General features: G+C 35.6%; 3 protein-coding genes across 4 annotated transcripts; 2 read left to right on the top strand and 1 right to left on the bottom strand.

The window, feature by feature from the left end:
- Positions 1-41965: 41965 nt before the first annotated feature.
- On the top strand, positions 41966-53548 carry LOC127853594 (palmitoyltransferase ZDHHC1-like). Of its 2 annotated transcripts, none has more exons than XM_052388257.1 (8): positions 41966-42069; positions 43312-43655; positions 47397-47498; positions 47872-47996; positions 48596-48754; positions 50465-50559; positions 52983-53108; positions 53362-53548. In XM_052388257.1, the coding sequence occupies exons 2-8, from the start codon at positions 43312-43314 to the stop codon at positions 53467-53469; spliced, it is 1059 nt and encodes a 352-aa protein (XP_052244217.1). In that variant the 5' UTR covers positions 41966-42069; the 3' UTR covers positions 53470-53548. The 2 variants fall into 2 exon arrangements, with proteins under 2 accessions (XP_052244217.1, XP_052244218.1); XM_052388258.1 differs by having other exon boundaries at positions 41967-42069; positions 43445-43655.
- Positions 53549-60488: 6940 nt separating this feature from the next.
- Positions 60489-102761, bottom strand: LOC127853593 (mRNA export factor-like). Its single transcript, XM_052388256.1, has 11 exons — positions 102681-102761; positions 100333-100458; positions 97965-98063; positions 90580-90672; positions 87926-88012; positions 81850-81936; positions 80408-80479; positions 79091-79198; positions 76509-76685; positions 65638-65832; positions 60489-61670 (listed from the first exon to the last, which is right to left on the bottom strand). The coding sequence occupies exons 2-11, from the start codon at positions 100438-100440 to the stop codon at positions 61578-61580; spliced, it is 1119 nt and encodes a 372-aa protein (XP_052244216.1). The 5' UTR covers positions 100441-100458; positions 102681-102761; the 3' UTR covers positions 60489-61577.
- Positions 102762-112827: 10066 nt separating this feature from the next.
- Positions 112828-116646, top strand: LOC127853590 (Krueppel-like factor 1). Its single transcript, XM_052388254.1, has 2 exons — positions 112828-112986; positions 113644-116646. The coding sequence occupies exons 1-2, from the start codon at positions 112945-112947 to the stop codon at positions 114787-114789; spliced, it is 1188 nt and encodes a 395-aa protein (XP_052244214.1). The 5' UTR covers positions 112828-112944; the 3' UTR covers positions 114790-116646.
- The last annotated feature ends 27533 nt before the right edge of the window (positions 116647-144179 follow it).

The following is a 144179-nucleotide window of genomic DNA, read 5'->3' as shown; positions in this document are numbered from 1 at the left end:
TCGTGACCTAGTTTTTGACCCGGCATGACCCAAATTAGAACTTGACCTACATATTGTCAAGATGCAACGTCTGACTAAGTTTGTTCAAGATCGCATGTCAACTACTTCAATTAGAGAGCGAACCCCATGCTAAATGCTTTAAATGTACTAAGTGACATCGTGAACTAGTTTTTAACTCGGCATGACCCATATTTGAACTTGACCTCGATATCATTTAGAAAAAACTTCTGACCAAATTTGGTGAAGATCGGATGAAAAATACTTCAATTATAGAGCGAACACCATGCTAAATCCTTGAAATGCACTAACTGACCCCGTGACCTAGTTTTTTATTCGGCATGACCTATATTCGACCTTGACCTAATTATTGTCTAGATACAACGTTTGACCAAGTTTGGTGAAGATCGGATGAAAAATACTTCAATTAGAGAGCGGACACCATGCTAAATCCTTGAAATGCACTAAGTGACCTCGTGACATAGTTTTTGACCCGTCATGACCCATATTTGAATTTGTCCTAGATATCATTTAGACACAACTTCTGACCGAATTTGATCGGATGAAAACTACTTCAATTATAGAGCAGACAACAACCTTAATCCTTGAAATGCACTAGTGACCCCGTGACCTTGCTTTGACCCGGTATGACCCATATTCGAACTTGACCTAGATACTGTCTAGATACAACTTTTGACCAAGTTTGGTGAAAATCGGAAGAAAACTACTTCAATGAGAGAGCGGACGCAATGCTTATTTCTTGAAATGCACTTAGTGACCCCGTGATCTTGTTTTTGATCCGGCATGACCCATTTTCGAACTTGACCTAGATATTGTCTAGATACAACTTCTGACCAAGTTTGGTGAAGATCGGATGAAAACTTTTTGAATTAGAGAGCGGGCACTGCTGTGGACGCCGCCGCCCGCCGCCCGCGCCCGCCCACCAAGGGTGAAACTATAATATGATCCGTTTAAAAAAAAACGGGCGTATAAAAAGTCAATTAAAAAATAGTATAATAGGAAAATAAGTTACAACAGTTATGTTTATATGACGTGTGACCTCTTAAAATATGTAAACAATATCATAGGGCGATGATCAAGGTACAGTTGGACACAAATCAAACATGAACACACGTTAAACAGGTTGACGTCTAATAAACAACATCATTCATATTGCACTGTTCCTATTTTCAGGCCAAACTTTAATTATTTTTCTATTACTTCACTTATTATTTACTATTAGCTTGATTATAAACGTATTTTCATGATATGTGATCTTATAATTCATACCGTATACAAAATATGTAAATGTTTATTTGTGTAACAATATTTTGTACATCATGCATTTTAAGGAAAACAATTATCAGCAAAAGCCTAATAATCATTGTTTTTCTTTGAACAATCTTCTTATAAATAAGGAATTGCATTGAAATAAAAAAAAACATTTACTAGTACAGAATATCATTGACCTGAATTTTGTGTACAATACCTTTATTAATACATTTCTTAATCATGTTTGTCAATGGGTATTTTTGTTCCAATCTTCATCTTACACTAAAACTATAGTTACAATTAATAATTATTCTCAAAAGGATCTCTCTTTTTCTGATCCCTTTAAGTATACTACTGATTTTAGTGACATTGTCAGTTATTTTTAATGCATTCACTTATTTATGACGATCAACGAAAAAAAGCAAAATATCAATGTTTTAGTGCATTTTCTAATCGGAAAGATTTCAATTAGAAACTTATTTTGAATAACATATTTTGATATTCAAGTTTTTTTCGAACAAATGCTTAATATTTATTAAAGAACAGTATTTCAGTATTACAGTTTGTCTAAAAAAAAGGCCCTGTAAGAATCTCATTGTCATTTTAAAAACGGAATCTACTCTCAGTAAACAACTATTTTAAATTAATTTTGATTCCTTGTGCTACGATCTTCACTGTATTTCTACAGATGTTTTGAATATATAAGTTACTTACTTGCTTTTACATTCAGTTTGATGTCATTTCATGAATTTAAGGATTCTGAAAAAAAGATATAATGTTGGCAACATATTACAATTCTTACCCCATGTTGCGACAAACCATATCTTGTAATTGCTCAACTTTTAATATTTAGAAAAGGTTAAACTTGTAAACTTTGCGGAAGAAAAAAAAGCTGATTGAATCCCACGGAAATGTTATTACATTCCTGTCGGTCATAGTGTAACTAATTAGTATATTATTATCTTATATAAACGCTGACCATAATCTGTATAGCTGTGGCATAATTTTAAGGTGACTTGTTGCGATCACATATTGGTATCATCATCAATTTCTGCCGTAGCCATGTGGTCTCGGTCTGGGCATGTTTCACACTTCATGAAGTCTGGTAACAAGTATACAGGCATTAATATATTTCAAATAAATAAAACATTAGTTTAGCTTACACATTTTTAGTATTGCATTTGATGAGAAAATAAGGCTATTTAATTGTATGTGCGCTTAAATAGAGCTTTAATAGATGAATTTGTTATTTACTTGTTTTTTGGTTAAATTGTTACTTAATCTAATATAGTATATTTGTATTGTAAAGCTTCTTTTTCTATAAAAAAATATCTGTACAATTTCTATCAAAAATTAAAAGCTACGTTCTTAGTAAACCTATGTTAATCAAGAAACCATTACACAAAAAACGTACATTTTAAACAAGAATCAAGAAGGCAAGTAAAACAACTGTTAACTACAGTCATTCATGCAGTTCCGGTTTTCATCCAGTTCCGGCATTTTTGTTAATTGTAAGACTGGTAAGGAAAGAGTACGTTCAGAAACATTATTTTTTAATCTATCTATCTATCTATCTATCTATCTATCTATCTATCTATCTATCTATCTATCTATCTATCTATCTATCTATCCATCTATCCATCCATCCATCTATCCATCCATCCATCCATCCGTCCATCCATCAATCCATCCATCCATTATCGACAGGTAAAAAGGTATGATTTTTTCGTCAAACAAATGCATGTTTACAAACATTGGTTGAATTCTTGGTCATCAAGCGCTTATAGTTCCAAAACGAGGTTTCAGAACGAGCGATCTCCATTCACGTTTTTTGGAAGGGTTTAAAGTTGGATGTAATTATTGTGTTGTTCTGTGGTTCAAAATACTAAAAGGTTGGTGTTATTGAGTGAAATTATTTATATTTTATGTCTTACAGTCATCAATATGACTTTTCACTTTCATTTAAAGAAGGGAAACGTCATTTTATAAACGTCACTAGGTGATCAATTCCGGTATCACGTGACGTATAACTCGGGGGCCGTATACACGTTACCGTAACTTCGACATGCGTGTTTCATGCATGTTTTACGTATTTATTCTGCTTTTCACTGCCTATTTTTGGTCATTAAACTTTGTTTACATGCACAGCATATATTTATATTAAATATATTCATTTTTTTTTACCCAGTTTTTAATGTAAATAAATGAACTGACCAAGGGAAGAATATATCTGTACTGTGAACTCCTTCCTTTGCATCCATACCTGATGTTATGTTTATTAAAATGAGTCATGGATCTCAATAATATACTTCTTTTGATTATACCTGTACTGTAATGTATGCTGTCTAAGAACATATTTGCAGAATATATCCGAACTAAAAATTATGACCAAGATACAGTTTGAAAATGATTTTAAATAAATTGTCGGATTGTTTAATTCATGAAACATTTGGTTAAATCCTTGGTATATCATTACATTTGCAGATAAAATAACCATTCATGGGAAAGCAGAGCGAAAGAATATCACCTCAATGTAGTCTGGCTGTCAAGTCGAAAATCTGTGAAGTGAGCAATTAATTCCTTACACCAATTAAATAATTATACAGTGAAATATGTTCACTTATATTGTGCATCTCATAAGGATACACTTACTAGTAATAATTATTCTTTAACTTCCATTACAATTGCGGTCTGTATTCTAGAGGTGGACTTTATAAAACCAGACTACAGTTACATACATATCTTAACTATGGATTTAAATGTATGTTATTCTCATGCAATACTGAATTAACATACATGATATCAATGGTAATAGTCTGCCTTTAACCAAAATTTAAAACTATGCAATATTATTAAAACATGAACTGTTATAATACTAAATATAGTAATGTGGTTTTAGGTCACATGATTACATTGTGCTACAAGCATAGCCCAGGGCTCTATTTGATTAGCAAAGGTCGCTTGGTCTTTCTGTCGGTCTTGTAGACACAAGTTGAATTTGATTGATCTCGGTGGCCTTTCAACAGAGTGGAGATTTTATACTAATATGCAATACCATACTCTGCATTTGCCCGTCAATTTTTATGAATTCACTTCAAAATGAACTGGTAGCCATTGGTGCTTTAGGTTGAAATTCAAAACGGCCAACATATCTGACGAGTTACAATTTTGCTGTGGCAAGGTACTGTATGGTGGTATTATTCACAGTGAGTGATAGCTCTCGTTTAGATTTTGACCAAAGCGTCATCTCTACATTTCTCTAAATTTCAGAAATATATGGCACAGGATATATTTCCACAGGGAAATGTCTTCCAGCGGGACAAGCTTTTTGAAAGACATAGAGGTAAAAGAAAACCTCCAACTGCCAAGCTTCTAAGAACAGTTCTGTTTCTGTTTTTTTTTCTTAGACGTCGTTTGTTTAGCGGAGAAGCTCTGGACAGCAGATATGGTCCACAATCTGTATTTAGCAAAAAAGAGTAGGAAATAATGACAACAAGGCTTCCAGAATTATCTCTTGCATGTTTCTTATTATCCAGTGTGCGAGTTAGCTAATTTATAATATGCGGTTAACTCTTTTATGATATTTGAAGTGATTAAAACGCACTGTATCGAGTAATTATTATCTCTTTTTTCACAAGGCTTATGGAAAGTCATCTACTACATGATGCAAGTTGGTGTTAAATTGTAAGGAGTCCGGTGTATTTGCACCATTTTTTCTATGCCGAGGTACTGATGTTTTGAGCAAACTATTTACTATTCACTTTATTTCATATTAAGATCTCTTTTTGCACCATGTTATTCTTATGCACAGGTACTGCTTTTTTGTGCATAATATGTACACCAAACTTTATTTTCCTACCAAATATGTGATGATATGATGAACATGCTGAATCTTTGTCTCTTTTAACTAAAGCTGTATGTGTTCAATATATATATTTATTTGTTTAAACCTTTCAATGCTGAATTCTGATATCTGGGTTATTGTGTCTATGGACAAGACCAAATAAAAATACCCAGCATTGAAAGTGTTATGTCAACAGGCAGTTTACTTGCTAGAAATAAAATTGTAACACTATTACTTTATCATGTTTTTATTTGCATCCCACATTGTGTAACTATGACTGTATACCTTTTTCTCTTCTCTGTACACAAACTGTCAAAAGTGACCGTTAAAAACCTCTTTGAGATGATCCCTGATTGCGCACAGCTATACACATCTATTTTAGATATGAGTGTCGGAATTGATTGACTAGGATCGGAATTGGATACGTTACATGCGTTTTTAAAATGCGTAATTAATATACTTATACTTTCTTGATTTCATTCAAACAGGACTTAAATTTTAGATAAAAGAATAATCTTTCATTCCACTTAAAAAAAGAGAAATATGTCTAATTCAATTGTTGAATTTGCCGCGAAAATGCGATGACCGGAACTGCATGAATAACTGTATCAAATAAAACCTTGCAATTGATTCGAGCATGATATGTAATACAAGGGTATCATGTATTGCATTTCATGTTTTACTCTCTGAATATTGTTCTTTTTTTTTCTTGTACGCTTTTGTGGGAATTTTAATTAGTACGATTTATTGTCTGGTATTTAAGAGCAAAGTTTCTCTTGGTGTCACGATCTTAAGTAAATGTAATGTTGTAAAACTGTTATCGCTTAATTAAAGCTATTGTGTATTTATTATAATAGATCAATCTGAAATTAAGAATTTGATTTAAACTGAGTACGCTGAAAAGCAAGACTCGTTTAACTCATTTAGAAGGTGTGAAAACAAATGTAGAATATAAGAAGCTAAATATGATTGGGACTATCACTTATATCCGAAAGCATTTCCACAAGGATACTATAGTTTCTTTGTTAATATACCACAATATATCTCAAAACCGTATGACATGAGCGCCGTAGTTCGATAAAATTCCGATATTTATTAGTATGAGTAGTGTTTCTTTTATTGTTGAAAATCCTACCAAAAATGCGTATATGCTCAAAAAGGCCTCGACAATCTCAGAAACCGATTGAACATGAACTTAAAGCGATAATAATGGATACGGACTAATTAACCGTACTAGGTTACCTTCGTGTGGAACATCTATTGCAACTTAAAAATATACAATAGACATAACACTTTTTTTTATCTAAACAAGCTTTTCTTTTCTTGGAAATGATTAATTTCCCAAGATGCCTCATCAGAACAGTACACAATAATAGGAGGGAATCAGACCCTAATAATTACTGAGCTATTTCCTAATAAATATTCTTTGTTAGACTTTCAATATCATTAAAAGAAGTCGCGGAGTCGGCAATATTATATGCTATAGACGAATTTAATGTTGCATTTAGAAGCGGTTATTAAACAGTGAATGAAATGCTTAAACCATAAGCAGTGATACAAAAGTTTCTTAACAAAGAAATTGCCGTATATATATTTTCTTCGTTGACTTTATGAAAACTGTTGATACGTTCACGCACTTATTAAAGTGATGAAGGTGTCTTAGATAATAACATAAATGTCACGTTCCACTGGACCTAATTTATTACTTATTACCATGCTTTTACATCCGTACCCAAAACAACAGTTTTATATTTAGCTTCGGCGACTAAACGGTGCTGTTAGGACCTATATAACATTTTCAAAAAGTGTTTTTTAATATGTTTGGTTTTAGGCGGATTATCCATGAAGTTAGGAACGCCAATGTCTCCATAAATAATTTGAAATACATTGAATTACAGACAGTGTTTGCCGCCTGTGAAGTCCTGAGCTAAACCATAGACTAAAAGGAGTTTTATGGCAACGAGAAAATACGTATTGTTTATAATAACTGATGATCGTATATACGTTACTCTAGTCAAGTGCATTTATTTTAAACGTTTTACAAATGAATTTTTTAATTTCGATTTAAGTGGAACGTGATTTCTGTTGAAAACGATATCAACTTTCCTTTTGCTTTCAAATTATATACCAGAATCAGACGACAATTGGCCAGCTTGAACTGTCAATAAACAGTTATTTAATAATAATCTAAGATTGTAATGTAATGTTAAAACTTAAGAAAATGCAATCTATGTGAGAGATCCCGCTTTCAATAAGATTGTACTCTGCATATTTTTTAATCCGACACTGGCGACATTTATTTTTGTCTTCATTAACGTACTCATTCGTATCATCTTAATCTGCTTATTTACCAGTAGTTGCTAATTTCTCTCTTCATGTATCCTGAAAACATTGTTAATAACAGGTTTATGTTTCCTACTTCAAACTGCATTATTAATGCAATCAATGATTAGTTGTAGCTTGATTCAGTGGCCCCACCTTACTTAAAATATGTTGTTGATCGTTTTAATCCTTAACATTGTTTAAATTCGAACCAACAAAAACGATAAAGAATAAAATTTAACTATACACTTAACATATTGTATATCATCCGAATGAAATGTTTGAAAACATGCAATGTGTATTTTCAAAAAAAGTAACACTACATTGTTAATTTGTTTAAGACATAGATATTTCCAATATTTGTTCTGAGATAAACATCACATTGAGACTAATTTCATCTATATATTGGGTTAAAGTGACACATGTTGTCTATATATCACTAGTTTAATTTATGATATAAACATGCTCACCTTTATAAGAATCTGTGTGTAGCATGCACAGATTATCCCCAGAGGGACCAGCCCATTGACGACCATAAAGCTGACGTTATACGAACGGATGGACATGTTAGTGTTAGTCCAATCTGGTCCACACGTCAAACCACTTGGCTCCCGTGTGATATTACCCCAACCGATAATTGGTAACAAACCCGACAGTAGACCGTGTCCAATACACACTACAATCACAATAATTGCTTTTTCATTTGTAAATGAGCGAGCTCGAGCCCTATGAAGCATAACGAAGTACCTGTGTACAGCTATTGCTGTGAGGATGCTGATATTGGCTGCGCCTACCGTAGCCATCAACACGCCATACACCTTGCACCACTCTTCCCCGAAGTACCAATGGCCGGAGAAGCAAGAAACTATGACAAACGGGAATCCAATAAAGACGCCGACGACGTCGAAGAAAACGCAGCCGATAATCAATACGTTAGTTGGCGTGTGAAGACGTGATCTGCAATAAAACGTCATCACAACGCTCAAATTCACCAATGCAGCAATCACCATGAGGATCAAGAAAACTGTCCCAACGGTTACCTGTGCAACGCTTGCCTCGACGTTGCTCGGCATATACAACGAATTGTTAATGGTCCGATTCTTTAACGACTGCGTTTTGAAAACTTGAGCCATTTATGAGTGGTCATCAAGTTGCTAGCTATCTGGTAGATTACTGATCATGCTTCAATAGTAAAATGGTAAAATATTTTCAAATATATGCGTTTATATATGTTTCTCCAGAGGCAGTAGTGCCGTATCAAGAATGATAAGTATCGGAATTCATACTTCTCCAGTACGTTTCATTGGCGCAAGGTTAGGTAACCATTTGTGGTTATTTGTAGAGCGTAGGTTTATATCAGGGCTTTTCCGTCTGTGAGAATGGCCGTTCTTCACAATTTTGGGAAATTCGCGACTCACAATTTCACAATTTCAAGAAGTTCTCGACTAAATTTTTTACAATTTCAAGCAGTTCGCGACTCAAATTTTCAAAATTTTAGAAAGTTCGCGACTCATTTTTTCACAATTTTGAACAGTTAGCGAATCAGTTTTTCACAAAAAGCCATGTGTATATATGAGGTAATTTTATGCATTGTTTTACATAATATATAACCAATGCAATCGTTAAATTAAATACATCATACAAAACGCAATTATACGTTCAATGTGTTTGTTGTGCCGATATACATTTATAATTACATTAACAAAAACATATCAAAAAGAACGTTTGGTGGGCGATGGGTGTCAGCGTCATGAGAGACTGTATGAACATTATCCTCCGTGTTTCCGTGTCAATATACGCTTTCTTATTCACTCGCCTTTAGACGTTCATGGGCACCGATCATAGAAGAAACAGAATAATAACAGGGAAATCTGTAAAAACCCGTTTAAGTACCAGGCCAACAATCTTAGTTTACCGCCTCTTTTTTATATATTTATATTTTTACATAGTTATATAATGTATACTAACATGTTAATATATATATATATATATATATATATATATATATATATATATATATATATATATATATATATATATATATAATGTTTTATTATACGAAAGGTAAAGATTAAATTTTTTAAAAAAAAGACAAAGAACATGATATTGAGTTTGAGAAAATCGCCAAAATGAATAAATGTGTTTAAGGGCTAGAATTGATTTGAAAAATAAGTTAAACCAACGTGTTTTTATGAGGCTCTGAAAGCACAATACAGATAAATGGAAAGATAACCAATTGGAACCAAACAAGATAATCAACTTATATGAAAAACGAGTATATATATTGGGGAAAATATATGCGCGAACAACCAGATACACAGACATACAAACAGACGTACATATTCCCATTGGAGACTTCGGCATGTGCGCCTAGCTACGATGCAGAATGAAGCAGACATCATACTTAATAATCCCCCCCCCCCCTAAAAAAAAATATGGTTCATTCACACCTATACACCCCACCCTAACACCGTAACACATCTCCAACATTGGAACAATTTACATGCACATACGGGACAGTTACATGAACATTTATTTACAAACATGAAACCATAGTTGTATTTTGGCACGATCCGATCAGGATTCATAAATACCCTAACGCTATGTTAGAGACACCGCGGAAATACGTTGGATCCAGAAAATACAGTGAAATTATGAGTATTTAAGTGTAAAATTATAGATAATTATATTTCACAACAACGTATTTTCCATTTTCCGGGATCTATTACTAATTACTCGTTCACATTTGATTATTTATATATAGGGAGAAACATATCTGTGAACAACCAGATACACAGACATACAAACAGACATACATATTCCCATTGGACACTGCGGCGTGTGCGCATAGCTACGATGCATATATATATATAACAAAGTCTCTATAAGCCTTGTATTATTTAAACAAAAACGCTGTATTTATTTTATGCCGAAGCTTTCGACCTCACGGTCTTCATCAGCGGCCATTTTTTATTTTATTTTTATTTATTGGAAATAAAAAATGGCCGCTGATGAAGACCGTGAGGTCGAAAGCTTCGGCATAAAATAAATACAAAAACGCTGTATTTATTTTATGCCGAAGCTTTCGACCTCACGGTCTTCATCAGCGGCCATTTTTTATTTTATTTTTATTTATTGGAAATAAAAAATGGCCGCTGATGAAGACCGTGAGGTCGAAAGCTTCGGCATAAAATAAATACAGCGTTTTTGTTTATATATATATATGTATAAAAAAAGTACTTATATTTCTAATATTCCATATCAGTTAGATATCTTGATTCTTCCCCATGCCTCTCTTTTTTCTGCACCTAATTATAATCACATATATATATATATTAATCACATCTTATAAAATACAAAAATTAAATGCTATATTTGGGATCTATGTTTTGCAGCATGTTGTCTGTAATAAAGCAGATATTTTTATAGGTATTTTTATATGTATCTCAATATGTGAAATTCTTTACAATAAAAAGGAGTTTTGTATATATGAACATGGGTTTTGTGTTTCATAACTCAAAGTATTTACAATCTTAAATTAGATGCGTTAAAAATCTTTACATTCAGTTGTTCTTTGCAAAGAGATGATCAGGCACATTTAAATGATGCCAAATATTTTTTCAAAGTATTTCCAAAAACATTTTAACAATTCCAAAATAAATATTAAATATCGATTTTACAATCATGTTCAATTATGGAAAAATCAAATTAGAATCTATTGTTATACAAATTATTTCGACATACACATTTTACAACAGCAACTGTTGGAACATTTTTCAGACGTGGACCATATATAAGGAATAGAAAACCTCACTGAGGGCCCTTTGGCAGAATAGTGACCAGCCAGTTCGGCTTCCGTCCATATACTATTTGGGGCTGCCTGGCTGGTTACTATTCTGCCATTGGGCCTGAAGTGAGGTTTTCTATTTCTTATATTATACCGAACATTTTGTGCAGATAAATGTAAATAGAAAGAAAAATAAATAACACAATATAAATTCCATCAATATTTTTCAGTTACTAATTATTATATGTACCGTATTATTGTTGGGCGCGAGTTTTCTCCCTTCATAAGTTGGACACGGAAAAAATTTGCTTCTTTATACAAAATTCATTTTTATTGTAAAGCATTTCATATATTGATATACATTTTATATAGAGATAACTACCTATATCACAGGCAACATGTTGCAATACATTGATATCAAATATAGCATTTATTTTTTGTATTTTATAAACTCTGCTCTTTATACTTTTACATGTTAACATGTTGACAGGAATATTTAAGTAAGTACTAAATATGAGAACATAGCCTTTAAGTATAAACGCTTTTGCGCAAGCAATCCTCTGAAAATAAAAGGTGCACGCACAAACTGTAATGATGTCGAGAATTGAGTGTAAAACTGTTCTATCTATTAAGCCTTTTCATTAGAGATAAAAATGTTTCATGCAATAAAACAGTGTTACAAAGACGCGGATATGTTTCCAATGTTCTGGTGGTATACTCAAATCAGCCAATGGAATAAATGAAGTGTACTCGTTCGTACCTAGCCGCGGGAAATTTTATTTGAATTTTATTGGATACTCACAAAGGTCAGGTCAGGTGAAAAGCTGGCTTAATACAGCTACGCCGAAAAAACACACACTCGTGACCTTCCAAACGAATCGCATGATTATAATAAAATAGAAAATAAACTATGAAATAAAATAAAACAAACGGATATATATTGCAAATTGTCGTCCTTAAACGGTAAAATACAGAAGACTAAATATCGAACTTAAGTTTCTTTTTCGTGGGATTAGTCAACGCAGTTGTCAAGATTCATAAGATATTCACAGCAACCGATATTTTGATGTAATCAAAGAAACTATGGCAGATTTTCGTTGACTATTATAAAACAATCGGTACATGTATATTCAGGTGTTATTTTTTCTTGGAGAATATATTAATTTTGACCATGATTAATCTTTTGAAACATGATAACGATACATTAAGACAATCCATGACCAGAGAAAAAAGATGCCGTTATCAAAAGGAAAGTTAGCTTGCTTGACGTTAATTTGATAATTCGACTGATACACATTTTGATCATAGATTTTTAAAAAACTATGTTCACGTAAATGAAACGTTTGATGCACACACGCAGTATGTACGTCACATGTTAATAGTTTTAATTGTTTACATACATGGATGATTAAATGCATCAGTAGCTTGCGTTTTACCAAGCACCGTTACAGGTCACGTGAGAAAACCCTTATTCTATATGGTTTGTAGGCGGCAAAAGGTAAACACAATTCTTGGTAAATTGTTTTTATTTGAGTAGAATTAAAACCAAAATAGATGTATAGATGTAATGCACTTTAAGGAAAGAGGAACAAGTTGTAAAGGTTCGCATTCTGCGAAAACTATGAAACAAGCGTAAAATCATGCAATTAAGTATGATTTCACATTTCAGTCACATTGTCGAATACTTCGTGATAGAAATAAACTTCGTGATAGAAATAAACATATGAAACCACACATTGCCTGAACCAACTTTTTTAAATGTCTCTGTACAATAACACCATTTGTAGCTACAACCACATGTTAATAAATAATAATCGACTATTGACACCATGATATCATTTTTTAAATACCGATATACTGACAATACTTATCTAACATCCGAAAGTTGATTTGCAAAACTGGGGGTAAAACTGTTCCGAAATTGCATTTTGTCACATTTGAGATGTGGGTTTGTATGAAAATGCACGACCTGAACACAAAATTAAATGTAATTAAAGTTATCATTTGACTGGATATTAATATTAATGTGCAGCTATGGCGAAAAAAATCCGCTGGATGTTAATTTACAAGATAAAACGCAACCCTATATGCGTTTTAGGGGCCGCGTGATGTCATTGGGTTCACTGGAAAAAAAAATACATATTTATTTATTGGAATCTTTGAAACACAACATTGTGCGACTAAAATATGGCCGAACAGTCTCTTAAGGTAGCGCACCTCTAATGATTTCCCGCGATTTCTTCGAAGGTTGAAGAGCCTACTATTAGGTGCCCTAGCCTAGTGGTTAAGGCGATAGACCAGAAATATTTTGGGATATTCCCGCGCAGGTTCGAATCCTGCCGACGACGTATACTTTTTTTACGACGCGTATTATTTATTTTCTAACGTAATTTGATTTAATATGGCATATAAGCTATATTAATTGTTAAATATGTTGCAATTTTTATGCACATTCTTCAATTATTAAAATTAAAACAACGTTATGGCGAAATTGGGTGATTTACTGTTGAAAATACGAACCATGCACGTTGCATTTTTATTTTATTTTTCAAAAAGTAAACGGTAAATCTGTCTATTTCTTGGTATTTTTGCTGTATATAGTGTTTCTATAAAAACTTAGTTTAAAATATGACTTAAATGATACTATTTTAAATTTTATGACACTTTGTTTTTAACCGACCCCATTTTTACTTGGCTGACATCACTTACATTTCATGGCGGTCTTCCATAGATAAAAATTTGTAAAAAAATAAATGTCTGTAAAAGAATACTTATTTCATCTTGTTTAAGCTTTAAACACCTTTACAGCATCTGTACACACCAACTGCATGCCCATATTTGGAAATTTGAATGAATTATGGATCTTTTATAAACCCCAGGGGTGAAAATAAACTGGACAAAAGCCGAGCGTGGGGGTGGTTTTGAAAAAATCGGAATATTTTTTTAAAAAGCATGGAAAGCCTACCTACAAATTTGCATGTAGTTCAGTGAAATGATGCTGATTAAGAAAATAATTAATTAGATTATATTTGGATATGTGCCCATTAGAGGTGCGCTACCTTAAATATGTAATAGGGTTAAGGGGCTATAAAATATGGGATTTAGTTCAATAAAATATCAAATCAAGGCCCCCTAATAAGTCATTGCATTCAATATTGTAATACGTTAAATTCCCTACAATTAACATATTAAGGCCACTGAAAATTGACATTTGGCTTGTTTAATATCATCATCATTTTCATCATCATCATCATCATCATCATCATCATCATCATCATCATCATCATCATCATCATCATCATTACCATCACTATCTTCCTGAACACACTTGTGTTAGCAATTCAAAAAGGCACATGATATACTCATCATACCATTATATAAAATCTATTATTTGAAAATCTTTCCTACATCTAACGCCACAACCCTGCGCGTTGAAGAAATTACTGGTTCCGCAGCAATCTATGCACGTTGCGAAGTCTGTTGGTGATATCTGGAAAACAATGCTTTTTTGTATAGAAACGATTGAGTTGTTTGTAGTAGTAGCGGTAGTAATAGTAGTGGTAGTAGTTGTAGTAGTAGTAGTAGTACACGTAATACAACTAGTTGTAGTAGTAGTAGTAGTAGTAGTAGTAGTAGTAGTAGTAGTAGTAGTAGTAGTAGTAGTAGTAGTAGTAGTAGTAGAAGTAAAAAGGGTGGTGCGGTGGTCGAGTGGTAACACTCTGGTCTACCATTCCAGATGTCCCCGGTTCAAATCCCGGCCGGGGCACTGGAAATTTCAGAAATGCTTCAAGTGTTTCCCACCCAACTCGAGATGTACTGGTATGATACCCAGGTAATTCTCGCGTGTATCGGTGCTATACAATGAGCACGTAAAAGAACCAAGGTATCTATTCGCAAAGAGCTAGGGTATCGCACCCGGATTCCTTGTATCCCAATACTGTCTCTTCTGCTTGCTGTCTCTTCAGCAAAACCAAAGGACCCCATTGGAAATAAGTGCTTGCACTTTCATGGGTTATCCTTGACCGCAAGGTCAAATAAATACATACAATAGTAGTAGTAGTAGTAGTAGTAGTAGTAGCAGTTGTAGTAGTAGTAGTAGTAGTAGTAGTAGTAGTAGTAGTAGTAGTAGTAGTAGTAGTAGTAGTAGTAGTAGTAGTAGTAGTAGAAGTAGTAGTAGTAGTAGTAGAATAGTAGTAGTAGTAGTAGTAGTAGTAGTAGTAGTAGTAGTAGTAGTAGTAGTAGTAGTAGTAGTAGTAGTAGTAGTAGTAATAGTAGTAGTAGTAGTAGTAATAGTAGTAGAAGTAGTAGAAGTAGTAGTAGTAGAAGAAGTAGTAGTAGTAGTAGTAGTAGTAGTAGTAGTAGTAGTAGTAGTAGTAGTAGTAGTAGTAGTAGTAGTAGTAGTAGTAGTAGAAGTAGTAGCAGTTGTTGCTGTTGTTGTTGTTGTTGTAAAAGTAGTGGCAGTAATAGTAGTAGTAGTAGTAAAAATTATAATAGTAGTCATAGTAGTAAAAGAAGTGAAAGTGAAAACAAACACTACCAGGTCCTAACGTTTAGCAACGAAAGCGGATCTTTTTTGCGCTAAGAATGAAGACGTCTCATTCAAACCTCTTTTTGTAAGGGAAGGACACGTCTGAAATTGTTCCAAAACGCTAAAGAAATGTAAAGAAATGACCGTAAGTATTTTAATAGTGGTTAATGTTGATGGTCCCTAGGGATTGTTGCAAATAAACTAATATACTGAGATGTCGCTTCATTATAGTGGAACACAAATACAGGTCCCACACAAATGAACTTGTCTGAAACTAAGGACACTATCATGTTTTCTGGATAAGGTAATATTATATGGAAAAGGTGGAATCCCATTGCACGTATAAAAAAACTAGGTCAGGTAACATTTACTGGAACAATAATACATGGATTGTCTTAAAAAGTTATTATCATACGCAAACTATAACACCTTGAAAATTTAATAGCATCTGGATAGGGAAATGCCATCTGGATAAGTTAGTTTTATCTGGATAAGCTTTTGGCCCGACATTACTTAAAAATAAACGTGTTTCCTGTACTTAACATTCAATTTGGCAAAACAACATGAACATGACCAAGAAATTATTAAATGAAATTGGGGTCAAATACAGAAACTGCAAGCATATCAAAAGCGAAGAGTCAGTTAAGAAAATGGCAAATAAACAAAAGAGTGCAAAGCATATCGAAATGAATTAATTAAACTTTGGCCATCGCGAACAAAATGCAAATACATCAAGTAATTAAAGCAAAGCTGAGATGGCAAAAATAAAACTGGGATCATAGTTATCCAATATTCAGCGTGTTACCAATTATAAAAGCGCAAAAACAAAACATAATCAAAGTACTGACAGTACTGGTGTGACGATGCTTTTGAAGAGGATGGATCATTTGGGCTTAGATGACTGGGTGAGTCATGTAAAATATCGAACATAATATATATTTTTATAAACAACTGGTAGCAAGATGAGTTGCAAATAATTGGTCAGTTACCACATTTTAACTAACTCTTTTGACCTGTTAATTCTTTTCAGCTGAATTCAACAGTAAAAAATGCCCAAAGTATCACTTAAATTTAAAAATCGGTGAATGCTATTCGAAACGAATATTAATATTTTTTACTATTCTGGCAAAATTCTAGAGAAAAATCCGATATCCTAACCTCAAGGACTTTACAAAGGTTGGTTCATGTGATGTTGATAATAAACAAGTCGCATATTTTTACAATATTATTATATTTTTGTACAGTAAATCCTATTTATAGTCGTTTTTTAAATAACTATGCTCGGCTTCAAGACATATCGTAACCTCTGCTGCAAAGAAGGCGTTGTATCCTTTAATTTTAAAATGTTGTGGTTAGGAGTACATGTTGTGTTCGCGAGCACATGTTGTGGTCGCAATATATTGTCGTATTGCTGATGTGAAGTAACTTAAAATGAGAACAAACGTTAGGGTAGTAATGTAACATAAGATCAAAGGTTGGTAATATTTTATTTACATGTCTAAGAAAACATAAACAAAACAACAACATATTTATGGTTTGAGATTTATAACAGTTTAGTTTGTTTGTATATATTGCAAATTGAATAAAATAAAAATATAGCTAGACTTTTTTTACACAGGTTTACATGAAGACTGACAATTGTGTTTAAAATTTAGGATATGCTAAATATGTTGGATAACTTTTACTCGATTGGAATTTACTTTCTGAAATTGCCCATAATCTAATCGTGTAAGAACTGTATGACTATTTTTAAAGGGGCCTTTTCTCATATTTTGACATGTATTGAAGTTAGTTATTTATATTGATACATTTAGACATTGGACCTAAACATCTCAAGTAAAAACAAAACAAGAATGCAATTAAGAAAAGAAAACAAAGTAACCCTCAACTGGGCTCGAACCACTGACCCCCGGAGTTCTGGAGTAAAAGTCTGCCGCTTAGACCACTCGGTCATCTGCGCTTATGCTATGAGGCATGTTTTTTTTACTTAAGCAATCCTCGTAGTTTAACAAAATCACCGACAACAACAGAACTTTCCAAATTATTAAATCGTTTCGCGTTGCAACGCTTTATAATTTTCAGGTTTTCAAATCGTCAAAAGATGCATATAATGGATATTTTAGAGCATGGCAAATGTTCAGTATCACTATTTCTTCACAAATATCATAACTTAAACGAAAATTTGCGAATCTGAAACAACTTGTTTTAATTTTGTCCATTTACCAAAATGCGAAAAGGCCCCTTTAAATACCATTACACACTACAATTCAACATTATTTAAACGATTTAACATAGTTCCTTTGTTAAAAGTATTTAAAGTGGCATGGTCCTATTATTTGCAAGACAATTGTGGTTTGTTTGTATTTTGTGACTGATCTGCCGCCAGAAAAACATTTACGAAACTGACGTTTTGACGTTTTTGGCTTGCAAACCCATGTCTTCTTTGTGGAAAGTTTTCATATGCTTTCCCTGGCTCGATTGCAATTCAAAATATATGCCACCGAGCTCACAAACGAATTTGTGATAGGTGTGTTTCACTCTCATATGGTTAAGTGCATTAAGACTGGAATTTCTTGTTGCACTTTTCACATATGACTTCTGGTTTTTATCTGCCACACAAAGCCACATGTCGTTCAATACTTCGTTTGTACGCATACTCATTGCAACAATGTTCACACTTGTATTTGTTTCTGTTGTCATGAGACTAGCTTATATGTTCATTAATGTGTCGCTTGCAAGCGAATTGTTTGTTGCATACCAAACATTTATTGGTCTTTTTGTTCAAGTGTTCGACGCGTTGATTTCGTTTAATGTTAAAAACTATGCTTTTTTTACCGCAGAGAAGACAAAGCGAGTTGCCGGGTTATTGTATGCCGTACTTGTAAGGTCTATCCTTATATATTTTTCGTCACTGGCATCATTTATTAATGAAATATTTGATCGTTCAAATTAAATAAATGCTAATTATAATTTAGCTTTGACAATATATGAATTATTCGTGTGCCTTATGAGTTTTGAAATAATATCACTTATTTTGGGGATTGGTGACACTATTCTTCTACGTTTCAAAACAAGAGAACATATTTTTTACCGACAGCTATTTGGACATTATCCTTTTTCACCACCCTTTTTAATAGGCGTACTGGTATTTAACGACCGATTTAAAGATGTTTTTTTCCACGGACTTTTGTATTGTAAGAAATCCGTTGGATACTGGATAGGAACAATCCTTTCTTTCGTCTTCCCTGGATACTGGATAGGAACAATCTTTTCTTTTGTCTTCCCTTCAACATTCACATCTGCAATAAAAAAGCAAAAATAAAAATGATGTTTGCTATGAGTGGTCATAAAGCGGGGTTTTCGACATCAAAATTGTATTGTTTCAGGTTTTTAAATAAAACATTACCAACCTTTGATCTTGTGTTACATTACTGCCCTTACGTTTGTCCTTATATAAGTTACTTCACATCAGCAACACAGCAATATATTGCGACCACAACATGTGCTTGCGACTACAACATTTTCAAAACATCGGGTACAACGCCTTTTCTTTTTTTTTAATATTCATTTTATATTTTTTAATATTAATGTACAATAACAATGACGTAGTGACGTCACCATCTATGCATAGAATGGATAAATATAGGTTTAGTATTGACTGAACCTTTCGAAAAGAGCCACGACATATGTTGATCAAATTGATAGTGATTTCAAAATAAAATCAAAGCGCCGTAGGCGCTGAAGGCCTGGGGCTAGATTTAGGGTGCTTGGAAAGAAGTGTAGTGGCTAAACTAAAGTAAATGTAAACGGATCCACGCTATTTTGCTGCCAGATATAGTGTACATGTATGCTGATGTTATGAAGTTGAAGGTTTAATATGTTACTCGTGCTTAATATGTCTAACTAGTTTTAAACACTTCGACCTTTAAGCTAAGGTCATTCAATGGTCAAGGTCATCATAAAATAGGTCAGTGGGAAAGTCTTGTCCAAAGGGGAGTTATGGACAACAACAAAGTAAATCCAATCATGAACCACAAAGTTATGGTGAATGTTAAGTTATTGGGTGCTTTGACTTTTGAGTTCAAGGGCCAAGGTCATCAAAAAATATGTCCGTGGGAAGGTGTTGATCAAAGAAGAGTTATGTACAAATATCAAGTGAAAAAATTATTCTGTAGTATGGAAGTTATGGAAAAGTATATTTTTTCGGACAGACACTTCAGAAACCATATGCCTGCCTTTGGGGCATAAAAACAATGTATGTGTGAACAAGTTTAAATTAAATATTAGATTTATGGTTGTATTTAACAGACAAACATTTTCAAGAAATGAAGAGGAAGATTCATAAGTAAGGCTAGGTTTCTTTAACTGAAGTGTTAATCGGATGTCAAGCTCCCCAATTTATACTCTGGTCAAGCAGTATCAAGTGTGGACAAGAGCACTGCCAACGGGTGCAGGACGCTGGAATACAAGTGCTTGACACAGACTAAGTTTCAAATCCAAAAAGAGGAATAGTTTCCTCATGTCAATAGAAGAAGGTCATCACATAATCATTCTACAAGAGTGTTGAATTTCAAGTTGAAAGCTTTTAATGATTGAGAAATTGAAGTCGAAAAAGAGGAATAACTCTTACAAAATGATGAATAGTTGTCTTCTGTTGTCAGTAGATGAAGGTGTTGATATTCTACAAGTGCATAGACTTCGAAGTTGAAAGCTTCGATAGTGGTTGAGAAATTGTAAGTCGGTAATAACAAGGGCTGTTTGTAAAACATGCAAGCCCCCCATATGGGCTGTCCGTTGTAGTGGCAGCCATTGTGTGAATACGTTTTTGTCACCTTGACCTTGACCTTTGACCTAGTGACCTGAAAATCAATAGGGGTCATCTATGAGTCATGATCAATATACCTGTGAAGTGTCATGATCCTAGGCAAACGCGTTCTTGAGTTATCATCCGGAAACAATTTTACTGTTTCGGGGCACCGTGACCTTGAACTTTGACCTAGTGACCTGAAAATCAATATGGGTCATCTGCGAGCCATGATCAATGAACCTATGAAGTTTCATGATCCTAGGCGTAAGTGTTCTTGAGTTATCATCCAGAAACCATTTTAACTATTTCGGGTCACTGTCACCTTGACCTCTGACCTAGTGACCTGAAATTCAATAGGGGTCATCTGCAAGTCATGATCAATCTACCTATCAAGTTTCATGATCCTAGGCCTAAGGGTTCTTGAGTTATTATCCGGAAACCATTTTACTATTACGGGTCACTGTGACCTTGACCTTTGACCTAGTGACCTCAAAATCAATAGGGGTCATCTGCAAGTCATGATCAATCTACCTATCAAGTTTCATGATCCTAGGCCTAAGAGTTCTTGATTTCTCATCCGGAAACCATTTTACTATTTCGGGTCACCGTGACCTTGGCCTTTGACCTAGTGACCTCAAAATCAATAGGGGTCATCTGCGAGGCATGATCAATGTACCTATGAAGCTTCATGATCCTAGGCCCAAACGTTCTTGAAATATCATCCGGAAACCAGCTGGTGGATGGACCAACCGACAGACCGACCGACCTACATGTGCAAAGCTATATACCCCCTCTTCTTCGAAGGGGGGCATAATAAATGAACAAGTACGTAGATCAATTTACTGAACAGAATGTATCAACAACCTGTAGGACATGGAAGGTTATTGTTTTTAACATCAAAGCGTAATATAATTTTGCATAATTTAGTATTACCAAATAATCTAGCTCTACAAAATGATTTTAAAATGTTAGAAACAAGAAAAGTGGCATGTATTTCTCCTCCTTTTGTATGAATATTAACATATGTACTCTAAATGTAAAAGGGCTAAATAACAAAGACAAACACACTTAAATTTTCAAATGGTTTGACGAAAAAAAGTCTTTTACAGGAAAATCACATCACACGTACCTTCGCACAAACATTGAAAAGTGCATGGGACGGATATATTTATCTTAGTGGACAACATACAAATAAACAAGGCATCACTTTACTGATCAAAAGTAATACAAGAATTACAGTGGATAACTTGGAAGAAATAACGATTGGCAGACAAGCAAGTATAGATATAACAAGCAAATTCATTGAATTGATATCCCCCGCCAATATGCTGCTGGACACAAAAGTGTTATATTTGACACTCAAAACAGCATTTTTTCAAGATAAAAAGGGCCATAACTCCATTATTAACAGATAATGTACAGTGCCATTTGGCGTGCATTATTATCTTATCAATATATGTACTCATTCCAAGTTTCAATGAAATCCGCCAAAGTACTTTCAAGATATGGCTGCCGACACGCAAACAAATGCATTTCTTCAAGATACAAAGGGCCATAACTCCGTTATTAACAGATGGTGTACATTGCCATTTGGCGTGCATCATCCTCTTATCCATATATATACTCATACCAAGTTTCAATGAAAACCGCCAAAGCACATCCAAGATATGGCTCCGGACACAAAAGTACCTATAGTAAAAAGCATTTTATCAAGCTACAAAGGGCCATAACTCTGTTTTTAACAGATAGATGGTATACAAAGCCATTTGGCTTGCATCATCCTCTTATGCATATATATACTCATACCAAGTTTCAATGAAATCCGCCGAAGCACTTCCAAGATATGGCTCTGGACACAAAAGTGCCTATAATAAAAAGCATTTTTTTCAAGATACAAAGGGCCATAACTCTGTTTTTAACAGATGGTGAACGATTCCATTTAACGTGCATCCTCCTGTTATGCATATATATATATATATATATACACCCAAGTTTCAATGAAATCCGCCAAAGCACTTCCAAGATATGGCTCCGGACACAAAAGTGCCTATAGTAAAAAGCATTTTGTCAAGATACAAAGGGCCATAACTCTGTTTTTAACAGATGGTGTACAATGCCATTTGGCGTGCATCATCTTCTTATGCATATATATACTCATACGAAGTTTCAATGATATCCGCCAAAGCACTTCCAAGATATGGTTCCGGACACAAAAGTGCCGGACGGACAGCTGGACGGACGGACAACGCTAGCACAATATCCCTCCGCTTCTGGCGGGGGATAATAATACACGAAACACAATTAACATAAATAAACGTTTACGGCCTGAATATAGATGAATCCAAATTTTATGAAACATTACATTCCAATAAAATAAATAACAAAGATAAAAACATTTTAGTTGGAGGTGATTTCAATTTGTTCTTTATGCATAATTAGAGATAAAAATAATGGAAATCTTTATACTCACTCCAAAAATAGGAACATTTTGAATAACATAGTTGAAAACTACAATTTGATGGCATAATACTTCGTGCAAGGGCACAGCATGTTGAACACAATGAAAACAATACGAAATACTTTGCAAACAATGAAAAACTTACAAACGAACAAAAAACTATACAGAAACAAGTAGTTCATGGCAAAGACATTACAAATAGAAGTCAAATACTAGAAGAACGCATATTTTTTAAACGATCTATAAACAAAAATGTAGAAAATAACACCCTCTTAAGAAATACACATCATGCTTTAATTGAAGAGGAACACACAATAATTTGATGTGCCTGCACTTCCAGCTTGTTAAGTGAACAATCAATCGTGTCACATGTTATCTCACATGATGACTCGAATAAACAGCCTCAGACAATGAACAGGAGCAAAATTTAAGTGTCCAATTTCGAGTATTGAAAGTCTCATTCTTTAATCAACCATAATCTAATCTAGAAGTAAAAGTGCACTTTTGCCTTTCATAACTTTCAAAAGGACTTTTCGGCACTACAACAATGGATCTGGTCAATTTCCTTATATGCGTAATTTCAGGTATGTTAAAAATGCTATAATACCTACAGCAAACACAACTATATTTAAAACACTATGAATACATGTATACATATCCAGGTGACATCAAATTAACAAAACCAAATTATTTATTTTGCCCATTAAAAGTTTTTAAGACTTGTTACTTGAAAAAGAACAAGGGTTGTTTGTAAAACATGCATGCCCCCCATATGGGCTGTCAGTTGTAGTGGCAGCCATTGTGTGAATACGTTTTTTGTCATTGTGGTGGTAGTGGAGGTGGTGATGGTTTCATGATACCAGGCGTAAGCCTTCTTTAGTTATCATCCGGAAACCATTTTCCTTTTTCCAGTCAACCATTTTACTGCCTTATTTCACTGTGACCTTTGACCTAGTGACCTGTTAATCAATAAGAGTCATCTGCCAGTCATGATCAATGCCCCTATGAAGTTTCATGATCCCAGGCGTAAGCGTTCTTGAGTTATCATCCGGAAACCATTTTCCTATTTCCAGTCAACCATTTTACTGTTTCAGGTCACTGTGACCTTGACCTTTGACCTATTGACCTGAAAATCAGTAGGGGTCATCTGCTGGTCATGAGTCTCATGACCAATGTCCCTATTAAGTTTCATGATCCTAGGCGTAAGCATCCTTGAGCTATCATCCGGAAACCATTTTACTGTTCCGAGTCACTGTGCCCTTGACCTTTGACCTAGTGACCTGAAAATCAATAGGGGTCATCTGCCAGTCATGATCAATGTACCTATGAAGTTTCATGATCCTAAGCGTAAGCATTATTGGGTTATCATCCTGAAATCATTTTACTGTTTCGAGTCACTGTGCCCTTGACCTTTGACCTAGTGACCTGAAAATCAATAGGGGTCATCTGCAAGTCATGATCAATGTACCTGTGAAGTTTCATGATCCTAGATCTAAGCGTTCTTGAGTTATCATCCGGAAACCATCTGGTGAACGGACCGACCGACATGTACAAAACAATATACCCCTTCTTCTTCGAAGGGGGGCATACAAATTAACAAACAAGTGATGTCATCATCCTTCGAAAACGAGAAAAATGCCATATCTAGTCACGAGTCTTTTTTTAAATAAATTGTCAAACAAGAGCTGTCACCATAGAATGACATATGCCCCCTATAAACGGTTTGATAGAAGTTATAGCATTTTTCGAAACCTAAACGCAGATTGCGAAACCTAAACACGGACCCTAAGTTCAAGGTCAATGTCACAGGGGTCAAAATGTTTGTGCGTATGGAAAGGCATTGTCCATATAAACATGCACACCAAATATGAAGGTTATATCTCAAGGGACATAGAAGTTATGAGCATTTTTCGAAACCTAAACGCAGATTTTGAAACCTAAACGCATGCCATAAGTTCAAGGTCAAGGTCACAGGGGTCAAAATTTGTGCGTGTATGGAAGGGCCTTGCTCATATACACATGCATACGAAATATGAAGGCTTTATCTCAAGGGACATAGCAGTTATGAGCATTTTTTGAAACCTCAATGCAAAGTGTGACGGAAAGACGGAAAGACCGATCACTATATGCCCTTTTCTTCAAAAAGTGGCATTAAAAAAACATAGCAAAAGAAAATTACAATCTTCGAACATAGAAATCATCTACAATGTATGCTTGAAAGAAAAATAAAGAAAACAAGAGCGTCAGAGGACAGCGCGCTCGACTATTCGAGTGCATAACAGTATACCATAAGCCATCATGGGGAAATTAATTAAATTAATCAATAAGGTCAAGGTTATTGTTCAGGTACATTTTCAACAATCTATTGAGAATTTGTAAAGACATAAAACAAACTAATAAGTTTTTTTTCAAGTTTGATAGCAATAGCTTGGGTGGGATGTTTGGATGGTCTTTCAAAAATAAAGTAAATAAACATTTGTTTCTTTTTTTAAACCAGGTTTCAAAGAAAAGAAAAAAATGGGTTTAGTATGGGGGAGGGTTGAGCGGGGGTATAATGTGGAGCGTGGTCATTTATTAGAAAGTCTTTCAAAAATATAAAAGGAAAACAAATTTTTTTATTTTTTTTTTGGGGGGGGGGGGGGGGGGGCTGCAGGGATTCTGAGTTGGGGCTTGGTGTATTGTTTTGTTTGGATGGAGTCCATTGTGGTATTCAGGTAAGTGTCGTATTGTCAAATTATGAATAAAATCTTATCATACATTAAGAAGTTATGGAAATTTAACTTAAATTTATTCTTGTGACCTTGAGAGTCAAGGCATTCAAAGGTTGAGGTACAATTTAACTTGCCAGGTACAGTACCCTCATGGTATTAAGAAAATATTTGAAGTTTGAAAGCAATAGCTTTGATACTTTAGAAGTCAAGTAGATCTAAACACAAAATTTAAGAACATATTCAGTTACTTAGACAAAAAAGGGCCATAATTCTTACACAATGCTTGATACAGTTGTCTGCTCTTGTTTATAGATTGGGGTCATGTTGGTAAAACAGTTTGCAAAATATGAAAGCAATATGTCAAGGGATATTGAAAATATTTGAGGTGGTACGCAAACTATAACATAGATTTATCAATAATATGCATATTCTAAATGGAGAAGGGCCATAATTATACAAAATACTTCATACAGTTGTCTGTTATTGTTTATAGATTGGGGTCATGTTGTTAAAGAATTTTGCACAATATGAAAGCAATAGGTCAAGGGACATTGAAAATAGTTGAGGTGGTACGCAAACTTTAACATAGATTTAACAATAATATGCATATTCTAAGTGAAAAAGGGCCATAATTTTTACAAAATGGTTGATACAGTTGTCTGCTCTTGTTTAAAGGTTGGTGTCATGTTGGTAAAGAAGTATGCAAAATATTAAAGCAATATGTCAAGGGACATAGGAAATATTTGGGGTTGTACGCAAACTTTAACATTAATAATATGCATATTCGAAGTGAATAAAGGGCCATAATTCATACAAAATGCTTGACTCAGTTGTCTGCTCTTGTTTAAAGGTTTGGGTCATGTTGGTAAAGAAGTATGCAAAATATTAAAGCAATATGTCAATGGACATAGGAAATATTTGGGGTGGTACGCAAACTTTAACATTAATAGTATGCATATTCTAAGTGTACAAAGGGCCATAATTCTATAAAATGCTTGATACAGTTATCTGCTTTTGTTTAAAGGTTGAGGTCATATTGGAATAGAAGTATGCAAAATATTTACCCCCTAAGCAATATGTCAAGGCACATAGGAAATATTTTGGTTGGTACGCAAACTTAAACATTTGTACGCTCACGCTCACGCCAACGCCGGGTTGAGTAGGATAGCTCCACTATATATATTTCATATATACTAGGCTTTATAATAATAAGCTAAAAATGGGGGTCACCAGTGAAAACGAAAAGTTCCCGCTTTACAATCAAGGTTACCCCCCTTTTCCAGAAACGCCATACTGAATTTGAGATTTTTATATGTGAGCATTAAGATGAGCTAAATGTTCAAAAATTATTATAAATAGATAAAAAAAAGAGGAAAAGCCTATAATAAACCTATAAACATATAAACATACATACATCTCATATATCATGTGTGAGATGGAACCTACTCAGTGCAGTAAGATTTGCTAACCTAGTTTGAAATTGCACATGAAATGCGTTCTTCTATAAATAAGACTTGAAAATGTTACAGGGAAATAAGAACATTAATAATTACAGGGGTGTCAAATGCCCAAAATCTAAAATCCTGAAAATAAGCCTTACATGTGGGGGCCAGTGCCAAAAGAGGGTTTATAATTAATAAATAATGTTAACTGTGTTAACAATACGTCAAATTAAAATATTTTTTTTTTTAAATGACATTTTGTGACAAAAATCTTAGAATACCAGAACAAAAATCCTCTAATTTATATCAATATCAAAAGAAGTTTTTGAGGGCCAAAATCCTGAATTCAGGAATAATTCTGAACTTTGACACCTCTGAATTTAGTAACAAGGCAAATATAATCATTCAATCAAACACGTTGAAAGGAAAATAGATATATCAATGTATCAATGACTAGTGATACTAGTGATATTAAACATTAAACTTATTATGACAAACAAAACAAATACACGATTGTCATGGTAGTTCTTTGAAGAACTTCGACAGGTTGGAATAAGTGTAAGTGTCTCCAAAAGACGCTTGGCATTGGTGACCCTGGGCTGACCGTCAAAGTTATTCATTATAAAAATGTTCTTGAGACCATCGCATTCAAAGATCATTTTAAGATGCATAAGGTTGAGTCCAGAGCCAGCTATAATATTTATGTTGTTGCAGCATTGAACACATGACTGTAAACAAGAACACTCAGTGACTGCAAGTTCCTAGCTTTTTTACGGGTTAAATTTGAGTCCATAATCTTTCTGGTTTCATTTTCCTCCTGCACAGGTAATTAGCATACAATGTATCACTGAAATATTGAAGTTGATATTTGACTAGTACATGTGCTTATATTCAGACAGGTTCATAAGATCATCAATAAGTTTCAGTCGAACAAAATTATGCACAATTGCAAATTGTGTATGAATAATTTTAACCATTTGTATTTATTAAAATAAAAATATTTGGTCTTTTCTTATTAATTTGGCTTCAATAAGCCTTCTCAAAGTTGTTTCTATAAATTGACAACATTTTCTTCAAGTTATTTAACAAAATAATTACATACCGATGTCAAATACACAAGCACTTGTATAGGAGTAAGAACTGATATTAGTGTCTCATGAGAAGTGTGAAATGATCCATTATGATATGCGTCATCGTTTTAATTTATTCAAACATTCACGACATAGCATGTCATTACTAGTATTTTATATGATAAACCCCTTTAAACTGGATTAATAAGTTAGTGTAAACACCACATATCCAGTAGGGATAATACATGTATTTGGTATTAACATTTGGATGAAGAATGTATAATAAATAAAATGTAACATTAATAGTCAGTTTCATATCCAGTAGGGATAATACATGTATTTGGTATTAACATTTGGATGAAGAATACATTCTTCATCCAAATGTTAATACCAAATACATGTATTATCCCTACTGGATATGAAACTGACTATTAACGTTACATTTTATTTATTACTTAAAACATTGGTTCTACATTAACAATCACATAAATCAGTGAAATATCTACTTCGTTTCAATCTTTTAGCCTGTCTTTTAATTTGAATAACCATAATACATAATTTAGGTGATCACACAAAAAGTATATCATTTTCAGAATAGTAATTTTTGTATTTGGGACATAATATACTTTTTTGTTGTTTGTTTGAGGAAAACATCAATACTCGGTCATAAAATTCAAATATGCTGTCCTTGATTTCCATGCATTTACAACACAACTTTTTCCTTACATGGCACATTTTCGGTATCGGGTCCGTTCGCCCTAGTTACACGTTCGCCCTGGGTACGTTCGCCCTATATTATCATTTCCATATCGGGGTATGAACACAATGTACACAATATAAAGTGCATCATTTTTTATTTTATATATAAGCTGTATATATTAAATTTATAAATTATTTGTACATTAATATGTGTATTATAATCATTAAGATTATGAGATTTTGAGTGTAACTTCTTGAGTTGTTTATGGTTCTTTCATTCAGCAATATATAACCACCGTCTGTCGGATTATCTTTATTCTTGTAATCTTGTTGATCCCTGCATGGGCTAATAAATTCAAAATTCATATAAACATCATTAAATCTCAATAAAAAACATCATCAATATTCAATTTACTAAACTGATCAATTTCCAATAATTCTCGCGTGTATTGCGCTGTGTGAAGTAGCAACTGGCCTTTATTGATCGTTGTCGATTAATTAAGAGATTAAAGAGATAATGGTCTGTGTTAATTGATTGATTGAGTGTCGTTTTAACCTAATTTAGTTAACATTGAGAACAATTACTAAATCATATAGAAATTAGTTATGTAGAGTATAATTATTAAGTTGAAACTATTATCCTAAAGAGTATACTAAATATTGATGCATGCATAAATCATGTTTATAAAACAGAACTGTTATTATTTTTTTTAGAAATTATCTTTAATATGATTATTAGCGTATGATTAAGTAAATAAACATAAATTATGTAAATGAAACAGAGCGGTATACATGTATTTTAAATTGTGTAGAAATTGGCCTCAAAGAAAATGTTCAATTATTATAAATGCATTAAGGTATAAGATTATTATTATTTAATTATATAAATATTAAAATGGTAAGCAGCGCAACTTAAAGGCCAATTTCGTAAATTATGTAAACGGTCTCCAAACGGAGAGATAAAATGTCAATTTATATTATAACCTTAGTCGATTTCGTCCGCCTTTTCAATTAAAAAGACCATTTATTGTATAAGCAAATCAAAAAGACCGATATATATGATAAACGACGTCTTCTCTTCCGCAATGAGGCCTATCATCAGGCCCGACGGAATGATGGTTTGCATTTCATATGCAAACCAGTGTGAGGAAAGAAACTGGCCAGAAATCACCGACACCGATGCGGATGAAGATGAAAAAGCACTCACCAACACTGACCAACAATCGATGGGCAACTCAATTTACGAGAACGCTTCATTAATGATGATGAATTTCATAAAATGTGCTTAACTATATTATACTCGATTGCCATGTAAGATAATACACATATTTCCAGAATGCTAACAAGAGTTCCACATTCTGGCGGTGTAGCGTGTGAAGTAAAAAAATGCGTGGTCACGCGACAGTCCTACAGAAAGGCAGTGACTTCCGTCTATGCTCCAATGGGCACGTGCACCCAGCTGACCAAAAGCTTCTTCTTCGAGCGAAGTCTTCCACCATTGTAAGTTATTGTAAATGAAACGTAATGTTTTAACATATTTATATTATTCATTAAAACATGGGACGACAATTTCAGCTTTTATGGAATTTTTCGTTTAAATGATGTCTCTAGTTAAGTTAAGGCGGAAAGTGTAGTCCCTGATTAGCCTGTGCGAACTGCACAGGCTAATCTGGGACGACATTTTACGCACATGCATAATTCCCAGTAAAGGCAAGCATTATCGTATTTATGTTTTGTTATAGGTCAAACAGCGTATCAAGGAACAGCCTCATGCCCGGGCAATAAAGGTGTAACATAAAGTTTTCATTAATTAATATAATAAACAATTAGAGAGAAAATTACTGGCCTTTGACGGCTTTGTTACAAACACGTTTACACGTTAAAGAGTGCCGTCTTGATTTTTCACACATGTTGGCAAGTTTGTAGCTTAAGTTGTCATTTATATATTAAAATGTTTAAAAGATAACAAATTTTGTTATATTTATTGCTTACCTGCTTTGATAATAAAATTAAGGGCGAACGGACCCAGGGCGAACAGGATTTAGGGCGAACAGAAATTAGGGCGAACGGACCCGGATTCCACATTTTCTTTTTCAAACTGAAAGCAAATATGAGCCTGATTATGTGGTAAAAATCACTGACAGTGTGCATTTTTCCTACAAAATCTACTTTACTCCAATTATGAATAATGAAACTGTAATACTTGAAAAAAAAAGCAAAATCTATGTACCTTCCTGTTCCGAGCTTTGATTTTGTGTTGATAGCAAAAAAAGGCATTCCTTTCTAAGTTTCTTCAAAATTGAAGACTCTTCTTTACGTGATGGGTTTTGCCGTACGATAACCCGTTCACATGGCTACAGTCATCACACAAGCATAAATCCACTTTATCCCCTTTTACTTCTCACCAACAATATAAAATGTTATAAGTCACAAGCGACACGGGTTCTAAACGTTATTCTTCTATAGCACCCATTCTTCACAGTGGTCAAAATTTTCAAGCGTTTCCAGGAATCGTTTTTTTCCATAAATATCAACACTGCCATGCATTAGTTGACGTTTATCATTTACTCCAGTCACATTAATATGAACAATAATAACACTTTTATTAATCTTTCTCTTTCAATATAGCAAATTGCTTTTTCTTTAAACGACCAATCTGTCAGTGTCAGGTACAATGTCGGCCATATTTGTTGTCTTTGTTTTTAGCGGATCCTACATTTAGAATCTAGTATTTCATAGCGTATTTATAGAATATTAGTAGTTTTCAGCACATTCCCGGATAACGTTCGGATTGACGGATATGTACGCAAGAAGGAGATATTGCACGAACTTCATTAGAGTGCTAATACCTTTAAAAAATGTATCAGAAAAAATCTTCGTACTGTCTCCGTAAACACTCGTATATTTTCGGCCTAGACCGTCAAGTGAGGAACTTATTCTCGCATGAATATGCAAACAAAAATAAAAACTATGCCGTACCCAATGCTTAGGAATTTTGCTTCAATAATATTTTTTACACGTTTTATGACACTGTCATGTTATATAGTGATGTTCTGTATTCACAATGCGGGTTATTGAGAACTTCTTTGCACGGACCTATTTGTTTGTATAGGTCCCTCTTCTTTGATTGCGCATGAATGACCGCCAAGATGTAAATCGGACTTTTCCAAATTCATTCATTCGTGGTTGTTTTGGCAGCCAGCCAAGTCAGCTTTTACAAAATACGGTCTAAGTACTATGGCCTAGGGGCTTCGCCCCAGGCCAAAAATGACTAAAATTGTATAATCTTTCAGCTAATACAAAATAATGCCTTTGCAAAGAATGCAAATCAAATTTGCATCACACAATGCATTGAAATGTAATGTTTGTAAAGATACCACCATGATAACAAGGGCTGCTTGTAAAACATGCATGCCCCCCATATTTGCTGTCCGTTGTACTGGCAGCCATTGTGTGAATACGACTTTTGTCACTGTGACCTTGACCTTTGACCTAGTGACCTGAAAATCAATAGGGGTCATCTGCAAGTCACGATCAATGTACCTATGAAGTGTCATGATCCTAGGCAAAAGCGTTCTTGAGTTATCATCCGAAAATCATTTTACTATTTCGGGTCACCATGACCTTGACCTTTGACCTTGTGACCTCAAAATCAATAGGGGTCATCTGCGAGTCATGATCAATCTACCTATCAAGTTTCATGATCATAGGCATATGCGTTCTTGAGTTATCTTCCGAAAATCATTTTACTATTTCGGGTCACTGTTACCTTGACCTTTGACCTAGTGACCTGAAAATCAATAGGGGTCATCTGCGAGTCATGATCAATCTACCTATGAAGTTTCATGATCCTAGGCATATGCGTTCTTGAATTATCATCCGAAAATCATTTTACTATTTCGGGTCACCGTGACCTTGACCTTTGACCTAGTGACATCAAAATCAATAAAGGCCATCTGCGAGTCATGATCAATCTACCCATAAAGTTTCATGATCCTAGGCGTATGCGTTCTTGAGTTATCATCCGGAAACCATTTTACTATTTCAGGTCACTGTGACCTTGACCTTTGACCTAGTGACCACAAAATCAATAGGGGTCATCTGCGAGTCATGATCAATCTACCGATGAAGTTTCATGATCCTAGACGTATGCGTTCTTGAGTTATCATCCGGAAACCATTTTACTATTTCGGGTCACTGTGACCTTGACCTTTAACCTAGTGACCTCAAAATCAATAGGGGTCATCTGCAAGTCATGATCAGTGTACCTATGAAGTTTCATGAGCCTAGACCCAAGCGTTCTTGAGTTATCGTCTGGCAACCACCTGGTGGACGGACCGACCGACCGACCGACATCAGCAAAGCAATATACACCCTCTTCTTCGAAGGGGGGCATAAATATAGGGCTAGTATTGACTGAGTCTTTCAAAAAGAGCCACGACATTTGTTGATCAAATTGATAGTGATTACAAAATTAAAAAAAAAAAACACTAAAATTGTATTGTTTTTGTGCTCATTCAAAATCATGAATTTGCAAATAATACAAATAAAATTTGCACCACACAATGCATTGAAATGAAACGTTTGTAAAGATACCTACAAGATTAATATAGGGAAAGTATTGACTGAGCCTTTCGAAAAAAGCTGCGACCTACGTTGATAACACTGATAGTGATTACAAAATAAAAAAATCGACTAAAATTCTATAATCTTTGATCGATTATAAAATAATGATATTGGAAATAATGTACATTAAGTTTTCACCACACAATGCATTGAAATTTAACGTTTCTAAGAATACCAACATGACAAGTAAAAAGTTGTATTTGACCAAGCCTTTTGAAAAAAGCCACGACATATGTTTATCGGATTATGGAAGTGTAAACAATGATACGCATGATTTGGTGAAACTACCCACCGTTGTTTTTATTAGTAAATACAAAGCATAGTCGAAAACAAATAAGTTATTTAAAAAAACGACTATAAATAGGATTTACTGTACAAAAATATAATAATATCGTAAAAATATGCGACTTGTTCATTATCAACATCACATGAACCAACCTTTGTAAAGTCCTTGAGGTAAGGATATCGGATTTTTCTCTAGAATTTTGCCAGAATAGTAAAAAAATATTAATATTCGTTTCGAATAGCATTCCCCGATTTTTAAATTAAAGTGATACTATGGGCATTTTTCACTGATGAATTGAGCTGAAAAGAATAAACAGGTCAAAAGAGTTAGTTAAAATGTGGTAACTGACCAATTATCTGCAACTCATCTTGCAACCAGTTGTTTATAAAAAAATATTTATTATGTTCGATATTTTACATGACTCACCCAGTCATCTAAGCCAAAATGATCCGTAAAACAAAAATGTGTCTGTGTGTCATATGAACGAATCTGCATGAAAACTACATTGAGACACACATCGTACATCGAATCATTTTTGTCGTCAGTTGTCAAAATGGAAGTACGGTTGATATTCAAATGCATTAGTTTTCTATTTGCGGGATATTGTTTGAGTATGTTGATGCTGCATTAACAAAATTAATATAATTGTATATGAAGTGAAAACACCACAAATAAACAACCGTTGCGATAGACACCTATAAGCTGTTAGTAGCCCATAATATCACTTTTAGGTCTTTATGTCTTCGGGAAAGGTAAAAAAAAATCTAACCGTTTGCGCATATTTTTTGAATTGCCACCACAACGGAAGCTCAGGGACCTATACAAACAAATATGTTGTAAAGGTCCCTGGGAAGCTGCATTGCGACATTTTGCGCACATAACACGAGCGGTCGCATTCCCCGATTTTAAAATTAAGGTCTGGACATGTCTTACGATTCAACGTAAAACACAAACTCGTACTCACTGTTTGACTCCATTTTTTTGAAATTGCCACCACAACGGAAGCTGCATTGCGACATTTTAAGCAGTTCTTAATGTGGAAATGACCTGGGTTTGTACGCCCAAGTTTTTCAGGCGTCATGACATTTTCCTTTGCGGGTTCAAACTTTTCGTCTAAAGAGCAAGAGACCCTCTTTTGCTTCTTTTTAGCGCTCTGAAAATATAAAAAAAAATATTAATTTAAAACAAAAGTATGGAAATATGCTTATTGAACCGTACACAATTATACACAGGAAAAATCAACAACATGATTAATGAAGGGCTAGTATTGACTGATCCTTTCGAAAAAAGCTGCGACATATGTTGATCAAATTGATAGTGGTTACAAAATTTAAACAAGAGGGCCATGGTGGCCCTGTATCGCTCCACTGTTTTTTTAAGCGAAAAAACGCGCAATCCGCATGGGTTGAAATGTACTCAAGCATGTGACTTTCTCTGTCTATCCCTCGTCCCATTGGGCGCTTAAAGTTGGAAGGGTGAGCATTTTTATATATGGAAAAAGTTACTACCGTGTTAACTAAACAGACTAAAAAGCCCGGGAATTGTTCCTTTGAAGCACAGTCTCATTGCTTATAACGTAAGTACATTATCTCTCCAAAAGATATTGTCGTTCTTTCTATTTCACATATTTTTAGATGCTGAAGATCAAATATACGCATTTGATTTGAAACAGATTCACAAGTCCCGTAGGAATCAAAATGCCTTAACTCTTTTCCAAACGACACATTTTGGACCTTCCCAATTTGAAAAAGGTTGCAGACGGCAATTAAATTGTAATGGAATATTAAGGAAATAATCAGGTAGGGTAGAAATAATTGTGATAAAAGGAGAAATGGCTCATCTTGAGCAATTTCTCATTTTATCATAATTTTTTATAAAGTCGTCAGCTATAAACCCGTAAAATCCTGTTGGTGTTTGGTAAAGGGTTAATAATCTCTGGTTCCTTCTTAGAGCCTTTCACACATTTATAACAAATACAATAGTAGCATCTTTTTTTGTAAAGAATCATCTCAAACAAGGGCTGTTTGTAAAACATGCATGCCCCCCATATTGTAGTGGCAGCCATTGAGTGAATACATATTTTGGCACTGTGACCTTGACCTTTGACCTAGTGACCTGAAAATCAATAGGGGTCCATCTGTGAGTCATGATTAATGTACCTATGAAGTTTCATGATCCTAGGCGTAAGCTTTCTTTAGTTATCATCCGGAAACCATTTTTTTGTGTGAAGTCACCGTGACCTTGACCTTTGACCTAGTGACCTGAAAGTCAATAGGGGTCATCTGCGAGTCATGATAAATGTACCTATGAAGTTTCATGATCCTAGGCGTAAGTGTTCTTGATTTATAATCCGGAAACCATTTTCTAAGTTGAGTCACCGTGACCTTTGACCTAGTGACCTGAAAATCAATAGGGGTAATCTGCGAGTCATGATCCATGTACCTATGAAGTTTCATGATCCTAGGAATAAGCGTTCTTGAGTTATCATCCAGAAAACATTTTACTATTTCGGGTCACAGTGACCTTGACCTTTAACCTGAGAATCAATAGGGTCATCTGCGAATCATGATCAATGCAACTATGAAGTTTCATGATCCTAGGCATAAAACGTTCTTGAGTTATCATCCGGAAACCATTTTACTATTTCCGGTCACCGAGACCTTGACCTTTGACCTAGTGACCTGAAAATCAATAGGGTTCATCTGCGAGTCATGATCAATGTACCTATCAAGTTTCATGATCATAGGCATAAGCGTTCTTGAGTTATCATCCGGAAAACATTTTACTATTTCGGGTCACCGTGACCTTGACCTTTGACCTAGTGACTTCAAAATCAGCAGGGGTCATCTGCGAGTCATGATCAATGTACCTTTGAAGTGTCATGATCCTAGGCCTAAGCGTTCTTGAGTTATCATCCAGAAACCATCTGGTGGACGGACATACTGATGACGGACGGACCGACATGTGCAAAACAATAAACACCCTCTTCTTTGAAGAGGGGCATACATATAATTAACAACCCACACATCCCTTAGACCAACAGGCCTGAGAATATTATGATAATCTAAAGATTATTTCTTATATTTATAAATGTATTTAATTAAGTAATACATATGACTTCTAAGATCAATTCATAACTTATATTAAGAAAATTATAAAATGATCAGAAATTTATATAGATCGTTGAGCAATTGACAATCATATCTCCACAATTCATGAGTCACAATTCACAAATGGAACAATGAATCATTAGTTATTAAAAAGCAGCATATAGACAGTTACGAACATTGCACTTCGTTAATTCCAACACCTTCTCTTGGATACAAAGTTTGAGTTTATAATGCAGAATCATATATTGACTTTTATGGAAATAATTATGTTCATGGAAGTTGCGTTTTGAAATCAATAAGATATTATTAAACTGGTTTAAACACTACAAAAAAGACATTAAATAAACATGTCATCCGAATTTTTTTTATCCGGATATGTGGTCACTTTCGACATATTTAAATAAATCCCGACTTTTTTCAGTTTATAAGAAAAACATTCAGAACACATGTTTTTACTTCAATTCCTTTGTAAGCAATCACCATCTGATCTAAAATGGCACTAAATGACAGGGTTTTATCTCATGTTTACAAGATGCTGTGTTTGTTGTTGGTCACAGCCACACGGCCGCAGTAATCTCCCCTGGTAAACGTCATATGTTCAGTTTTGTGACCTCCCGGGACAGGGTCAAATTTGAGCCCTGTGGAATAATTTGAACAAATTTGGTAGAGAACTATTAGATATCACAACATACCAAATTTAGTAGCCCTATGCTCTATATTTAAGAACAAGAAGATGTTTGAAGTTTGCACAAAATAGGCCTTATTTAAGCATACATGTATGTTCATTTTTGTGACCCCTGGGGCAAGGTCAAATTTGTTCCCAGGGGCATAATTTGAACAAACTAAGTAGAGAACTATTAGATGTCACTACCTACCAAATTTGATAGAAATAGGCCCAATGGTTATGGACAAGAAGAATTTTATAGTTTGCACAAAATGGGCCCAATATAAGCATATGTTCAATTTTGTGACCCCTGGGGAACGGTCAAATTTGATCCCAGGGGCTTAATGTGAACAAACTTGGTGAGGACTATAAGATGTCATTACATACCAAATTTGGTAGCCCTATACCATACGGTTATGGACTAGAAGATTTTTAAAGTTTGCACAAAATAGGACTTATATAAGCAAATTTTCGATTTTTTGACCCCCCAGGGCGGGGTCAAATTTTACCCCAGGGGCATAGTTTGAACAAACTTGGTAGAGGACTATTAGATGTCACTACATACAAAATTTGGTAGCCCTAGGCCCAATGGTTATGGACAAGAAGATTTTTAAAGTTTTCACAAAATAGGCCTTATATAAGCAAATTTTCAATTTTTTGACCCCCCCGGGGTAGGGTCAAATTTTATCCTCGGGGCTTAATTTGAACAAACTTGGTAGAGGACAATAAGATGTCACTACATACCAAATTTGGTAGCCCTTGGCCCAATGGTTATGGACAAGAAGATTTTTAAAGTTTTCACAAAATATGCCTTATATAAGCAAATGTTCAATTTTTTGACCCCCGGGTCAGGGTCAAATGTGACCCCAGGGGCATAATTTGAACAAACTTGGTAGAAGACTATAAGATGTCACTACATAGCAAATTTGGTGGCCCTAGGCCCGATGGTTATGGTTAAAAAGATTTTAAAAGTTTGCACAAAGTAGGCCCTATATAAGCAAATTTTCTATTTTTTAACCCCCCTTGGGCAGGGTCAAATTTGACCCCAGAAGCATAATTTGAACAAACTTGGTAGAGGACTATAAGATGTCACTACATAGAAAATTTGGTAGCTAGGCCCAATGGTTATGGACAAGAAGATTTTTAAAGTTTGCACAAAATAGGCCTTATAAAAGCAAATTTTCAATTTTTTAACCCCCCCGGGGCAGGGTCAAATTTGACCCCAGGGGCATAGTTTGAACAAACTTGGTAGAAAACTATAAGATGTCACTACATAGCAAATTTGATAGCCCTAGGCCCAATGGTTATGGACAAGAAGATTTTTAAAGTTTGCACAAAATAGGCCTTATATAGCAAATTTTCAATTTTTTAACCCCCCGGGGCAGGGTCAAATTTGACCCCAGGGGCATAATTTGAACAAACTTGGTAGAGGACTATAAGATGTCACTACATACCAAATTTGGTAGCCCTACGCCATACGGTTATGGACAAGAAGATTTATAAAGTTTGCACAAAATAGGCCTTATATAAGCAAATTTTCAATTTTTTGACCCCCGGGGCAGGGTCAAATTTGACCCCAGGGGCATAATTTGAACAAACTTGGTAGAGGACTATAAAATGTCACTACATACCAAGTTTGGTAGCCCTAGGCCCAATGGTTCTTGACAAGAAGATTTATAAAGTTTGCACAAAATATGCCTTACATAAGCAAATTTTCAATTTTTTGACCACCAAGGGCAAAGTCAAATTTGACCCCAGGGGCATCATTTGAACAAATTTGAAAGAGGTTCACCACAGGAACATTCCTGAGAAATTTCATCAGAATTGGACAAGTAGTTTAGGAGAAGAAGATGTTTTAAGAAAAAGTTAACGCACGCACGCACGCACACACGACGGACACAGGACCATGACATAAGCCTCGCTGGCCTTTGGCCAGTGGAGCTAATAAAAACAACTAAAATTCTATAATCTTTGAGCGATTATTAAATAATGATATTGCAAATAATGTACATTAAGTTTTCACCACACAATGCATTGAAATTTAACGTTTCTAAGAATACCAACATGACTAGTATAGAGTTGTATTTGACCAAGCCTTTTGAAAAAAGCCACGACATATGTTTATCGGATTATGGAAGTGTAAACAATGATACGCATGATTTGGTGAAACTACCAACCGTTGTTTTTATTAGTAAATACAAAGCATAGTCGAAAACAAATAAAACAATAAGATGTCTCAAATTCAACAAACCTTTGCAAAGAATACTTCTTTGTTGGCAACACTTGGTTAATTTGTAATCTTAATCTTACTTGATCGCTTTGTCAAGGTCTCTCTGTAAAAATGGCGGCTGTGAAAATTTGCCTCGTCGCGCGAAGTCTCGTTGGGTCGCAAGTCTCGTTTCCGTTTTGCGTAACAACGCGTTAGCTTGTTCTTCGCTTCATTTGAGTTTCGCATCCCTTTGTTTGTATAGGTCCCTGGGAAGCTGCATTGCGAAATTTAACGCACATAACACGAGCGGTCGCATTCCCCGATTTTTAAATTAAGGTCTGGACATATCTTACGATTCAACGTAAAAAACAAACTCGTACTCACTGTTTGCATCCATTTTTTGAAATTGCCACCACAACGGAAGCTGCATTACGACATTATAAGCACGTAACACGAGCGTTATTGTCGCGATGATTCCACCCCGTGTTCTAATTGCCATCAATACAAAATACATTTATCTTTGATGTTTCAGAAAATTTGTAGCAGTTGGAACCCGGGGGGGGCGTAACTTCCTATGTACGGGTATGTAGTGGTGTGCCGAAAATATGGGGTGTGTTTTTCGACTAAAATTATAGATATGGGTATGGTTTTGAGCATCTAAATATAGATATGGGTATTGAAATCAGAAATGTGCTTATATATAAATGGATATAGATTTGACAGTATCAGTATCAAAATGGGTATAATGCATTTCATTCTTGTATATAAATTTACAAATAAACATACAATAGCAAATTTAATAATTAAACTGTATTGATATGATAGAGATTAGAATTCTAGCTTGAAATGTGTCCACTTTATCGAATTCTAGTATTGAAATGGGTCCAGTTTATCAAAATTATGGAAGAGCTATAAATATGGGTCCACTTTCTCAAAGGTATCGGATAGCAATGGGTCTGCTTTTTCAAAAATCTTGTATCAAAATGGGTTTACATTATCAGGGTTCCGGTATAAAAATGGGTCACATTTCGGAAGTCTCAGTGGGACACCCCTACCGTAAAATTTGGGAAGTTACCCCCCCCCCCCCCGGAGTTGGAACGTGTGTGCTTATGGCAAGCGGTTCGACACATAATCCCAAGAAACTAGGTTTCTTATGAGAACCTAGGTTATCTGAATGAACCTTTGAATTTCTCATGAGAACCTAGGTTTTCAAACGAGAACCTAGGTTCTCATGAAAACATAAGTTCTCATTTGAAAACTTGGGTTCTTGAATCCCTGTGCAATCTTCAAGCGAGAACCTAGGTTCTCATGAGAAACCTAGTTTCTTGGGATTATACGCCGAACCGCAAGAAACTAGGTTTCTCATGCGAACCTAGGTTCTCATTCTGAGAACTTAGGTGCTAATGAGAAGCTAGGTTTTCAAATGAGAACCTAGGTTCTCATGAAAACCTAGGTTCTCATTTGAAAACTTGGGTTCTTGAAGCCATGTGCAATCTTCAAGCGAGAACCTAGGTTCTTATGAGAACCTAGGTTTTCAAATGAGAACCTAGGTTTTCAAATGAGAACCTAGGTTCTCATGAAACCTAGGTTCTCATTTGAAAACAAGGGTTCTTGAAGCAATGTGCAATCTTCAAGCGAGAACCTAGGTTCTCATTCTGAGAACCTAGGTTCTCATTTGAAACCTAGGTTCTCATTAGAAACCTAGTTTCTTGGGATTATGCGTCGAACCGCAAGAAACTAGGTTTCCCATGAGAACCTATGTTCTCATTTGAAAACCTAGTTTCTTGGGATTATGCGTCGAACCGCTTGCCATATACATGTGCTGTCGCCGGCACACATGTAAACAGGGGAGGTGATTCTGACTGTGTGGTAAATGCATGTTGATTTCCCTTGCCATTGACTAACACGTTAAATTAGTGCAAAGGATAAAGCATAATTGGGTTGTATTCTTATAATAATATCATGGTTCTTGTTTAGCAAAGACAAACGATAATAGAGTGAAAAGAAAAACGATCAGTTTTATTGCGTTATTAATACGTGTGTTCAAGAGTTGGTTAAGCGGCGGAATGATACGGAACTATTATCTCCCAGGATTCAGTGCATTTCCCGTGCTTGACAACGTAGCAGACGCATTGACCCATTGTCAGTTGCAGTGTGTTTTATCTAAAATTTTGATTGTATGTGCGCTGAAAAAAGATTGAAGGCTCGTGCATCATGGGGCGACATAACCCTTTAAGGTAGCACTTATAAACCGCATTGTGTTGAGATATTATACCATGTGAATTCATAGTGTTTATTAAATTATTGCTTCAAAAATGGAAATGTATCAATCATGTCTATAAAATTGTGTTAATATTTTGATATTATTTGTTAAAAAGATTCTCAAAACATTTGTAGCAACTTTGTCCGAAATATTTTTTTCGCATATAAAATCACAATTTACATTGTTTGAGCCTTTCGGGCAATTAACAGTATTCACATAATGACTATAACTGTGTTCATTCGGGACAGAAAATCAAGTTATTCCATTAGCTTAGTTAAAACATTAACTATTCACAAATGAATTTTTATTTTAATAGTTGAAACTTATATTGTTTAATTAATTTGAATGTATGATTAAAAGGAAATTAATAATTTTATTTTAATTTACAAAATGATACACAGAGCATATTTCTAAAAATAAAATTTAAATTAATCCCAATCATTTTGTGACTCCGTGAATTGCATTTACTTTATTTTTTAAGGATAAGTCAGCTTGCAAATCAAAGTAGAGCACACTAGTTGTTTAAATAATGGATGCAAGTCATTCTAGATATTTAAAGTTTTATGGTAAATACAAATATTAATATTAAAGGTATTTTTGTGATTTAATTTTTTACCAAAGTGCAGTTTCATTAGGAAAAATCAATTAGTTGTTCAATTTTGCGTTTTGTCAAAATGGAGGGAAAAAGAGATGTCTGTTATGCAAATAAACAAGGCTCAGTTTTTTTAACTGTGTTTTTGATAATTGAGCATCTAATTTTAATATGTTATACGAGTGTCATCTCATACAAAGGATTTTTATAAAAGAGCTCATTATAAAGCTCTAGCGAGTTTGAAAATTTACCAGGTACTTGGACAAAATAAATGAAGTATCTGTATGTTATTTGATGTTTTGATGTGATTTGAATGGAAAGTCAATACGCATCAGTGATTTTTTCCCTTCTTTATAAAGTACCCGTAAAAGGCACTTTCCCAATTGAAGAAAAACTACAAAATTCCCAATTGCCGTCTGAAAAATTTGATTTCCCAAACCATTTTTTCCCAAAGTGCATAATCTGAAAGGTAACAAATAAAATTAGCACTGACACTGAACATTTCAAGCCACAATGAATGTAAATCAATATTTGAGTTTAATTGTGCTATTGATACAAAGCAATAAAAAAACACATAATTCCCATAATGTTAGAGTGCTGAGTTAGTGGTTATTTCTACTTCAGATGCCGGATTTAGAAGCAGGGTTAGAGATAGAGCCTTGCCGTAGAAATGGTTGGACGCCCCCGCCTTCAGCCCGCCAGGCAATTACCTGGCTGGTTCTGGTGGTTTTGGGTGTCATCTATTTCACCTCATTAGTGCCGGCCCTACACAACTCCTGGCAGCTTCCAGCATACATAAGTACAGGAGTTTTGATGCTTGCACACGTCATTGTGCACGTCATCACAATATCTATAGATCCTAGTGATCCTAGAGTACTCAGGAAGAAGAAACCTAAGATTAAGTTTGACGAGATGAAACATCAGCACGTCATAGAAAATCAGCACTGCAATATATGCCAAGTCAATGTGTAAGTTGTTATTAGTTCTTTTTTTTTTTATCTTCTACATATGTAAACTTATAGACAATAATGATTAGGGCATCATAATAGTAACTCCCATAATAATATAGTTTTATGGTTACTTTTGTTTTGGAAACATCTTAATGAAATGACATTAATTAAATGCCACTTTTAAATGGGTCTATTTTTATTCTTTCAAAAGCATCTTTTGCATTAAACTCAAAGTAAGTGTTTGCATCAAGTGCACATGCCATTAGCACAATGATGTTGTAGCCAAACCTACTATTCTGGTAAATATGGGTTTCTGAGTAACATTCCAGTTGATTTCTATGTGATTATTTTAAAGATTTATTTTACATTTATATTCAATTCAACACATTTTTCAAATAATTGTTAAATGTTTACTTTAAAATAGTATTTTGATGTGTAATGCTGATTGGATGATTCCTGATGATAAAGCTATATATGTTGCATCTTAACTTTTGTATATCGATGGTCCCAATTTAAAATGACGAACCTACATTTTTGGCATTTCGCCATTTTGATACTGTGCAAAGCGTGAAATCAATGCACATTTACCCCCAAAACAACAAAATAGTTAACCAATCGCAACAGCTCCATAAAGTCACGTGATGTAATGACGAACCGCAATTGCTTGAAGTCAAAATAACGAAGCTGAAAAAAATTGTTACGTCGGCATTTTGCGCGCTTATTAATATATTAAAGTATCAATATAGCCATGTATGTTAAGGCAAATTGACGAAACGTAAACGTTTGCTTATAAAAAAATTAAATGATGTACATTTTATAGCATTGATAAACGCAAAAAGATATCAAAATAATATAAAATGTTGAGGTATTAACTTAGTAACTTGAGGCCGCAACTAATAGCTTGTTCCTACAACTTATTAAGTTGAGGTTTCAACATAGTAAGTTGTTCCTTCAACTTAATAACTTCTGGCCGCAAGTTACCATGTTATAACCACAACTTAATGTGTTGTGGGAACAACTTATTAAGCTTCGACCACAACATAGTTTAAGCAATCAGATAGGCCGTTTCATCTTTACCGTTTTATCACGTTTAGTACCTGTATACGCGTAATATTGTGCGCCGATTTGAGCACTATCCCTGTAAGCTATGGATCCCGGGATTGAGTCCCTGTCTGAGCACTTGCCTTGTTTGCGACTGGGTTCAGGGTTCCATCCCCGGTCTGAGCACTAGCAACGTACGCGTCGGATCCCGGATTCGAGTCCCATGTTTTTTTGGATTTGAACCCGGGACCCTTCTTGTAAAGGGCGATTCCTCTGACCGGAGCTCGATCCCGGGAACCATCGTTTACGAGGCGAGTGCAAGATGCCTAAGTTTTTGACGGTCTGAAAATCTAATTAGGAGTTATCGACGGCCTCGGGTTTCGAATCATAGTACGAGCACTAGCCCTGAAAGCTTTGGGTCTCTAGATCAATCCTCGGTTTGAGGATTTACCCTATAAGCGACGGCTCGAATTCCGATGTGAAAATTTGCACCAACAGTGACCGGTCCCGGGTTCGAGCCCCAGTCTGAGTACTAGCCCTGAAAGCTATGGATCCCGGGTTCAAGCCTGTGTCTTACCACTTGCCCAGTAAGGGAAGGATCCCGGTTGCGACCCTCAGTCTGAGCGTTCGCACCGAAAGCTAAAGGTTCACACAGGGACTTGAACCAAACAGCCGTCGCTAACATACCATACTGAGCACTCGCCTTCTAAGCGACCGGCTGCCGAAATGAGCACAAGCTTCGTAAGCAACATTTCCCGCGTTCGAGTCCCGAAATGAGAGCTAGCCTCGCAAGCTATGGGTGTTCTGGTTCTAGCGCCGGTCTGAGCACTAGCCCTGTAAGCTATAAATCCCGCATTTTTCGGGTCCGGCGCTAAGACTAGGACTTTGATCAGGGTCCGTTCGCTTAAATGGCAAGTACTTAAACCGGGATTTGAGCCCGGGGCCCATAGCATACAGGGTGAGTGCTCAAGCAGGGCATCCAAACCGGGATCCGTTACGTAGGGAGCGAATGCTAAGACTGGGATCCAAGTCGCTTACAGGGAAAGTCCTTAGACTGGGGCTAAAACCCAAAGACCCATCGTTTAAAAAGGGAGGTATCAGACCTGGATTCCCAACCGGAATCCGTCGCGTATGTGCCTAGTTTTCACACCAGGGTTCAAACCCTGAACCAAGTCGCTAACTTGGCGATCGCTCAGATAGGGGCTCAAATCTGAAATCCATGGCTTACATGGCAAGTGCTCAGATAGGGCTCGAACGGGGATCCATAGCTAACAGGGATAGTGCTCGAACCCGAGCACCTAGTAAAATAAGGGGTACTAATTGTGATAAAACGGTAAAGATAAAACGCCCGATCTTATTGGTTAAACTTAAATTAGTGGCCTCAACATAGTTAGTTGGTCCCACAAGTTATTTAGTTGAGGCAACAACTAATAAGTTGGGGGAACAAGTTATGAAGTTGTCGCCACAAGTTTCTGAGCTGAGGCCTCAAGTTAATAAATAAGTTGTTCCCACAAGTTATTTAGTTACAGGAATAACTTAATAAGTTAAATGAACAAATTACTAGGTTGAGGTCATAACTTAATAAGTTTTGGGAGCAAGTTATGAAGTTGTGGCCACAAGTTACTAAGCTGAGGTCTCAACTTAAACAGTTGTGGGGACAACGTACTTAGTTGTTTCCACAAGTTATTTTAAAAATTGTTCCCACAAGTTACTAAGTTGAGGCCACACTATAAATAAAGAATTGCGGTTGTCACCTCTGTTCCACCGTGTAAAACAGAAAAACACGCATTGCTTTGCTATATCTAACGGAAAAAATGGACAAATTTATTCTATTGAAACAAAATCTCTTACAATAAGCTGTCCAATTTGCCGAAACATCACATAAATGCAAGTCTAAATGACGAAGATACATTTTACAGCAGATTTATTAACTTAACGTCAAATTAGTTCCATACGAACATGGTCCATCATGCGACACTTTTAAAAATGTTTAAAATAGTCTTTATTTGACTTTGTGCAAGAAATGTTTAACAAAAATACGTCTCCTGAAAACTTGTGTTTTTGTAGGTTCGACATTTTAAATTGGGACCATCGATATGCTAAATTAGTTGTGTTTTTTTAATGAAATCGCAAGAAATGTTTAAATAGGAAAATGAATTAAGAAATATTGCATTCAATTGAAAAAGAATAGCCGACTCTACAACATAGGATATAATTCAGAATAAAGCAGCGGTCTGAACATTTTTAATAATAAATTTAAAGTAAAATTCATCTATGGAAATCACTATGATTGCTTGCCACTTTTAAATACCATGATGAATTGTTTCTAATTTGTAAATATATTTGTTTCGTAAAAGACAAAATGATTCCATTAAAGATCTCACAAGAAACTCTTTCATATTAACAGCCTGTAGATACCATTTTTACTGTTCTTAATTAATAGAATTGCTTTTGTACAAAGTGTTTTAATAATTTTTTGAGAAATAAAAAACTGATTTTTTTGTTTTGGGAAAGGCTGCTAAGTTACAATTGTATGCACTCTATAAAAATGGGATGTTTTCTTCAGTTTGTGAGCATGCTTTTTTTACTGTTATAAAACTATGTCTTAATATTTGTTAGCCAAATATCACATGTATATGTATGTCTATGAGGACTGTTAAGTACTAACATACATTCATTTCATTTCTCGGACAGTGATAGTATTTATTTATATTTCAGCAAGGCCCATTCTAACCACTGTCGTGTATGTAACAAATGTGTTTGGAGGTTCGACTATCACTGCCATTTTGTGAATAATTGCATAGGAGGCAGAAACTACAGGTAAATAGTTACCTCACTAACAAATTTTGTATGTCTTGGTACAAAATTACCACCAAGCTTTGACCAGAATAAAAATGTAAAGTATTTGCTGTAATGGTACATCTCAATATGTCTTCTCATGATTATTTTTGCATAATGGAAGTATACCTATCTTGAAATTGGGGATCATATTGAATGTATATGTTCTTAATTAAAATGGAAATATATAGCAGACATATTCTTCAACTTATGTACCCTTTGAAATAATACGAGTGTTCTTGGACCACCATTTTGGTTTTGTTTTTCATGTCCATAAAACATCATAAGTTTTCATACATGAAGGATTCTATAAAATGTCAGAATAGCTTACAAGAAGTGTTTCCTGTTTTTCCAGATGGTATATGGCAACTCTCGGAACAGCTTTTGTGGCATTATGCTTAATCAGTGGCCTTGCTGTCACTGAGTTTACCTTTTTCTTCACCGATCAAACCAATAGACACATTTTGCAGCCCTATCGAGGTACAACTTACTTTTCAAATTTGTGAACCTTTTTTATTTTATACTTCTTGGTACTTCTTGTTATCCTTTCTCAATATTTCCACTTTCTCTTTATCATAAATATTAACCAAATACCCCTTCAAATGTATTTTTAACATTTTTCAGAAATTCATTTGTTTCTCCCAGAGATTGAAAATATTGTGGTCCATTTTATAGCAAGAGGAGCTTGTTTACCACTTTTTAAATTGCCTAGTGTTTGATAAGAATTCAAGTATGCCAAAATTGATGATATAATAGAGACAAAATAAATTATCAATTTATATATAAAATAAACACAACACATTTTACATTTTAGTCGCGTTCTGTGAAAACTTGGCTAAATTTATGATGTGTAAAGTGTTTTCCCAGATTAGCCTGTGTAGTCCACACAGGCTAATATTGACAACACCTCATGCTTTTATGAAATTTTGTGTTTAAACCAAGTCTCTTCCTAACAGTATTGGAAAACACATTACACACTTGCATTAAGCTAAGTTTTCCCAGAACTAGGTTCACTTGATCATGACATTCCAGTTAAAATGAGTCCCACACAAGCCTACATCCCTCTTGTATGATTGCAGATCTGAACACTCTCCAAACATACAAAGATGCAAACTTCAAAATCCTCTACCAAAGTGTACCATACGAGGCGTGGCTGACCGTGCTCGCCTTCACCTTCACTCTGGGCACCTCAGTAGCTGTTGCTGTTCTAGGACTCATTTGTGTTCACATTTATCTCAGTAAGTGAACAATAACTTATTTCTGATACTCCTCAAATTCAGTCTGCAAAATTAACCCATCGCCTGATCGCCAATGCGATGAAATCCAAGCTCTGGCGATATAAAAATTGAATATCGATCGCCTGATTTGAGATGAAAAAAATCCAAAAAGACAGTTTGGAAATAAACCGATAAATAATCAATTTACGAAAATTCGTTCGTGTGCGTCGGCATTCCAGAAATTTGCCCTCGGTACAGATTTTGCTCGGTATTTTATTTATTTATTTCTGATTGGTTAGCGGATGGCACGGACATGAACTGCAACTGACGAAAAATCTTCACTACTTTCAGAAGAAAATCTACGAAGCATGCAAAGTTTTAAGTGATCGATTAGCGAAGTAAAGCAGTGCAATATCATTTTGTTAGGCAATATGTTAAACAAATTCTACAATGATAATGTATTTGCTAGGTAACTGGTTTTTAATTTTCTTCAGTTAAACGATATTGCACATTTTATTTCCTGGGCAAAACACGTCCTTTTCGGACTGTCGTTTTCGGATACAGTACTTGTCGTCGGTTACCGCTTGTCGTCGATTATAAGTTACCGCTTGTCGTCGATTATAATTTATCTTCCACATTCTTAATTAACAATAATAGAATGACTAATACACATGCGGTGATACGGTCAGACGGTTTATAATATTTCGCATTGTATTCATCAGAAATTTGTTAGGGCCCCAGTCCCCCGGCCTAATTTTCCGAATTTCAAATTTGGGACAATTGAAACCCCTGCCAAACCTCATAGGGCTATTTTGGGCCCTGGTAAAAAGGAAATTTCCAAATCAACAGATGCATCTATGTTGGCATAATGCATGTGACCAGGCAGTTGATGTTACAATGGATGTGGCCGTGCATCATGATGTAGTTCTTCAGACTGACTATATATCAGATGCTGAAATTATTATCATATGCTGACTCAGATGAGAATAACAAAATATTGTGTAGAGTTCTTTTGTGAATAAGCAAGATATCAAGAATTGGATAAAAGTCTGAACACCACTGATTTGTTCACAACTCAAACCCTTAATTGCATTACATGTTTAATAAGGACTGTTGACGTCTTTTCATAATAATATCAATGGACAAAAGTTTGGCTTTGAAAAATTGCCTCTGGCTATGAAATGTTGAAAGTTTCATAGCCACATTGGCTATGAAGATGCAAGTAATAGTTTTGCAGACTGCTCAAATTGGGATTCCAGTTAGGAATTTAAAGCTCTTAAATCTTTTAATTGTGAAACTTCAATAATAAAATTTGATAGATAGATTGATAAAACCAGTTCATTTTGTTAACAAACTTTGGGATTTTAAAGTCTTTTAGACTTAATATATTGCTAAAACATGTATGTTTTTCTGTGATTTAAAACCACTGTGAATTTCAGATTTGTCTATTTACATAATTTCACATGATGAACAAAATAGATCTTTATTTTTCAATGGGATAAGTTGTTGGTACTTTTTGTTTGAACAGTTTTATGTTATATGGTTGTTGTCATATTGATAAAAACAAATACTTAACAATCTGTGTAATATCTATTCCATTCCGAATGTTGCTGCTTCTTTAGCTCGATACAGAAGTTAAAAAGTCATTTCAATAACCGGATAACAATTGTTGACCATTTGAAAGCATTCACAAATGTAATAACAGCTAAAAGAATGATCTTTTACCTTCAGCTAGCCACAAATCGACAATCTTTAAATCGTTAGAAAACCCATCAAAAGCATATGTGCCAGTGAAGGTGGAAAGCTACATGAGCGGTGCTACATTGGTACTATACAGACACTTTTTAGCTCTTCAAATCTTAATAAACTAATGTATTGATATTGTATAGGGAACATACATCTGATCCTTCCTCTTGAAAAATGGGGCTTAATGCATGTGCATGAAGTGTCATCCCAGATTAGCGGTCAGGGACGACAATTTCTGCCTAAATAGGATTTTTGCTAAGAAGAAACTTCTTTTAAACAAAAGACACCATAACAAGGATAGGTGTCGTTCCTGATTAACCAAGGCAAGCTGCAGAGGCTTATCTGGGACAATACTATGCACTTGCTTTAAGCCCCCATTTTCCTACAGTGCAGCTGTTAAAATTACCTCATAATCTGACAGATTAAATTATAAAGTTTAAATGTCAATAGTAATATCAATTTAAGGCCATGTTTTTGGCAATGTGTGAAAAAAAATAATGTAAAAAAAGTATATTTCTTAACACATTTAAAAAAGTATATTTTCTTTTCACATTTAGGCCTATACTTTATTATGCCCCCCTTCGAAGAAGAGGGGGTATATTGCTTTGCTCATGTCGGTCTGTCGGTCCGTCCACCAGGTGGTTGTCAGATGATAACTCAAGAACGCCTGGGCCTAGGATCATGAAACTTCATAGGTACATTGATCATGACTCGCAGATGACCCCTATTGATTTTGAGGTCACTAGGTCAAAGGTCAAGATCACGGTGACCCGAAATAGTAAAATGGTTTTTGGATGATAACTCAAGAATGCATACACGGCCAACAGGGCGAACTCTGAACAATATAACTGAAGCAACTGGTCTGTAATCCTAAATCTATAATTATCAGTCCAATGAAACATCATCCTTTGAGTAAAATAAAGTGGATCAGTAAAAATATTATCAGAATATGAGATTTTTTGTATATTTTGTATATTAAATATTGTGTTAATGTTAAATTTTGTTGATTAATATAAATATAAGCAGAACAGGGGAGGTAATACACTATTATATCTTTCTTATATACACAGGAAACAAATGCAATAAGTTTAAATTTCATGTTTAATGAATAGACGATATTTATCATGTCAGTGTGAGATCATTTGTTATATTTTATGATCACATTTTATTATTACTTTGACAAAACAACACTTACCTGAATACCACAATGGATTTCACCCAAACAATACTCCACGCCCCTACCAGAATCCCTTCCCCCCCCCCAACCTCAACCCCCCCCCAATTTTTTTTAAACATCATCTAATAAATTACCACACCCCACATTTTACCCCCCTCTCACCCCCACCCCCCCCTACCCCCCCCCCCCTCTACTACCCACCCCCCCTCCCCCCACCCCCTAATTTTTTTTAAACATCTAATTAATACCCCACCCCACATTATAACCCCCTCTCACTCCCCCCGACCACCCCCGACCCCCCCCCCACTCTCCCCCCCCATTTTTTTTAAACACTAATAAATTACCACCCCCACATTATACCCCCCTCTCACTCCCCCCAACCCCCCCCCCCCCAACCCCCCAATTCAATTTTTTTTAAACATCTATAAATTACCCACCCCACATATTACCCCCCTCATCACCACCCTCCACCCCCCTACCCCCCAACCCCCCCCCCCAATTTTTTTTTAAACATCTTATAAATTGCCACACCCCACATTATACCCCCCTCTCACCCCCCCCCCCCCCTACCCCCCACGAAAAAAAAAACAATTTTGTTTAAACATCTTATAAATTACCACACCCCCCACATTATAACCCCCTCCTCACTCCCCCCCCTACCCACCCCCCCCCCCAATTTTTTTTTTAAACATCTAATAAATTACCACACCCAACATTATTACCCCCTCTCACCCCCACCCCCCCCCCACCCCCCTACCCCCCCCCACCCCCCCCCCCAAAAAATATAATTTTTTAAACATCTTATAAATTACCACACCCAACATTATACCCCCCTCTCACTCCCCCCTACCCCCCTACACCCCCCAGCCCCCCCCCCCCAATTTTTTTTTTAAACAACTTATAAATTACCACACCCCACATTATACCCCCTCTCACTCCCCCCTTGATCATGACTGGCAGATGACCCCTATTGATTTTCAGGTCACTAGGTCAAAGGTCAAGGTCACAGTGACTCGAAATAGAACAATGGTTTCCGGATGATAACTTACATTAGGTCAAAGGTCAAGGTCACAGTGACAAAAAACGTATTCACACAATGGCTGCCACTACAACTGACAGCCCATATGGGGGGCATGCATGTTTAACAAACAGCCCTTGTTGAGACAGCCTAACAAACTCTTCATTGAAATAAATAAACTGTATTTATATTTGAATGTAACTACTACTACTACTACTACTACTATTACTACTACTACTACTGCTACTACTATTACTCCTATTACTACTACTACTTCTACTACAAATTATTATTTTTCCTTTATAAAGAATTCTGGCTCTTTCACCATTGAGCTCGTCACTGGTCTCCCCTGGGTCAGCACATTTCACACAACACGCTCAGCCAAGAACTCAGCCAAGAACTCAGCCAAGAACAACAACAACGAATGTGAACTGGTAAGCAAGCACATGATGTGTTTTTTAAGTCTTACTAGTCCTAGCTGTATGACATCTAACCACTTGCTCAATTAAATTTGATTTCGACGTACAGTCCAACCTGACTTTGGGATCACCCCAGTTAATATGTCACCTTGCGTAAACAGTCAGTGTTAAAGTAAACAGTATCGTTGATTATAAAGATTGTTTTTTGAAACATACTATATTTTGTGCTAAGGAATTATGATGGATATTTTACTTTTATGTAATTCAGAAAATGGTGGATGAGACTTGTTCCAGCAGCGCCCAATCTGACAACAGCTCAATGTGCAGCCTGAGCCAGGGCGTTGTGTCCTTGGCGCCAAGCACTACCAGTCTGTAGACACTGAACTTCAGACATGCCAAACAAACACCTTCACCTTTAGTCCATGTACTATTTTTACAATATTTTAGGTTATTTTGGGCAAAAAGAATTATTTTTTTTGTTAAAAAAAGTCAAGCTTTTTTGTGTGTTTTTTTACAATATCAATTTTTTTTTAATTATAAAAAGTAATATGATTTTGTCATTTTTCTAAATAAATTAAAATGTGTAGGTGTTCCAAGGTCTAAAGCTATGCATATGATTTTTCTTTTAAAAAATACAATTAAAAGTACACACCACATTTAAATTTGTCAAAAATAGAGACAGAAATGTTTGGAAAAAAAGCACATATGTGAAACTTAATTTTTATTATTTTTATGGTTTATTTAATTCCTCTATCCAGCACGAGCAGGGTTTGCTTTTTTATACCATTTTGCATAACAACTGCTTCTTAAAAATAAATATTTTTATCACATCAGAACTAAACATGTTGAGTTGCTTAAAAACATGCTCACGGAGTAAATTGCTAAAGAGAGTGCATAAAATAATGTGACAACCCTTCTTGTATATGCATTTTGTTAACAAACCTATTTCTTATGTTACTTAGAATGGTGTGTACACAAAAAAAGTTAAAAATAAAAAAATATAAAAAGTATAAACGGATCATAAATGGTAAAAAAAGTTAAAAATTCATAAACTTAAAGCACATAATTATTATTTGTTTATCAAAACTTTAAAATGTTATTGACAAAAATTTATTAAAATTCTTATAACAAAAAAGCAGGTATGGTGTTTGGCAACAAAACATGAAACTTTTCTATGAACATCTACAAAATAAATATTGTTTGTGCTTTAAAATGTTGTTGTTTGTTTATTTCTTTATTTGTTTTTGTCGGATGTTGGGTCACACTATGCACAAAGTGCTTGGTGAGCTATAGGTCTCTACATTGGAATGTTATGGTGTTAGCAACATTTTTAAATCAATTGTTACCAAACATGCACTATTTGTTTATAACCATAAAATCTTGATGTGAATTGTCTTCGGGCCTTGTCCCATCAATTAAACTAGATTTATTTCTCTTTTCTCATGCAAAAAAGGCCATAACTGATACAAATCTGGGTATGCATGGTCTTTGAACGCTATCCTACCAGTAACACTAGAGTAATTTCCCTTGTTAACACACAAAGGCAAAAGTGCCATTTTCACTATATACATACTTTATTAGTCCCCTACTGGTTTCACCGGAGGGGACTTATGTTTTGCGCTCTGTGTGTCCGTCAGTCAGTCAGTCAGTCTGTCACACTTTTCTGGATCCTGCGTTAAATTAAAAGTTCTTAATATTTTTTCATGAAACTTGAAACATCGATAGATGGCAATAAGGACATTATGCACGTCATTTTATTTGGTTCCTACGTCAAAAATTCTGGTTGCTATGGCAACAAATATAATTAAAAAAAATAAAAAAATTCTGACAATGGAGGAGTCTGTAGGGGACAATAGTCTTGTTTATTAGGAAGTTAAGGGTGGTATGCTTACTCGTCATTAACTTCTGTCTGTGCGTCTTCCAGCAGACCCAAATTTGTCTGAAAGCATGTCCACGGTGTAAATGCATATCGGTGGCCTCTCTGTCAAAATTCTGCCTCTCTGTTTATTCTCGGCTGCCTCTCTGTTATAAACACGAAAGATGGCTGATCGTAATTCACATAACAGATAAGAAAAATCTAAAATTAAATCCCGTAAACACATGTGTGCATAAAAAGAGGTGGTCCATGAGTTGAAGCATATATCCAGCTACAGGTACACAGTATTCCGCAGGTCTAAACACTTATCACAAACTCTTATCGAAGATGGAATGATGATTAGGATGGTGGAACAATCGTTCATACATGCCACTTTAATGACTTTTTTTACAAAGCTTTTCCGTAATATGTCAAATATCTTATGTCATTGATATCATCTTTATGATCAAAACTTTACGTTCAATGTGCGCTATATAAAAATTTTCGTCAATTTTACTTAAACAAGAGGGCCTGAAAGGCACAAAGTCGCTCACCTGAGATAACAAGATATTATTGGGACAAATCTTCTGACCAAGTTTCACGAAGATCTGAAAATAAATGTGGCCTCTAGAGTGTAATACAAGGTTTTACTATAGCCATATAAGGAAAAATGCCCCACCCCCTGGCAACCATGTTTTTCAACCAACCGGCATCATTTTGAACTTGTCCACGATATTATCGGGATGAATCTTCTGACCAAGTTTCATGAAAATTGGACAGTAAATGTGGCCTCTAGAGTGTTAACAAGATTTTACTATAGCCATTTAAGGAAAAATGCCCCGCCCCTTTTAAGCCATTTTTTTCAAGCAAACATAATTATTTTCGAACTCATCCAAGATATTATTGAGACCAATCTTTTGACCAAATTTCATGAAGATTGGACAATAAATGTGGCCTCTAGAGTGTTAACAAGATTTTACTTTAGCCAGTTATATATAGCCATTTTCAAACTCATCCAAGATATCATTGGGACAAATCTTCTGACCAAGTTTCATGATGATCGGAAAATAAATGTTACCTCTAGAGTGTTAACAAGGTTTTACTATAGCCATATAAGGAAAATAGCCCCGCCCCTGTGATGGCCATGTTTTTCAACCAACCGGCATCATTTTCGAACTCGTCCAAGATATTATTGGGATGAATCTTCTGACCAAGTTTCATTAAGATTGAACAATGTGGCCTCTAGAGTGTTAACAAGATTTTACAATAGCCATATAAAGCCATATAAGGAAAAATGCCCCGCCCCTTGGCGGCCATGTTTTTCAAGCAAAGGTTACGATTTTTGAACTCATCAAAGATATCAGTGGGACAAATCTTCTGAGCAAGTTTCATGACGATCAGAAAATAAATGTGGCCTCTAGAGTGTTAACAAGGTTTTACTATAGCCATAGAAGTAAAAATTCCCCGCCCCCTGGCAGCCATGTTTTTCAACCAACCGGCATCATTTTCGAACTCGTCCAAGATATTATTGGGATGAATCTTCTGACCAAGTTTCATGAAGATCAGACAATAAATGTGGCCTCTAGAGTGTTAACAGAACAGAACAGAATAGTTTATTTTTGACTTAAGCATGTGAAGCTCATCGTCATTAATATACATATAAATAACAGCATGCGTTGAAGTACACACAAAAACACACATCATTTTAAAGAATAAATAATCTAAATAAACATGAAATAAACATATTTCGTGAACATATTTCGTGAGAATGGTACATGGATGGGTTTAATACACAGTGGTCACACAATGTTATGCATATAGGTCTACAAATATAGGTATAATTACATATTTCTGACCTTATTTTTTTGTAAAAAAGGTATTTCTATTTAACACTACATATATATGACATTTTCTCTTATTTTAAAGCATATTAAACAATACATGGCTAGCTTTCTTAATACAGTTTTGTTTGAGCTATTAAGTAGTTTAATAAACTTGAACATATTTGGTCGGATTCTATAATATTTCGGATTAACAAGATTTTACTACAGCCATATATAGCCATATAAGGAAAAATGCCCAGCCCTTTGGCAGCCATGTTTTTCAAGCAAACGTAACCATTTTTGAACTCTTCCAAGATATTATTGAAGCCAATCTTCTGACCAAATTTCATGAAGATTGGACAATAAATGTGGCCTCTAGAGAGTGAACAAGGCAAATGTTGACGTCGCACAACGGAAGACGGACAAAAGGCGATCACAAAAGCTCACCATGAGCATGTTGTGCTCAGGTGAGCTAAAAATGCATACTTTCGCTTTCGTTGTGGCACAGAAAGCCTCTTGATTGGCTCACTTTTCTGGCACGGGAAGCCTATTCGTCGATTATATGTAGCCGATAACGTTAGTCCAAATAATTACGTTAAAAGTCCCCTTTCGCCTTTGATATTTACCCAATATTCTGACATTTAAGTTTTTACTATCAATACTTTTAACAAGCGTTAAACTCGTTTTACTTAAAAAATAATGTTAATTGACAACTAGGCTGCCCGTGCCAGAAAATACTTTACCGATCTCTTTCCTATTTGGCATGTATGTACCTTGCATGGACCTCTACCTTTTGATGAGGTTACAGGTCATTAAGTTCAAGGTCAAGGTCACCGAGGCTAATGATTTTTCCGTCACGCTTTTTTTAACAGTTTCTCAGCACCTTCAATACTTTACCGATCTCTTTCATATTTGGCATGTATGAACCTTGCATGGACCTCTACCTTTTGATAAGGTTTGAGGTCACTGGGGTCAAGGTCACTGAGGCTAATGATTTTAATGATTTTTCCGTCACGCTTTTATAATAGTTTCTCATAGCACTTTCAATACTTTACCGATCTCTTTCATATTTGGCATGTATGTACCTTGCATGGACCTCTACCTTTTGATAAGGTTTTAGGTCACTGGGGTCAAGGTCAACGAGGCTTATGATTTTAATGATTTTTCCGTCACACCTTTTTAACAGTTTCTCATAGCACCTTCAATACTTTACTGATCTCTTTCATATTTGGCATGTAGTTACCTTGCATGGACCTCTACCTTTTGATGAGATTAGAGGTCACTAGGGTCAAGTTCACTAAGGCTAATAATAATTTTTTCCGTCACGCTTGTTTAACAGTTTCTCATAGCACCTTCAATACTTTACCGATCTCTTTCATATTTGGCATGTAGTTACCTTGCATGGACCTCTACCTTTGATAAGGTTTGAGGTCACTGGGGTCAAGGTCACTGAGGCTAATAATAGATTTTTCCGTCACGCTTTTTTAAAAGTTTCTCATAGCTCCTTCAATACTTTACCGATCTCTTTCCTATTTGGCATGTAGTTACCTTGCATGGACCTCTACCTTTTGATGAGGTTTGAGGTCACCGGGGTCAAGGTCACTGAGGCTAATAATAAATTTTTCCGTCACACTTTTTTTTTACAGTTTCTAATAGCACCTTCAATACTTTACCGATCTCTTCCATATTTGGCATGTAGTTTGATGAGGTTTGAGGTAACTGGGGTCAAGGTCACTGAGGCTAATAATAGATTTTTCCTTCACACTTATTTTACAGTTTCTCATAGCACCTTCAATACTTTACCGATCTCTTTCATATTTTGCATGTAGTTACCTTGCATGGACTTCTACCTTTTGATGAGGTTTGAGATCACTTGGGTCAAGGTCAAGATTACCGAGGCTAATAATAAATTTTTCCGTCACACTTTTTTAACAGTTTCTCATAGCACCTTCAATACTTGACCGATTTCTTTCATATTTGCCTTGTAGGTACCTTGTATGGTCCTCTACCTTTGATGAGGTTTAAGGTCACTGGGGTCAAGGTCACAAAGGCTAGTAATAGATTTTTTTAGGTGGTTATTAAAACATACATTGACAAAGCGCATCGTCGGGGAGCATCCATCAGTTTCACTGATATTCTTGTTCCATTTGATATAAAAATATGCGCATATTTTAAAGATATGTCCTCTTTTCAACTTTGAGGGTAAAAAATGGCTACACACTAAGCCTAAAGGTCAAAGGAATTGTTTATCAAAAGCCTTTCCTCTGAAACCACAGTGTACTATTTTGTTATATAACCTTGTTTAGTAATCTTCAACACATTTTTGGAAAAAATAATTTCTTTTGGTTAAAACTGGCCACACCCTAGTGGTAACATTTATTTTCATTTTTTTTAACTTGCTACATATTACAACAGGAGGCATCGGGTGGGGTGGGGGTAAGGGTGTACTAAATCTTTATAAGAACAGCATCTGGTTGGGTGGGGGTAAAGGTGTGCTAAATCACTAGAACAAGCTTGAATTCAATCTTCAGCAATATTTCTATTTTTAGTAACATTGTAGTTAAGGCTTTATTGAAGAATAATTTGTCCAACTAACCAGAGTAATTTCATTCTCTGTGAGTTACACATGCAAAAATGAACATTATTCAGGATTAAGACATTATTATGTATAAAATCTTCCTCACTGTTGCATAGATATGTCTGATATGACCAGAAGATTATTATCAAACTGAACTTAAATCAGCATCAAAAACCACATAAAAACGGCCATTTGTGAAAACAATATAAAAAGTTGACCTTGTGCAAACTTGCTAGAAGTTTTGGACCTGATTTTCTAGAATCAAGTTTTAAAGTCTTTATTTTAGAGCACAAAAAAAACTGATCAGCAGCAAATAGCATACAACCTTAACAGATTGGGAGTTACTGGTTTTATGCTGGTTTCATAAAGACATTTTTTATCTTTGCTTCTGAGCAGGAAATGGTTTATTTTTCTCACTTTGTCACCATGACTACATACTTAAAACTGAAGAGCTGAATCAAAGAATCTGATATATAAATAAACATGTTGCTTTTTACTTCACATCTTATGGCACCCGAATGTTTATTTATAGATCTTTGAATAGGTCTCTTTTGCCTACCAGTGTAGTCCTCATGTAAACACGCACGTGCCCATGACGTCATGCGTGAACTGGCCTTCAGTAAATATGTAGACTTTATTTAAAGACTCGTATTCCTATTGTGTTTGTTGGTAGACTCATATTTAGATGGTGTTCTTTAGAGGACTGATACCCTGCCTTGCTCACTGGTAGACTCTTCTTATTCAGTGTTGGAATGCTGTTCAATTTCCAATAGTCATTTTCAAGCATAGGCTTTGTACTCCATGGTTTCAGATAAACCATACTTGCTTTAAAATTATTTTCTATAAAAAAATGCATGTTCTTGTGATGAGCTGTTTTTTTTGCAATAGGTCACTTTTAATAAGAGACCTTGCTCTCTTATTTCTCTACTTCTTGTATTGAAGTCGGTGGTTTATTTGTTTTTATGAATATCAGTAGATACTTTAATGAGTAGCATAAGGTATGTATTATTTAACAGGACACAGCATATTTTTTAGTTTTGAAAATGTAATACTGTGTTTTGAGTTTGTTTATATGTGTATTGGTACATAGTTGTAAATGTGGCATATAGCATGAATAATAGAACACACAACAATCAAGCAACAATCTTCTTTTCTTTTATTCTATAACACTGTAAACTGTCAAGGTTTTATTTCTGCAATATTATATTAGTAGCAATTCTTGTTTGCTGTACTGACAGGATACTTAATTAAAATAAAGATAATATTTCACTATACATTGATTACAGCGTTCAGAAAGCAAACATTTATGGTAGCACTTTTTCCACATAGAAAGTAGTTGTTCACAATACAACATAAACACAAAAACAAAACTTATGTTGCATAACGTATCCATTTTTAGCAGCAGAGTTTGAGATTTCTAATTGTAAGTTTGGACTTAAATATCAACACATTCTTTTTTTTTTAATTTGGCTTATCAAGAAATTAACAGACCATGCCATACAAATTTAAACGGAGAAACCAATGCAGTATCATGAGAAGAGATCATTTCTTTGAAACAATTTATGTATTTCACAGACATTATTTTTGCGTGCAGTTTTGTTTATCTAATGTAAGTTTGGTTCTTGATACCAATAATATGAAATCAAACTCCAAGAAATCTTAAAGACTGTGTCTTTTAACAAATAATGTCTTAAATACAAAATCAGCTGTAATAACATTATACTTATTCAATGCATATTCAAGTTTAAAACTGCCTTAAATGTCCACATCCTTACAAAATGATAGTGTCTACATGTATTGTTAAACACATTCATATAAAGTACAAAAAACATATGTACATGCTAAATTCTTATACCGGTAATTATGATTATAAAGAAATGAAAAGTAGCATTTATATATACTAGTATACAACACAAAATTTATAAAATCTCTTAAAACATGTATGAATCTTCGACAGTACTGTATTATTCATAATTTTTCAAATTTAATAGACCCTTTATTAGGATGCTCCACTACTTTCTAGAGTTGACATACAAATTTACAAGTTTGCAAAATTATGCCAATAAGCTTCCATCATTTAAGAATAATGTTGCCAGTATCTGCATTCTCACTGACATACTATATAGTGGCATATAAAAAGTGTGCCCAAATTTTCTGGTTTTAAGACAAATGTTCTCCTCAAATTGTTCAAGGTTCTATTTGTTTACGAAAGTTTCACAGGCGGCCAATTACGACTTTTTAGTTGATGGCTTCAGCTCGTCAAAACAACGCCGCAAGAAAATATGGGGCTTCATCTTCTGAGGGTCAAAGCCCTCGTGGCCCTGAAAACACAAGTGGATTCTTTGAAGCTTTGTCCTGGGAAAAGTGGGCTTTATGCATGTGGGTAAGTGTTTACCCTGATTAGACTGTGCAGTCTCAACAGTTCAATCTGGGAAACACTTACTGCTTTGATAATATTTTTCATTTATAAGAGGTCTTTAATAAGTGAAAATCAAGAGTAGAAATAAAGTGTTTTCCTGATTAGCCCCTGAAGACTTCACAAGCTAATCTGGAACAAAACTGTACGCATACTGAACAAGAGATGTGTTTGTCATAAACACAATGCCCCCTATTGCGCCGCTTTGAAGCCATAAATTTGACCTTGAATGATGACCTTGACCTTTAGCCACTCAAAATGTGCAGCTTCATAAGATACACATGCATGCCAAATATCAAGTTGCTATCTTCAATATTCAACAAGGGCTGTTTGTAAAACATGCATGCCCCCCATATGGGCTGTCAGTTGTAGTGGCACCCATTGTAAGAATACGTTTTTTGTAACTGTGACCTTGACCTTTGACCTAGTGACCTGAAAATCAATAGGGGTCATCTGCCAGTCATGATCAATGTACCTATGAATAATCATGATCCTAGGCATAAGCATTCTTGAGTTATCATCTGGAAACCATTTTACTATTTCGAGTCACTGTGACCTTGACCTTGGACCTAGTGACCTGAAAATCAATAGGGGTCATCTGCTAGTCATTATCAATGTACCCATGAAGTTTCATGATCCTAGGCGTGAGCATTCTTGAGTTTTCATCCAGAAACCATTTTACTGTTTCAATTCACTGTGACCTTGACCTTTGACCTTGTGACCTGAAAATCAATCGGGGTCATCTGCCAGTCATGATCAATGTTCCTATGAAGTTTCATGATCCTAGGCGTGAGCATTCTTGAGTTATCATCCGCAAACCATTTTACTGTTTCGAGTCACTGTGACCTTGACCTTTGACCTAGTGACCTGAGAATCAATAGGGGTCACCTGCCAGTCATGATCAATGTACCTATGAAGTTTGATGATCCTAGGCATAAGCTTTCTTGAGTTATCATCCGGAAACCATTTTACTGTGTCGAGTCACCTTGACCTTTTACCTAGTGACCTGAACATCAATAGGGGTCATTTGCCAGTCATGATCAATGAACCTTTGAAGTTGATTGATCCTAGGCGTAAGCCTTCTTGAGTTATCATCCGGAAACCATTTTTCTGTTTAAAGTCACTGTGACCTTGACCTTTGACCTAGTGACTTGAAAATCAATTTGGGTCATCTGCGAGTCATGATCAATGTACCTATGAAGTTTCATGATCCTAGGCGTAAGCGTTCTTGAGTTATCATCCGGAAACCATTTTTCTGTTTTGAGTCACTGTGACCTTTACATTTGACCTAGTGACCTGAAAATCAACAGGGGTCATCTGTCAGTCATGATCAATGTACCTATGAAGTTTCATGATCCAAGGCGTAAGCTTTCTTGAGTTATCATCCGGAAACCGTTTTACTGTTTCGAGTCACTGTGACCTTGACCTTTGACCTAGTGACCTCAAAATCAATAGGGGTCATATGCCAGTCATGAGCAATGTACCTATGAAGTTTCATGATCCTAGGCCTAAGCGTTCTTGAGTTATCATCCGGAAACCATCTGGTGGACGGACGGACCGACCGACCTACCGACATTAGCAAAACAATATAACCCCTCTTCGTCGAAGGGGGGCATAAATAGTTATGACCAAATTTTAACAAAGGTTAAAGTTTTAGGAACAAAAAATACAATGATATTTGACCTTTGATCTTGAAGGATGACCTTTACCTTGACTTTTCACCACTCAAAATGTGCAGCTCCATGAGATACACATGCATGCCAAATATGAAGTTGCTATCTTCAATATTGCAAAAATTATAAAAGTTTAACCAAGGTTAAAGTTTTGTGACACACACATACAATGACTGACACAATGACAGACAGACAGGCAGGCAAAAAACAATATACCCCCGATCTTTCGATCAGGGGCATAAAAATACAAGGGAATGCTGAGTATCTATGGAGTATAGAGTATTGAATACAAACACTCTACCACTCAGGTACACACATTAATGCATTTGTAATCCAAAGGAAAATTAAATTGAATTTAGGAACTTTCTTCCTAACGTCAAGTTTAATAGGCTTTATTTACAACCCTTTTTAACTGATGAGCAGCAAACAGCATAAACCCTGAACAGACTGCGAGTCACTAGCAGGCTGTTCTGGTTTTATGCTGGTTGCATATAGCCATTTTCTTTGTGCATAATAGCCGGAAAGGGCTAACCTGAGAAACTGCAGCAAAGTAGTAAAATACTAGTGAACTCTGATTTGGAGCTACTTGTGTCTTCTTTGGTATAAATTGAACAAGTGAAGTAAAGGACAACTATACATTTATACATACCAAATATCAAACAAACGGCTCTGTTGTTTTGGAGATTTTTAAGTTTGTTTTCAGGGGCATAATTTGAACAAACTTAACTACAGCTTTGTCACAGACGTGACGAATACCCCCACATGCCGCATTGACACAGAATATTTTGCATGTTGTCTTCAGAAAACAGCCGACACCATGCTCAATGTTTAAAATGCACTAAGTGACCCCATGACCTAGTTTTTGACCCGGCATAGCCCATGGTCGAACTTGGCCTAAACATCATCAAGATACAACTTCTGACGAAGTTTGGTGAAGCTCAGATGAAAACTACTTGAATTAGAGAGCAGACACCATGCTCAATGTTTAAAAAACACTAAGTGACCCCGTTACCAAGTTTTTGAACCGGCATGACCCATATTCGAACTTGACCTAGACATCATCTAGATACAACATCTGACCCAGTTTGGTGAAGATCTGATGAAAACAACTTGAATAAAAGAGCGGACACTAAATACAGACCGACAGACTGGCCGACAGACAGACAAGCTCACTCCTATATACCCCCCTAAACTTTGTTTGTGGGGGTATAATTAAGGACAACTATATGATATTACATACCAATAATAACAGTTGTTTTTAGAGTTTTTAAGTAATTGTGCTATTCTATACTTAACATGTGACCTTAGGGACATGGCCAGTTTAGACCCCAGTGGCTTAATTGGAACATACTTAGTTAAGGACCATGAATCATTGATATGTTACATACCAATAATTACAGTTGTTAAAGAGAGTCTTAAAGTAATTGTGCTTTTCTTTACTAAAAATATGACCTAAGGGGCATCACCAACTTAGACCCCAGGGCACAAACTTTGCAGAGGACGACTGTTTCATGTTTACATACCATATATTAAACCTTTGAGTCTGTGGGGTTTTGGAGATTTTTAAAGTTCTTGTTCCTTTAAATCTATTTTGAAATTTGACTTTCTTAGGGATAAGGCCAGTTTTGATCCAAAAGACATGATAAGAATATTAAATATTAAACCTATGAGCATTGCAGTTTCAGAGAAATTTCTTTGTTTCATTTCTTAAACTTTATTTTGATCCCAGTAGGCGCGTTGAAAAAAACATGTATAGAGCACCACTTTCTGACGTTAAATACCAAATATCAATCTATTGCACCTTATGTTTTCAGGAAAATTACATTTCTGTTATTCCGTTATTTTGCCATTTAGTCTATTCTTAAAAAGTGACTCAGTGGTGTGGTCAGTTTAAACCCCAAGGACATCATTTAAATATTAAAGCTCTGAGAATTGCATTTCTTATCCATAATCTTGCCTCAGAATTTCTTATTCAACTACTTTAAAATTACCCCCAATAAAATTTTCTCATGCAGTCCCATTCAATAAAGATGTGGGTTAAATATATAACTTACCTGTACATTCAATTATTAAATGTTCTGCATAAGACAATGGACAAGATTAACTTCTTGCACACACTCTACTAAGAAAACAACTCCTAAATCTAAATAGTCTAAAAAGCCAACTATACATGGTGTTCAAAATTAATTGCAGACATACCTTAGACCAATCGTAACTCGTGGCGTATGCAAAAATATTGCCTTGCGGATTGAAATCACATGCAGTGAGAGGTTGATCAAACTGCTCAGAGGTCTTCAGTTTGATTCTTGCATCCTTATCCCAGAAACTGAATCTGCCGTCAGAGCCCACAGTGGAGAGGGTGCCATGTACATGGTGGAACGCAATATCGTTGACCTAAAGTGAAATTAAATGATACCATCCATTACATGCTTTATCCTCTACAAAACAAACTAATATTCTTCTAATTATCAAATACTGCAGGGTACACATTCAGTCAATAAAAGCTGCGCCATGAGCGCATGATACGCCCGTCGTTCGCCAATGAAGTAGTAAGGTAATAAATAACCCTTTGAATCATTTTTTTACTTCAGTTTATTTGTATTTGAATACATGGTTTATTTTATAAGTACATGAGCATGGAAATCACGAAATTTTGACGAACAAAGTCCCATAACTCTGGAACGACAATTCAGAATTCCGTCAAAAACGAAAGGGGATCAGGGTTTATCAATATTAAGATTGTGTTGAAATTTGAAAAAAATCCATCGAAGGATATTTGAGCTACAGTAGGACATTCAATGAAATCACGAAATTTTGACGAACAAAGTCCCATAACTCTGGAACGACAATTCAGAATTCCGTCAAAAACGAAAGGGGATCAGGGTTTATCAATATTAAGATTGTGTTAAAATTTGAAGAAAATCTGTCAAAGGATATTTGACGTAGCGTACGACATTAACAGACGGACGGACGGACGGACGGACGGACGGACGGACAGACGGACGCGGGGTATACCATAATACGTCCCGTCATAGACAGGCGTATAAAAAATCCATCGGGGGATATTTGAGCTACGGTAGGATACATGAACAACAATAACATTTAAGGTCACAGTGACCTTGACCTTAGAATGAATGACCTTGAAATGACCAGTGGTCATCTAAGTGTGCTTGCAAACCTTCATGTCAAGTTTGAAGACTCTATGTCCAAGCATACCAAAGTTATAACAATTTTAACATTTTAACATTTAAGGTCACAGTGACCTTGTGTGACCTTGACCTTAGAATGAATGACCTTGAAATGACCAGTGGTCATCTAAGTGTGCTTGCAAACCTTCATGTCAAGTTTGAAGACTCTATGTCCAAGCATACCAAAGTTATAACAATTTTAACATTTTAACATTTAAGGTCACAGTGACCTTGACCTTCAAATGAATGACATTGAAATGACCAGTGGTCATCTTCTAGTACTGGCCAATCTTTATTTCAAGTTTGAAGACTCTAGGTACAAGCATACCAAAGTTATAACATGAAATAAGAACTTTAACATTTTTACATTCAAGGTCACAGTGACCTTGACCTTCAAATGAATGACCTTGAAATGTCCAGGGGTTACTTACTAGTTCTGGCCAACCTTCATGTCAAGTTTCAAGACTCTAGGTCCAAGCATACCAAAGTTATAACAACTTTAACATTTTTACATTCAAGGTCACAGTGACCTTGACCTTCAAATGAATGACCTTGAAATGTCCAGTGGTTACTTACTAGTTCTGGCCAACCTTCATGTCAAGTTTCAAGACTCTAGGTCCAAGCATACCAAAGTTATAACAACTTTAACATTTTTATATAGCTACAGTAGGACATTCAATGAAATCACGAAATTTTGACGAACAAAGTCCCATAACTCTGGAACGACAATTCAGAATTCCGTCAAAAACGAAAGGGGATCAGGGTTTATCAATATTAAGATTGTGTTAAAATTTGAAGAAAATCTGTCAAAGGATATTTGACGTAGCGTACGACATTAACAGACGGACGGACGGACGGACGCGGGGTATACCATAATACGTCCCGTCATAGACGGGCGTATAAAAAAGACAAGCATTAAACAGTGTCCTATTTCAAAATAATTAGCGTACATAAGTTCATAAGGAAGTTTGAAATCAATAAAGAAACTGATGCGTCCGTCAAACCCCACAGTGGTGAGGGTGCAGTGTACAGGGTGGAAGGCCAGGACCTTGAAATATTTACAGAAAGTGCAAACAGGATAAAGTGATATATTGCTGACATTCGGAAATAAAAAATACAGCGTATTTAAAAAATATAAATAATAGTTTAGCATGGTCGAAGGAAATGTTGTTGACCTGAAAACAACTAAAAGTGTGTGGAGAATGGAAGGCAATATCTTTGACCTCCAAGAATTAAAATAAAATGAGCTTGTTCTGGAAAAACTTGGTATGCCTGTAAAGTGTGGTCCAAGAACATGACACAGCCTGCTTTTATGCCTGTATCACTTAAGCACATGCAAAAGGCCCAGTTGTTCCAGAATGTGACTGAAATGTGAACAGGGTGGAAGGAAACATTGTTTACACGCAAGGACTGAAATTATGAGAAAACATGGCCAAAGGAATTCAAGTTCACCTGCAAAAAAAGAAATAACTGTTAACAGGGTGAAATAAAATATTGTTGACCTTAAAAAAATGTTATAAAGAAAACATCGGGTGGAGAGAAATTTCGTAGACCTCCAAACTTTTTAAGTGTTAACAATGCGGAAAGAGAAATCACTCACCTTCAAAACTTGAAATAACAAGCAAATTCTTTAAATTGATATCCTCTGCCAATATGCATCTGGACACAAAAGTGTTATATTTGACACTCAAAAAAGCATTTTTTCAAGATACAAAGGGCCATAACTCCCTTATTATCCAATGGTGTACAATGCCATTTGGCGTGCATCAACCTCTTATCCATATATATACTCATACCAAGTTTCAATGAAATCCGCCAAAGCACTTCCAAGATATGGCTCCTGACACAAAAAAGCATTTTTCCAAGATACAAAGAGCCATACCTCTGTTATTAACAGATGGTGTACAATGCCATTAGGTGTGCATCATCCTCTTATCCATATATATACTCATACCAAGTTTCATTGAAATCCGCCGAAGCACTTCCAAGATATGGCTCCAGACACAAAAGTGCCGGACGAACTGAAGGACGGAAAGACGGTCAGAAGGACGGAAAGATGGACGGACAACGCCAAAACAATATCCCTCCACCTATGGCGGGGGATAAAAAGTAAACATGGTGGAGGGATATGTAATTGTTATTCAGAGGAAATTTTTAAGAACACAATCTTGATCCAATGGCGGCCTTCCTTGTTGCTGGGCAGACACTATCCACTACAAAACAAACTAATATTCTGCTAATCAACAAATGAACCTTGTTCTGCATTAACTAGGCTTAATGCATGTGCGTTAAGTGTCAACACTGATAAGCCTGTGAAGTCTGCACAGGCTAAACACTCACAACACTTTCCGCTGTTAAGGTATTTTTTGCTTGACAGCAGTATCTTATTAGCACCAAGAGATGTGTTTGTCAGAAACACAATGCCCCCTAATGCGTTACTTTGAATTAAAAAAAAGAACTTTGACCTTGAAGGATGACCTTGACCTTTCACCACTCAAAATATTCAGCTCCAAGAGATATACATGCATGCCAAATACCAAGTTGCTATCATCAATATTGCAAAAGTTATGACCAAGGTTAAAGTCTTGTGACACATAGAAACACAGACAGACAGGCCAAATACAATATACCCCCGATCATTCGATCCTAGGGGCATAAAAATCCACTTAAGGCAAAGAGTATCATCCCTGATTAGCCTGGACTGCACAAGCTAAAAAAAAGCCAAACAAGAGATGCGTTTGTCAGAAACACAATGCCCCCTATTGTGACGCTTTCAAATAAAATTTTAATTTATCATTTGCCAGGTTTAGAAATTATCTCCCTTTTAAAGCTTATTACTTCCCTTGGATTGTATTTTTTTTACTTTTGACCTTAAAGGATGACCTTGACCTTTCGCCTCTCAAAATGTGCAGCTTAATGAGATACACATGCATGCCAAATAACAACTTGCTATCTTCAATATTGCAAAAGTTATGGCCAATGTTAAACTTTTCGGACGGACGCACAGACTGACAGACGGACTGACGGACAGTTTAACTGCTATATGCCACCCTATCGGGGCAGTGTGCGAAATTCTCACTAGCCCGAAGGGTTTTGGCTAGTGAAAATCCATTCGGGCTAGTGGGAATTAAAAAAATTATATAGTCGGGCCAGTAAGAAATTTTACTTTTAATATATGTGTACAAGAATTTGGGCAATTACTTAAAAATCGGAATTTCGCACACTGTTGGGGGTATAAAAACTCTGTCAAACAGTTATAGCAAAAGTTTACAACTCAAAGGCCCACAAGCAAATTCATAGAATTGATATCCCCCGCAACATATGCTTTGTTTGAGGATGGGTGCAAATCGGACGGATGAACAAAGTGACAGATTTTTTCAAGATACAAAGGGCCATAACTCTGGTTTTAACAGATGGTGTACAATGCCATTTGGCGTGAATCATCCTCTTATGCATATATATATACTCATACGAAGTTTCAATGAAATACGCCAAAGCACTTCCAAGATATGGCTTCGGACACAAAAGTGACGGACGGACGGACAGCAGGACCGACGGCCGGACAATGCTAAAACAATATCCCTCGGCCTCTGGCGGGGGATATATACTCATACCAAGTTTATATGAAATCAGCCAAAGCACTTCGAAGATATGGCTCCAGACACAAAAGTGCCTATAACAAAAAGCATTTTTTCAAGATACAAAGGGCCATAACTCTGTTTTTAACAGATGGTATATAATACCATTTGGCATGCATCATCCTCTTATGCATATATATACTCATACCAAGTTTCAATGAAATCCGCCAAAGCACTTCCAAGATATGGCTCCGGACACAAAAGTGCCTATAGTAAAAAGCATTTTTTCAAGATACAAAGGGCCATAACTCTGTTTTTAACAGATGGTGTACAATGCCATTTGGCGTGCATCATCCTCTTATGCATATATATACTCATACCAAGTTTCAATGAAATCCGCCAAAGCACTTCCAAGATATGGCTCCGGGCACAAAAGTGCCTATAGTAAAAAGCATTTTTTCAAGATACAAAGGGCCATAACTCTGTTTTTAACAGATGGTGTACATTGCCATTTAGCATGCATCATCCTCTTATGCATATATATACTCATACCAAGTTTCAATGAAATCCGCCAAAGCACTTCCAAGATATGGCTCCGGACACAAAAGTGCCTATAGTAAAAAGCATTTTAAGATATAAAGGGCTATAACTCTGTTTTTAACAGATGGTGTACAATGCCATTTGGCGTGCATCATCCTCTTATCCACAAAAGTGCCGGACTGACGGACGGACAGCCAGACGGACGGACAACGCCAAAACAATATCCCTCCGCCTCTGGCGAGGGATAATAACTTAGCCAAAAATCAACAGACGAGAATGAATTTCACACTTCATCTGTAGGAAGACTCACATACCAAAAATCAGCTCAATATCTGAAAGCATTGCGTTAAAAAAACATCCGGTAGGGATAATATTATTATAGATGAAATTTCAAATCCAAGGCCCATAACTACGGCAAAAATCAACCGACCTAACCGAATTTAGCACTTCATCTGTAGGTCATGTAGGCATACTCACATACCAAAAATCAGCTTAATATCTGAAAGTGTATTATAAAAAAAATCCAGAATACATTTAATAGAGACAATTTCTATATCCACTTTTGTCTAAAATCTCAATTCCGTTCATTTTCTATTAATAGAAGCTCTTACCTAGGATTATATCCCTTTAAAAAGTATAACTTCCCTTGTCAAAAATGGCATTGTACATTCCAACAGATATAAAAAAAATTATCTCCCTTTAGAGCTTATAACATACCTTGGCAAAAATTTAGATCAGTCAAAGGATCTTTGTAAAAAATCAATGGACCAGAATATATCTTACACTTCATCTGTAGGTCATGTAGGTACACTCACAAACCAAAAGACACTAAAGTCAATTTCCTGGGTAGAACCAGTACTTTGAGGAGATCTTTAGAACACAGTGTAGTTCCAATACATGTGCTGTCAATTTGTAAACCAAGTTAACCTGTGTAGAGTGCACAGGCCTATCAGGGACTATACTTTCCGCTTGTACAAAATATGTTGTTTAAAGTAAGACTCTTCTAAACAGAAATCCAGTTTAGGCACAACGTATGTCCCTGATAAGCCTGTGCAGACTGCAGACTGCACAGGCTTATCGGTGAGGTCATTTTAGGCACAGTTTTCCCAGAATTAGGCTTTTAAAAACTGTCTAGACTACAGTGTAGATCCAAACCAGGTCCACCCAGTTGCCAAGCAGAAAAAATATCCATTACAAAACAAACGTATATTCTGCTTGTCATTAAAAACTGTCAGGAACACATGCAGACACATAAAATAACACAAGATCTTGAGCTGATAAAGGACATGAATTAAATTTAAATTAAAGTCACAAAAGACAACCATAAAATGGTATCCAATTTCAAAATAATTAGTGAACATGACATTTTCATGACAAAAGACAGTTGAAAACAGTTTTCAGAAAAACTATTGTGCAAAAATGGCAAAATATTATAGGGCCAATGACAACTGCTAATTAAATAATTTACAATACCATATGTAAAACAAGAAACCGTCGGAGAAGGGTGATGCTCCCCAAAAGTTTTTTTTGTCACGATATTGCACTATATATTCAGATAAAAGGAAACGTCTTAAGGGGCACAGTAGTTGGGGGGACAAGAATTTGTTTATATAAAATTTCAAAGGGCCATAACTCTGTGAAAAATCATCTGACCAGAACCCGCTGATAATATGCACATCTCCTTTTGGTAGTGAAGCTTCCCATAAAGTTTCTTTGAATTCCGGTCATTAGTTGCTGAGAAATAGCCCGGACAAGAATTGCACTATATGTACAGTTAATGGAAAATTTCAAAGGGCCATAACTCTGTGAAAAATCATCCAACCAGAACCCGCTGATACAGTATGCACATCTCCTCTTGGTAGTGAAGCTTCCCATAAAGTTTCATTGAATTCCGGTCATTAGTTGCTGAGAAATAGCCTGGACAAGAATTGCACTATATGTACAGTTAATGGAAAATTTCAAAGGGCTACAACTCTGTGAAAAACCATCCGACCATAACCTGCTGATAATATGCACATCTCCTCTTAGTAGTGAAGCTTCTCATAAAGTTTCATTGAATTCCGGTCATTAGTTGCTGAGAAATAGCCCGGACAAGAATTGCACTATATGTACAGTTAATGGAAAATTTCATAGGGCCATAACTCTGTGAACAAGAGATGTGTTTGTCAGAAACACAATGCCCCCTAATGCGCCGCTTTGATTATTTTTTTTGACCTTTGACCTTGAAGGATGACCTTGACCTTTCACAGCTCAAAATGTGCAGATCCATGAGATACACATGCATGTCAAATATCAAGTTGCTACGTTCAATATTGCAAAAGTTATGAAGAAGGTTAAAGTTTTGGTTCAAGTTTTTTAATTTATTATTTTTGACCTTTGACCTTGAAGGATGACCTTGACCTTGACCTTTCACCGCTCAAAATATGCAGCTCCATGAGATACACATGCATGCCAAATATCAAGTTGCTACGTTCAATATTGCAAAAGTTATGAAGAAGGTTAAAGTTTTGGTTAAAGTTTTTGGACACACACACACACATACAATGACAGACAGGCCAAAAACAATATACCCCCGATCTTTCGATCCAGGGGCATAAAAATCATCCGACCAGAACCCGCTGGTAATATGCATATCTCCTCTTGGTAGTGAAGCTTCCCATAAAGTTTCATTGAATTCCGGTCATTAGTTGCTGAGAAATAGCCCGGACAAGAATTGCACTATATGTACAGTTAATGGAAAATTTCAAAGGGCCATAACTTTGTGAAAAATCGTCCTTTTCATTGAATTCCGGTCATAAATTGCTGACAAATAGCCCGGACAAAAAATGTGCACGGATGGACAGACAGACGAAGCAGCAACTATATGCTCCCCCCAAAATTTGTTGGGGGAGCATAAAAAAAGGCCAGCACATCAACCATTTACCACTCAGAAATGCACTTTGAGGCATTCAAAGTCTTTTAAAAAATCAAATTAAATTTACGTTCTTTCTTAATATATTCAAGTTTGAAAGGCTTCATTGCCAACCCTAAGATACTGATAAGAAACAAACAGCATAAAACCTGAACAGACTGCGATTTACTTGCAGGTAGTTCTGGTTTTATGCTGTTTGCACATAGCCATTTTTACTTTGCTTCTGAGTGGGAAAGGGTTAAAAGCAAAGTTTGGTAAAAAGCTACACTGTCGGCTTTACAGTCGAACAAAGTTTTGTATTGTCATAAGTGGACAGGGTAGCGCAGATGTGCAGACTGGGCAGGAGCTACTATGGGCACATATATATAGCATATGACACATTTTCGCATGACGTGGGTCATATAAAACAAAGAAATTATCAATGAAGGATAACAAAACTTAAAGCTGAAGATACATATAGATATGAATATACCACAGGCCTCAAAGCAAACATTGGTAAATTTTTAACCAGACTTGTTACAGAGCTTCTTCCGATTGTCAGGTATATATACCAGGTGCACGATTACGTGCCTTTATGGGGTTCACCAATGGATGTCAACACACAAGAGGTGCCTTTTTCAAATACATGATTAAAAAACATTATCTTAAGAATTTCAACTACTTCATATACAGCATTGTTTTACGCGGCTTATGGCAATGTGAAAAACATCAGTAATACTATATTTAACAAGGCTTGTTTGTAAAACATGCATGCCCCCCATATGGGCTGTCAGTTGTAGTGGCAGCCATTGTGTGAATACGTTTTTGTCACTGTGACCTTGACCTTTGACCTAATGTAAGTTATCATCCGGAAACCATTGTACTATTTCGAGTCACTGTGACCTTGACCTTTGACTTAGTGACCTGAAAATCAATAGGGGTCATCTGCGAGTCATGATCAATGTACCTATGAAGTTTCATGATCCTAGGCGTAAGCATTCTCGAGTTATCATCCGGAAACCATTTTACTATTTCGAGTCACTGTGACCTTGACCTTTGACTTTGTAACCTAACAAGAGCTGTCAGAGGACAGCGCGCTTGACTATTCGAGTGCTTGACAGTATAACGTAAGCTATCATGGGAAAATTGTTCATATTCAATAATTTATTAGACGATCTTTCAAAAATAAAAAAGGAAAACAACATTTTTTTTTGGGGGGTAGGGGGTTAGGGGGGGGGGGGGGGGGTGAGAGGGGGGGTATAATGTGGGGTGTGGTAATTTATTAGATGTTTAAAAAAAAAATTGGAGGGGGGGGGGGGCAGGGGTGTGGGGGTGAGAGGGGGGTATAATGTGGGGTGTGGTAATTATTAGATGTTTAAAAAAAAATGTTATTTTTTTTTGGGGGGGGGGGGTGGGGGGGTAGGGGGGGGGGGGGAGTGAGAGGGGGGTATAATGTGGGGTGTGGTAATTATTAGATGTTTAAAAAAAAAAAAAAATGGGGGGGGGTAGGGTTGGGGGGGGAGGGTTTCTGGTAGGGGCTTGTGGTATTGTTTGGGTGGAATCCATTGTGGTATTCAGGTAAGTGTTGTTTTGTCAAAGTAATAATAAAATGTGATCTTAAAAAAATAACAAATGATCTCACACTGACATGAACAAATATCCTCTATTTATTAAACATGAAATTTAAACTTATTGAATTTGTTTCCCCTGTATATAAGAAAGATATAATAGTGTATTACCTCCCCTGTCCTGCTTATATTTATATTAATCAACAAAATTAAAAATATACAAAATATACAAAAAATCTCATATTCTGATATTTTTACTGATCCACTTTATTTTACTCAAATGATGATGTTTCATTGGACTGATAATTATAGATTTAGGATTACAGACCAGTTGCTTCAGTTATATTGTTCAGAGTTCGCCCTGTTGGCCGCCTGTGCGTTCTTGAGTTATCATACAAAAATCATTTTACTATTTCGGGTCACCGTGACCTTGACCTTTGACCTAGTGACCTCAAAATCAATAGAGGTCATCTGCGAGTCATGATCAATGTACCTATGAAGTTTCATGATCCTAGGCCCAAGCGTTCTTGAGTTATCATACGGAAACCACCTGGTGGACGGACCGACAGACAGACCAACCGACAGACCGACCAACATGTGCAAAGCAATATACCCCCCTTCTTCAAAGGGAGGCATAATAAGCATGTGTTCTTGGCAAAAATTCAATATTAATAGCCATTCACATACAGGTTTATGCTGCACACAACATAAAACTTTGGCACAGATTTCAGACCTATTCAATAATAAATTCTTAAATCTTCAGATATAGGCACAAACTGCAAGAAAACCTGTCTTTAATGCACTACAGATTTTTGCAAACATATTTCTATAACTTGAGATATTTGCACAAATAAAGTTCCTTACAAATTTTGTCCATTCTGTCTAGCCCATGTGTAAACCCCTTTGATCTTGCATCCTGTATAAGGTTTGTAATACTGCCTTGGTCTTAAGTAATTATTTACATAAACATCAAGGTTTGCATGTTTGATCTGCTTATCTCAATGACTTAAAATAATTGTGTCTTGTTCTGAGAAAACTGGGCATAATGCATGTGCGTAGTGTTGTTCCAGATTAGCCTGTGCAGTTACACAGGCTAATCAGGAACGACACTTTTCGCTTATACTAGATTTTCTGTAAAAAGGGACTTCCTTTAAACGAAAAATACCATAAAAGCGGAAAGTGTCATCCCTGATTAGCCTGTAGCCTGTGCGGACTGCACAGGCTAATCTGGGACAATACTTTACGCACATGCATTTTGTTCAATTTTCACAGAAACTGACACAATTAACAACGTGAGAAGACTTACAGCGTAAATATCCTGCATGTTACTGCTTGTGCCATTCTGTCTATGGCACTTGAATGTGAAGTTGTCCTTGGGGTTGGCGGGGTTCACGTAATGAATTGCACAGCGACCTTCGATGCTGCCTAGGGCAAACCCTGTCGGTTGGTTAGCCTTGTCTGTGAAGATGCTCACACATCGGTGCTGGAATGGGGTTTAAAACAGTCAATATACCGAAGTGAAACTCCAGCTGCTGGTATCTTAATTGCCTCTTGACCAAATTTCTAAGCCGAATAGTATCAGAGTATGGTCCCAAGGTAGAAAAGATAGGCGCGTTTGTGAATTTAAGTCAAACATTTGCGACAACATATTATTTTGAAAGGTATTTATTAACATTTAACTTAGTATCACGAAATTACGCAACTAAATATATATGATTTTTCCTAGCTATGCCCACCTGTTGCTTACATCATTTTAACAAGATGGCGGACAGCATAGAAAAGAATTTGTGACTCTGCAAAAATGACAAACAACAATCCAATTACTGATGGACATCATAACGTTATTGGGGATATAGCATTTTAGATACAAACAACACTATACTATTATTAATCTACACAGTTGATGTATGTCACTAAAATGAGTGTTTGCAAATTGGCTTTCAATTTACTTGCAAAGTTGAAACATCTGACAAGATTATCGTTAGCAAATGGGATAAGACAAACATGGTTTCATTTACCGTAAATCTACGAATATAATACGCACTTTTTTACCTGCCGATTTTTTCTTCAAGTACAGGGTGCGTATAATATACGAGTTTAGAGCAGAACAAAAATTTTCCTGTGCAAATTTTCATCTTAATTGCTGTTATTCCCTTCGCGGTAGCCATTTTGAACAACACCATTACATCAAAGGGGTGCAACAGGGCTCGCGCTGTCGTTCGCCATTTGAGTCATTTGCGAAAATATTGGGAATTTGGCTCAATAAAAATCTTATTTGTGAAAATGCGAAAATCTAGTAAAATTTCATTGAAAACATATCTGACTGGTTTTCTATATTTGTCTCTTTGTTTTAATGAAATTGTTCGCAATTCGAACAGCTAACGAAACCCGGTCTGTTCCCGATATTGAGACATTGCTTTACCTTATTGTTATTGAAGTGCGCATGGTAGCTGGCCAATCAACAATGAGCTCGCTTACACATGAAATGACGTTGTCGAATGAAACGTGAGAACGGGAGGAGCTATCGGATAATATTGGGTTATTCAAGCGCAGACACTGTATACTTTGAATACACAGTTAATATCGTCGTCTGCCTACAAAATAGCGACTAAACGCTAAGTCGTATAAAGAGATTAGCAAATGAAAAAAAAAAAACTGACAATACCCGTAAATAAATATTTCTGCTGACCACTATTTATCTTTCCACCGCATATTTACCATATCTGAAGTAAAGAGTGGTAACTAAATAATTAGTTTTATGATGCTAATAGAGTCTATTACACCTGTCTGCCGATTGACGAATTAAATTGAAAGGTGATAATTAAGTAATTTGTTTTTACTCCTAAACTAGCCTTAATGACAGCAGCGTATTTTAATTAAAGAGATCATGAAAAACACAAGCGGTTTAATTGTATTTTAAGTTATATTAAAGTATCGAGTTTGTTACACTTCGGAAAGGTAATTCATCTAGACAACTATAAAAACGGAAGTAACCATTTTGTCTTCTTATTACTTTATTATTATTATAATTATTATCGTCCCGAATATTGTCAAATTGAATATCATGTGAAAACAAAAAACAGCGCCTCTGCTTCTTTCTTTTGTAATTATGACTGCTTGACCCGGATGTCAGCAAGGGGCCCGTGTGTTATCGGTAACAATCAATGGTAATATAAACAATAGGCAGAGATATTTATTATGCAACTGTCATAACAACAGCACTATAACACATTCCGATCAATATACCGGGGTATTACTGTGAAACAGATAGTTGACAACACCAAATTGATTGCCATTTTCACAACACAAACATATATTGACACATTTTTTCGGAAATGGCCGATTTTGGACACTGATTTTTTTAGTGCGTATTTTACACGGATTTTCATTTTTTACAGATAAATTATGACCAAACTAGGGGGTGCGTATTATGCACGAGGGCGTATTATATTCGTGAATTTACGGTATATTTTAGTGGATCGGTGTATAATTAGATTCATATGCATACATTGCTTTATTACATTTGTCATGCTGTACAGTTTACTGAAACAGCATGGAAGTGAAATGGAAGACATTACAAGGTAAATATATAAATATTAATTAAAGTAAGTTAAAAAAACAAGAACACTTAAGTGTGTTTGTTCATATTTTTATGTTTTTTCCACAACTGCCAAAAAGGCAATTAAATTTTCCTCCAAAAAGCAGGTTTTCAGGGAACGTTTTGCCCTTTTTTTCCTAAACTGCGCCTTAAAATGTCCTTTTTGAATGTACTGCCCCATGCCCCTTTGCCCTCCTGGGAAACATACTAGGTTCATGGTTTGGAAGTATCATATGGACATTTTAGTAGAAAGCAAACATGAATGTGCACTTCCATCACATTATTCTTACCTGGTACTTTAACGGAGATTCAAACTTTCTAAACTCCTGGGGCTGATTTTCAAGCTGGTATATAATCAGGCCTCGTCCAGCAGTGCCAACCACAGCCATTGGGTATTTCTACAGAAACAGAAAGTTTGTAACAGCATAACATGCATTAACCAAAGTTTTAGAGTTATCAGTCAAGGATTTATCAAAACTTCCACAATTTTATTCATGGAATTATCAAAACCCCTTTTAGTACAATCATGGAATTGTCATATCTTCCACAAGGACAGTCATTGTATTATCAAATCGCCCCTCAAGCACAGTCATGGAATTAACAAAAACCCCATTCAAAAAATTCTCAAACTTCTAATGCAAACCTTAAAAACAAAAATAATTAAAAGCTAAGTCTGAATCATAAATCAATACTTTGGTGATAAAATGTAAGCTATATTAAATAATAGCATAACTTTGAAAATTGTAATTGTCCTGTTGGTGTAATAATGTGAAAAATTATAAATACTCCAAGCAAAGTATTCAGCAAGCAAAACCTTCAAAATTCAGATTACTGGAAATTCAGACTTTTGGTTTTCAAAAGTTAATCAAAGCTCTTTTTCACACAGCAGTGCCCCATAATGTATACAGAAATGTGTTGAGCCAATATTTGATCTACATGTATCCCCTATTAGAATTATTGTAGGGACATAGTTATCATGTGTGAAATCTCTCCGTATAGAGATGCCTCACAATTCCCATTTGGTGGCCACATTGGTGAGGTGGCAATGGTGTCCAACTTTCAACCGGGCAAGACACCAAATACGGGTTCTTCCCAGGAAATACACTCAAGAATGTCTTACATGTGTAAGCCAAAGGATTTCTATGCAAATTTTGTTCTTCTAAATACTTTTAAATGTATGCCTTCCATTGTTTGGAGGCATACAAATATATAAATCAATTTTAAGAATGAAATCCCAAAAGCTTTTTTTGATGATATCCTTAGTAAGCATTGTCTGTGAAGTTTTGGGCAAACAATTGCTTTAATTCAGCCACACATTGGGACAATTGGGCAAAATGCATGTGCATTAAAAGTCATCCCAGGTAAGCCTATGCAGTCTGCACAGGCTAATCAGGTATGACACTTTCCCCTTTTATGATTTTTTTTCACTTAAAAGAAGTATAGTTTAAGCAACAACAAAAACAGTTTTGGTGGAAAGTCTTGTCCCCGATTAGACTGTGCTGACTGCACAGTCTAATCCAGAAAGACACTTTACACACATTAATAAAGGTCAGTTTTCCTGGAAGGAGGCTAAATTAATTCAAACCATGTTAGCATATCAAACTTACCACGTCAGCACAGTAGCAGCGCTCTGGCAGAGCAATGTTCATGATGGGAGTGGACTGTCGAATGTCCCAGAACTGTAACATGAACACGTACAAAATGTTCTACACAAGAACAAGAGCCTTGGTTTAGCATTTTTCGTTTTAAGGTCTCTTCTTATCTTAAAATCTATCTTAGGCGGACTGCATAGGCTAGTCTGGGACCGCATTTAGTGCACACTCCCAGAATGAGACTCATATGTGTCCTGTTCTGAGAAAAACTGGGCTTAATACATGTGCTTAAAGTGTCGTCCCATATTAGCCTGTGCAGTTCGCACAGGCTAATCAGGGACGACACTTTCCGTTTTAATGGTATTTTTAGTTTCAAGGAAGTCCCTGCTTACCGAAAATCAAGTTGAGACGGAAAGTGTCGTCCCTGATTAGCCTGTACGGACTGCACAGGCTAATCTGGGACAACACTTTACGCACTTGCATTATGACCAGCTTTCACAGAACAAGACACATATTATCACATATTTGGTACACTCATTTCAAAGTAAGCAATATCTTAAAATTGTCAGTATATGTCGAGTGCTGCAAATAGCATGATGCCTATATTGTACCATGGGACCACACTGTCTTGCAGTTCTTGTAAAAATCAAAAATAAATTTGCAAAAATACCAATTCATTAGCTCAAGTTTAGATACAATCCCTCAAACAATCATTATTTCCCTATATGATCGCATTTATATCACTTGGATGTGAAATTTATAGACATTTAAACAGAAAGGTTACAACCTGTCAAAACATCCTTAAAATCAAGGTCACTTTATTGTATCGCGCCATTGTTACAAAAGAAAAAAAATCAAGTATGGTGGGTAATTATTGCCATAAACATTTTTAAAGTGTACATACATTTGTATCTTATCAAAACATACAATCTAAAATACAATTTTTATCAAATGTTGGAATATTATTCAGTATTCATTTGTACTCAAAGAATTAATCAGTGTTGCAATGGTAATCAGGAGGGTTATGTTCACTTTTGACACCAAATGCATCAATATTGAATATTTTGTGAGGTTTGTCAATTATTCATTGAGCCCTTGGAGGGTTTTCTCATACATCATACAGCATTTTTTTTTTCTCTTGAGTTTAAAAAAAGATGCATAAATCTTGCAATTTAAGTCAAAATATTTGACAACTATGCACTTCCATAGTTTTTATTTTTGACAGCAAAACTTATGTAATTGTAATACTAAACAGACGCCCGCAAATGGTCCAGGTGCTTTTTAGGAAGCTACAATCTTTTTAAGGAAAAAACTCGCTGACATTGTTACGAGAATTTAACGAAAGAACTGATTTACAAATGAAAACAACCGGTAGCTGGCAGTGGTATTGAAATATTGAGAGTTATATGAAAAGCGTGATACAATTAACACCACGATACAATGGGGTTCAAGTATACCTTAAGTGTTTTATCCCAGCTGCCAGTCATGACACACGTGTAGTTGGGAGCCTTCACCCAGTGCACAGTCTTCACTGGGGCATCGTGCTGGAAAAAAAATGAGCACATGTTTATAAATGAAACTGGTCAAAATGAGCACATGTTTGTAAATAAAACTGGTCACAATGAGGACATGTTTGTAAATAAAACTGGTCACAATGACCACACGTTTTGAAGCCGAACTGGTCAAAATAAGCACATGATCGTAAGTCAAACTGGTTAAAATTAGTTTACATTCGTAGTCTATAAGGTCAAAATATGCACACATTTGCGGGTCCAAATAGTAAAAAGTAGCACATGTTTGTTGTCAAACTAGTTAAAAACAAGACTATTGCCAAGCAATATATATCCCCTACTGGCTCCACCATTGTCAGAAAAAAAAAATGTTGCCATAGCAACCAGAATTTTTGACATAGGAAGAAAATGAAACGACGTGCATAATGTCCATATTGCCATCTATCCATGTTTGAAGTTTCATAAAAAAATATGAAAAACTTTTTAAAGTTATCGCAGGATCCAGAAAAGTGTGCAGGATCCACTATTTTCAGCAGTATTTCTAGTCTATTTGTTGCCATAGCAACAATAATTCTTGACGTAGGAACAAAATGAAGTGACGAACATAATCTCCATATTGCCATCTGTCCATGTTTCAAGTTTCATGAAAAAATATGAAGAACTTTTAAGTTATCGCTGGATCCAGAAAAGTGTGACAAGCTGATGGACTCACGGACACACAGAGCGCAAACCCGTGAAACCGGTAGAGGACAATAAGCACACATTGGACAGTCAACCTGGTATAAATGAGCAAAATGTCATAAGTCAAACTGGTAAAAAATGCATAGGTGCTTACAATGTAAGTCAACAATAAAAGAACATTCTTAACATGTGCTTAAAGCTGCTTAAGTTGTTAAATGGTGAATTAAAAACAGCTTTTTTGTCTGGAAAATATTGAAATTGACTCGTGTAATTATTTTGGAATTAGAGCTTACTTGACTGGGCTGCTAATTTCATAAGATCATGTTTAAAAGATTATCTGACATATAATGCCAAAGAGACAAATTTATTGTTTGCTAAACTGTTATTTGCTGTCCATCTTTTGATTATACAACTTGGCTGTTTATCCATTTTATGAGTGACACAAATTTGGCTTAATTCTATATTTGAACAAGGGCTGTTTGTAAAACATGCATGCCCCCCTATATGGGCTATAAGTTGTAGTAGCAGCAATTGGGTGGTGGTGGTGGTGGTGGTGGTGGTGGTGGTGGTGGTGGTGGTGGTGGTGGTGGTGGTGGTGGTGGTGGTGGTGGTGGTGGTGGTGGTGGTGTGTGGGTGTGGTGGTGGGTGGTGGTGGTGGTGGTGGTGGTGGTGGTGGTGGTGGTGGGTGGTGGTGGTGGTGGTGGTGGTGGTGGTGGTGGTGTGGTGGTGGTGGTGGTGGTGGTGGTGGTGGTGGTGGTGGTGGTGGTGGTGGTAGGTGGTGGTGGTGGTGGTGGTGGTGGTGGTGGTGGTGGTGGTTGGTGGTGGTGGTGGTGGTGGTAGGTGTGGTGGTGGTGGTGGTGGTGGTGGTGGTGGTGGTGGTGGTGGTGGTGGTGGTGGTGGTGGTGGTGGTGGTGGTTGGTGGTGGTGGTGGTGGGGTGGTGGTGGTGGTGGTGGTGGTGGTGGTGGTGGTGGTGGTGGGTGGTGGTGGTGGTGGTGTGGTGGTGGTGGTGGTGTGGTGGTGGTGGTGGTGGTGGTGGTGGTGGTGGTGGTGGTGGTGGTGGTGGTGGTGGTGGTGGTGGTGGTGGTGGTGGTGGTCAAAAATTTCATGCGCAAAGAAAGGTCTAGCCCAGATACACAAGCATACCAAATATGAAAGCAATATCTAAAGGGACACAGAAGTTATGAGCCTTTTTCGAATCACTGTCGCAGATTTCAAAACCTGAAAACTGAACCCAAGTTCAAGGTCAAGGTCACAGGGGTCAAAAATTGTATGCACATGGATAACTGTTGTCTCGATACACATGCTTACCAAATATGAAAGCAATATCTGAAGGGACACAGTAGTTATGAGCCTTTTTCAAATTGCAGTCGCAGATTTCGAAAACTTTAAACTGACCCCAAGTTCAAGGTCACATAGGTAAACAAGAGCTGTCACCATAGGATGACTTATGCCCCCTATAAACGCTTGATATAAGTTATGAGCTTTTTTCGAAACCTAAACACAAATTTCGAAACCTAAACGCGGACCCTAAGTTCCAGGTCAAGGTCACAGGGGTCAAAATTTGTGTGTGTATGGAAAGGCCTTGTCCGTATACACATGCATACCAAATATGAAGGTTATATCTCAAGGGACAAAGAAGTTATGAGCATTTTTCAAAACCTAAACGCAGATTTCGAAACCTTAAGGCGGACCCTAACTTCAAGGTCACAGGGGTAAAAATATTTGTGCGTTTGGAAAGGCCTTGTCCATATACACATGCATACCAAATATTAAGGTTATATTTCAAGGGACTTAGAAGTTATGAGCATTTTTCGAAACCTAAACGCAGATTTCAAAACCTAAACGCGGACCCTAAGTTCAAGTCAAGGTCACAGGGGTAAAAAAAATTGTGCGTATGGAAAGGCCTTGTCCATTTACACATGCATACCAAATATGAAGGTTATATCTCAAGGGACATAGAAGTTATGAGCATTTTTCGAAACCTAAATGCAGATTTTGAAACCTTAACGCGGACCCCAAGTTCAAGGTCAAGGTCACAGGGGTAAAATTTTGTGTGCGTATGGAAAGGCCTTGTCCATATACACATGCATACCAAATATTAAGGTTATATCTCAAGGGACATTGAAGTTATGAGCATTTTTCGAAACCTGAACACAGATTTCGAAACCAAATTGCGGACCCTATGTTCAAGGTCAAGGGGTAAAAATTTGTGTGCGTATGGAAAGGCCTTGTCCATATACACATGCATACCAAATATGAAGGTTATATCTCAAGGAACATAGAAGTTATGAGCATTTTTCGAAACCTAAACGCAAAGTGTGACGGAAAGACAGACAGACGGACAGACAGACAGAAGGACAGTCCGATCACTTTATGCCACCTTTTCTTCGAAAAGGGGGCATAAAAATTGTATGGGCATGGATAGGTGTTGTCTTTATTCACATGCATACCAAATATGAAAGCAATATCTGAAGGGACACAGTAGTTATGAGTCTTTTTCGCGCAGGAAAATCTTTGACCCGGCCCCACCCTTACACCCAGAACTTTTGACCCAGGGGTCAGATAAAATTTCCGTCACTGTCACCGTCGCACATATGCTCATAGCTACCATGTATGTAAGTTTCAAGGTAATATTGCTAATAGTGTAGGAGGAACAGGTGGTCAGGATGGACGGACGAACAACGGAGATAACCACAATATCCCCACTTTTTCTCCGAAAAGTGTGGGGATAACAAGATACAAGCAACAAATCCAATCTATGTACTGTAGACAATATTGTCAAATTGTATTTGTCTTTCTATTACTGATATTTGCAGCCAATGACTCTAAATTGGTGGATCTTTTATTCAATTTATTTAATACTTTACCAGAATTCTCAAGTTAAGCTTATCTGGTGGCATTTCGATCATTCTTTTTTACAACCTGATTAAGGTCCTAAAACCTGGAACACAAATGCCTTAAAGCAATGGACCTTTACATTTGCATTATTAGTTACATAACAAGGTATACCCAGGGTTGTCATTATTAACCGATTGCCGATAGAATTTATCAGTTAAAATCGTCAGGAAATCGGTTGCTTATCCCGAATTTTTAAAATTGTGATCAGAAGTTTTGATCACGCAAACCTACAATAACTGAGGAGGAATAACCGTAGTATAGTAGAGCGACACCCGGTCATTCAGTCAGTCCGTTTACTACACCTTAGAGCTACATGTACTGTTTTCAATGCATTTCTCAGCGAGTGGCCAATATTGATTTTTCCAGCTGTCAATCAAATTCTTCTTGGTAAGCACGTCAACCAATCAGCGCTCAAGCAGCCGAATACACGCCGACCCCGCGTGAAACTGTATCAAATAGCTACATACATTTCACAGATTTTAACTGACCGTATCTCAACGAATGCAGCACTGTAAAGCGTAAGAACTAGTTTTTTTAGTTAGAGAAAAAGTTTCCACATATTAAAAATGCTCTTCGATTTTCTACCAAAATTAGCTACCTCTGCGCTACGACGTTGTTATTCAGCATCTAAATATTAAAGTCCATGCTTTCCACGAGGAAGAATGACGTGATGTTATACACAAAGTCTAATTTTGGCATGATTTTCATCTGTACATGAAAAACACGAGAAATGTGTCACTGTTGCTAGAATTTTCTTAATTTTCCGTAAATAATGAAATCTGAAAATGATTTCGGATAACACATTTAATTATACGCATTTGATAATACTTCAATTAAATAATGCATTTTGATATACAAATGGTCATAACACATTATGTAATAAGTAGGTAAATAACGTGTTTTGAGATTGCCAAACCATGCATACATATAGGTCTACATGCATGAATGACCTGACAAGTTATATCACGATCCGAAATGAAAAGTTCTCGGTAAAATTTAAAGAAAGACGTGTTTTTATTCCCAGAAATTCACTTTCACTTTTGCAAACTTTTCTGAAAAGAGGTACATTGTACATGTAACATTGAGTCGTTGATTTGTCGTAATTACTTAATATAAAGGTTCTCAATGCTCTCAAATCGCGTCACGTGATTCAGGCATGTTCAATGGGAATTCCCCAATCCCACAATTCAATTTGTATATGCACTTGCGTTAAATGGCGGACAACATTCATCGTCAATATTGGCTGTAATTTGGTTTTGAAAAAAAGAAACCGTAATAATACTTGAGTATCGGGTAATGGATAAAATTGGAGCATGCAAAGATCTATCTATATAATATGTGTTTACATTGTACACTATACTAAAAATGTGAAAATCTTAAAATTTTCTATTCTTTTTAGACCTCATTTTAACTTTTTATGCTCTGAGAATAGCAGTATTTTGTCCCTAAAAATGTATAGAATTCGTTTTCCCTGACCCCACCTGTATTTTTTTCTCAAATTTTTTCGGACACCTGTTTTTTTTTTAAACATATTTATACTAAATGTTCAAATGAATTATTATTATATTAATTGTCTGAAAACTTTGAGTAACAAGCAAATTCGTTGGATTGAAATCCCCCGCCAATATGCTTCTGGACACAAAAGTGTTATATTTGACACTCAAAAAAGCATTTTTTCAAGATACAAAGGGCCATAACTCTGTTATTTACAGATGGTGTACAATGCCATTTGGCGTGCATCATCCCTTTATCCATATATAAAATCATACCAAGTTTCAATGAAATCCGCCAAAGCATTCCAAAATATGGATCCGGACGGACGGAAAGACGGAAGAAAAGAAGGACGGACGGACAACGCCAAAACAATATCCCTCAAATGATGGCGGGGGATAATAATAGTTAAATCAATTGATGCTTATACATATCAAACCCGTAGCCGATCATCAATTTAATAACTTTTTTAATGTCTCTTAATTATCGAACACCTGTATTTTTTTCTCAAATTTTTTCGGACACCTGTTTTTTTAAACATATTTATACTAAATGTTCGGATGAATTATTATTAATTTAATTGTCTGAAAACTTTGAGTAACAAGCAATTTCGTTGAATTGAAATCCCCCGCCAATATGCTTCTGGACACAAAAGTGTTATATTTGACACTCGAAAAAGCATTTTTTCAAGATACAAAGGGCCATTACTCCATTAATAACAGATGGTGTACAATGCCATTTGGCATGCATCATCCCCTTATCCATATATATAATCATACCAAGTTTTAATGAAATCCGCCAAAGCACTTCCAAGATATGGCTCCGGACAGATGGAAAGACGGACAGACAGACTACGCAAAAACAATATATCTCCGCCGATGGCGGGGATAATTATGGTAATAATAGAAAACAATATATGGCCAGTACAATTCTCTACAAAAGTAAACTTACCTGTGCAATCTGTACAAACTGGTTGCTGTTGAGATCCCACATCTTTGCGGTTTTGTCACAAGAGGCAGTGAACACCTTTGTACCATCCTGTAACAAAATGCACTCAAATGCAGGACTTACAGGTATTCCCTATGTTCTCCTAAAACAAATACCATTTCTTATAAAGTAGTAAATTAGCAAGCATTTTAAGACTCATGTAAGGGTAAAAAGTAAATTAATAAACTGTATCACAAAATCACCAAAATAAAACTATTTAAAATTAAGTTACAAATGTGAAAATATCAACATGGAACACAGCTTCAAAGTTTGATGTTTCCTGCATATACATATGAGCCTGGACATAATGGATGTTAACTTGAATCTCAGATGAGCCTGTGCTGGATTCTTGGTCAGAAGAAACCACCTTGAAAACAAGAGATGTGTTTGACAGACACAATATTGCGCCGTTTTGAAGCCATAAATTTGACCTTTGACCTTGATGGATGACCTTGACCTTTCACCACTCAAAATTTGCAGCTCCATGAGATACACATGCATGCCAAATATCAAGTTGCTATCTTCAATATTTCAAAAGTTATGAAGAAGGTTAAAGTTTTGGTTAAGTTTTTGAATTTGTTTTTTTGACCTTTGACCTTGAAGGATGACCTTGACCTTTCACCACTAAAAATGTGCAGCTTCATGAGATACACATGCATGCCAAATATCAAGTTGCTATCTTGAATCAGTGTCCTACAAATTTCTTATTTTTCAGGTAGCCCACTGGGCTACCAATAAAAATATTTGGTAGCCCATAAAATTTTCATACAAAATGATAAGAGGCAGGTTTTCATCTTTATTTTATTTCTTCATTTACATATACATAATATGTATACATACATATACATAAAACAGCAAGTAGTCTGATGTACACAGTCAATATCGTAAATTAATGTTACAGTACAGGCACCGTGTACTTAAATGTAAATGTACCAAAAAAAATCATATACTACATGTAGATATTACATGTATGTGCACATGTATGTGTACTTAAATTCGGACAGCACGTTAAGTCGTAAACGTAAATAAAGCGTTTAGATGATTAATACGATTGACTCGTATGGTGTTAATCAATGCAATTGCCCTTTTTAACAACAAATACCGAGTTTCAAGAAATCAAGAGTATTAAATCATTTATTTACTTGTGTCCGACTTTAAGTACTGTCCGAATTTACGTATTGCATCCGTATGTTACGACACTTGTGTGCAGTCAGTGTACAATACAATAATTGTTTCAATAATGAAGGAACTGATACAGCATAACGGTAATGATACAGCGTGTTTACATGATATTTTATTAAGAGAAAATGTCAATGCCAAATAATTCGCGAGATACCCCGGTACTTAGGTTGAAATTCACAACGAAACTTTTAATGGAAATTAAATGATCTCAATGTTGTACCCGCTACGAAATTTTTATTTACAAATAAATACACCCACGCCAATTTTCGCGCGCTTTTTATCAGGACAAAGAAATTCATTTCTTAAATGTAGAATTTTGTAACCTAAAATAGCTGTACACAACGCGTGCAAACCGTGGCAGGTTATTTACGCATGTTGCAATACAAAGGTCCTGATTGGGAGCTTATTTCATCATATCTTTAAATAGAACCATATGCCGTAATTCATTTGACACTTTAGAAAATTTCAAACGTTTGTGTTTATGACTCTTATCGTCTATATTGCCCACCCATAATTTGGTTTTAAAAATATAAATCGGGCATATATGGGCTTATTGATTAACAGTCGATTAATCCAATTATTAATTGACAATGCAAACTAATTAGCAGGTGTTAACCGCGTTCACAAAGTTGTCATTAATATTCATTTTTGGTTTCGTTACCGTTTTGAAGAATCCGCTATTGTTTTGATTTATTTAATGTTTGGCGTCCTTGGGTATTTAACGACATCAAAAATGTTGTCGCTATTACTCATTGTTGCGGTTAACAAAGAATTCCAAACTGCGAAATGATGTTGCATCATGTGCGCCAACTATCCAACCGGCTCTCATTATATTATCAGCAGACGACAAATTTTGATTCTGATTGGATGATTAAAATACACTGTTACTGTTTAAGACATTACCGCAAGTGATCGGTGACTGATTAGATAATTGATTGCACTTTGTTATCGGATTATAAGCAATACACAGTGCACAAACACATGGTCAGCGTGTTAATTCTACGTATGTCTGTCAATAAACTGGGCTACCGCTCTTATAGATTTATAGTAGCCCGGCGGGCGTCAGCTGGAAAATTTTAGTAGCCCGATGAAAAATTTCGGTAGCCCCCGGGCTCCGGGCAATGGATTTGTCGGACACTGCTTGAATATTGCAAAAGTTATGACCAAGGTTAAAGTTTTGGTTAAAGTTTTGGGACACACACATACATACAATGACAGACAGGCCAAAAACAATATACCCCCGATCTTTCGATCCAGGGGCATAAAAAATCATAAAAGTGGATTGTGTCGCCATTGATTAGCCTGTGCAGACGGCACAGACTAAACTCACAGAGGACACTTTAGGCGCATGCATTAAGCCTAGTTTTCCCAGAGTAAGACTACAATATTCATGGACTGCCCCTGTTCTATCTTACACTACCCCTGTTCTATCTTACGTCACTCCAGTCGACATCCAGAACCGGACCAGTGTGTGCCTGCTGGGCCTTCAGCACAATGTTTCCTGACTGCTGCACCTCCCAGCATCGAACCTGCAACATGTTGATATCTTAACACTTCCCACTTAGAAGCAAAGTGAAAATGGCTTAGTGCAATGAGCATAAAACCAGAACAGACTGCAAGTTACCCGCAGTCTGTTCAGGTATTTTGCTGTTTGCTGCTCATCAGTATCTAAGGGTTGGAAATGAAGCCTTTAACACTTGAGTTTAGTAATGGAGGTTTTTAATTAAATATAACTTTCTGTGGGACTACAAAGTGGTCAAAATTCATCTCTTAATGATAGGGGGTCAACCCTATACCCTTTAAGGTCGCCGTGGTGTAATGGATATGGTGTCCGCCTAGCGACCGGGAGGTCACGGGTTCGATCCCCGCTGTGGGAGCGTTCTTTCGATCTCCCATATAGACACCAAGTACTGGTTCTAGGCCCAGGAAACGGACTCGAGAGCATTTCAAATAAGTAGGAATTACTTTCTATGCAATCGAGCTAAAATAAATAGGTTTAAACTAAACTAACCCTATACTGCTTGGATAGGCATTATGATGTCACAAACAAATGGTTAATTCTTTACCCTCTACCTCTTGGCTATGTATTTAGATACTTGTGTAGTACCGTACCTTAGAAAATCAAAATAAATTGAAGACCATTCTTAAGATATTAAAGCTTAAAAGGCTTCAATTTCAATCCTTTCTAATCCTAACATACTGATGAGTAGCAAACAGCATTTACCTGAACAGCTTGGTTTTATGGTGGTTGCATAAAGCCATTTTCACTGTGCTTGTGAGTGAAAAAGGGTTCACACTTTACCAATTAGATACATTTTTTTAGGCATTTGTAGTTCATTAGAAAGTTTAATTTAATTCACGACCTTTCTTACAGTGAAGTTACTAGAATCAAGTTTGTAAGGCTTCATCTCCAACCTTTTGATACTGATGAGCAGCAAACAGCATAAAACCTTAACAGACTGCGAGTTTCTTGCGAGTTACTCGCAGACTGTTCTGGTTTATGCTGTTTGCCATCAATGGAATATTAGCGTTTCATTAATATTTCAAAATTCGTTTGCAGTCTATTGAGACTTTTGACCCTTGATTCTGGCCAAAGTTTACTGATACCATAAACATAACATTAGGCCTTTATGTGGTTTAATTGTTATAAACATAAAAATACATGATTGTTTCCATTGGCATTAGAACATAGAAATAGATATGAGTGTAAACTGTAACTTGATAACAAAAAGAGTGAAGATAAAGTCATTCCCAAAATGAGATTTCCATGTTTACACAACATACACAATTGGAATTAGAACATAAAAATAGAGTGCAAACTGACACTTGATAACAAAAATAGTAAAAATGAAGTAATTGCCAAAAATGAGATTTCCATGTTTACACAACATACATTAAATTTGAACAAGGCAGGTGACATTGATTTTTGAACAAGCGTCATTGATTCCTGAATTCTGGACAAAGGCTATAAAAATTTGATCTTGACATATGACCTGAACCATGAGCCAGCATGACTTTCTTCTGCACATTGTCTCAATGACCTTGACAATTTAGCCCAGTTTCCTGAAAATCTGTTGAAGAGTATAGGAGATGTGGACAAGACACAAAAATAAACAGTTAAACCTTTGACCTTGAAGTACAACCTTGACGTTGGACTAAAGTGATTGACTCATGTCCTCTTTACATCATTTCAATGACCTTTCAAATGTAAACAAGTTTCATGAAAATAAGTCAAAGAGTTCATATCAAGCAGACACAAACCCATACTAGAATGGTAAATGGCAGAGTATTAGAATTAGTGTTTTTCCCAGGCCTTTTCGTGTGGTGCTGCTCCATGCCACCCTTCTTAAGTGCCACTCTGCCCTTTTCAATGGCAAAAGCCTCCACGCGGCCTTACTGATAACATCTTAATTGCCCTTTGACCAAACTTCTTAGAGGACTAGTATCAGAGAATGGCCCCAAGGCAGCCAAGATATGCGCAGTTTTGAATTAGTCATGCGTGAATAACTCCACGTCAATATCTGTTGATAATTTCAGTGGCTTTGATATACATACCACACTAATGGGTCCGTAATGTGTATTCCTCCACGATAAAATCGTGGATAGTTATTCCGGAGATCATTGATGAAAACCGAGTGTAATCCTAATGGAAATTGTGCATTTCATGCATAATACAATAATTGCAAAACATTTATTTGTACACGTAATTTAATTAAACAAGAGGGCCTGAAAGGCCCAAAGTCGCTCACCTGAGATAACAAGATATTATTGAGACAAATCTTCTGACTAAGTTTCATGAAGATCGGAAAATAAATGTGGCCTCTAGAGTGTTAACAAGGTTTTACTATAGCAATATAAGGAAAATTACCCCTCCCCCTGGCAGCCATGTTTTTCAACCAACCGGCATCATTTTTGAACTCGTCCAAGATATTATCAGTATGAATCTTCTGACCAAGTTTCATGAAGATCGGACAGTAAATGTGGCCCATAGAGTGTTAACAAGATTTTACTATAGCCATATAAGGAAAAATGCCCCGCCCCTTGGAAGCCATTTTTTTCAAGCAAACATAATTATTTTCAAACACATCCAAGATAACATTGAGACCAATTTTCTGACCAAATTTCATGAAGATTGGACAATAAATGTGGCCTCTAGAGTGTTTACAAGGTTTTACTATAGCCATATAAGGAAAAATGCCCCACCCCTGGTGGCCATGTTTTTAAACCAACCACAACCATTTTCAAACTCCAGGGTTTTTTTTCCACTTTTTGGGAAGATAGCCCATGGCTTTGGAATTGGGAATTTTATCGGCATTTTCATGAAATTGGGAAAATAAATTCATTAGCCTTTTTTTCCACATGAAAAGTCCACTGATTAGGGAAATACTTAATTTGATATAACTCTTTATAATCATTCTAATTAAAAGAACAAAATCATATAATACTTTGTTAGATGTAATTGAATTGAAATTGAGATAAAATACGCATTACACTTCTTTCTAAAAAAAAAAAAAAAAAAAAATGTTTTTTTTTTTTTTTTTTTTGGGAAATTGGGAATTTGTTGCCACATTTTGGGAAAAAAGTATACTTTTTGGGAATGGGAACATAGCCGAATTTCGGCTATAAAATCGGGCCAAAAAAAACCCTGAACTCATCCAAGATATCATTGGGACAAATCTTCTGACCAAGTTTCATGATAATCGGAAAATAAATCTGACCTCTAGTGTTAACAAGGTTTTACTAAAGCCATATAAGGAAAATAGACCCGCCCCCGTGGTGGCCATGTTTTTCAACCAACCGGCATCATTTTTGAACTTGTCCAAGATATTATTGGGATGAATCTTCTGACCAAGTTTCATGAAGATCAAACTATAAATGTGGCCCCTAGAGTGTTAACAAGATTTTACTAAAGCCTTATATAGCCATATAAGGAAAAATGCCCCGCCCCTTGGCAGCCATGTTTTTCAAGCAAATGTTACCATTTTCGAACTCATCCAAGATATCATTAAGACAAATCTTCTGACCATATTTCATTAAGATTGAACAATAAATGTGGCCTCTAGAGTGTTAACAAGGTTTTACTATAGCCATATAAGAAAAAATGCCCCGCCCCCTGGCAGCCATGTTTTTCAACCAACCGGCATCATTTTCGAACTTGTCCAAGATATTATTGAGATGAATCTTCTGACCAAGTTTCAAGAAGATTGGACAATGAATGTGGCCTCTAGAGTGTTAACAAGATTTTACTATAGCCATATATAGCCATATAAGGAAAACTTCCCCGCCCCTTGGCAGCCATGTTTTTCAAGCAAGGTTACCATTTTTGAACTCATCCAAGATATCAGTGGGACAAATCTTCTGAGCAAGTTTTATGAAGATCAGAAAATAAATGTGGCCTCTAGAGTGTTAACAAGGTTTTACTAAAGCAAAATAAGGAAAAATGCCCCGCCCCCTGGCGGCCATGTTTTTCAATCAACCAGCATCATTTTTGAACTCGTCTAAGATATTATTGGGATGAATCTTCTGACCAAGTTTTATGAAGATCAGACAATAAATGTGGCCTCTAGAGTGTTAACAAGATTTTACTAAAGCCATATAAGGAAAAATGCCCCGCCCCTTGGCAGCCATGTTTTTCAAGCAAACGTAACCATTTTCTAACTCATCCAAGATATCATTAAAACCAATCTTCTGACCAAATTTCATGAAGATTGGACAATAAATGTGGCCTCTAGAGAGTTAACTAGGCAAATGTTGAAGCAGCACAACGGACAACGGACAAAATGCGATCACAAAAGCTCACCATGAGCAGGTTGTGCTCAGGTGAGCTAAAAATAACAAGTTCTAACTTTATCGTTATGGTAATTTAGATAATTAATAATTGAAAAAATTATTGTATCGTATACTAATTAAACAAAATGCGAATTGCAAATTAGGTGGACATATACGATTTTACGTTTGCTAAGTCACATGTCGCTTACATCATTTTGACAAGATGGCGGACAATACAGAAAATAAATTGTGACTTTCTGCAAAAATGGCAAATAATGATAGAATTAGCAATGGAGATCATACATTTTGAAGGGATTAATGAAAATTATGCCTGGGATAATCAACAATGCATAAAATGTTTAAGATAGAAACAACATATTTACTCAATGGATGTATGCCACGGAAGAGAGTGTTTGCAAATTAGCGTTCAATTTACTCGCAGAGTTAACACATCTGACAAGATTATCATTAGAAAATGAGATGAGACAAACATGGTTTCGATTATATGTTAATGGAAATGTGTATAATCAGATTCATATGCATATATTGCTTTATTATGTTTGTCATGCTGTACAGTTTACTGAAACAGAATGGAACTCAAATGGAAAACATTGCAAGGTAAATATATTTATTAAAGTAAGTTAAATACATAAATTACCATTAAATGTGCTTATTTAAGTTTTTATGTTTTTGCAACTGCCTCTGATGCGATTAAATGTTTCTCCCAAAACCAGATATTCTTGGAAAGTTTTGCCCTTTTTTTTCTAAACTGCGTGTTAAAATGCTCATTTTGAATGTAACGCACCATGCCCTTTTGCCCTCCTGGGAAAAACACTAAGAATATTTTAGCAAATCATTTTCAATTTATCACTGATCATCAGTAAATTTAAACAAGAGGGCCATGATGGCCCTGAATCGCTCACCTGACTCATTAAGATCAGATGAAAACTATGACCTCTATTGTCTACACAATGTTTTTATATGATTTGACCTAGTGACCTAGTTCCTGACTCTAGATGACCCAAATACAATCCCAATCCAGATTTCATCAAGATAAACATTCTGACCACAGTTCATAAATATTGGATGAAAACTGTGACCTCTATTGTCAACACAAGGTTTTTCTATTCATTTGACCTAGATTTTTACCTCAGATGACCCAAATACAATCCCACCCAGATTTCATCAAGAATTCTGACCAAATTTCATAAAGGTTGGATGAAAACTGTGATCTCTAATGTCTACACAAGGTTTTTCTATTATTTGACCTAGTGACCTAGTTTTTGACCCCAGATGACCCAAATAAAATCCCAACCCAGATTTCATCAAGATAAACATTCTGACCAAATTTCATAAAGATTGGATGAAAACTGTGACCTCTATTGTCTACAGAAGGTTGATCTATTATTTGACCTAGTGACCTTGTTTTTGACCCCAGATGACCCAAATACAATCCCAAACCGGATTTCATCAAGATAAACATTTTGACCAAATTTCATCAAGATTGGATGCAAACTGTGACCTCTACTGTCTACACAAACAAATTGTTGACGGACGGACGCACGGACACACGCAGGCACGCACAACGGACGCCGGACATCACACGATCACATAAGCTCACCGTGTCACTTCATGACAGGTGACCTAAAAATATGTGTCGGAGATAAACATGAACAGTTGTGGTTAAAATCCCATAGAAACAAGGGCTGTTTGTAAAACATGCATGCCCCCCTATATGGGCTATAAGTTGTAGTAGCAGCCATTGTGTGAATACGTTTTTTGTCACTGTGAATGGTGGTGGTGGTAGTGGTGGTGGTGGTGGTGGTGTAGTAGTAGTAGTAGTAGTAGTAGTAGTAGTAGTAGTAATAGTAATAGTAGTTGTAGTAGTAGTAGTAGAAGTAGTAGTAGTAGTAGTAGAAGTAGTAGTAGTAGTAGTAGTAGAAGTAGTAGTAGTAGTAGTAGTGGTAGTAGTAGTAGTAGTAGTGGTAAAAGTAGTAGTAGTAGTGGCAGTAGTAGTAGAAGTAGTAATAGTAGACGTGGTGGTGGTGGTGGTGGTGGGTGGTGGTGGTGGGTGGTGGTGGTTGTGGTGGTGGTGGTGGTGGTGGTGGTAGTAGTAGTAGTAGCAGTAGCAGTAGTAGTAGTAGTAGTAGTAGTAGTAGTAGTAGTAGCAGTAGCAGAAGCAGTAGCAGCATTACAAGACCAATACTTAAGAATGATCAAATGGGAAAAGGTAACCTAGCACTGGCAGTAAATATGGGGCTCATTTACAGGTCAGATTTGGAATCTCTGCTGTAAAATGAGATTTTGAATGAATTAAAGGGAGGCAAATCTGTAATAAAAAGAACATGCATAAACCGTAGTTGTTTCCCTTGTTTGAACCATGCTAAATCCTTACAAGTTTGGAAAGAATTGGTTGAAAAATTTGGACTTTATTGCATAAACACCATTTTCTCAATTCAAGGGGAGGTAATTCTGTACTTCATGGACCAATAATGCTCATTTTTTGTAGGGTTCGTGTCCTCATTGATATAAAGACACTGTGCAAATTTGGAAAGGATCGGACAAAAAATGTGGAAGATTTTTGAAAGTTTTAACAAAATAGGCAAAAACGAATAAACATGCAAAGTTCAACGAGCTCCTGCAGCCATGTTTTTTGACGAATCAAATTTCTTTGAACAAATTTTTCAGGGGAGCCTTCAAAGGTCATCCCTGTGAAATTTTTTGAAAATCTGATGAGCGGTTTCTGACAAGAAGATTTTTTAAGGTTTTTACCATATATGGTCATGGCGGCCATCTTGGTTATGTGATCAAATTTTTTTTTAACAATTCTTTTGTCCCATGACCTAGGGATGCTCCACATGAAATTTAGTTGAAATTGGCTCAATGGTTTAGTAGAAGAAGATGTTTACAAATTGTTTACAGACAGACAGACAGACGGACGTTGGACGGTGAGTGATCACAATAGCTCACCCGAGCTATCGCTCAGGTGAGCTCAAAACTCCCTACAACGTAGGCTCAAATGGGATCCAGTGGTGACAATAAATCTACTTACATTATTGTCCCAGCTTCCAGCCACAATAAATGTTGACTGCACCATTGACTCTGGACTGAATTTGAGGCTGCTGACGCTATCATCTGGGGGAGATGTTACCTGTTACAAATAAATTGTAAACTCACGAAAGTATACAAGCAAGGTTCCGGGAACACTGGGCTTAATAAATGTGCATAAAGTGTCATGAAAGATTATCCTGTTCAGTCCCCACTGGCTTAATTAAAACAACACTTTCTGTTTTTAAGGATTTTCAGTTTAAAGAAAAATCTTGTGTGGGAGGAAAATATTGCCCCTGACTAGCCAGTGCAGACTGCACATGTTAAATTGTTAATCTGGGATGACACTTTACACACATACATAAAGCATAGTTTTCCCGAATTCGGCTCATAAAAACATACACTTGTACAAATGACAAAAGGGACATATTTCCTCAAATTCTTTTGCAGATTTATATAGTGAGCTTCAATTCTTTCCCTTCAAACAACAGCCATTAAAAAAAAACACTACCGGTACATTTTTATTTTCATACATATTCTTTAGTGGAAATGAAAAGGGTTATACTTGTGCAAATATTTGTTGCAGCCGAATTTCTTTATCCATCTTACCATTAAGTTCATTCAACTGTTACAGTTTGAGCAAAACCTCTCAGGCAGTTAAAGAGGAGTTCAGTAAACAAAATGTTTGGGTATCTAAATACTACATAATCATTGGAAACAAAGGTTCCAAATGCACTAGTGACCCGAGACCCAAAGGAACTGAACGGTGATGGGCAGCTTTTATGATGCTTGTGTCATAAAATGTTCTCCTGACCTTTTTACCTGGAACCATTTTGGAACTTGGCATTAGAGAGACGCTCCGTAGAAAAAGGCATAAAACAAAACTGATGTACTTGCAAAATGCAAGCACTGTCAATACATGTAGTTCCTTAATAATTTAGCTTTATCCAGGAATAAGCTGTTTTGCAGCATTGATAAGCTGGATTTTAAATTGAAGTGAAGGCATTTATTTACTGAAATTTGTATTGGTACATGTGTTATAGTAATATAGATGGACAACTCTCTTGGATTATTTTTCATATGCTTTTCATGTACAATTATTGGTTGTAGTGCTGCAACAATATACCGGTATATCGGTATATATCGCAATACGCAATCTGCATATTGTATTGCGATACCATTTTCATCATACCGGTACGAAAATTTTACAAAAATTAATTCACATTTCGTCCAGAAAAGCCATCCAAAATAATGATAACAAGGTAAACAAAATAAGCAGAGTAATTTTTTTTTTCGTTAAAATAGCATTCTGAAAAGTATATTATACAGAGTAACGTTGTTACATCGGAGCATTCGTTCGATGCTTTTGAACAGATTATCGTTGAATTAATTGCGCACAGCTGTAAATGTTTCGTTCGATTCTAAATTGAGCATTATTAAATTTGTAATCCAAATTTCGGAAAGACGCTTCAAAATTTTAATGCTAATGTGACAATAAAAAAATATGGCGTCAAATAAAAAGTGCTTTATCTTTGTCTCAATAAAGAGCGCGCGAAAATTAAACAGACATGTAGGACGTCGCATGGAAAGTATGGGTGTATTTTGTGTCGTATAAAAATGGGAACATCACGTCAGGTGAATTACGCGTGTTCAGTGGAAAAAAAATGCCTGGGTTGGACGTTATTTCATCACATCTTTAAATAGTAACAATTAAATGCCAAAATGTATTTGATACTTAAGAAAAGTTGCAAATGATTGTGTGTCTTGTTATTCTTGAGCATATTTACCGGCATATAGTAAATATTTACCAAAATTTGCTTTAAAACTGGAATATTCGGGATTATCGGATAATTGGCAAGTTATAATTTTGGTACAAGTTAGCAATATATTGCGATATACATGTATTGCAATACGTTTTTTTTAACTGACAATATATTGCAATACGGTTTTTGGCGTATTGTTGCAGCACTAATTGGTTGTTGTTTTTTGTTATTAGAATTTACCAATTGTTTGTCTGTGATTCACACACTTATGTACATGCAGAGGAACATTGCAACACGACAGTGAAAAGATTATCTCAAAAGCTCACGCTGTTCTCAGGTTAGAACAAAAAAGACAGAGTGCCAGTATTCTTCCAAACCTGGTTGCAGCCAACATTGCTTCTATTAAATATATTATAATACTAAAGGACATTCAGCTATGGAAAATTTGAGTGAAATCCAGTCACCAGAGTAAGATGTGTTTGGTACAAAAACTTCACAACACATTCAGTGACTGACAAGTGCTGTTTTTCATAACTCACACTTTGTAAGAGCACACAAATACTTGTTATATTGTAAAAATACTGTACCGGCAACTTTTGAGTCACAAACCTCAATATCTTTCATGGCATTGTAATTGGTATTGGCTTGGGTTGTGCCAAACAGGCTTCCAGATGTTGTGTTCCCAAAACTGTTTGATGTAGATCCAAAGAAACTCATTTTTGATGCTTATTGTATCTACAATAAAAGTCATACCTGTATATATTTAAAGAAAAACATTAAACACATATTTAAAATTAAATTATTTAAAGCCATTGACAAAATAAGATAAAAAATACCCTTTATTGTATTATGTGACTTAATGCGTTTTTATATCTCCAAATTCATGTGTAACAGGGGTGTCAATAGTCCCTAATTGGAAATCCCAGAACATTAAGTCGGAGTTTCAGACCTAGCTCCAGGTACAAGGGCAGAGCCCCCGAGCCCTAGCTTATTGTTCTCTTTACAGTCTTTTGAGTTGCACTTTCTAGTGAGCCAACTGCAAAATATTATGAACAAAACCATGCTTCACACTTAATGTGTATTTGCCATTTTATATAAATGTTATAAAGAAATTCATAAATAAATTAAAATCAACAAACCATACTGTCTCTTAAAACAACTGTCTGAAAACATAACAAGATACTGCATTTAACTGTAGAAAATGAAAATCAGTAACCAGTGACATAGCAAATATGCAATCAATTTTTTTAGTATTTAATAGGTTAACACAGGGGGTTTTATGTGATTTTGGGGAAAGGGACTGGCCTTTTTCAAGTGGAAAAATAAGGAAAGTCTTACACTACGCGACCGGTGATTTTTGCTTAATTCGTGGAGTCATGGTGGACAGTTTGATTTTTTACTGCGAATTACAGTGAATCTCGGCTAATCACCACAAAATTGTGGAGAATCATCGCAAAGATTATCTTGCTTTCGTGCGACGGGGGAGTGAAAAATCACATGAAATCTAGGTGATTTTTCACTCCCCCGTCGCACGAGAGCAAGATAATATTTGCGATGATTCTCCAAAATTTTGTGGTGATTAGCCAAGATTCACTGCATTTCGCAGTGGATATTGGTGACATCGGTGTTTTGCCAATTCATTCATAAAAACCGAATCGAATTGATAACTGTATACATACGGTTTTTCTAAGTGAACAATTATCTCATAATCTACTGGATGTGGTTAATTTTTATTATTAAAGGGATCTTTTCACGCTTTGGTAAATTGACAAATTTGAAAAAAGTTGTTTCAGATTCGTAAGTTTTCGTTTTAGTTATGATATTTGTGAGGAAACAGTAATACTGAACATTAACCATGCTCTAATATAGCCATTATATGCATCTTTTGACGATTTTAAAACCTAAAAATTATAAAGCGTTGCAACGCGAAACGATTGAATAATTTGGAGAGTTCTGTTTTTGTCGTTAAATTTTGTGAAACTACGAAGATTGCTTATATAAGGTATAAAATACGTCAAGAATGTGTACATGGCGGAATAGCTCAGTAGGCTAAAGCGTTTTTACTTCAGGACTCCAGGGGTCACTGGTTCGAAACCTGCTCCGGGCAATGTTCTTTTCCTTTTTTAAATTTTTTTCTTGATTTTTTACTGGAGCTTTTACGATCCAATGTTTACATTTATCAATATAAAGCATTTAATGAATAAGTTAAAAAAATGCCAAAATCTGTGAAAAGGCCCCTTTAAGGGTTTTAAAAAAATAATTTTTTTTAGATATTATTTTGGTGAAAATCTCTCAATGACTATGAGGCAAAAAAATACGTCTAGGGGAAAGGGCCGAAATTCGGCGCCCTTAAAGAAGGAAAAAAACAACTGATTAACATGTTATACAATATGACATTGCAGTGCTTAACTTTGATAATCAATAATAATATTTAAAGATGGGGGACATTTGCAACATTTGGTAGAAGTGTAAGATTTTCGGAAAGTAGCAATGAGGTTTCATCTGTTACCGTTAATGTTTGTGCCAGCCGCTAACCAGTCAACAATAAAAAAAGACGGCACATTTCCAGAATGCCCAGGAAGCTATTAAAATATTCATTCTCAAATGATTGCCCACTCGAACAACATCCCACACACCCTTCAAAAAATAAATTCTAATCTGATTTACGCTGATCTCAAAATCGACCCTGGGTGGTTCAAATCTGGATTTCCGAAATAATCCGGACGATTGACACCCTTGTCTGTGAAAAAATCTGTAAAATAAATATTGAAACTGTGTGTTAACTCTGAAGCAATATCCCAAAGATATCCGAAAATGGGTTACCCGAATTAATTTAGAGATACAGTTTTAAGTATCTTTAACAACCGAGACATACTGAAATATATTTCTATAAAAAAAATATATTTTGTATACAATGTTTGAATGTTTTATTTAAAAAACCAATATTTGCAAGCTACGTGAATGTTTGACGCATTTATTTCGCAAATTCCCACTTTCTTTTTTTAAGGCGGCGTAAACACAAAATTAATTGGTAATGTTAATAGCGCATAAATAATGTGGGTCAAAACGGCCTCCATGTCTACATCTACTACATCTACATTGTACATCGCTGCAATGTAAATGGTAACGTATGGTAGGTGTAGATATCGACTCGAATTGATACAAAAACTTTGCTAATGTTAATAGAAATAGAAGTGACCGTCACAATATTATATTTCCTTACAAGGACTATCCACAAACTTTAGTTCAATGTGGCCTTGACAACGAAGCTACCGCCATGGCTATTACACACGACACATTTTCACATGAACTATGGTTATTCAGAACAATTTATTTCAAAACCTATTAATATGATTATATGTGCGACCTAATTTACGGGCAAAAGCTTTTTAAGTTTTTTTTGATTACCATGTATTTTTTAATAAATATATGGACATGATTGTGTTCAAAATATTATAATTGTTGCAATAATTAAGTAATGCATCCAAAAAAATCAATCTTAAAACGAGTTACATGTTCCAAGCTTAAAGATCTAGCATCTTATTATTTTTTTCTAGCCATAGGAATTTATAGCTGGTTTGGTGTCTGTGGTATAGTGGATGGGGTGTCTACTAACTCGCTTAGTCACTGGGAGGTCTCTGTATTGATCCCTTAAGTGGGAGCATTCTTTAGATAACCCTAAAGACATACTATGGCGTACCATTTTGGTTGAAAGTCAAGAAGACCTACAAGTTAAAAAGAGAAATGTACGTCGAAGAACAATAATTGTACGTCGACATAAATATAAAATACACTTCGAAGTATATGTTTGTACGTCAAAGTACAATTTGTACTTCGACATACATGTTTGTACTTCTACGTACACATTTTCTGAACAGCCAATCAAAACACTAGTCTCTTGAGCCGCTTTTCCTTCAGATTTATTCATAATAAATGTTTAAAATATCTTTTTTAATTGAGGACAAAATGAATAAAAATATCATAATGGCAAAAAACAACACATAGAAGTTTCAAGTATTTAATGCATTGAAATAGATCATATACAAATTTGAAGAAGATTCAATTGTTACCTTTTCAAAATTAAAATTATTCAGCATATTTTGAGTATTTATTGATCATGCGGGCCGGAGTATCACGACCGTCCAGCGCATTACTGTGTAGGAAATTCCCAACGGTAACCAAACAGTTACCAAGCATGAACGGGATAAATAATGTATTATAACCTCCCCGTTGGTCGTATTTTGTGATAACCATAACTTGCATAAGTCAGAGGTTAATTCCGCCACGCCAGGTCAATAAATACGCACAATATCTATGAGTTAGCGGTCGATAGTCGCAAAATTTGGTATAAATTATAATGATAATAATGTTTAATAAATACGCACAATATCTATGAGTAAGCGGTCGATAGTCGCAAAATTCGGTATAAATAATAATAATAATATTGTTCAATGTCAAATATCTCTAAAAGCAACAGACGTAAGGTGTCTTCTGATTAGCTAACACTCAAGGGTCGGTGAAAATTGTACGTCGAAGTACATTTCTTGTTCTACCTAGTAGGTCTTGTAGACTTTCGACGTCATGGTACGTCATATAGACACTTAGTACTGGTCCTACCCAGGAAACACTTTGTTTCATCAAATGTCTCAATTCAACTTGACAGCTTGCTAAAGCAGTTGCATTTAGCATACAGTACACTGATTTAACATAATCAAGATCATGTGATGATTCAAATCAATTTTGATTGACAAATTTGACAGGATTTTTTTTAATCCAATAAGTTTTAGACTGTCAAATAACACACACTACGTATTGAAAGCCATACCTGGAGCTTTCTTCTGTATATCACTGACTTCATCAGAAGAATGATTTCTACTGTTGGGAAACGTTAACACCACTAATTGTCTTCTTATTTGTCATCAATGTATAGTTATGTGTAACAGCATAACAACATACTTGTTTTGCAATTAAAATATTTAATAAATACAGGTATCTTGCAGGTTTCTAATTTTCTTTCGAAAACAATTGTTGAATAGTTTAAATTTTGTCGCCACTAAAAAACTAGCCATTTTGTAGCAAATCTAAAATCACAGTCTAAACTGCATACACTTAGCTCTATAGTTACAATTTGAATGCAAATATTAGAATGCATCATGTTATATCATCCATATTTTTTTATTTAAACATTCAAATAACACATAACACAGTACATATATAAAAAGGTATGTGGTATTGTGTGGAGATACAAAACACTTCACATCATTTATTTGCACATAAAATAATTGTTAGAAAAGTAAAACTAAAACACTGTCATCAACCTACATTTCAAGAATATTTACGTATATGAAATTACAAAGTGGTGTTATTGTATTACCTTTTACAAAATTAACATTGCTGGTTATGTACTAGCCGTAAAACATTTATCATAGATTAACAAGTGACAACCAATTTATTAATTACACAATAGAACGGAAATCATATTAATTGCATTATGCATTTACTAAACAAGATATTTGCTACTGTTTAGAATTACACTATCTTACAAAAAATGATCACAGGTACTTAGTGCTTTTACATCCTTGTGGTAAGTTTTGTATTACTAGTTTGACATTTATTGGCAGACACTTGTCGATATACAGACAAAATTTGCATGGGAACTTTCATATTTTTTCAGCATTATTGCCTTCAAATTGTTAATTTAACAACCCTTTGACAATGTTTGCACATCTGATCTTATTATACCATAGCTGATTTTTGTTTAAAGATAGACATATAAATTATAGACTTTTCAAAGTTCTATAAAAGTTCACACATGTTCCATCCAAGTAAACAAACAGAACCAATAAAGATCACCACAGATAATAACTGTGTGTATAGCTTGGAAATTTTGATAGTTCAGGAATCCCTCCTTTGTTGATTTCTGTAAACCAAAACTGTCAGTTTTGCTGGATAGAATGGCTTGTATGATGCCCAGCTCTTGCCTTGGCAGAACAGCTTCTAAAAACGGAAAACCAACAAATATCTTAAAATATGATCAATAATGCAGACCATTTATAAATGTCTTGTTTTTTTGTTGATTTCGAATCTGGAAGATTTTTAACATAAGATTGTGGTACGAAAATCCAACGGTATCTGATTTTGTGGTTTTAGGCCTAAACTAATTATAGTGATATGTAACCTTTCGGGATATCGGTAAAGTGCGAGCAGACGAGGTGTAAATACGTTAAAAATTAAAGCTAAAAGACTTAAAAGTTACATTGGAATATCTTTAAATTTTGTGAATAAATGTGTTTCTGGTGGATAACAACGACAACTTACCAGAATATTGCTCATGATCACACGTAAAACTTCTTTCTGAGAGCGAATGGAAAATGCGTCACAAATTCTGACAAATAAACAGTAGGGTGTCGTTATTGAAATACCGCGAGAATACTGGAAGAATAGAGATGCCAACTATAATGTTTAAAACAAATAATTTTTTAACAAGCGTTTGTGATTTGTCTGGATAATAATAACAATAAGACATCGAAAAGATCAAAGCAAATAAATTCGACAGAAATCTCAGATTCGGCAATATATTAAAGACGGGTTATGTTCACCTAAATTGTGTTTGGTAAAGACTGTCACTATATGTAGTGAACCAGTCTTCGGCTTATACCCAATGAAGAAGAGCATTCAGGGGAGATAATTGAGTAATGACTTAATTCTGAAACGGTTGCGGAGAAAAACAAATAATGCGAGAATATTTAGTGCAATTCGCTTCACAATTATGATGTCATTGATATAATTTTTCCTGAGGTATGTATTTACATGTGATTTAGCATATGTCAAAGTGTTTTTGATTTGTTCAAGGTCATAAATAGCATCGAGAAAATATATGTCGTGTGGCATATTTTTTGAGACGCATCCCTATATGGTATTCTTATGTAATTTTATGGTCTAAATTTCCATATTTATGAACGGTCAACGCCCGCTTCGCGGGCTTTTGCCCGTATGATTGTATGCATGATATTGTAATTGAACAGTCAAGATAACGTACTTTTACAAAAACGCTATACGGACTATACCATTACATTCCTGTACATATCATCAGTTAGGTTTATACTAGTATGGTGGAGTATTGTTATCACAAAGACGATTATGCACGGACAACACGCGTCCGCTGTGTTCTTCACCCATACGTGAGCGCCATGGTGCACGTGATACATGGTCTTAATATGATACAGACATGTGTTTATTCATTTTGAAATAACATTAAGCCCAACGAAGTTATAGTTCGGAAACGATCAGAAAGTTTTACTATATACATAAATGGAAATCTAGTCTGCAGAAAATTCCAGGGTCTTTAATGGAATTGACCTTTAATAATAATAATAATTGTATTTGTGCACATAACATAATACTAATCCATAATACTACAATCCAATATATATATATATATATATATATATGGTTTATATTCTATAACACTTTATCACATTTATTGGTCAAAATTAAATTATATTGAAATAAAGATATAAAAGTGCACTGGATAACCCGTAAAGTTTTGACGAAAGATCGTACAAAACTTATTTCCAACGGGTTCCAAAGCCGTCACATTTAGATCTGAGTGACGTAATATTATATCATAAATTCGTAATATATGATGGAAAAAAGTGACAACGGTCTCACAATGTCATATTATGGTATTAATAAAATAATTCTTGTTTTTAAATACGAAAACACATCGAATGATGATGAACTTGACAGGATTGCATAAACACAGTTTAAAAATGTATTACAAAATGGTTTACAGTTTAAAAATGTATAGCAATATAGTTTACATTTTAAAAATGTATTACACTATGGTTTACAGATCTAAAACCAAATGATAAACAGTTAATAATACAGATACATTTGTTTCTCAACTTTTTCTATTTCTTCTAATAAATGTTTCTTAACAAGTTTTTTGAACGTATTCTTAGACTTTGTGCATCGTATATTTTTTGGCAAGTTATTCCAGTCTTTTATTGCATTATGGTAAAAAGATTTGGAAGTAAAAGTATCAACTGGATGTACGTGATAATCACCCTTATCATTAGATCTAGTCCCGTAAGAATGGATATTACTACATTTAGTGAAATTGTTGTGCATATAACTGGGAGCTATATTGTTAAAAATCTTAAATACATGATTAAGTCGCAATTGTTTACATCTATATTCAATATTCAGAAATGTAAGATCCTTAAAATCTGCAACACGAAGTGATGTTCTACAATGGTAGATATGAATAAAACGTACAACTTTGTTTTGAGCTACCTGCAGTTTCTTTTTTAAAGTTTGTGTAAGACCACAGCACCAGGAAGATGATGCGTAGTCTAGATGGCATTGTATTAAGGAATTACAAAGAGTCTTCCTAAGGGACTTATTTAAAAAACTTTGTTGACGATATACAAATTTAATTCTTGAATTAACTTTACTTAAAATACTATCTGCAATAGATGTACCTGACAAATCTGAATCTAAAAATGAACCGAGATATTTAACTGTACTTGTTGATTTTATTTCCTGGCCATTACATGAAATAGTAAAATTTTGAATTTTGCTTAACTTTTTCTTGGATCCAAAAAGAATACATTCTGTTTTCCCAAGATGCAAAGACAGTTTGTTATCAATTAGCCATTTACTGCAATTTTCTAGCCTAGAACCTGGCTAATATAAGTTGGATCTTTGTGGGAAAACAAAATGGCACTATCGTCTGCATAAAGAATAAGTTTGCAAAACGAACTAATGCTTGTGCTCATATCATTTATATATGTCAGGAACAATAAAGGCCCAAGAATACTGCCCTGTGGGACACCGCACACAACCGACCGGAAGTCCGACCTTGCATAATTTACGTGAAAAGACTGAGTCTGAGGCGAGCGATATTGTTTTGAACGCGACAGGTCGTCTTGATGTAATCATCATATATTAACATTAATTCAAAATCGTACAAGATAAGTATTGATGCAAAGCATCAAAGGGCGTCGGGAATTTCAGTGTAAAAGGCACTCAATGAAGTTACATGGAACGATTTTTTTTTCTACTGTAAATATTAATATATTGGCCGATTATTTTAAACAAAATAGAAAAAGATACTGGTATAACCATTAATTATCTATGATTTTTTGTTATAACCCCCAAATAACCATTATCTATGATGTTATGTTATAACCCCCAAATAACCATTATCTATGATTTTGTGTTGTAACCCCCAAATATTTCATAGTTCATTTTATTTACATTGGTTTCCTTTTTTACTGGCATCCGTGTGCAGTTTTCATTAATGGAACAGAACTGTGTAGGTTTTAAACAATCTGCTTCAGAAATGAGTTCAGAAAAGCAGGCTCCTTCAGCCAATTTAAATCCTTGATCTCAAGTTAATGGAAAGATATGTAATTGTTCAGTGTGCAATCAGACATAGCTGTCCATATCTTCGTTCCAACTTATCAGGGAGGTAGTCCGCAGGCTGGGACTGCAAACCTAACATGTTTTTCTATTTATGCTGGCTTTTGCTTATTATCTTGCTTTAACTTTTGTTTTGTTTTGCTTATTTGGCTAGACTGGTCTTTTTACTGCTCTATGTCATATATATGCAAACCTGAAATGTTTTTCTAGTTATGCTGGCTTTTGCTTATTATTTTGCTTTTTCTTTTTGTTTTGTTCTGCTTATTTTGCTAGGCTGGTCTTGGTTATTGCTCTTTGTCATATATTTGTATACTAATATGTGCTTAATAAATTCTTTGCCATGCTTATTTTATGTCTTGAATTGTCTTCATTAATTTGTAAGATTACGGTTTAGATTAGTGCAAATCTCTCAGTTATCAATTATTACCATTAGTTGCTTATCATTTTGCTTTATCTTTTGTTTTGCGTTTATCTTAACCATGTTTAAATGTTTAAATTACCTTACTGTCTCTCTTAACAGCTGCTTTTAATATGTTATTATTATTATTATACAATTGTCAATAATGTCGGTTCAAAAGCTAATTATAGTTTATGTTACATGTCATGCATTCTTGCCGACTTTAAATAAAATTTACTTGACTTGACTTGACTTGCTTCATCTTGTAAGTGTAATTTCATATTTTTCTCAACTTCAAGGGGAGATGATTCTGAACTTATTCTTACGTTGCTCATTTACGATAGGGGTTGAGTACTCATTGATATGAAAACACTGTAAAAGTTTTAATGTGTTTACGAACCCCCACCCTCTCACACATATATTTCATGGGCATAATAAAAACAAAAAATGGCTACAATCAAACAGCATATTTATTTAAACCAAAATGTCTACATCAAAACAAAAAATTAACATAGAACACAAATAAAATAATTTGATTCTTTTGGGGCTCGAACTTTGAGCCTCTCACATGTGAAGCGAGAGTGTAACCACTACACTACGGCACCGCTTAAATCATCATCTTACTAAGATATTAATAAGCTATTAATAGTCGGTTTAAATGTAAACCCGGAAGTTTAAACGCTGGATAGTGAGCGGGGTTAATGGTCCATACCAAAGGGTCCATACCACTGGCAAGATACGGGTCAGGCCTGCGGCCTTCTATATGTGGTTCTTAAAAAAAACTGTAGGAGGACTTGATAGTAATGAGGCTGGGGTGCTGTGATGGTGATCCTCATTGATAAGCGGCTGCTTCCTTTATCAAGACTCATTATTACAATTAATAATACGTGTTGCGCTTTGCGCTCTATAGCGCCTTTATTAGTAACTAGGTGGTTGCCATGATAGTGGAACAAAGAAGTTTTGTTTTTATACAAAACCAGAAAGTTTTACCGGTTCGCGTATTTGCCCAGTCCCTGTGATCTTTTATTATTGCCCAGTTCCTGTGATCAGTTATTATTAAAAAAGAATTAGCTTTGCATTATTGGCAATAAATGTTTTAGTAAATGTAATAGGCACAAATGCAGTACTTATTTACACTTATTTACACAAACAATCACCACTATGCAAGATATTCGGACAACAAAAATATCCGTAAAATAACTTCTCCTCCCAAAAGCGAAAAAAAACAACGTATTACATAATAGTCGCCGCACTTCAGTGCGACGCCAATGACGCACAACACAGTTATGAACCGTTCACGTACACATTTTTCCACCATGTATATAAATGATATAGGAAATATGCAAGCACTACAAGTGTCCACTGTTACCTTGACCTTGAAGCGAGTTTGTATGTTGCACGCGAATTTCCGTGTTGTTATCTATAGCGCACACACACACGCACACATGGAGGAACAACTATATGTAATTCCGCCATTATCATGGCGATGGTAAAAAGGATGCACATATTACAAATTGAATATTTTAATAAAAGTACATTAAACAATGTGTTTTCGTTGGCATGTTGATGGTATTTATAATATTTTTTGACTCAAACGACTTTTTATAATTTTTCTTTTTACTAAAAATAACATGTATGAATAGATCATCATCTCAACGAGCATGAGGGGAAAGGGATTTGAGCGGAGATTTAGCTGCGGTTGACAGTGCAAGGAGGATAACCCGCTCATTATTACACCTAAATTACCATATAAGTGTTCTCCCTTGATTTAAGACACGATATTATCATGTAAATAAAGAGCTACCACATTTACTATACGCAATTTGCGAAGTATAACAGAAAAAAATGAATTGCATGTTAGTCCATCACGAAATTTAAAACTTAGTGTGATTAATTAACATGCACTTACTTCAGTTTTTTAGGAGTCATCTTTTATAACGAAAATGTAGTAACAACAAGCGGCGATGAAAATAACGCCCTTCATTATATTTGATTGTGATTTTTTCAGAAATTTTTTTGTTTTGTTATAATCTGATTATTTTTAATTCAAAATGATGTTTTAACTAATAAATATCATAGCCACGCTGAGTAAGTTCAACGATCGTTTTCACGAGAAGAAATACATCCAAGAACGAAATGCATATGTGATTTATATACATAAGTTAAGATAATCACTTATGTTTTCGAGTGTGAATCGTCCTGTAGGCAGAAGTCTATCGCATATTAAATCTGCAATTACTCGACGAAAATCATGCAACAAAAAATAAACATCTCAACAATTAAATAAAAACAAAACAAAATAAACAAAAGCAACAACCCCGACGCAATGTACCGCAAATCGGTCTTGTTCGCGTTTACGTGATTAATGCACGTTGCATATGATGCAAGCAAATCATTAAGTGACAGTTATTTCAATCTTTCCGAGCATTTTAAAGAAAGTTGGAAAATTATAGCATACTGAAGAAAAGTAATCGTAGCATTTAGAATGTAGTAGTAGTGTAATAATAATAATAGTAGTAGTAGTAGTAGTAGTAGTAGTAGTAGTAGTAGTAGTAGTAGTAGTAGTAGAAGTAGAAGTAGTAGTAGTAGTAGTAGTAGTAGCAGTAGTAGTAGTAGCAGTAGCAATAGTATTTGTTGTTGTTGCTTAGGATGTTGTTGTTATTGTAGCAGAAGCTGTTGTTTTTGTAGTCAGCGGTGCCGGTGGGCGTTTAGCATAATGGTTGTGTTGACAATAAAGCAATAACAGTAAGTACATATATCATATATACATTTAGACTTGTATTATTGTTATGTATTATTTCAACTACTCACTTATTATTGATGAATAATTATATTAAACAACTTGTTGCTTTAAGATCTGTGAATACAATCATCTTTTCTTTTCCGTTATGAATAGGACACGGATAACTGCTGTTCTATTTACACCTATAAAAACGTTTAAACCAGGACGGATTCAAGTTCAATTAATCATAATTATTGTGTTTACCTATTACTATTGCGTCCTCACCAAGTTACGGTTTCACCTTAATCTTTAAAAGAATTTCTAGAATGTCCTCAAATCGTGGGATGATAGTTGTGCATGTATTATGTGACTGTTCAATATACGTCAGTATTTCACCTAAACAATGAGTAATCTTTGCGAGAGAAATATTTTCCCACTCTTCTCTATACGCGAGCTGGTCGTGGTCTGATATTTTACATCGATTTACTAGCTTATATACGGAGTAAAAATAGCGACGCAATCCGATTGGACGAGTGTACATGTACACCGTAAGAAATCGCTCACTTCATTACTTATGAAGGTTTCTCTACGGACACATGTTATTATTACAGATATTGTCTTAGATGCACTTACAACATACAAAATAGTTGAATAAAAAACAGGACTTCAAAAAATGTTGGACAACTTAACTGGAGACTTTGCAGAAATGGCAGAGGTATGTGGAGTTATTATACAATGCTATATTTGTATTACAATATGATAATTAAATAATAAAATAATAATTTAAAGCATACATATTGTTTTTTTTGCAAAACATGTTCATATTGTATTGTTGGTTTAATATTTAGACTGGTGTTAAGATCTGATAGAAGTTTAAATGCAATGCAAAACTTAAAACTAATAATACAAGTGCACTCTCATCATATGATATTTCGATTGTAAAACTGCGTAAGTGTATTTAAATTATTTGCATGTTTTTCTTGTCCAAATTATTGTATACAGGAAGGACATTTTAAATGTTATGATATGACGTTCCCTTGAGAATATCTTGTAGTAACGTCTTATTATTTATACTAAACAGGTATGAACGTAAAAAAAATATTATTTATTCGTTATTTCTTAAATTAGGAACTACAATTAGGAATTTCAAGTGATGTGCGAACTGAAGTATTAAAAAATCTGCAAATATTATAGAAAATTGCGACGTCATGATATCGAAATCGAGAACATTCACAGAAAAGCAAGCATTCAATTTTAAACCCAACATTATTATAGCGCTTACGGTAGGTAGTTACTTCACAGTTAAATGCACGCGCGTTACGACTACTTTATATAAATACGTCTGCTTCACGTGTATTGTCGTCTTTTGTAGTGCTGGAGCGATGTTGGACGGTTTATGTACCAAAAGCCTCATGAGCAGCACCTAAACAAATCCGTCTCGCAGGCGCTGTCGCCCGAGTCACCGCTGTCGAATTACTCGTGCAGCAGTCCTGGAAGTAGCAGCAGCAGTTCTGGTTCGCCGGCCCCGCTCGGCGTCAATCAGGAGCTCTATGACGATTTGCTGGATTTTGACTTCATTTTGTCAAACACCGTGGACAGTAACATTTCCATGTATTCGGACGATTGTGGTGGTCATATTAAGCACGAGCCCGGACTTTCAAGTTTACCAGATTTCTCATCGAGTTTCTTGGACATACCCGACATTAAGTTCGATGCCTGTTGCGAAGATGCATTAGACTCGCTGTGTAACGTCGCTCCAGAAATGGAGACGAACAAAATGGACTTCGCGCGTGTGAAACAAGAATACGCGTCAAACTGTGTTTCTTTCTGCGGCAGCACTATGCCTACGGAAACGCGATATAATCATTATAAAGAATGTGGACCAACTCAGCAACACATGCATTACCCGCTCGTCATTCCGCAAAGTCACTCAAAGGCTCCCGAACTTTTTGCGAACAAGTGCTTGTCATCCATGTCGTCGCCGATTACGTCATCATTGACGCCGTCGTCGCATCAGCCGATGAGATTACCCGTTTCTGGAATGACCTTCCAGCAACAACATCAATACCATCAGTATCTGATGGCCAATCAAGCAGCGATGCGGGGTCACATGTCTCAGTTAACGCAAAGCATGATCTCGCCGCCTTCGTCGCCTCGACAGTTCGTCGACATGCTTTCAATGCCGCAAAGCATCATGGATCCCAGCATCGTTCAGCCGAAAAAACGCGGGCGACGGACATGGGGCCGGAAGCGTCAGACGACACACACGTGCTCCCATCCCGGTTGCAACAAAACATACACTAAGAGCTCTCACCTCAAGGCCCACTTGCGCACGCATACGGGCGAGAAACCTTATTGCTGCACGTGGAAAGGGTGCGGCTGGAAGTTCGCGCGCTCCGACGAGCTGACGCGCCACTTCCGGAAACACACAGGCGACCGACCGTTCCAATGTCACTTATGCGAGCGCGCGTTTTCAAGGAGTGACCATCTGTCTCTACACATGAAGAGGCACATTTGAGCTAGTCGGACAGTAGTGTGATGGTGTTGGACAATGAATGCGCAGCAGCAAGCGGTTTCAAGATTGCTAGTGCAAGTTTGAGCACGTGATCCATTGAACAAAATGTGAGAACAAAATTGATACTATATGCCTAACTTGCATATTTTTATAGTGTTGATCTGTATTGTGCACGATGTTATGATATCATTTTTTGTGACACTTTTTCTCGGGACAGAATGGATCGTTGTTGGGGTGTATACTTTTAACTGACTGGTTCAGTTTAGCCGGAAAGCGGTTACCTAGGGACCCTTCGAAAGGGCCACAGACGGGTGCTGGCCGCCCCAAGTGGCTTCCTAGAGAGGGGTCGGGTAGACCGTTAGAGATGTAAATTTCGTTTCAAAACACGATACATTGTTAATGTATCCGGGCCATTTACGACTGTGATTGTAAAGGCTAGCGAAACGGTCTGAATTGTAAAGTAATGCTCTGTTTATATGGAAAGTAATGGTTACTTTATTACAATTGTATAATTCGACCCTGGAGTAGCTGGTTGTCTTTCACACGGCGTTGTTTTGTCGCTGGTCATGATGATGATTATGTTGCAGTTTGTTTGTTGACTTGTTAATCTGCATGTAGTGTGATTATTCTCTCACTTGTTCTATTCTATAATGAGCTCTGAACTTTTTTTATACCTATGTAACCTTTACAAAATATTTAATCAAAAGGACGTGCACCGCAAATTTAGATTTGTAAATTCGGTGCTTATTACAACTCAATATCAAAAATACTTACAATACATATTTATATTTTGAGCTTTTATGTATACCAAAGTGCTATATTAATTTGTAAAATAATATCACCAAAGTAAAATTTACGCACATTATAGATTATATTTATACTATATTGCATGTTCCGTTTTTAGTTTCACTATTAGTAAAAGTGAATGTAATGAACCAACTTTGTGCAATACTTTGTGTTCAACATCATCTTCTCGTTTTCATGACTGTTTGCAGACAAATAATTGGTAGACCTTGGAGGTCAAATGACACAGTGTGTCTTATTAGAATAGCTTAAGAATTTAGATTAGTTTCAAAACTATATTACTCGGAAATACGTATTTTTGTATTTGAAATTGTATAAAGTTGCATACTCTTATCTTAACTAACGAGTTATGCATATAAATAAAACACATAATTATAAAGTAAATGAGTAAAGGCAGTGTAGAACAATTTATTTTTTGCTTTCCAGTCTTTATTGTTTGCCAGTTTAGTTAATTAGTTGCTTTCTGGTGTTTTGATGAATGTTACACGCCTATGTTAGTGCTTGCGTATTTGTTAATGTTTGGTGCCAATTTCTATATTTTCTATATTGTATTAGTTTTATTATTTGAATCGTTAAGTGCTCCTAGTCAATTACAGTGAACGAGTGCCATTCCATTTCTTGTGGTTTATGTATATTTGTATGCTGTTACAGTTTAAAAGAGTTTGTATGCTGTTACAGTTTAAAAGAGTTATATATTTTTGTAACATAAATCAGAATTTGAGATCAAAGCAAATTTTTAATATCCTTAATTGTTATTGTTACATTTTTAAAAAAACGCACAACGAACATATTCATTATTGAGATTGGTAGTTTTGTATGATATTGTATTGCCAAAACAATTTATTGGTGCCTTCATTGATATTCTACTTAATGAAATTATTAGGACAGTTACATCGATTATATTAAGTGTGTGCCTTCTAATTGTTGTTATTAAACTGCAAGTTTTGTTTAATTGGTTTTGATTGATTGAATCTGTTTTATAAAAAAGCTGAGAGAGATATCTCGCTATTCCATATTGGTTGTACTATGAACGAAAATAAAATGTTATTATTTGAACACCTATGCGTTGTTCTGGTTTCATGCATTGCACAGCCGTGTTTTCACAACTGGAAAAGGGTGGCAAGTGTCCTTATGAAAAGCGCATAGCTTAGGACCCCGGAAAGTTTCGAGGACAAAGTTGTGTTGATTATCCGATTTAAACATAAAATGACTGTCTTAGCGCACGTCAACAATTGAAATACAACTGTTTAGGTTTTAACAATCTAAAAGTTACGATTAATCATTTACAACATCATTTAAATACGTTTTAATACTTAAGTGACAAATTTAGGAGGGGATCCGAATGTGATCTACATCATATTTGCACATGATTTATCATAACAATAAAAACAAACTATCGTTACAAACGAAATAGATCGCGCAAAGTAGAGAGTGGATATTGCCTTGGGGACGAATTTTATAATACGCTCGCTAGTCTTTGTAATATTAACGTAATAATAGTCCACATATTTTAATCAGACGTTATTTGCTTGTTTTTTATTACTCGGCACGTGCGTGCGTAAAACCGAGGTATATACGTTATCGACTTGAATTGTTCGTTCCTTTCACAATAACACGCATATAACATAGAGGCACATTGTCATGCACCGTCGTACCATTCTGTGCCAACTGTTCCGAAAAACACAGATTACATACCTAAAAGTTCCTTAAAGGGGCCTTTTCACAGATTTTGGCATTTTTTAACTTATTCATTAAATGCTTTATATCGATAAATGTAAACATTGGATCGTAAAAGCTCCAGTAAAAAATCAAGAATAAAATTAAAAAAAGGAAAAGAACATTGCCCGGAACAGGTTTCGAACCAGTGACCACTGGAGTCCTGCCAGAGTCCTGAAGTAAAAACGCTCTAGCCTACTGAGCTATTCCGCCGAGTACACGTACTTGATGTATTTTATACCTTATATAAGCAATCTTCGTAGTTTCACAAAATTTAACGACAAAAACAGAACTCTCCAAATTATTCAATCGTTTCGCGTTGCAACGCTTTATAATTTTTAGGTTTTTAAATCGTCAAAAGATGCATATAATGGCTATATTAGACCATGGTAATTGTTCAGTATTACTGTTTCCTCACAATTATCATAACTAAAACGAAAATTTGCGAATCTGAAACAACTTTTTTCAATTTTGTCAATTTACCAAAGCGTGAAAAGATCCCTTTAATATACAAAAACCTGTAGCTGCGTTACACCACTTACAGTGTTATTGGCTCTAATACGAAAATACGAGCTCTAATTCTCACATCAAAACATTTAGCATGTTTGCTTGAACTATGATCTCGTTACACTTAACAATTTAAAATCAACTGATCCGGGATTGTTTTGAATAATCAGACACAAAACAGCATGCGTTGTTTAACAATCAATAAAAAACTCGAAAAGAAAGTTTCGGAGATAAATATATTTTCATAACTTCGCAACTAAGTCAACATGGAAACACTGTTTATTGACATACTAAAACATAGTTTAGCAGTTTCATTGTTTTAGGCAAGTGCCGAGTGCGAAGTGATACTTATGAATCCCTCAATACAAATCGTTAAATTGTTCCGGTTTTCCGGATATTTCGGGTACCATTACAGCCCTTATGTTTTGTACAAAATGTCAGAGTGTTGCCATGTGACGAACTGTACCTGTTTTGGCCATAACTTAAACACTCTTCAATCGATGATGGTTTTCGTTACAAAGTTTTTTAATACAGCTTTTTTTTACAAGAAACGTACCGTATTTTTATGTACATCAAACATGCAAATATTATTAATTGCAAACGACGATAAACACCAAAACAACATAAACATGCTTGTTTAAAACAATATTAAATTAATATTTTAAAAATCTTTTTTTTTTGTTTTAAAAGTGAGTTTATAATATGCACAACATTAACCGATTTACACGGTATTTTTTGTATAAACCAGCGTAAATACAAGTCACCGGATCTGACTTTATACATTAACTCCATATTCTATATTGTGTAAACTTAACATTGAAATGATTAAAAGAAAGATAATTCAAGTAAAATTATTCTAAGTGTACTGTATAAAATACGTTTTCCTCTTATACAAAAGTCGTTTTTTGAGAATACAGCAATTGTTCTATTTCCAAGAAAAGAAGATGTTTTCTTTCTATCAAAATGTATTTAAAATTGTCAAATTATTGACATAACACATTTGCCGAGTGTCGGTCCGTCATTTTTCAGAACGGCAGGGTTGATAATTACTATGAATTACGCCACGGGCTAAAACATGCAATATTCTAAACTTTTAAAAACGGCGCAAGTTTTTATATAATTGACCGATATTCTACAGGAAAATTGCGAAACTACATAATCGTGATAAGTTTAATAGGTGTAACTCATTTGGTAAAATAAGAGTATATATTCGTTATGAAATTCGCATTTATGGGTTTAAAGGGGCCTTTTCACAGATTTTGGCATTTTTTTAACTTATTCATTAAATGCTTTATATTGATAAATGTAAACATTGGATCATAAAAGCTCCAGTAACAAATCAAGAAAAAAATTTAAAAAAGGAAAAGAACATTGCCCGGAGCAGGTTTCAAACCAGTGACCCCTGGAGTCCTGCCAGAGTCCTGAAGTAAAAACGCTTTAGCCTACTGAGCTATTCCGCCGAGTACACATTCTTTACGTATTTTATACCTTATATAAGCAATCTTCGTAGTTTCACAAAATTTAACGACAAAAACAGAACTCTCCAAATTATTTAATCGTTTCGCGTTGCAACGCTTTATAATTTTTAGGTTTTAAAATCGTCAAAAGATGCATATAATGGCTATATTAGAGCATGGTTAATGTTCAGTATTACTGTTTCCTCACAAATATCATAACTAAAACGAAAACTTACGAATTTGAAACAACTTTTTTCAATTTTGTCAATTTACCAAAGCGTGAAAAGATCCCTTTAAACTCTCGTTTTTCGTAAAAAAAAATGTATTTGCAAATATACATATACTTTTGTCATAAACATCACCCCATGTATTATAATTTACCTAAGCAAATTATAACGATATTTGATGATACTGCAATATGATCAAATATTATTTTCTTGTTTTTTTTTTTAGCCGAAAAGTAGTTGGATAGTTTGATGGTCGCGCACATATTGAGTACAACTCGTGTTGTTCGTTTTGCTTAAACAATATTGGACTTGCATTTGATGCATAAGCTTAATTAGGCAAAAAAATCACATTCCATACTATTTTATGCCGAAAATTTAGCTTTAGATTTTTGTTTGTTTTTGTATTTTGGTATATAAGATTGAACTAGCGATTATGTTTGCTACACTCGATCATTTTCACTTCAATGTCGTTTTAATGTAAAGAAATATATTTTGCAAATGGTTGTGGTACACTTATGTCATTGAACATTCATATTAAGGTGAGAAATAACGTGTGTTTGGTAAGAAAGGTTAACAAAAAAGTTCGGCCGTCCAGCGTACCTATTGTTTAGAAATTTTAGTTAAAATGAGCTTTTTGGCATTACCAACAGTACATCTCATTTGAACTACAAATGTTTTGTTTTTTTAAATGCACAGTCGAAAGCTGAGTTTGTTGTTAAATTATATTAAAACAGAAGCACCAATGAGCAGTCGAGACAATTATATAAATTAAACGAGAAAAAAAAATAACAATTTCAAGTTCTCATTTGTATTGTGTTTAAAAACCATTTACAAGAAATGCAATTAATATGCGTTAAAAGATTTTATACAATACGGATATGTTTCCAAAGGAGAAATGTATGGACAGCTCCCGAGTGGAGCGCTTTGCAGATATTTAACACTTATATGGAGAAACGAAATATCAAACAGAATTTACAATCTGGAATCATTTAAGAAACTACCTATGAGTATTGTTCTGACAAAATTGGGTTTAATGCATGTGCGTAGAGTGTCATCCAAGATAAGCATGTGCAGTCTGCACAGGCTAATCAGGGACGACACTTTCAGCCTGAACTTGATTTTCGGTAAGGAGGAACTTCCTTTCACTAAAAATACCATAAAAACGGAAAGTGTCGTCCCTGATTGGCCTGTGCGGACTGCACAGGCTAATCTGGGACAACACTTTACGCACATGCATTAAGCACAGTTTTCTCAGAACGCGGCTTCTTTATATATATTTTTTAGATTATTAATATGTCAGTACATGCTGTTTTGGTGCGTACGAACTTCGAAAACCATGAACTCGTAAGCCATTCCGTCTAATAGCTACGCATTAGCAGGAGGCGGCGTTGTTTATTTACGGAAAATACAGATTCCGCAAACACTTTATCGAAAATAAAAACGTTTTTAACGAGAACTATATTGTATTAAAATAGCTGTGATAAGGTTTGTTTAATGCGTATTTTTCGATGATAAAGATTTTCTTTGCCTGAAGAAAAATCAGCGAGAATGATCATGCTAGACTGATGCGAAAATTAATTGTGGAGAAAAGCTAGTCCAGTCTACATACATGTAAAATCGAGCATTATTTTAAGAAGTGACCGGTTCAACTGAGCATCGCCAATCAAGTTTCGCCGGAAACTCGAGGCGGTTGGGCATGGTCATTGCATTGCATCGTTATCGGCTATCGAGATTGTTTAATTATTAAATCATGCAAATTAAATAGGTGATATATTTTCATTCTCATTATCAATGCGTGACAGTTCGTATCAGAACGCTTGCTGTGAATTTGCAGCGCAACAGCTGGCTTAGAGGCGTTGTGTTCTTCAAAAATAATGCTGGTAATTATTTTTGTTCTTGGAAATATTTTGTCTTGTTTTGTCTCGTCCGTTCGTTTCGTAATCATTTAATATCCCCTCCAAAAAAAGAGATTATTAAAGTCGATTGGTCTGTCCGTCCATTCGTCCGTTAGTCTATCCGGTCATGCTTAAAATTTGTATAAATACATTTAAATATTGTTTAAATTTAATCAATAATACTTTCCAAAGTATTTGCTTTAAGGCTAACACCCGGGAATGCAACTCCCTCACTCTGATTTGTAATGTGACCGACTGAAGATCTTGTTTTTGTTGGTTTAACTTTTTCTGTTATTTGTGTTTGCCTTTTCGTACGCAGTTTGTAACCGCCAGTTAATCACGAAGCATAGCTTAGGGAAGAAAAAAAAGATTAAAAAGAACAAAACTGAACGTAATAACAGGTGCAATGCTCGTCCCGTGGTACCAGCTTTCTAAAATGCGAATCGCATAAACGCGACACATTGCAACGCTTGCATAAATGAGGGCAGAAATGTTCTCATTTATTTAAATAGTGTACAAGTACATTACGTTTACACCGGAATTTTAACGCATACTGTTTTTCGACCGAAAATTTCCACATTTCGCTTGTGGTACACACATGTTGACGCCCGCAAAATTATTAAATAAATGTACCGTTTTCGATTTCTGTCCATAGAGGTTTTATACGATAGACTACATTTTGCATACTTAGTATTAGTTTTAGCATTACATTTATGATATTACTACGGATCAACGGCCACATCACATTTTTACTGTATGACAACATTCTGGTCGATTATTTCTTCCTGTTCTTCTTTTGATGATGATGATGAGAAGAGGGATGATGAGGAGCAGGTAAGATAATGCATATGATTTTTTATTGTGATTTTATTATAACGGTATATTATTCAATTATTATTCAAACATCGCTTACTTAATTAAAGCGTCGCACTTTAAAAAAAGCAACAATTGTCCGAGGCGCGGCACAATGGACAGACTTCTGGTGTAAAAACATATAACGCCAGACCAATCAGTGCACACCACTGAGTCGGAAACAGCGTGCACAGTTCAACCAGGCAAAGAATAAACAACAGCTCTCATAAAACGAAACCACGAAACATCAGGGTCATGTACTGCACAAAACATCGAATATCCTTCACAGCACTTACTCATTAACTTTGCGGTTAAGGTAACTGTCGAGGTAATCATGTTATTGACGGTGTAACAATGATAATAATACTTATAATTATATTGCAATTTCATAGTATTTGTATTATCTGAATATAATAAAGGTTGGCATTCGAATGATGGAGTGCTGCTGTTGTTATTGTTGTTGTTGTTGATGATGATTATGATTATGATGATGAAGATTATGAAGATTATGATGATGATGATGATGATGATGATGATGATGATGATGATGATGATGATAATGACGATGACGATGACGATGATGATGATGATGATGATGATGATGATGATGATGATGATGATGATGATGATGATGACGAAGATGATGGTGAAGATGATGACAAAGATGATGATGAAGAAAATGATTATGATTACGATAAACCGCTTATCATTTTGATAAAGGGTTTATTTGTTAATCCATCATAACATTAAACTTATGAACCAATTAGCATGTAAACACAGAAGTTTGGCTGAGTGAGTAATTTTATATCATAGCGCACGTAATATATTTTCCGTGTTGCTATATTTAGCCCCTATAAATACGATGTAAGCAGCCTGCACCGCTCAGATGCGAATAGTGAACTGTTGCGACCGCACGTAGCAAAGAGCGCAGTATCAAAATTAACCCTTCGCAATCATGTGTACTACTGATTGTTTAATATACATATGGATGTTCTATTATTTTACGTTTAGGCCTATATTCGTTGCTTAATAAACAGTCCGAGTATATTTTAACACGTTATTTATAATTACAATTAATTTACTGTTGTAATTTTATGCTGGAAATTTACATACTGTTTTATCGGCTACGTTGGTAATGCGATGTAATCTTGCTCCTTGCTCGTTAATCCTTATAATTCGCGTTTAACTGTATGTAAATACATTATTTCTTCTCGAAAAGTGCGCTAAGAGTTGAATAAGCCCCACAAAATAGCAGAAGTCATTATATTCGCGTGGAATGTCAAATGGGGTGACGGTCTAATAGACGGACCACTGGGTTGTATCGATAAAGGGCAGGCATACAGACGGACAGACATTATGTAATAAAGCACATGCTTGCAACCGCATAAGCAAAAATCACGTTGTCAGGAATTTGGCTCAGAAAAAATATTCATGATAAATAATGGGTGTCATAATTCCCCAATATTCCCCGGAACTAAACTGAACTGTTAGATTTATGCGCTTTGTAAATATACATCGTTTTGAGATACGCCATACTGCATGGAAATAACTGATGATCACTGTAAGAATGTATGTGCATTTTATAACCGATAATATAAATTAATATGACGATGTAATTAGCTATGACCCTTTGAAGGAAACCGAAGAAAAATCAACAACGTCGAGTGTTGCAACCCTTTTAGGTTTGTGAAGGCCTCTTCATCACTTAATCATTATCAGTCATTATGATCGTTATCGTCGTCATGATAAACAGCAGCACCAACATCAGCAGCAGCAGCATCGTCACCATCATGATCATTATCGTCGCATTCATCATTTCGATCATTGCCCTCATCGTTATCATCATGACATTCACCATCATTATGATTATCAACATCATCATTTACACCATCGACAACATAATCATGATCACCTTTATGATTAAACCAAAGATTCACCAAAAATAGACTTAGAATTCGTTAACATGTAATGGCGGGATATTGCGAATTTTGTTAACAGAATTTCACCTATCGAAAACCATAGTAACTTATCAGTAATTCAGAACACTTTTGAATGATTTGACAACTTGTGTCCCCAACGATTAAATACTGTTTTATTTTTAGATCTACCCTGGATACAGAGAGCGTATTGTAAAGACGTCATAGCAATCCTTGCATAAAGAGACAAACACGGAAACCAGCTGATAATCCTTCCGTGTCGTCTCACATTTCGTGACCAGGGTGACATAGCAAATCCTTAAATGAAGTTTCACATCGTCTTTTTCGTTTCAATCAGTTGCGCTTAAACTGAGCGGATCCGAAAAATTGTAAAACAGATTAAAACATTGATGTAAACAGTTTGCTTGAAAGGGTTTCCATATGTTTACTGTTATTCGGTTCGAATCTATTAAAGAGGCCTTTTCACTGATTTTGACATGTATTGATGTTTGTCATTCAATGCTTTATATTGATAAATGTAAATATTGGATCTAAAAAGCTCCAGTAAAAAATAATAAAATAAAAAAACATTAAAAAAAACACTCAACAGGGCTCTAACCACTGACCACTGGAGTCCTATAGTAAAAGTCTACCTCCAAGACCACTCGGCCATCCGTGCTTATTCGATGATGATTGTATTGTATATAATATATAAGCCATCCTCGTAGTTTCAAAAAATATAACAACAGAACTCTCCAAATTATTTAATCGTTTCGCGTTACAACGCTTTATCATTTTCAGGTTTTTAAATCGTCAAAAGATGCATGTCATGACTTTTTTAGAGCATGGTTAATGTTCAGTATTACTGTTTCCTCATTGATATCATAACTAAAACGAAAAAGTACGAGTTTTGTCAATTTACCAATACGTGAAAAGGACCCTTTAAAGAAGACAATGGGCAGGTAAGTGATGAACATATAGAACGTGGGGGAAATTCTATGTCTTTGTAATAAATCTGGTCGATTTGTGCTCCATTTTAAAGAAGAGCCGAATGTCCATTTTATTAGAGCTAAATGTTCATTACATTACTTTCGACCACGGCTATTCTTCGACCCCTCTCTTCCGTTATATATATAACTGTTCGCTTTATTACATTTTATTATAAAACATATTTCTAAGCCTACAGTTTGTGAAAAGCGACATTAATCAAAGTCTCTCTCTGGGAAAACGGAACCTAATGCATGTGCGTAGAATGTGGGAAAACGGAACCTAATGCATGTGCGTAGAATGTGGGAAAACGGAACCTAATGCATGTGCGTAGAATGTGGGAAAACGGAACCTAATGCATGTGCGTAGAATGTGGGAAAACGGAACCTAATGCATGTGCGTAGAATGTGGGAAAACGGACCCTAATGCATGTGCGTAGAATGTGGGAAAACGGAACCTAATGCATGTGCGTATAATGTGGGAAAGCCTGTGAAGTCTGTACATGCTCATCAGGGACGACATTTTCTGAATAAACAGGATTATTTCTAAGAAGACACTTACTTTTAAACGAAACATGTCGTCCCTGATCAGCCCGTGCGGACTGCACAGGTTTTATCTGGGACGACACTTTTTGCACATGCATTAGTCTCCGTTTACCCAGAGAAAGACAAATATCTATAAATGGACCGATCTGCAGCTTTAAAGACACGATGTTTGTTACCCACCGTTTCAAGTTACTACGTAATTCGCTTCACATTCCACGCGCACTAAACTGCAACCATGTAAACAGAAGTTTGGGTTGAGTCTAATTTTATACAAACATTAAAAGCGAGGGAGTAGAAATAAAAATACTGAGTGCAGACAGCAATCGTCTGAACGAAAAGTGAGGGAGGACGTGTCGCGCTCTCATGCGTCTCAGCTATGCAGATGACGCATACATGCATGTCTTTATACGTGCAAACATGAAGGTCTATGCTCCCTGTTTACATTCTTCGTGTTTTACCATATTGAGACTTTTGTTGAAAAACTGGGCTTAATGCATATGCATAAAGTGTCATCCCTGATAAGCCTGTGCTGATCAGGGATGACAATTTCCGCATAATCTGAATCTTTACAAAAAAGAGACGTCCTCGAAAAAAACACTGCCATAAAAGCGAATAGTTGTTTTGTTTGTTTGCTGTGTTTTTTTTTGTGTCATCCGAAATTGCTAATCAGGGACGACACTTTCCGCATAGTCTATATTTTCACAGAGAAGAGACTTCCTTTAAACGAAATATTCCATTAACGCGGACAATTTCATTCCTCATTCGCCTGTGTGGACTGCACAGGCTGCATGGCAGTCTAGTTTTCCTCGAACAAGTCACACATCTTTTAACGATAGATTTTGTCAAAAATATGTATTATGTATGTATTATTGTATATGTAATTAGTGTGTATTTTGTTATACAAACACGAAATACGAGTGCTAGTCCCATAGTTGGCTATTGTAATAATAGAAAAAACATTTGAAGGAACAGTAAGTGGGTTGCTTTCCATAACTCTTCTTTACCTTGTATAAATTATCCCTAAGCAGACATGTATTCAAAGTATGTATTGTTTATTACAAAGACACCATTAAAGATTATTAATTCAACCTTATCTTCTGCGCCCTTCAACATTTCTCCCACGTTGATGCATCGTAAAAATCATGGTACGAGCATTTTTTACTGGGTCACCATTTCCCATGACAATGTTACAGTGCTCCGTTTCACCTTGTAGTGGGAGTCGAGCCTACACCCGCGACAATCCTTCCAAACAGACACGGTGTACCGTAATCAATCTTTCTTCCACACTGCGGCTTGTTGTCCATATCGTGGCTGTGTTTTGTTTCATTAAACTGATTCAAACCTCAATGCTATGGACTGACCATTCCCACACGATTAACTGAGCTGTTTTCATTTCAGCCTCGCTCTGGAAAAACGGAGCTTAATGCATGTGCTTTAAATGTCGTCCAACAATAGCCTGTGCTGTCCACACAGGCTGTTGGCCTTAATTGTATTTTCGCTACGAAGAGACTTCTTTTAACGAAAAAAATAATTAAGGCTGAACACGTCGTCCCTGTTTAGCCTGTTCGGACTTCAAGGCCAATCAGGGACGACATTTTAGCATATACATTAAACGAACGGTTTTATAGAGCGAGGCTCATTTTAATGTTTAATGGTGTATGTTTGTATTGTCGCATATTGTTTAGGAACTTGGTCGCTTGCCTAAAATAAACAATAGCAAGTGTGAATAGTTATTTCTCTGCTAATAATGTTTTTACGTTTCCGTATTCCTATATGTGTGTTGCGTGGAAGCAGCATACCTTTGGTGGAATTATTTCTGGAAAAATGAAAGACGGTTGTCAATCTCTATGTCAATCAGTTGATTAATTATTTGACGTCACAGTTTGAATTATGCAACCATGCAACAATGTTCTGTAATTCAACATTGGATTGAAATCAATACTTTATTCACGTGTTGCTCTTTTCTTTGCCGTTTGAATTTATATCGAAAGTGCACAACTTTATCGTTAATTAAAAAGTATCAAGTTGTCTGACCAATTACATTACAGCACAATTGATCAGCGTGTAATAGTCTTCGATTGCACATATCGACAGTTCACGAACTTAAAAAACTACTTATGCTACACGACCTTGTCGTTGATGCAATTGCAAAAACAGGCAGTTTTAACTGAATTAAAAATAAAACAGTTGTATATATTAAATAGAGAAGACAGTGAATATGTTTTACACTTTGATCGATTGCATGTACATGTAAGTAGGGTATTTTTGTTGTTGTCATCTTTATAATGTATACATTAAAGGGACCTTTTCACAGATTTTGGTATGTTTTTAAGTAGGTCATTAAATGATTTAAATTGATAAATGTAAAACTCGGAATAAGTACCAGTATCAAACACTAACGCAATTTTAAAAAAAACTGAAAAAAGGAATTACCACTTGGCTCGAAGCGAACAACTGGCCATTGGATTAAACGTCTAGCGCGTGAACCATTCAGCCATCCTTCGTGTCGTATCTTGTATTATACTACACACATTAGCGATCCTCGTAATGTAACAAAACATAACACTTACTATAGAACTTATCAAATTATACAATCGTTTCGCGTTTGGAACGCGTTTATAATTTTAAGGTTTTTAAATCGTCAAAAGCTGCATATAATGAATATTTAAAAATCATGGTAAAAGTTCGGCGTAACTGTTTCCTAGCAAAAACACAAATACAACTAAAATGTGCAAATCTGAAAATATTTGTTTTCAATTTTGTCAATTAATCAAAATTTGAAAAGGTCCCTTTTATGTGCACTTGGGTGTAGTAAATGTCTCGGCAAGGATTGGACGATGACACGATGAAAAAAGTAACCAAACATGATGCATACACGTTAAGGAGTGCATACTCTTTAAATAAGAATCACGTATACATGTAATATTCGACAAGAAAAGCACAATGTCATGGAACAATTTAGGCATACGAAACCATCCTTTCAAACAATAAGGATGGGCGAACACGGGTATGGCGCTACACAATTTACGTCAATGCAACTTGTAACCAATTGCAAGTGCCTGGAAATACCGCTCAATAAACACAGTTTTGAAGTACCTCATAAAGTTTGAGCTGATTGTCAGTTTAAATCTCTTTTTTTTAAACGGGTTGTAATTAAATTTTATTTGATTTAAAGGGGCCTTTTCACAGATTTTGGCATTTTTTAACTTATTCATTAAATGCTTTATATCGATAAATGTAAACATTGGATCGTAAAAGCTCCAGTAAAAAATCAAGAATAAAATTTAAAAAAGGAAAAGAACATTGCCCGGACCAGGTTTCGAACCAGTGACCCCTGGAGTCCTGCCAGAGTCCTGAAGTAAAAACGCTTTAGCCTACTGAGCTATTCCGCCGAGTACATATTTTCGAAGTATTTTATACCTTATATAAGCAATCTTCGTAGTTTCACAAAATTTAACGACAAAAACAGAACTCTCCAAATTATTCAATCGTTTCGCGTTGCAACGCTTTATAATTTTTAGGTTTTAAAATCGTCAAAAGATGCATATAATGTCTATATTAGACCATGGTAAATGTTCAGTATTACTGTTTCCTCACAAATATCATAACTCAAACGAAAATTTGCGAATCTAAAATAACTTTTTTCAATTTTGTCAATTTACCAAAGCGTGAAAAGATCACTTTAATGACGTGTAATATTTGTATTTACCAATAAAACGATATGTATTAAAGCCCGAATAGCGGAATATTCTGTAACTGTTACTGGGAATTTGCTTTTTATAACTATTTAAATGTGGCACTGCTTAACCCATTTATGCCTAGCGTCTAGAAAAAGGCCTTGGCAAACAGCGTAGACCCAGATGAGACGCCGCATGATGCGGCGTCTCATCATGGTCTGCGCTGTTTGCTTAAAGGAATTTCTGCAAGAAATATTCTAAATATAGAAATAAATATACTAGACATTCCTAGTTTTGGAAATAAATTGACCCACTTTAGAAAGATGGGAGAGTCCACTAGGCATAAATGGGTTAAAATAAATGTTCGACAATATTAACAGGGCACCATTGACATCAAAACGGCTTTTCACATAATGATGTAATACGTGCTATAGTGTTTTTGTGCACGTAATCGATCTGGAGCTTAGCGTAAGAGGGTCCTTTGAACTTAGTGACAAAAATTACTCTCAAAGTCGACCAATGTTTGCCAAAGCAATAGAATGATAAATCGAATGATATACGACACTGATATCAACAGCTTGTTAAAAGGCCAAACATAGATCCTCCCACGCGAATATTTTATCATCGGCAGTTTTCGCTGTTCATCGGTATTTAATCGATGAAAAAGTTAAGTACAAAAGCGCTGGTGGATTTTTGCGGTTCTTTTTTTTCATCCCGGCAATATGAATACTATCTTAAAGGGATCTTTTCACGGTTTGGTAAATTGACAAAATTGAAAAAAGTTGTTTCAGATTCGCAAATTTTCGTTTTAGTTATGATATTTGTGAGGAAACAGTATTACTGAACATTTACCATAGTCCAATATAGCCATTATATGTATCTTTTGACGATTTGAAAACCTAAAAATTATAAAGCGTTGCAACGCGAAACGATTGAATAATTTGGAGAGTTCTGTTGTTGTCGTTTAAATTTACGAAACTACGAAGATTGCTTATACAAGCTATAAAATACTTATTATGCGTATACTCGGCGGAATAGCCGAGAGGGCTAATGCGTTTTTACTTCAGACTAACTCAAGGACTCCGGGAGTCACTGGTTCGAGTTGGTACCGGCTACTTTTTTTCCTTGTTTGAATTTTATTCTTGATTTTTTACTGGAGCTTTTAAGATCCAATGTTTACATTTATCAATATAAAGTATTTTATGACAAACTTCAAAATATGCCAAAATCTGTGAAAAGGCCCCTTTAAGCGTGCGTGTCGTCAAAATAAATGTAAACATTCGGCGAGGCTTTATATTAACCTTGTCAGATAAGGATGAAGGTGGAATGTTAATGGAGTTATCATTCAAACTTCGACGATTTTGGCTGTTTATCTGTAATCACATAGAGATAAGATGCATGATTTACGAAAATGTGCATAAAACTGATTGATGGTCTATACATCCTTATATTATTATTTTTTATAAATATGGAAATAGATGTGACGAATATGCTTTGAAATATAGGCACGTTTATATCAAACATATTTTTTAAATGTGTTTATCTCGATACGCTTCAATCAAGATTTATATTCATTTCGATAAACGAGTTTGTTTTATTTTGAATGAAATACGCATGTTAAGTTTTTAAAAAAACACGTTAAAAAGTAGTTTAGTGTACGCTCGATGCAACGCAACATAATAAAGTATTGAAATGACAAAAGCGGAAAAATAAAAATTAACTGCGGTAAACATTTGGACATAAAATTCAAAGCAAAGCACGTGCACATTCAACACAGGACTCCTTAAGACATGTTGCAATTTTATGAAAAAAGTATGTAAACATCATAACCGCTTGTAATAAACACAATACTGGATTTACATCCATTATGATTCATGGAAGTATTGGCTTACAAGGAAGATCCGTTTTGGCGGCGATTTTAAGAGTGTCACTGTCTCTTAAATGAATCACAGGCTGATTAATGGTGTTTAATTATTACATCAGAAAGCAATAACGGTGATTTTAATAATCGTACGCATTAATAGGTTTAATTGTTTGTTGAAATACTCATCCGTTTTAAATTGACCATCATTAACATGGCGATTATCACCTGCATGTGTGTCTGAGTATTTTGTTCAACTCTGTGGTCGACAATCTTTTTAGCAGCAAATACAAAAATGTGATTTTACTTTGCAACCACATCAGAAAACAAACCCCACTTAAAAATAAATGTGTGCGTTCTATTATATGAGTCGTGTTCTGAGAAAACTGGGCATAATGCATGTGCGTAAAGTGTCGTCCCAGATAAGCCTGTGCAGTCCGCACAGGCTATTCAGGGGCGACACTTTCCGTCTAAACAAGATTTTCGACAAGAAGGGACTGCACAGGCTAATCTGGGACGACAATTTTCGCACATGCATTTTGCCCAATTTTTTCAATACACGACTCATATACTAGCTTTATATTCACATACCACTGCATGAACAATGCAGCTTTGATATGCATCATATTGAGGCGCCAGTCTGCATGTGAGCCGCGGGGCTGAAATGCATGTTCGTGAGGTGTCGTCTGACGTCCCTGATAAGTCTGTGCAGTCCGCACAGGCTAATCAGAGTGGAAACTTTCGCCTTCACTGGATTTTCGAGACGAAGCAAACTAAACGCCCCAGTTTCTTAAAAAAAATAGGCCATATATAAGCAAATTTTCAATTTTTAAACCCCCTGGGGCAGGGTCAAATTTGACCCCAGGGGCATAATTTGAACAAACTTGGTAGAGGACTATAAGATGTCACTACATAGCAAATTTGGCAGCCCTAGGCCCAATGGTTATGGAAAAGAAGATTTTTAAAGTTTGCACAAAATAGGCCTTATATTAGCAAATTTTCAATTTTTTGACCCCCCGGGACAGGGTCAAATTTGACCCCAGGGGCATAATTTGAACAAATTTGAAAGAGGTTCACCACAGGAACATTCCTGAGAAATTTCATCAGATTTGGACGAGTAGTTTAGGACAAGAAGATGTTTAAAGAAAAAAGTTAACGCACGCACGCACGGACGCACGCACGGACGCACACACGACGGACACAGGACCATGACATAAGCCCCGCTGGCCTTTGGCCAGTGGAGCTAAAAACTGAACCTTGAGAAAATGTATGTGTCCAATCGTGACGCACACGAATGATTTTTGTTGACATGATGTATCTGCGCATGATAATTAAAAGCGTCTAAACATTTATTGCTTTTTACAAATGCAAATCCATTAAATTAATACTGAATTTATTCCAATACAATATGGTACATGCACGATTTTGGCAATAACATTTAAACATTTTTATTTTCATCCAGGTTCTACTATCTTATGACTCATGCAATATCAGGTTTTAACTTGCAGATTTGCACGTTACTTGCTCGCAAAGATTGTCTCGGTCTTTCATTCACGACAAATTGTTTAATGTTATTCCATATGCTAATTCTAGTCATGCCAGTGAGATCAAGTCAAGACACATAAACCCTTTACCACTCAGATACTATAAAACCCTTTACCACCCAGATACGTATTTAACCCTTTACCACTGATACGTATTTAACCCTTTACCACTGATACGTATTTAACCCTTTACCACTTAGATACGTATTTTCATGCATTAATGGTCCCTTAGAAAGTTAAATTTAATTAGAGACCTTTCTTATTAGATTCAAGTTTTAAAGGTTTCATTTCCAACCCTTAGATACTGTTGAGCATGAGCAGCAAACAACATAAAGCCTGAACAGCCTGCGAGTTACTCGCAGTCTGTGCTGGTTTTATGCTGTTTGCACATAGCCATTTTCACTTTGCACCTGAGTGGGAAAGGATTGATATTGATTTATCATTGCTGGTTGTGTTGCTGTTTTTGATGACGATACTGATGATTATGATGATGATGTAAGTGATGATGATGGCGAAGATATTTATGAAGTAAAATAGTAACAAAAAGAATATGATTATTGCTATGAAAATAATTATAATTTCTTGCTATTATAATGACGTTTTGCAATGGCTTATACGCATATTGAATATATATGTATTTTAATTTAACTCGCACTTGATGACGGTATCAGTCGGACGATTAGCTTTACGGAAATATCCGAAACCACCCTGTTAGTATTACTGCTCAACATCATTCAGATATGGTATCCGCACTCGAAATCGATGACTAGGAAAGTTTTTTTAATAATGTTTCTTAAATATGCGAGACGGAATTCCCATCCAAATTAAACGGCTTTTCAACTGTTTCATAAAGGTGCATGTGTAAACATTGTTTGTCAAAACTTTGGCCTTAAGCACTTTAATGAGCATACGTGTATTTGCAAACGCATGTCTTAAAACTGTGTCCCACTTTTTATAACGCTATAAATTGACAAGCCCGTGCACTCATTGAAAAATAAAACAATCATGCATAAGATACGTTGCGATCAAAATAAAATATGTTTACATTTGTCAACAGCGGATGTTGTTTTGTGGCTTGGTTACAGTCGTGTCTCGAGTTGATTTGTGAGACATGAATTTATGCAAAGCATTTTTTGCAATACTTTCTTTTTTGGCAAACATTCAGCGGATGCAAAGAGTGTTAGAAACCTCTTAAATACGTGTACTTAGGACGGACCATGGCTGTCTTAAAGCGCCCCTAAAAACCACAAATAACTATTCTAACATAATACGTTTGTCCTGCGGTACTTTTGGCTTCTATGTTATATTGCAATTTTAGTAAAATGCATCACGCCGTGTATGTCTAGCTGTAATCAACATCAGACATTGGGTATATTAATTGTCACCAATATCAACTAATTTTAATTCTGTATTTGCGATATAAAGGTGCACTAAAAATAAGTTCCGCTTTTTCGTCGACGCAGATTACATTTCATATGATAACCTAGCATCATTCATAAATCTCGTTTGAAGATTTGATAGAATTAAATATGGCAAAACAGGTCAGATACACAACCATTAGTGTGTTATCAGGTCGCTATTATATGTTTACCCGAAATACGGTAGTCGCAAATATTTGGATTATTCATGTCAGAGGACGAACTTAATGTAATCTTTGCACAAACACGCGATGACCAGAGACGCGATAACTGGTAAAGGCTATCTTAACTTTAATGGCCGCGGAAGTCCTAAGTTGTAACCAGATTCAACGAAATTTCATTTAGAAAGTGAGTCGCGTTCAGAGATAAATTGCCCGATAAGGCGGGATATTAATGCCATCTTAACTGCGTTGACATCATACGACGTAACTATCTTCAAAGGCTAAGCATTCGTTGCACCGTAATTAAAGATTGCACCAGCGATAATGAGTGTGGTTGAAGGCGTGAGTTAAGTCGAGAATTCTGGTACATATGTGAGTACTCTTGGATATCTTGTTGCGGGCTTAAACGTGTAGAAGGGGAAACAAACGCTTTTCAGTTTAATTCCACCATATCTATATGCTATTTGATAAGCAAATACATGAACATTGATTTTGAAAACGTTTTCGACAATAAAAATGATGTTGCAAAGCGATTAATTGATCAATTAATTGATTGCTGATTGATAATAATAATAATCATGACTATGATTGTGATGGCAGTGAAAGATGCGATGCTTCATATCCACCATAGTTAATCAATTACCGGCAAGCAATAGCAACTATTTTTTCTTTTCAAATCAAAATATTCACCACCATCGGTGAAAATCAACATTGCATACAGACGACACAAAACAGTAATTTACCAGCGATTGACCCATTTATGCCTAGTGGACTCTCCCATCCTTCTAAATTGGATCAATTTATTTCCCAAATTAGGGATGTCTAGTATATTTATTTCTATATTTAGAATATTTCTTACAGAAATTCCTAAAAGCAAACAGCGCAGACCCTGATGAGGCATGATGCGGCGTCTAATCTGGGTCTACCCTGTTTGCCAGGGCCTTTTTCTAGACGCTGGGCATTAATGGGTTAATACATTTATTTATCATTTGAAACCTTGTGCTATGAAACAAATGACGTTGCATTCGTCCTTCATGTTTATTTCATTTAAGCTCAACGCACGTCATAAACGTCGAGATCTCGTGCCCTCTTTCGCACGTGAACCGTGCCATGTAATCCGTAATTAAGCCTGTTCGCTCTCATTATAGAGTTCCGTGACTGGCATTAAATTCTGAATACACAGCGTCACGGAGGCACAATATTTGACTTGCTTTTGTTGCAGCTTTCGTAAGAGACGCACTGCTGAGAATTGAACTCGTGACCAGTTCTCCGCAGGAAATATTCCTGTTAATTTCATGCTAGGCGCAGAGTAAGTGAACAATACCTATAAATGATAACATGATTGATTTCACTGATAATGGTTGATTATTGAAATGTGACCTGAATCCAAGTTTTTGTGACTATACAAATCAACAGGTTATTAACCTCATCGTAAGTTTAAAATTCAACTTCTGAAACAATAAAACAAGCAATCCATTGCAATTGCAATCAAAGAACCTTCTAAAAAATCGAAAGTCACGCCCGCAGTGGTAGGAAGTACATAATTAAGTTTTATGTATTGTTTTATCATATACAGAGCAATGTATAAGTGCAGCGTTATTTGTACAACATTATGTGATTAATTAACGGCATCCGAGTCGTTGAGAACGTACTATATTAGTTATATACACATTTTCAAAAACGGTCGCCGTGGCGTAGTGGATATGGTGTCCGCCTAGCGATCGGGAGGTCACGGGTTCCCACTGTGGGAACGTTATTTAGATTTCCACCTTAGACACCATAGAAACGGACTCGAGAGCGTTTCATATAAGAATTAGGATTGTTATGCAATCGCGCTGAAATAACTAGGTCAAAAAAAGGTAAATATTAGCTCAAGTTAACATGATTTAAAAATCCCTTTATTTAAATAAAACAGAAATTTCCAAATTTATATTTTCAAAATAACAGCGTAGTGTCCATGACATACAAACGTGAGCTTTTTGCAATGAAGATTATAGGATGATTGTAGTAAAACTGGACACCATGCATTCGCGTGAAGTGTCGTCCCAGATTTGCCTGTGCAGTCCGCACAGGTTAATCGGGGACAACACTTTTCGCCTTCACTGGATTTTTGTGTAGAATAGACTTCTTTAAAACGAAAAAATACCAAAAAAATTGGAAAGTTTCGTCCCTGATAAGCATGTGCGGACTGCACAGGCTAATCTAGGACGACACCTTCAGCACATGCATTAAGTCCGGTTTCTCCAGAACGCGGCTCGTAATGAAATACTTGAGCATCTCTGTCAGCATGGTCGTTAGGATTCGAGCCGCATATTTATAGGCCATATTAACATACTTATATCATCTAGAAACGCGCATTACATTCTGCTTATTACATTAAATGAGATAACATCATGCTATGTTGTATATTGTAGGTTGAAGATTTTCTTATCATTTTATTTTAAGCTTAAACCGCTTAATTCAAATCAGTGTGTAATTTAAAATCGTCAAAAATCTAAATTTTTTAGTTTGTTTGCATTTTTTAATTTTTGAATAATCGCAATTCGATTAGTGCTTAATGTTTCAATTGCATTAATTTTTGCGAGATTTTTATGACAAAAAAGCTTAAGTCAGCTTTGCTAAACAAAAACGATCTGTTATGATTTAGCATAATGGTGCATTCGGCGGAAGAACATTCGTAGCCCGGAATAGTTCGTTATAATAAACTTCATTGGTTCAAGAAAATTCTAGGATAAATGCTGCACATCGGCAGCCACATATAGCCTACATTTTAGCCCCGTTATGTACTGTTTACAGTCCCAGATCATAGCGGGTGAAGGTGGCGGTGATATGACGCGTGTACGGACCCTTATCAGACATATCGTGACGAGGGGATCACGATCTACCCGCTACCAGGTCACCTTGCCTACCCGGCTATGCGCTATCGTATGGGACTCTCCGAATTTTGAACGCATTATTTAAATGCGACGTTTTGGAATGTTTGAGGAAGCAAAAGGTCTCGTATACATGTACGTCTATTTTGAGAAATTGGACGTGTGACATACTTTTATCACAGCACATTCTGATTATGTGCCGTTAAGATTGAATGAAAAATTTGACCTATAAAATGGAATCGAGCTACAACATAGGACGGAAGATGCACGACAGGCGACGGCGGAAATAGGGTGACAATAATGCTTTACCATGATCACTTGAATATGCGGAATGCTCGAGCAGCGAGATGAAATGCAGTAACAATACTTGTCGTTGAAGAGGTAATGCAACATCGAACATACAAGTATTTAACAATCAAAATGAGCCTCGCTCTGGGAAAACGATGTTTAATAAATATGCGTAAAGTGTCGTCCAAGATTAGCATGTGCCGTCCGCGCAGGCTAATCAGGTACGGCATTTTCCGCCTAATCTGTATTTTCTCTAAGAAGAGACTTCCTTAAAAGGAAAATTACCATAAAAACGGAAAGTGTTGTCCGTGATAAACCCGTACGGACTGCACAGGCCATCTGGTACGACACTTTCCGCACATGTGTAAGTCGCGTTTCCCCAGCTCAATTGCACGATTGCTCATGCAAATGCTGAGAGGACGACACTGTTTGCTTCTTGAATCTTAGACAAAAGCGCATTAACGGAACGCAGAATGTCAAGGACACTTTTATAAAGCTATCGTCACGAAAAGCTTTTGCAAGTTCAATGTCAGATTCCTATTAAGAAAATAAAACCTTCTAAGTAATAATTATTGCAAGGAACAAATTAGGAAACACGACATTTATAATCGCATGTTGGTTCTCAGATGCATTTTCAATTTTCTCATGTCTTATCTCGGGTATTATGAAGTGAAAGTCGTGCGTAGGTAACTGAATCTTTGTGTGATGCTTAATACTGAATCATCCAAATCGATGACACGTTATTAGTTGCTGATGCTATTGCAGAATTCACGTGTTTCTTATCACACGTGTTTCATGGCGTAAGTTCCGACATAGCCGTGTACTTAAGCCATATTATGGGAAAACTGGGCTTAAACCCTGTGCGTACAGCGTTGTCCCATATTAGCATATGCAGTCCACATGGGCTAATCGAGGACGACACTTTCCGCTTGTATTGAATTGTAAGTGTAAAAAGTGTCTTCTAATAAAAAAACTCAGTCGAATAGTATGCACGGACTGCACAGACTTATCTGGAACGATATTTGTTGCACATTAATTCAGTCCAGTTTTCACAGAACGAGGCTCATTAAGTCATATACAAGTCATTTCTTGTAATTTCCTTTCAACAACTTCAACCTTTCAGAATCAATATCGGGACACGAGAACGTCGACCATAGTATTCAAATTGAATTCGACACGTTGTGTTGTTGTTGTTGTTTTTCAACTGGTTTTGTTAATAAGACTGTTGTGTTGTATATTGCAATATTTTAGCCTCGCTGTGGGAAACGGGGTTAACGCATGTGCTTAAAATGTCGTCCCAGATTATCATCATCAGTCCGCATACGCTTATCTGGAACAACACCTTCCACCTACACTGGGTTATCTTTCAGAAGAGACCTCCTTTAAAAGGAAAATTCCATAAAGGGAAATATCGTCCGTTACTAGCCTCTGCGACACATTCCGCTCATGCTCTAAGCCCATTTCTTTTAACGAGGTTCAAATGGTCGTCTCTGTAGTCAAATGCTTATTCTACCACGGCACGTGATTTGTTTTCTATATACAAAGAAGGAAAACTACGGCACCCGATTGTATAAACAGTTAAACCGGCGGTTAACCACATACCGGCGGTTAAAAGTCGGTAACTTGTTGGTTACTGGTCGGTAAGCGTTTGTATAAAATTGGGTAAGTTATACCGATCGGTGCGGTTGATTATTACCCGATATACCAACTTGCAGTTGGAAGCACCAGGGATTCGCTAAATGAGGCAAATCCCGACATCATGATATTTTTTTCCCTGGTTTGTGACATATGTTCTCAAACATTTTGAAAAATTTGATGAACTCATAGTTAAAATGTACACTTTATTTTATTGTAAAAGCATTTGTAAATGAATTTGAAAAAAAAAATACATGACGCTGTTTATTTTGTTTGTTAACGAAATCGAAGCGTGACACTTCGCGCGAAAATTACGTCATTAGAACATGCATTGTGGGAATGTTTTGGTTAAATTCCACTATGCGCGGTTTAGTTACTTTGTGGTATTTCGAGTTACCTTGACGGTTACTAAACCTAAATAACCGCAAACTTACCAAGGTTTAAGAGCTACCGAGCGGTAACTTTAACCAGCGTATATACAATTGGGTGCGGTTGGTTATTACCCCGATATACCAACGGTTGTTTAAAGTGACGTCATTTTGATTGTCCGCGCACTGTTTATGAATGAAGACGACGTCATTTGATTTTATTTGTTGTGGTGACGTCACGTTTTCGCGGAAAAGTGGAGGACATTCGGTTAATATAATTCTTATTTATAAACTGTAAATCGCGGATAACTTATTAATGAAATCGTGTTAGAATCGAAATAATCGACGGGTAACCGTTTGTTATTGCGGTTGCGGTAATAACCAACGGTATGTCGTTCCAATTCTTGTTATCAAACCACTCGGGCTACGCCCTCGTGGTTTAATTCCTACGCATCGGAACTCCATACCGTTGGTTATTACCGCAATAACCAACGGTTACCCGTCTATTATTTCTTAAATAAAAACATACAAGTAATGTTAAGTCTTAAGACATAAATCCCGTTTGATTGAATTGTCTTTAGAAATCCCAAGTTTGACAGCAAAAGAAAGAACTGAATACTAGTATGTGGACCAAATGAAATGAAAAGTCTGTTAAACAATGGTCCGAAATTCAATGAGACTAAAAAAAGCCCCGGTATCTAAAATAGATATAGAATAATAGAAGTTTGACATAGGTAATCATGCGAAACAATATCAGCCCATTAGATAAGTAAAAACGTTACAATGTTTCAATAATTGTTTATAAATGGTTTAATGAAGTGGAAGCATTAGTTTTGACACTTAAAAACCACTTATAGGCAGACTAGTATTTGTTATAAAACATGGCAATATGATATTTGCGCAGGTGAGTCACGCCTTTCTGAACGGTCAAAATTTATTGTTTTAGATCAATATACAAAAATTGCAAGTCATGCTTAACATGGATTTTGAGGATCCCACTGGTAAAACATTGTCATATATAATTACTTAATGTTTTTTTAGCATTATCAAAAAAAAATTGACTTGATAAAACCCTGAAAATATAGTCAGTAGCTCTACTTATTGCAAATATAAAGAATTCAAATACAAAAAAATAATTATAATAAAACACAAGAAACATTTTCCGGCGATAAAACAGTGTTACCATTCTTGTTTCCAAATATTATCATGTGAAAACTACGTCATTATACATGTATGGGAAACAAAAGTGTTGTTTTTATCGCGCTACGTTCCCAATGGAGAGCTATATGATAGGCATGATGACAACATACTAAACGTACACTGACATCAGGCTGGAAGCGAGGGTGTACCGCCCAAAGTCAAAAGTTGGGTGAGCCCATGTTAATATGATACTGCACGTAACTCGTATGGAAATAATAGTTATATATTCAAAAGGAATGTACTATTAGTACTCAATTACATTAACGATACATCGACATTTTCAAATGACGACACTTTCCGCATAGACTTAATTTTCGTTTACGCGAGACTTCCTTTTAACAAAAAAAATCCATTGAAGCGGAAAGTCGGCCCTGATTAGCATGTTGTTCAAACGGCACAGGCTTATCTGGGACGACACTTAACGCACATCAATTGAGTTCTATTTTCCCAGAGCGAGGCTTAAAGGGGCCTTTTCACAGATTTTGGCATTTTATTAACTTATTCATTAAATGCTTTATATTGATAAATGTAAACATTGGATCATAAAAGCTCCAGTAAAAAATCAAGAAAACAATTAAAAAAATGAAAAGAACATTGCCCGGAGCAGGTTTCGAACCAGTGACCCCGGGAGTCCTGCCAGAGTCCTGAATTAAAAACGCTTTAGCCTACTGAGCTATTCCGCCGAGTACCTATTCTAGCTGTATTTTATGCCTTATATAAGCAATCTTCGTAGTTTCACAAAATTTAACGACAAAAACAGAACTCTCCAAATTATTCAATCGTTTCGCGTTGCAACGCTTTATAATTTTTAGGTTTTAAAATCGTCAAAAGATGCATATAATGGCTATATTAGAGCATGGTTAATGTTCAGTATTACTGTTTCCTCACAAATATCATAACTAAAACGAAAACTTACGAATCTGAAACAACTTTTTTCAATTTTGTCAATTTACCATAGCGTGAAAAGATCCCTTTAAATATCATACATAAATAATTGACGTACACTCATAAAGCGCAATCAATAACTTAAAATTGAGCAATAATTCCCGATACCAATATACTAGTGCAAAACGCACTGACTATAATCGGATGAACCCTATCATGTTATTCCAATATTCTATTGACCGAGATTCAGGTAATGGTTGTTAACTGTTTACAAAATGTATGCCACGCATCTACTTAAACAGAAGCGGGTTTAAAATATCCCCAATATCGAGTTGGCAATAGATGTGCGAAACCACAGTTGACACCTGTGCAAAGTATTGTCCTGGGTATTGTTAGTCATTTCCGTCTTTGATTCTCTGCTAGTTTAAATTGAACAAGTTGTTTTTCGTTGAGTGCAGTCATACATATAGTTTCGGGAATTCCAGTATTGTGAAATGCAATGATGAAATAGTACCATGGTTTTTTTGCGCAACCTAAAACACTCAATAATATCGCTACAATAGTTTTGTAAAGTACACTGAAATCAGTCGGGTATTTTTGGCGCCAATGTAAACCTGCCATAATGTCGTCTGTAATAGATAACCGATGCCTTTCTGCGCCATTGAGACCGCCGTTAAAGTCGTTTCTGAATACATAGTATCATATTTGGTGTTGCAAACTGGAAATGATTCATTTGAGAGAGAACCTAGGTTGTTTTTGAATTTGTTATTTAGTTATTGAACAAATAAACTTTCATACCGTGCGTGATAAGACTGCTTTATTTGTGCTAATTTTTAGGGGAATTATCTTGTGTCGCGTGTAATCGTCGATGATATTCTCGGCTGAAAAGTTTTTTTTAAATAAAAATACGAACTTTTATACAGTTAGATGCGTAATTTGTTTAAACTTTAAATATTTGCATTGTCTATATTTTTACTTTTGCTGAGTAAAGGTCTTGTTAAAACAGTCAGAAGGACTTTAAAGAGAATTAATTTTTGATCAGTTTGTACACGCCGCTGTAAACAATATTTTTCAAGTCAAGCAATTTATATTTTAATTTAATGATATTATCTTAGACCGTCGAATGCCAGTAATGGAAGTCTAATCACTGAATTGAACTCTTCAATAGGATACAATTTAACCCAAACGACTTCAAAAAAATGATATCTACATTGCTATCACTCTGATCTTGTAACAATATATCATGTTAAATAACGACAAACAAAAGGACGTGTCAATCTGTTCTAAAGTAGATAACTTTAAATAAGTGGCATGTAACCGCTAATGTCGTAATCGATACGACTGAATATAATTGATATACTTTTGTAACCATTTATTCATAGATCGTATGTTCTAGGTCATTAAGTTAAATATTTAAAGAATAACCTATCAATCGAACCGGGGAAAAAGTTAATTGCAAAGCTTTTGAAGAAATTGAAAACGATATACCGTTTTGAAATATAAAGTTTCACAAATTGTTACAATGTTATTATTCTTTGTTCTTTGGTCCGGGTAACAATCACGGGTCAAGAAATAAACCAAAGAATGTGAAACTCAAATTAACCGTTCTTGAGCACTATAATGTAAGACAATTGTGCCGTGAGTATTTCAATGAAAAGAAGATAATTACGTCTGCTCGATTAACCCCGGTATTTTTTTATGATTATCTACACATGCTGACTTTTTATAAAATGCTTACAGTCAAAACGACGAAAGCTGACTTGGTTTGGACACGTCGCAAGGCACGACTCTCCTTGCAGAACTGTGCTTCAGGGACTGCTAGTTCGCCGTGGAGGCTGTCAGAAGAAAAGCTGAACGGACGATGTGAAATAATGGACGCCCTTCTCCATGGATGAGCTATTCACAGCAGCCCGCAACATACCTGCCTGGCGATGGATCTCTGTGTCGCCGTCCCTCATTTCTCATAACGGACAGACTGGTTAATATTTTGATGATGATGATGATGATTATGATGACACAGTCCAAATAAAATAGAAAAAAAAACGCATCAAAACCATTGATAATAAATGAATATTTAATTTAATTGATCACCATCATGCGGTCTATAATGGCAGACAGATAAAAGCAGTGCTCTGCGCGAAAGTTGCCCCCACCCCCCCTCCTCCCCCTCATGCGCACTTCAGGTTGTTGCAAAGACATGTACTCCAGAATGTCATCTAGAATGTTCATTTGCTTCTGCATCATCTTCTTGTGACTGATTAACATCTCATGAGTAATCCACGTGCTTGTCGTAATAATTAGGAGGCGCCGCGCTGACTAATTAAAACAAATACAAATTATTACGATGGAATGTAGCCTTCACAATACCGCAAACATACTCGAATAAAAATATCGTCGTTAAACTGGCAAATGAAGTTTTAATTAATTAAGCGCGCGGCTAATGGCCCGCGGGCACTTGTAACTTTGTTGTGGAGAAAGTGGCTGCGGCCTCCCCCGCACGAGGCCGATGATCGATGATGTTGTAGACTATAAATGTGTCAACACTTAACAATGCGGTGGGAACCTGAAATTTTGGTA

The sequence above is a fragment of the Dreissena polymorpha genome, chromosome 12, assembly GCF_020536995.1.
Source record: "Dreissena polymorpha isolate Duluth1 chromosome 12, UMN_Dpol_1.0, whole genome shotgun sequence".
NCBI classification, from domain to species: Eukaryota; Metazoa; Mollusca; class Bivalvia; order Myida; family Dreissenidae; genus Dreissena; species Dreissena polymorpha.
The sequence above is the reverse complement of the archived record's forward strand: the minus strand, read 5'-3'. Positions and strand labels throughout refer to the sequence as shown.

Coding starts and splice junctions, on each gene's coding strand:
- LOC127853590 (XM_052388254.1), top strand. CDS start 112,945: ATGTTGGACAACTTAACTGGAGACTTTGCAGAAATGGCAGAG. Junction 112,987..113,643: donor ACTTTGCAGAAATGGCAGAG/GTATGTGGAGTT, acceptor CGTCTTTTGTAG/TGCTGGAGCGATGTTGGACG.
- LOC127853593 (XM_052388256.1), bottom strand. CDS start 100,440: ATGAGTTTCTTTGGATCTACATCAAACAGTTTTGGGAACACAACATCT. Junction 90,673..97,964: donor CTGGAAGCTGGGACAATAAT/GTAAGTAGATTT, acceptor AACATGTTGCAG/GTTCGATGCTGGGAGGTGCA. Junction 80,480..81,849: donor GCTGGGATAAAACACTTAAG/GTATACTTGAAC, acceptor TTCATGTTACAG/TTCTGGGACATTCGACAGTC.
- LOC127853594 (XM_052388257.1), top strand. CDS start 43,312: ATGCCGGATTTAGAAGCAGGGTTAGAGATAGAGCCTTGCCGTAGAAAT. Junction 47,997..48,595: donor CATTTTGCAGCCCTATCGAG/GTACAACTTACT, acceptor GTATGATTGCAG/ATCTGAACACTCTCCAAACA. Junction 50,560..52,982: donor ACATGAGCGGTGCTACATTG/GTACTATACAGA, acceptor TCCTTTATAAAG/AATTCTGGCTCTTTCACCAT.